The sequence below is a fragment of the Pristiophorus japonicus genome, chromosome 13 (genome assembly GCF_044704955.1).
Source record: "Pristiophorus japonicus isolate sPriJap1 chromosome 13, sPriJap1.hap1, whole genome shotgun sequence".
In the NCBI taxonomy this organism is placed as follows: Eukaryota; Metazoa; Chordata; class Chondrichthyes; family Pristiophoridae; genus Pristiophorus; species Pristiophorus japonicus.
Window position 1 is genome coordinate 97676680 of NC_091989.1, and position 144179 is coordinate 97820858.

A 144179-nucleotide genomic window follows, 5' to 3' on the forward strand; every position below is an offset into this window, starting at 1 on the left:
GGAAAGATCTGAAAAAGAGGCCCTGTGGTGGCTCTGCAGAATGTGCCTGACCCGAAATCCTTGGAGTAGACGGCAGTGTTGTCACGCTGCGCTATGTGCCTGTGCCGCACCCCTCTTGACTTTCTCAATTCTGCTGGGTCCTAGTGCCCATAATCTTTTGACCTTCCCAATTCTTGTCTGTGTCCCAATCCAGAATGTTAATGATCTTTAAGCCACATGAGAAAGCATTAACTTGTGTAGTGCATGTAAAATAAATACATTTAAATATGTTAATCCTGACTTGAGCTCTGTTAAATGTGACATGTAACGCTGCAGAGTGGTCACTGCCACAAAACATCTTTGGTATTTGACTTTGACTAAGTTCTGCATTACATTTGAATGCTCTAAGAGGGAACAGTACAACATATGTAATTGTCAGCCTTAGCTCAGTGGGCCATTCTGCCCCATATTACTGGCTTTAAAAAAAAAACCAGGCAGCAATGCGGAAATTCCAGCCCCTGACGAACAGCTTGCAAAGGTACATCTGCAGACAGATCCTCTGCCTATTCGTGGCGCTTGGCTCCTGGCTGTGGTTTATTGTCTGCTCCATGATTACATTTTGTTGTGTATCAAACATTATAATGATTCAGGAGACTTGTTGGACTACTGGAGCATGATCCTGACCCAGCAAGACAGCTGAAGCACTATTTCAGGATGTCTCGAGTGCAGATTATAAAACTGATGCCTCCATGCACCTCATTTGTCCATACACCTATCTGAAAACTCAAACCATGTCTCCCGAAGGTAACCCATCTTTTATTCTCCGGAGTGATTGTTCACAGCATTTTCCACTCTGCATGTGTGCCTGTTGGATAACATGCATGCACACTCGATCTGGTCGTGTGCGCAGTAGCTAAAAGTGTGGAGGTGGCATGTACCATCACATTCCACTTGGCTCTGTGAGGAGGTCAGGGTTGGTGGGAGGGGCGGGGGCGGGAGACGAGGTGGGGGTAGTTCAGGAGCTCTGAGAGCGGGTGAGAAAGTCAGGATTTGATGGGGATGGAAGAATACGATCCAGGTCGGGGGGGCGGGGGAAAGAGAGGGAAGATGAGAGCAAGAACATGATCCAGATGGGAAGATAGACCACCTCGGCCTGGATCACGTTCTCCCATCTCATTTTTACACCTGCACCACTTTTGCCCTCTCCTCCACCCCCGCGTTTCAAGGCAGCTCACTACCACCCTCACGAGCAACTCGGAATGGCTAATAAATACATTTTTAAAAATAGCGTATTCTAGTCTTGCAGCATGCATAACATTTGTTTTATTTGCTGGACTCGACTATTCCAATGTTCTCCTGGCCAGCATCCCATCTTCCACCCTCAAATGAACTTGAGCTCATCCAAAACTCTGCTGCACATTTTTTTAAATATTCGTTCATGGGATGTGGGCATCGCTGGCAAGGCCAGCATTTATTGCCATCCCTAATTGTTTTTGAATGTTGTCCTTCCTGTATCCACTGCAGTCCTTGTGCAGGAACTCCCACAGTGCTGTTAGGGAGGGAGTTCCAGGATTTTAACCCAGCGACAATGAAGGAACTTCCAAGTCGGGATGGTGTGTGACTTGGAGGGGAACGTGAAGATGGTGGTGTTCCCATGCGCCTGCTGCCCTTGTCCTAGGTGGTAGAGGTCACGGGTTTTGGAGGTGCTACTGAAGAAGCCTTGGCGAGTTGCTGCAGTGCATCTTGTATATGGTAAACACAGTGAGCCAGTGGTGGAGGGGAGTGAATGTTTTAGGGTGGATGGATAGGGTGCCGATCAAGCGGGCTGCTTTGTCCTGGATGGTGTTGAGCTTGTGTCGTTGGAGCTTGTGTTGTTAGAGCTACGTTCATCCAGGCAATTGGAGAGTATTTAGTCTCACTCCTGACTTGTGCCTTTGTAGATGGTGGAAATGCTTTAGGGAGTCAGGAGGTGAGAGACTCGCTGCAGAATACCCAGCCTCTGACCTGCTCTTGTTGCCACAGTATTTATGTGGCTTGTCCAGTTAAGTTTCTGGTCCATGGTGACCCCCAGGATGTTGATGGTGGGGGATTCGGCAGTGGTAATGCCATTAAATGTCATGGGGCGATGGAGATAGACATAGCTTGGTACTTGTAACGCAAATGTTAAATGCCACTTATCACCCCAAGCCTAAATGTTGTCCAGGACTTGCTGCATGCGGGCATGCACTGCTCCATTATCTGAGGAGTTGCGAATGGCACTGAACACTAGAATTATCAACGAACATCCCCATTTCTGACATGGAGGGAAGGTAATTGATGAAGCAGCTGAAGATGGTTGGGCCAAGGACACTGCCCTGAGGAACTCCTGCAGTAATATCCTAGGGCTGTGATGATTGAGTTCCAACCACAACCATCTTCCTTTGTGCTAGGTTTGACTTGAGCCAGTGTAGTTACCCCGATTCCCATCGACTTCAATTTTACTAGAGACCCTTAATGCCACACTCTGTCAAATGCAGCCACTCACCTCACCTCTGGAATTCAGCTCTTTTGTCCATGTTTGGACTAAGGCTGTAATGAGGTCTGGAGCAGAGTGGTCCTGGCGGAACCCAAACTGAATCTCGGTGAGCAAGAGTTGCTGGGTAGCACGGTCAGTGACACCTTCCAACACTTTGCTGATGGTTGAGAGTAAACTGATGGAACAGTTATTAGCCAGATTGGATTTGTCCTGCTTTTTGTGGGCAGGACATACCTGGGCAGGTTTCCACATTGTCGGATAGATGCCAGTATAGTTTCTGTGCTGGAACAGTTTGCCTAGAGGCGCAGCTAGTTCTGGAGCACAAATCTTCAGCACGACAGCCGGGATGTTATCAGGGCCCATTGCCTTTGCTGTATCCAGTGTGCTCAACCGTTTCTTGATATCACGTGGAGTGAATCGAATTGGCTGACGACTGGCTTCTGTGATGGTGGGGACCTTAGGAGGTCGATATGGATCGTCCACTCGGCCCTTCTCGCTGAAGATGGTTGCAAATGCTTCAGCCTTGTCTTTTGCACTCAATGATGGCGGAGACCAACACGTGAGAATGGGGATATTCATGGAGCCTCTTGCTCCCGCTAGTTGTTTAATAGTCCACCAGCATTCATGACAGGATCTGGCAGGACTGCAGAGCATTGATTGTGGGATCGCTTAGCCCTGTCACATGTTGCTTCTGCTTTTTGGTATATATATTTTGCAGCTTCCCCAGGTTGGCACCTCTGCACTCATTGAACCAGGGTTGGTCCCCTGGCTTTAATGGTAGAGATATATGGCAGGCCATGTGGTTATAGATTATGGTAGAATAAAATTCTGCTGCTTGATGGCTCACAGCACCAGATTCCCAGTTGAGCTGCTAGATCTATTCTGAATTCCATTTAGCACAGTGGTAGTGCTATGCAACACAATGGAGGGTGTTTTTAATGTGAAGACAGGATTTTGTCTCCATAATGACTGTATAGTGGTCACTGCTACCAATTGTCATGGACAGATTGGTAAGGATGAGGTCACGTAGGTTTTTCCCCTCATCTTGATTCTCATCACCTGCTACAGGCCCCGTCTGGCAGCTATGTCCTTCAGATTTATTTAAACAACAGTTTAAATTCCCCAGCTGCCATGGTGGGATTTGAACTCATGTCTCTGGATCATCAGTCCAGGCCTCTCTATTACTCATCTAGTAACATTACCACTATGCCAATGTTTCCCATACCGCAAGTCCCATTCAACCCATCTGCCAACAGATCTTCGACCCGAAATGTTAACTCACTCTTCACATGTTTCCTGACCTGAATATTTCCAGCACTTATTTCAGATTTTCAGCATCTACAATATTTTGCTTTTGCATTAGGGGGAATATTGTCCAGCATGATTTTTTTTAAATTCTCATGTTAAAATCTCTCCCTGACCTATCTGAACTCAGCAGTGTAAGTGCGCCTCACTGCATTGAGCAGCTCTGGTGCGGTCACAATGAATGCATCATTTTGCAAAGTACTCCATTACTTGAGCAGGCAGGATCTAATTACACATTCCAAACAAACTGCTGGGTGAATCTTGTCCAAGGGCACCAATCAGAAATCTGCTCTTGCCCTCCAAGCATACCAACCCGACCCTTGGTGTTACAAATAGTTACAGCCTTTGTCTGTCAGACTCATTCATACACTTAAAAGCATTATGCTGCTACTTGAGAAACCAAACATTGACGTAGTATTTTATGCTGACTAAAGTTACAGAAAATAGTAGCCCTTGCAATGCATGAAGATAGTGGAAATGGGAGCAGGGCTCATGGGGGAGTTAAAGGCACAGACAACCCTATGATCTAGTAGAAATCCTGTCAAAAGATGCACTTCCCTCTTCATAGGGAATGAAATGAATTGGCTTTCTCTTGCAAACAGTACATCAGTTGTCTGCTATTTATAAACGTGTATTTTTATAGTGCCTTTAACATAGTAAAACAACATTCTTGAAGTGCCTTGGGCTAAGGCAAAAATTGGCACTGAGCCACACAAGAAATTACAGCAGAGTTATGTTTTAAGGAGCATCTTGGAGGTGGAGGTAGAGGTTTAAGGAGAGTGTTCCAGAGCTTGGGGCCTAGGCAGCTGAATGGTTAAGTGATTATCAGGGATGCTCAGGAGGGCAGAATTATCTCGAGGGAGGGAGAGATGAGGCTGAAGCGAGTTAGGACACAGGCAGTCGAGTTTTACATGACCCAAGTTTATGTAGGGTAGAATGCAGGAGGCCAGCCGGGAGTGTGTTGGAATAGTCAAGTATATAAGTAACAACGGTATGGATGAGGGTTTCAGCAGCAGATAAGTTAAGGGAGGGTGGAGACAGGCAATGTTGCAAAGAGGCAGGGACGGAGGCAGGGACGGAGACAGGCTACGTTCCAGAATACATATACACTGTACATACAAATATATGATTAACATCCCTGTGGCACCAAGGAATCAAATTGAGGGCCGTAGTGACTGTTGGAGTTTGCCTGGATGTCCGTTTGCAGCATGCAATGCAACCTAGTCATAAGCTCTCAAAGCACAACCAAGGTGGTGCAGTTCCTCTGGGAAATCTAAGCAAATGCACCAGTGCCAACAGGTACAAGTTGGAAGAGAAATTGGGTGCAGTAAGACTACCTCTAGTGCAACCTCATGTACAGCTCTTTGTTCATCCTCCAGAGGGATTCCTATAAGAAAACCCATGCAATCAGTTTAAAAGGCACCATAAAAAGCAGCGATCAAAAACCCTTGGCACAAAATGTAACCCAAGTGGCACCATGAGACAGCAACCTTCCCCCCAGGATAGACTAAATAACTATAAATCCAAAACAGTCAGTGCAGCTTTAAATCATCACTGCTTTCAGTAAATAACCTAACAACCCTGAACACCGGTTTTATATGGGGAACAAAACATGGGAATATGATAAATATAACCAATAAATCCAATAGGAATTCAGGAAAAACTTTACTCAGTGCTTAGAATGAGGCTAATACATATGTACATTTAAGGGGAAGCTAGATAAACAAGGGAGAAATGAATAGAAGGTTATGCCAATAGCATTAGAAGACTGGGAGGAGGCCTGTGTGGAGCAGACCAGTTGGGCCAAATGGCCTCAGTTATATATTTTTTTGAGAATCTGTAAATTGCACATGTTCAGCTTAATGCAATTAACTCTAATGCTAATAAATATTTAAATAAAAGACCCCCTCTTGTTTTCGGCCAGAGCTTCTTGGTACCAAGTGGTCAACTAACCAAAAGGCATGCTATACATTGTGGGCAAGGATCTGTTCAAGTTATCTCCCTCAACCAATAACAAAAACATGACATTCATCCAATTGCTGATTGAGAGAAGTTACTGGTGTAGATTGGCTACAGCGTTTGCCCAAGTAACAATCACTGCACGCAAAAGGAATTTTATTGTGAAGTGCAAATATAAATTGCAAGTATGAGACTTGTTTGGTCAAATGTAATTTGTTCCACTGAAGATTGTCCAAATGGCAGGTGTGTTACAACTAATTCCAGCTATATTGTAGGGTTTTTAAATCTGCATGAACCAGTCTGAAAAAACATGAGTTAGCAGCACCACCAGGTATTGCAGGCTCCCTGAACTGATGTTCATGCCCAAAACTAGAGACTGCAAGGCCAAGAAGTAAATACAATGCATTTTTCAGAAGCTACAAAACCTTGCCCAAAGCGGAAATTGAAACTGCTTTAAATGGGGAGCAAGCACACAGCAGAATTATTGAAATATTTATTCTTCAAACAAATTACCAGAATTACACTAGTTTTACATCAAGTAGAATACAACAGGACAGTTAAACATCAGGACAGTTTAAAATGATGCAAGTTGTAGTGACAGGATAAAAGATCACCGGAACACATTACACAAGGACAACAAATATTTATTGTAGTATATTCAATTATATGCAAAATTAGTCCTTTGTAATTTTGCATCAATAAAAGTGCAGAAAATATCTGGCCTTAGTAAAGGGCAGTTATATCAACATTTTGAACTATTTTCTCCTTTCCTTCTCCCAGTCAATTGAAACAAGAGCAGCAATGGAGCAAGGACACTTTTTGGCAACTTACAACAAATGCCAACACAAGTACCAGCTCAAATTGCAAGCTGTAGCCTCAGAAGTTGGTCAAATGAAAAGTGACTAGATCAGTCCCAAGACGATCAATCTCTCCAGCATAAAGACAAATGAAAACTTCCTCCTCATCCCTGCCCCATCATTTTTAGTAAACAAGTCATCCGTTGTAAATACCAAGGTGGTCCTAGGATGGATCCCCAATTGGCGTTAGTGGATTTTGGCAAGAACAGATGAAACAAGGCTCCCAGTGCTGACCAATATACAGCAGTCACTGCTGGAAGTGTGGGAGGGGACAATCGGGTGCAGCTATGGCACCAATCACAGGGCTTGTTAACACAATGTCTGGAATTTCACATGAAGAACAGCTAATTGTGCGAGGTGCCAGAGTGCTGCCAACATTCAGGGAGAGTTTCCACTGGCACTCCCAGGAACATGTTGGGAGACTGCATACAACTTTCCATTATATATAAACAAAATATCACTGGCTGGGGCGTCACTGTACACCAAGCAGAAAGTGTCACCTTAAATTCCAGCAGGTCAACACTTTCAGGAGGGGAGGAATGAATGAGAAGGGAAAGAATTAAGTTCAAAAAATACATTTGATCCCTCTACATTATTCTTCAGATTAATCTTGGTTAGCAATGCTTTTTTTTAAAAAAAAAGAAAAAGCAGCAATTAAATAATTCCAAGTGGTTATGTATATAGGCAACTACTTGCAAGGCACTTAAATATCAAACTTCTCCCTTGTGGCGAGTAGCTGTTCTCGGGATGAACAACCACAAAGCCAGCTTCAGATTCCATCCTTGGTCACTGAGGAGTGTCGTGTCAGTTGCCACGTCCCAAGGTTGATCAGAACCTGATTAAGTTTCTCCATCCACAGATTTCTCTCTTCTTTCGTGTCAGCTGACAGCCAGTTCCTGCAAAAGAATTCAGAAGTACCCAGTTAATACTTGCATTGCTGCTCCATCTATACCAAAAACTTAAAATTCTTAATTTGAAATTCTATCGATGATAAAACTATTCAATTGTTCATACAAGTACCTGAGGCTCATGCCCCAATATAGATCTTATTTAAAAAAAAAATAATTCATTCAATGCCAGCATTTATTGCCCATCCCTAATTGCCCTTGAAAAGATGAACCGTTGCAGTCCTTGTGGTAAAGGTACTCGGTGCAGGGAGAGTTTTCCAGGATTTTGACCCAGTGATGATGAAGGAACAGTGATATATTTCCAAGTCAGGATGATGTGTGACTTGGAGGGGAACTTGAAGGGGTTGGTGTTCCTATGCACCCGCTGCCCTTCTAGGTGGTAGAGGTCACAGGTTTGGGAGGTGCTGCTGAAGAAGTCTTGACGAGTTGCTGCAGTGCATAGTGTAGATGGTACATACTGCAGCCATGGTGTGCAGGTGGAGTGAGTGAATGTTTAGCATGGTGGATGGGGTGCCAATCAAGTGGGCTGCTTTGTCCTGGATGGTGTCAAGCTTAGTGTGTTGTTGGAGCTGCATTCATCCAGGCAAGTGGAGTGTATGCCATCACAATCCTGACTTGCAGATGGTGGAAAGGCTGTGGGGTGTCAGGTGGTGAGTCACTTGCCACAGAATACCCAGCCTCTGGCCTGCTCTTGTGGCTGGTGCAGTTAAGTTTCTAGTCAAAAGGACTGTCTGCATCAAGGGAACCCATAAACTAGAGTTGAAATACTGCACCCTTTAAAATGGTACAGCAACAGGTGTCAAAACTTGGCCAGCCATTGGAATTTAATTCATCAGAAAAATCAAACAAGTCCTTTATTTCTTACAATATCCACTCACTTTGTAGGTGCTCATAATTTGAATTAAAATGTTGCATGTGTGCTACTCTGAACCTTTCGATGTACCCATTTCAGTCACAACAGGTGAAGGTCTGTGGGGAAATAGCGGTTTCATGAAAGCTTTTGTTGCGGCTGCTACATCAAACCAATGAAAGGAAAGGAAGGTTTGACTCATGTCTGAAATACTTTGTATTCCTGGACAAGAGCATGCTTGGATATGAAGGGAAGAGAAAACTATTGCTGTAAGCCAGCACAATACGCACAAAATTGATTTCATAGAATCACACCGCACAGGAGACCATTCAGCAGTTTCTGTTCCAGCTCTTTGAAGGAACTATCCAATTAGTCCCACTCACCTGCTCTTTCACCATAGCTCTGCAAATTTTCCTTCAAGTATTTATCCAATTCCCTTGAAAATTGATACTGAATCAGCTTCCACAACCCCTTCAGGCAGTGCATTCCAAATCATAACTCACTGCATAAAAACATCTCATCTGGTTCTTTTGCCAATTATCTTAAATTTGCACCCTCTGGTTACTGACCCACCTGCCAGTGGAAACTGTTTTGCCTCATTAACTATCAAAACCTCCCAATTTTGAACACCTCTATTAAATGTCTCCTTAACCTTCTCTGCTTCAAGGAGAACAATCCCAGCTTCTCTAATCTCTCCAACATACATTTGATTAAATATCCTGATGCATGTTTTACATAGGATATACAGCACAGAAACAGGCCATTCGGTCCAACCAGTCCATGCCAGCGTTTATGCTCCACTTGAGTCTCCTCCTGTCTTTCTTCATCCATCAGCATAACCCCTATTCCCTTCTCCCTCATGCTTTTCTAGCCTCCCCTTAAATGCATCTATACTATTTGATTCAACTACTGTGTTAGCGAGTTCCACAATCTCACCACTCTGGGTAAAGAAGTACCTCCTAAATTCCCCATTTGATTTCTTGGTGATTATCTTATATTGATGGTCTCTAGTTATGCTCTTCCCCACAAGTGGAAACATTCTGTATGTACTCCATCAAAACCTTTCAGAATTTTAAAGACCTCAATTAGGTTACACCTCAGCATTCTTTTTTCCAAGCGAAAAGAGACCCAGCCTGTTTATCATTTCCTGATGGGTATACCCTCAATTCTGGTATCATCCTGTATATCTTCTCTGCACCTTCCCCAGTGCCTCTACATCCTTTTTATAATATGGTGACCAGAACTGTACGCAGTACTCCAAGTGTGGTCTAACCAAGGTTCGATAAAAGTTTAGCATAACTTCACTACTTTTCAATTCCATCCCTCTTTTAAAAAAAAAAAATCAACTCTAGTGCCCAGTTTGCTTTATGGCCTCTGTTTTAGGTTTTTATTTAAAATCCACAATTTTAAATACATGCAGACTATGTATAAGATTAAGAAAAGGTAATAGTAACATAATCAGCTTGACTCAGTTTGTAGTAATATTGGATCTAAAGGTTGTGTATAGAAACCCTAATCTAACACTTAAGCACAATGAAGGCTTGCACTCAGTGCATTACCGAGGTTCCTTCTGTCTGTTTCAGTCATTCAAAATGGATGGTAAAAATCTGATGGGACTGTTCAGGGAATTTTAAGATCTTGGCCCCCCCACAAGCCATTTAAAAAATAGATTCACCAAGATCCAACAAGTTGAATGACTAGTGTACAAAATACTGAAACAAAAACAAAATACTGCAGATGCTGGAAATTTGAAATAAAAACAGAAAATGCCAGAAACACAGGTCAGGCTGCATCTGTGGAGAGTTAATGTTTTAGGTTCTTTCGTTAGAAATGACTACTGCATTAATTTTTTTTTAATAAAAGTAACTTGGGTTTATATAGCAACTTACACAGATGTCCCAAAGCACTTCACAGCTAATGGGCCCAAGTTTCCACAGGATAAAAAACAGGCGCCCCTCCGAGCTGGGCGCCCGTTTTTCGCGCCTAAAACGGCGCCAGAAAAAAAACACGCTATTCTCGAGCGCTCTGCAGCTCCTTGTCTGTTTGGCGCGGCGCCCAGGGGGGCGGAGCCTACACTCGCGCCGACTTTGTAAGTGGGAGGGGGCGGGTGCTATTTAAATTAGTTTTTTTCCTGCCGGCAACGCTGCGCGTGCGCGTTGGAGCGTTCGCGCATGCTCAGTGTGAAAAAAAACATTGGCACTCGGCCATTTTTGTAGTTCTTTGTAGCCGTTTAATTTTTGAACATTTTTTAATAAAACCACATTGCCATCAGCACTGAGGCTTCCCTTCTCACTGTCTCCTTTCCTTCCCCTCCCTCCCCTCCGCGGCAACAAGCCGCTGTCTCCTTCTCCTTCCCCTCCCTCCCCTGCGCGGCAACAAGCCGCTGTCTCCTTCCCCTCCCTCCCCTGCGCAGCAACAAGCCGCTGTCTCCTTCCCCTCCCTCCCCTCCCTGCGCAGCAACAAGCTGCTGTCTCCTTCCCCTCCCTCCCCTCCCTGCGCGGCAACAAGCCGCTGTCTCCTTCTCCTTCCCCTTCCTCCCCTGCGCGGCAACAAGCCGCTGTCTCCTTCCCCTCCCTCCACGGCAATAAGCCGCTGTCTCCTTCCCCTCCCTCCCCTGCGCAGCAACAAGCTGCTGTCTCCTTCCCCTCCCTCCCCTCCCTGCGCAGCAACAAGCCGCTGTCTCCTTCCCCTCCCTCCCCTCCCTGCGCGGCAACAAGCCGCTGTCTCCTTCCCCTCCCTCCCCTCCCTGCGCGGCAACAAGCCGCTGTCTCCTTCCCCTCCCTGCGCGGCAACAAGCCGCTGTCTCCTTCCCCTCCCTCCCCTCCCTGCGCGGCAACAAGCCGCTGTCTCCTTCCCCTCCCTCCCCTCCCTGCGCAGCAACAAGCCGCTGTCTCCTTCCCCTCCCTCCCCTCCCTGCGCGGCAACAAGCCGCTGTCTCCTTCCCCTCCCTCCCCTCCCTGCGCGGCAACAAGCCGCTGTCTCCTTCCCCTCCCTCCCCTGCGCGGCAACAAACGGCGGTTTCCTTCGAACGATGGCTGAAGCACTTTCACACAGGAAGGAAGATGGTTTATTTAATCTTTGCTTATAAATGTTTATTCAGGTTGGATTTATTTGTATAATATTTGTAGAAGTATAAATAAGGATTGATTGTAGAATTTAATGAGTTCCCTTCCCCCCCCCCCCCCCCACACCTCGTTCTGGACGCCTAATTTGTAACCTGCGCCTGATTTTTTAATGTGTAGAACAGGTTTTTTCAGTTCTACAAAAATCTTCACTTGCTCCATTCTACTTTAGTTTGGAGTACGTTTTCACTGTGGAAACTTTGAAATCAGGCGTCAGTGGCCGGACACGCCCCCTTTTGAAGAAAAAATTCTGTTCTAAAGTAGAACTGTTCTACCTCACTAGAACTGCAGAAAAAAAAAAGTGGAGAATTGCGATTTCTAAGATAGTCCGTTCTCCACCAGTTGCTCCTAAAAATCAGGCGCAAATCATCTGGAAACTTGGACCCAATAAATCACCTTTGAAATCTTGTCACGTGTTTTGCGGGTAAATGCAGCAGGCAATTTTATGCACAGCATGATCCCACAAAAAAAAATTAGCGAAATGATCAAATAATTTGTATTTACGGAGGCATAGGTGGAGGGATGAATGTTTTCCTGGGACACCCTAGGAACTCATTATTCTTCAGCAAATAGTACCATTAGGTCTTTTACATCCACCTGAGCAGATAGATGGGGCCTTGGTTTAACATCTCATCTGAAACCTGAAATATCTTGACAATGCAGCACTGCCTCTGTACTGCACTGTGCCAACCTAGATTATACACTCAAGTCTTGGAGTGAAGTTTGAAACCACATCCTTGGTCTTAAGAGGCAAGAGTAGGTTCTAGCGTCTGAGCTAAGCAGACCATCTCCAACAAAAGTAATTCACAGATGTGCTGAAGACACAAGGTGTCAGCAATACAAGTCTTTACTTTCTTCCAATAACTGAAAAACACAAATGGAGTTGAAGTTCAGAATCAGATACCAATGGAAGAGGCCTAATGAATCACTGGACCATTTATAGAGTCGATTGGGAATCAACAATGGAGAGTTTAAAAAGTTGGAAGGGAAGTCAACCTGGTCAACAGTATTACTTGGCTCCAAATTTACCAGACCAGTTTAACGACAGGTAGTTGAACACGTCAGATTTTTGGTGAAGGAGGGAGAAAGAGAAACGCACAACACTTATAAGCTCACCTTAAAGTAATTAAACATAATTTACATTTTCACACATCTTAAAAAGCACCAGAGACTAAAGACATACTTGGTAAAGCAGAGTTTGTTTCTACACTGAACGATGAGAGTTTCACGATCATCTTTGCACTCTGGCCGCACTGTAATCAGCTCAAATGTTTTGGGTCGGGAACAGAACTCACGGCTGGCAGGTCCAATCTCATCCTTGGTGCAGTTGGCCAAGTTAATACATCCAATAGGTTTCTGGGCAAAATGAAGTGCGTCAGTGCCTGAATACACGTTTCTAAAAATCATACAACCCACATACACAACTAGCATTTCAAAAAAGAACCAAATTATATTGAACATTTTAAACTTTTATAGTGACATTTGAGCTGGGACACAAATCGATAAAGATAAATAATCTACATTGTATTACAAAGCAGTAACTCATTGAGGTTTAGAGGCAGTCCCAGCGCAAAAGCAAACCGTGAACCATTATCACTTCTCAAGGTGCATTAATGCCTTTCCACACACCAGGACTTTATTTTGTATTACAGATTTATTCAACTTCTAAATGTACTGCATGGTGTGTACTGACCTATACAGATGTGGAAGATCCCAAATTTAATCCATCGAAATATGTAGTGTTAGTTGTTCTCAGCCAGAACAGAAAAGCTATAATTAGCCTCTCGGTCCCTGGACTGGAGAACAAAATCATCTGGATCACTGCCCAATTGCTCTTGGATATGCAGATGTTGGGACAGGATCATGCATTACTGCAATGGCCTCCATGGTTGCATGGTCTGATGACTGTCCAGGATGGCATGCGAAGGATTTCCAGTTAGGCTAGTTATCAGTGGGGTTGGGCTAGCACCTTTGAAACCACACTTCAGCAGTCATGGGGAAAATTCAAGTTAGAAACTTAGCTACGCACAATTTAATTTTGCCTGCAAGTGTTATGGTAACACACTCCTGTAAAAAAAAAAAACTGGTTTTATAAAACAGGAGCAGTATGGATAAATCAGGACCTGCACACTAATAAAAATTGGCTTGCAGCAGCTATATACCAGAATAACTTTTTAAAACTTGCAATTGGTCCCAAAGTTTTGCAGCATTAACATTTGGCAAATATTCAAGTAGTTTAGATAAAGACTAGAACAAGTCTGTAATGTAGTAGATAGTTATTTCACCTTGTGTTTCTTTTCATCGGGATAGGTCCAATAGGAAAGTGTGTTTCCAGACAGCACAAACCAGCGACGATGCCATGCACCAAACCCACTCACATCCTCAAATATCGTCTGTAAAAACCAAAACAGACATAAGAACACAACACTATTCTTACCTTGCCAGAGTTCTGAAGTCAGACATGTTCTTAAATACATTTTAAATTGCCATGCGTTAGTACAAAAACCACTTGATCAACAAACATAACTTAACAATGCAAGTCGAGTGCACCAGTGACAGTCTACAGTATAGAGGGAAACGACCACAGCTTTGCTTTTGCATCCCTGCATTCCATCCTTTAAAAGGATGTTTGGTGCATGCTTCAAAGTGGCAAATTGAGGAAAAAAAAAAGTCACATTTGTCCCCTTTCCTCCTCCACCCCCCAAAAAAGATTAGTTGGAATCAAAAAAAGAATCAGTACAATTACCAAGAATCCTGAATGTTCAACTGTGGAATGAAAAAGACACTGGAGTTTCAAATAGATGGCACCTTCGAGAGGAGACAGGAAAGGAACCTGCATTTGGTTAAAAAGAAATGCATTAGTAACACTTCAAGCCAATTATTTCTTTAATACAGGATTCACACAGTATAATATCCAGATATTAAAATCCAGATCAATAATAGAAAATTGTTCTCGAAACAGAGCAGAAGCAACAGGCACAAATGCTGAGCATGTACTTGTATGAATAATGCTTAACATTGAATTTGTAAAGCTTATACTCATTACAAGGACCAAGAATTTGATAATGCCAATTGACAATTTCAGATGTGCAGCTACTGCAACAGGGAAGAAAGCTATAGCTCAGCTGCTGTGCAACTTCACACTGCAGGCTTGTTATAATGTTAAGCACTTATTGAAAACAACCATGCAAAGGAAGCAAGTCAGAAATGAGGGAAATTCCAGCCATATGCATCAGCTACTACCACGCTGTACGAAGCTGTAGTTTGGACTAGAGAACACATTTGTGGAATACATTATATATTTCCACACACCACTAATCAAACATCCACACAATCGCAATTTACTGTAGTGTGCAATATGTAGCACAACAATGTTCGGCAAACATTCAACTGGTTTAACAGCCACAATACTTGACTGAACCAGACCCTGAAGCAACAAAGCTCTTCAATACACATTAATGTAGATCCCATTATATGGAAGTGTATTGAGTTAAAAGTGACTTGATATTAGACATTTGTTTCATCTATTGTGGGCAAGCCAGAAGTAGATCATTTTCTAGTCCCAAACTGAAGCTCTGATACAGGAAAATCTAATTAGGTGCATAACATTAGGTAACTATAGCAACCTTGTCCTGAAACTCATCTCCAAGTAGTTGCCTGACTTTTCCATCAAATTTCATCTACAGTAAAGAGAACAAGTAAAAAGTCAGTTGATATTTACAACTTACAAGTATTTATTGAAAAAGGAGTAGTCACTGGATGGCAATGGGGGGGCTGGGAAACTTACTGGCTGGCCAGCAGTTCAGATCTTGTGAATGATCAGGCTGAGCAGTGGGGATTTCTTACAAAGCTACTCGCCCATGCTCCCAGGTGGTGAGTAGCAGCCACCTGTGGAGAGGGGCAGCTCAAAATGGCCGTTTCCATGAAGAGCAAAAACCACCTGTAGGACTGAATCTTTAAAAAGGCGAGGAATTTTATTTCGTCTCGTTTGTGCTCAACACATATTGCTTCGAGATTAGTTTCAAATTTTAATTTGGTGCTTACATTGATGTGGCTGTCCTGCATAGCGTAGTACAAGATGCCTGAGCAATGTTTAAATTTACTTTTATTTTGTTTAGAGATTTTCAAGTCCAATTTTACACCATGAACAAAACTACTTATCCTGTTCAGCAGGATCTCCTGTACACACGTGTAGCATGCCAAACAAACCTCACTGAAACGTTCAGATTTTGTCAAAAGATATCCTACTCATTTCAAGAGGAAAATGTCTATCGTTAGACCCCTTATAAAGTCAAAAAGTATTAGTTTAGGCACCCTACCTGCAATTCAAGAACAAACTCAGGGCAATGCCAAGAATCCACTGCTTCATTTGATCAACAGTCCAAAATCGACCATGGTTTTAACCAGTCAAGCAACTCACTTAGGAAGCCAAGATCACAGTTTTTAAAAAAAAATCTTGAATAATTGATGGTGTTCAGTCACTACACCCACTTTGGGAAAACCTGTAGCAAAATGCTATATTACGAAACCACAATACTATCAAAGCCTATTGGATACACAAAGAATGAGAAAATGAAAATGCCCACAGTAAAATCAGAACCACTAGGTTCAATGCTGTTGCCTGTACACTCAAGAGGCAAGTTGCAGTTGGTGCAGTGGTGCACAGGGTGGCACTAGCATGCATGCCATTCACTTTAGATTAATTGCCAGTTCTCAGGACTTCGTGCATTAACACTTTTCCCTACCCCCTGCTTTTCTTAGATACGCTAAATAGATCATTCTCCTCTCCTTCACCACCCCCCCTCCCCTCACCACCACCACCACAAGAAGAAGCACTGTGCATCTAAAGATTTGCATTTCCTTGCTCTCCACAATCCATACATTAAGCAGCTTTGCTGCTCAAAGTTCACAAAGTTATAAGACTATTAGAGTTGCACCATAAAATCTTAGTGAAACAAAATGGCCAGCGAAGTCCATCGCATGGAAGTCAATCAATTTAAGTTAGGTATCAAGAGTCATGTACTTAGATCTTCAAGGGATCAATTAAAATTACAATTGTGCAAATTAATTGTCCCATGGTCAACTCCCTCACTTCATCCAGATCAACTTGACTCTTGTCCAATCAGAAAGCCAGAATGGTCCAAAGCACAAGTCTTCAACATGCATGTGTCTGGACCAGAACATTCCTTTCCTTCAATTGAAACCACCATGTGCTCCATTTGTCAAACCCAAAAGACAGCTAACAAATTAAACCTCACCCTTCTCATTCAAATAGATGAAAAGCAGGGCAGAGTACTCCTTGACTGCTTAAAAGCCAAGACCAAGTGATACTCCAGTCAGACACCGTTATTTATATTTGAGCAAAGTTGGTCAAGGAGCTCACATTTTCTTAAAGATGAATAGGTACATTGAGAATTTGCCATGCATCAAAAACTGCACATGCCATACAAACAGGGCAAGGCTGGCTTAGATATCAGATTGTATTCAGGGAATAATCTTAGAAGGGCCTGTAAAATGTTCTACAACTCTGCTGTATGAATATATAAAACTGATTAAATACAAGAAAGCAAGACCGGATTTATATAGCGCCTTTTATGACCACTGGACCACAAGTGCTTTACAGCCAATTAAGTACTTTTTGGAGTGCAGTCACTGTTGTAATGTGGAAAATGCAGTAGCCAATTTGCGCACAAGCTCGCTCCCACAAACAGATAATGTTTTTCTTAATGTTATGTTGATGGAGGGATAAATATTGGCCAGGACACTGGGGATAACTCCCCTGCTCTTCTTCGAAATAGTGCCATGAGATCTTTTACATCCACTTGAGCAGATAGGGCATCGGTTTACTGTCTCATCCGAAAGACGGCACCTCCAACAGTGCAGCACTGGAGTGTCAGCCTAGATTTACATGCTCAAGTTCCTGGAGTGGGACTTGAACCCACAACCTTCTGACTCAGAGGCAAGTGATCTACCTACTGAGCCACAGCTGACATTGTGCCTCATATGTATAGCTTTCTTGTGAACAGGCAACCTATGCAAACAAAGAATCAGCTGTAGATGTCATCAGTGCTAATATAAGCTCCCTTTGCAAAGGCACTCCCTGCAGGTAGTTTCACAGATGCCAGTTACCTTCAAACATTTCCCATGGGAAGCTAGCACTGGTTATCCAACAGATTTATAATCCAACTGAAATTACAAATGGACGAGAGAGATTTTGCTAGTCACTTCCCCCAAGAAGCCAAGTCAATCCAACCTACAGACAGCAAGGTTGCTGGAGCTCAGGAAGGAGCTGCAAGTATATTGAACTGATCCGTGTCTCATCTTCTGCATAATAAATCAGCGCAGCTCAATCTGGCAAACTTACTTCAAGGACATCAGACCAATTAAGGGATAAGAATTCAGTCGCAGTGGGAGCTGAAGACACAAGAACACAAGTAGTAAGAGCAGGAGTAGGCCATTTGACCCCTCGAGCCTGCTCTGCCATTTAATAAGATCATGGCTGATCTGATCACGAACACAGTTCCACTTCCCTGCCCACTCCCCATAACCCCTTATCGCTCAAAAATTTATCTCTGCCTTAAATATATTCAATGACCCAGCCTCCACAGCTCTCAGGCAGAGAATGCCACAGATTTACAACCCTCTAAGAAATTCTTCATCTCAGAAGGAGATGGGCAGCTCCTTATTCTGAGACTATGCCCCCTAGTTTTAGTCTCCCCTTAAGTGGAAATATCCTCTCTGCGTCCATCTTGTTGAGCCCCCTCATTATCTTACATATTTCGATAAGATCACCTCTCATTCTTCTGAACTCCAATGAGTATAGACCCAACCTATCTTCATAAGTCAACCCCCTCATCTCCGGAATGAACCTAATAAACCTTCTCTGAACAGCCTCCAATGCAAGTATATTCTCTCAAATATGGAGACCAAAGCTGTACACAGTACTCTAGGTGTGGCCTCACCAATACCCTGTACAGTTGTAACAGGACTTCTCTGCTCCAAAATTTCATCCCCTTGCAATAAAGGCCATGGCTAACTGGCCACTTCATATCTCATCACAAAAGCTGAATGCAATTAGGCAGCCAATGATCAGCCGATCAAAAACCCAAGACTTACTTTGTCCAGTGGAAATTTGTCCTTGTCCAGAGATGCCAGAGTGATTGTGTGAGATCCAACCAGCACAAACTTACTGGTGCGTACAGATTTGCCAACATCAGGACTAGCAGCTGCAAGACAAAGTATAAAAGCACAAAGAAAATTACATGAGCAGCTATTCAAAATGAGGGTTGGGAGAGCTCAGAATAACCAGGCAGAGACTTAAATTAGAGCTAGTCCTTTCAATGACGTCAGGAAGCACTTCATAGAAATGATAATGGACATCTGGAATTATATCCACCACAAGCTGCTCCCAAAGCTGTTAAGGTCAGATCAATTGGAAATTTCAAAATAGATTGATAAATGTTAGGCAAGGGATATAGCATCAAGGCAGGTAATTGGATAAAGATCAGCCATGATTTAATAGAAAGGCAGAGCAGCCTCAAGGGGCTGAATGGCCTACTCCTGTTCCTATGTTCCACATGATTTAGTAGGTAAATTCACCACATTGTACAGTACTGAGGTACACAGCTCAGGAAAGCCAAGTTTGCAGACTACAGCCAAGAGGCCAGGGTTTGCTATAACTGCTTCAGCATCCCCAAATTACCAGGGAAAATGTTCAAAGAAAAAAAAGCCAAACCTGTGGTCTGTGTTGGGACCTCCGACAAAGACCAAGAGGGGGGGGCAACCAAGAAACTCCTCATCCAGGCTCATGTATACATTAAAAAAGTCATGTAAGCAAGTTACCAGAGAGTCACAAAGGCCTAAGGAATCAACCCACCACAACTGCCACCACCCACCACCACTGCCCCCACCCACCACCCACTCCCAAGCCAGAAGACCAATAAGTTTTAACATTATTATTTTTCCTACTAGTGCTGAGGACATATCTATTCTAGTCTGCAGTTTGAAAACAGTGAAAAATCTAACCAGGTTACTTTTTCCAATATAGTTTAAATACATGACATGCTCTGAAGTTACTACATTGTAACTGGAGCCACAATGATGCACCTGCTTAGTGCAGCTAACTAGAGATTCATTATGTCAAGTTCACAGTCTCTGCTCAAAACCATCAAAAAAGGACCAGAGCAAAACGTCAATCTGGAGAAAGATACAAGTAGCTATATGACAACTGAGAAATAGTAGGGAAAAGTCAGATTCAGCACATTGCCACTGTTGGTATATCAAGTTATGCAGCTTAATTTTTTTTTAATTACAAAGGTTTCTTGATGAAAATCAAAAATGTTTGTATAAACTCACCAGGAGATTGCAAGCTTGATTTCTAAAAAGGGGGGGAAAAAAAAAAGACAATGAGAACAGTTTCCTTCTGGTAACTTACAATTCGGAGAGCTACAATTCTAAAAACAGGCCACGCAGGTAGATTCACGACATTGCTGTGTAATTATTTACAAAGCTCAATCAAGATGCACTTGCAATAATGGCATCTTAGCCCCATTTACATATTGTGCTGCGATTTGGCCTACTCCAACATGCAGTATTAACAATTGATGTTCCATTCTTGAGGGGGCACAGTCCTGGTATTGTCAGAATTTAAGACCATCACTAAAAAAAAACAGTACTTACAGTAATAGAGGTCAGCAGCTTCTTTGGAGTAATAACCTGTATAATAGTACACAAGATTATACTTAATTTGCTTTTTACATACAAATCAGCAGCAAGGATTTAAGAAAAAATAGGGCACAGATCCGCATTAGCCATTACCACAGCTACATAGTTTCATTCAAACACTGCTTTTTAGTTCATTTTAATCTGGACTCTGTTCCACCACTCAACTGAGTTGAAGTGCCAGAAGCACATAGGCATGTTTTCAAGACGTAAATTGACAACATACTCAATGGGAGTACCATATTAAAAGGGAACTTGCTGGTATTAACAGTTGAAAGCTTCTGGCAATTATGATTACAGTCTACATATGGTGCACCCAGCACAGTTGTTAGACTTGCAGGCAAGTGACATGGGTACTGACATCTTATGTAACCAACATGAACAGGTTGCAGACCAAGAACATTTTAGTTTGTGGCATATTATGCTTTAAGTTGTTATTCCTGGAATATTTTGTGAGAATTTTCCAGTAGCTTTATGAATCAAGACTTTCCTGTAACTGCAGTTTTTAAAGAGTACTGTACTAAGATGGAGAGCGAGAGGAGACCTGGCAATATTAGAGGTGTCAATGAAAGCAAGAATGTCAGTATCAAGTTATTGCATTTTAAATTTTGCCAGATCTTTCGCGGTTGGACTTTACTGAACTTTTTAAAGTAAGCTCCAATTGTAAACTGGTTATAATTTTATTTAAGGAATTCTGCCTCAAATTGAATGTTAGTCATGCATCAATTACATGGTTTATAATATGCAACGTGAAAGTCATTTGTAAATTGTACATGTACATAAATCAAATTACAGATTTTAATTTACACACACACACGACACTTTAGCCTCATAATATTAAAGAGGGAGAGAAATGTAAACATGGAGGGATTTAATGTAGTACAGGTTGAGCCTCCGAAATCCAGAAACCTCGGGATCGAGGCCGTTCCGGATATTTCTGGATTTTGGAACGTCTTTGCTTGGGTCGAGCGAGATAGGTGGGGTCTGGCAGCTGAGACAAGGGGGCGGGGGAGAAAGAGGGAAAGCCAGGGAGAGAAGTGGGGGGGGGGGGCAGGGAGAAACCAGAGCAGGCAAAGTCGCGGGGGGGGGGGGGGTAGGGAGTTCGGATTTTGGAACATTTTCCGGTTTCCAGATGACCCCGCCACGGATTCCAAATTTTGGAATTCCGGATTTTGAAAGCTCAACCTGCATTGTAATTATAAGCCTGCTAACTGCCATTTTGATTACCACTATTGTAAACAGTTCATCAATAAACTGCCTTCCTAGTGGGAAAGAGGAGGAAATGAATGATGAACAGATTGCCTGGGTTAAAAATGGTATTAGCACCCTACACCGATAACTCAGAGGGCTGAACAGTTCAGACTCTGGTACTGTCTTTATACTCAGACAGCTTAGCTTGCAGTGTTGTGAGGAGCGTAACCATTAAGTGTTGTGGTATTTTACCTTCTCCATTAAAGAACTTAAAATTTTAGAACTTATTTTTAAACAGTGTCAGCTGCGGCTCAGTTGGTATCACTCTCGCCTGAGTCAGAAGCGAGGTTGTAGTTTCAAGTCCCACTCCAGGGACTGGAGCGGGAAAAAACAAACAAAAAAAAAATCTAGGTAGACACTCCAGAACAGTCAAAGGTGCAGTCTTTCTGATGAGACATTACACAGAGGCCCCGTCTGCTCTCAGGTGGACTGGAGAGATCCCATGGCACTATTTCAAAGGAGAGCAGGGGAGTTATCCCCAGCGTCCTGGCCGATATTTATCCCTCAATCAACATAACAAAAAGAACATCTGATCATTTCTACATTGCTGTTTATGAGAGCTTGCTGACACATTTCCCACATTACAACAGTGACTACACTCCAAAAGTACTTAATTGGTTGTAAAACGCTTTGGGTCATCCGGTGGTCGTAAAAGGCACTATATAAATCCAAGTCTTTCTTTCTTGTGCAGAATTACACCAAGCGCAGAATGCAGGCTGGAGATGCAGTAACTTTAAAAAAATTTTTTAAGAGGAGCAGTATACTCAGATGGTACATACACTGGAAGATAGTGATAGCTGATGAGCACCAGCAGAATAAAGTCAGTACCAGTACCTTTTCACTGCATCGGTTTCAGCGTGCGCCAGAGCTTTTTGTATGCTCCTGATGCAGGCTATATGAACAGATTCAGTAGGTTTGTAAGAATTCATCATGTGCCGCAGAACTGATATCATCGCATGTGGATTATACATTTCTGCTGCAAATTATGTCAAGACTCAATTATGCCCCTCTCCTAATATCAAGACCCACAGACTCTCCACTAAGAGAAATTGGGATTTTGGGAGGCAGAATGATGTCACTAGCAAGGTAGACTGCATTAAAGCAAGATTTTAAAAACAATGCGTTAAAGATGTAAAATCAAATCCTGGAATAATGACGACTGCCTTTTAGCAGAGACTCCAAGTCACCTGGTGACAGCACCAGAGTCAGGCAGCACACATGGTTCCACAGCTGCCATTTCCCAGTCAGCTCCTGGGCAGGCAATATTCTACAATCCACAAGCAGGTCACTTTTGTACAGCATGGAGCAACCACTTATATCAACTTAAAATTGGCCAAAAGTGGTTTAAAGTTGTACAATAACCTGCATTAGAGAAAGCTATAAATTTAAAAGTGACTCCAGATTTGGGTTGCGCATTTTAAACCTGGGGGGAAAAAATTGCAAAGTACCTTTAGATAAGAGTACAACCATACAAAATGACAGTATGATTTCTTTAGTGCTTAGGAGCAACAGAGTGCTACAGTCATTCGATTATAATATGCACTTCTCAGCCTCAAATTTGAGCTGGTACTTCTAGACAGTGGTATTGGGAGAGAGAATCAAGTGTATAACATGATAAAGAAAACCAAATCAAGTTCATAGTTTCCAGATTAGCATCAGATTACATGTTTTAAAAGCACATTAAGAAGTCACCTTAGATCTTGACACTCTTCGCTTCTCAGAAGTAGTTACATTTGGAGTCTGAGCCTGCAGGAGAGAAAAAGATTGAATTTGCTGCAAACATAGCAACAGTTTAGAAACAGCAGCAATAAGTTTAAAAGTTGAAGATAGTTTGCTTACCAGGCTGTATACTTCCACATCAATTTCAAACTTGTAATTAATATCGTGCCTGAAAAGGTATAAAATTAGGATCAGCTGCATATTTTTGATTAAAGGTTATCATTTAATTTTGCCCAGTGTATTAATGCCTGTGGTTTAGAAGCAAACTGATCAGATGGGCCAAGCATCCAGTGCCACAGAATCCCTATTCATTGGTGTCATGCAATCAATTTTCAAACAGAGGGAAGGAATTTATTTCCTCCTCTCCTAGCATAGATCCTTAAAAAGATAGAAGTGTAGGTAGAAAAGGATATTAAAAAAAGGAAAGGAAAATGAGATTCTGGGTTTTATACCAGCGATATTATAAAAATAAGGAAGTGATTTAAATTTATAGAAGACATTGCTGCCACAATGTTATATGGACCATATCAAATCAGTAGGGATTGCATGCAGTTCTGGGGAACCCTGTTGTAGGAACGGTATTAAAGCAATGGAAAGGATACAGCAAAAATGATACCACAAATAAGTTATGAAAATCAAGGGTTGAAAATATGTGAGCTTCCACCCACCTCACCACACAAGGTTAAGGGGAGAATTAAAGAGGTTTATGAAGAAAGGTTGAGAGACAATGAAAAGCAGTCAGTGGAGATATGCTCATTACTAGAAAAATAGAGGGAAGCAGAACAAGTTTGTTCCTAGAGGATTTTTAAAATACAGAATTCTTTACTAGAAGCAGCAATTCAGGCAGAGGCAATATCATTTAAAATGAAATTGGATAATTATTGGAGGAGGAATATAAAAAAGGAAGAGAGTAGATAGCTCCAGTTAAAGAGTTAGCACTGGAACAGGCCCCCCTCTGTGCATAATTGCAATTATACAAAATCACACTTGGCATCTTGATCACAAAAATTCCTTCACCTAAAAGGCTGAATCATTTATTTTAATAGTTCAACACAGGCCCTCAGTAATTGACACTTTAAAAAAACATTTGGGTTTACCTGGAGAACCAACATTTTTGAAAATATGATAAAGCTAGTTTAAAATAATCAAAGAAAATGTTGATTCTCTACATTTCTGCACAGGCAAAACTCGATTATCCAGGTCCCTTGGGGATTAGACTATTCTGGGTAAACGATTTTTTCATGAGGGTGAGTCTACATTTTAAAGTTAAAACGAGTTTACATTTATAAGTTAAAACTTTAATGAATCAATACAATCAGCTACAAACAGTAACAAAATGGACATTACCAGCATGCATGTAGGGGTTGTGTCTGGAACCCGGTGCCGGCACTGCCCCTGTTCTCAATGTCAGCCACAGCCACGAGAGACCCCACACACACACACAGCAGAGGAGGGTGATTTTTATGGTGCGAGCGAGCAAATGAACAGATACAAATCAGCAGTGTTTGGAAGGCGATTTTTCCAAATTATTTGGCGCTGTCTTTACACTTGTTAGCAACAGAATTTTAAATCCTGTTACAAAGGTTTCCCGTTGGATGCGTGTATGGATAATCGAGAGTTGCCTGTATTTTAAATTTTACTTAGACACAGGCAGCTCACAAGAGATGGAGACTCACAGTGTGATGATGGTTGGGAAAGTAATGGTATCACCATGCTGTGCATCCTCTGCTGTTGCTAGTGGAGTCGCCACAATGTTATGTGGACCATATCGAATCATCAGTAGGAAATAGTGACTGGGTTTTCCTTAAGAATACAAGAAAAGTCAAGTGAAAAAAAGGCTATTTTATTTGAGCTACCAAACCACCTCCAATACTTTCCCAGTTTTGCATCCAACGGTGTTGAATGTCCCAGTGCCTGCACCTCAATCTGACAAGAGTATTCCAGATATTGCTTGCAAGAGGCTCCTTCTGTCATTACATAACACAAGAAATAGGAGTAGGCCATACGGCCCCTCGAGCTTGCTCCACCATTCAATATCATGGCTGATCGGATCTTGGCCTCAACTCCACTTTCCTACCTGCTTCTCATAACCTCGACTCCCTTATCGTTCAAAAATCTGTCCATCACCACCTTAAATATATTCATTGACCCAGCCTCACAGCTAGCTGGGGTTGAGAATTCCAAAGATTCATGACCCTCAGAAGAAATTCCTTCTCGTTTCAGTTTTAAATGGCCAATCCCTTATTCTGAAACTATGCCCCCAGTTCTAGATTTCCCCCACGAGGGGAAACATCGGGCCCAAGTTTCCACATGACTCGTGCCTGATTTTTTAGGAGCAACTGGTGGAGAACGGACTATTTTAGAAATCGCAATTCTCCACATTTTTTTTTCTGCAGTTCTAGTCAGGTAGAACAGTATTTTTTCTTCAAAAGGGGGCGTGTCCGGCCATTGACGCCTGATTTGAAAGTTCCCACAGTGAAAATGTACTCCAAACTAAAGTAGAATGGAGCCAGTGAAGATTTTTGTAGAACTGAAAAAACCTGTTCTACACATTAAAAAATCAGGCGCAGGTTACAAATTAGGCGTCCAGAACGAGGTGGGGGGGAAGGGAACTCATTAAATTCGACAATAAATCCTTATTTATACTTCTACAAATATTATACAAATAAATCCAACCTGAATAAACATTTATAAAAGCCACAAAAAGATTAAATAAACCATCTTCCTACCTGTGGGAAAGTGCTTCAGCCAGGGAGAATTCTGCAGCCGTTCGTGCCGCTGAGAGGGAGAGAGGGAGGGGCGTCGGGTCGGGGAAGAGGAGCGCGGGTCGGGTCAGTCGGGGGGGGGGGGGGGAATGTCGAGTCTTGGGCCCGGGGGGGGGGGGAGAGCGGGTGTCGGGGGGGGGGGGGGGGCGCGAGTGTCGGAGCTGGCCGTGGGAGGAGCCCCAGTGAGGCCATTGAGCCAGGGCTAGGGGCTGCGTGCTTTGGGCCCCTCCCACAGTTCGGCACCTGGAGCTACTGCACTTGCGTGCCGACTTTAACGCGCATGTGCAGAGGTCCTTCAGCGCCGGGACCTGGCTCCGCCCCCCCACAGCTCGTGCTGACTGCGCCAAGGGCCAGAGGACCTGTAAGTAGGTGCAGACTACCGAGGATTTTTTTTTAGGCGCGAAAAACGGGCGCCCAGCTCGGAGGGGCGCCCGTTTTTTTTCTTGTGGAAACTTGGGCCCATCCTCTCTGCATCTACCTTGTCAATCACCTTCAGAATTGTATATGCTTCGATAAGATCACACCTCATTCTTCTAAACTCCAATGAGTATAGGCCCAATCTGCTCATTCTCAAAAAAAAATTAAATACCCAACAAGGTGAGGGACCAGTGCTGGGCAATAGAATTCTTCCAAGTTCAGTTACCCAGTGTCAGTAACCTCAGTGCAGAGCATAACTCTGTACTCGGCTCCAACCTGAAGAGCACACCCTACTGCAATACCCTGTGGCCTCGTGTGGGATTGGCAAATAGTGCGTATTTATAGGGGCACTTTTGTGCCGTATGGCACATGCCCATCAAGAACCCTTACAACTAGCAGAGATGGTCTTTGTCGATCAGTTAAAATTTATATTTTGCTAGCTGATACTCGCGATTTATGGTCTTTCCATCCCATCTTATTGCAAATTCTGTATTCAGGATTTAAAAGGTTTTTTTTATACTTTGAGGAAAACAAACAAACCTTAAAACTCAAGCATGCAAAAAAGAAAAACTTTGCATCTGATAAACACTCATGACATTAACATTTGTACAATGTTAACCATTGTACAGCTTACTGCAACGGTGTAAAGCTCAAGCACATTGGAGCACTGTGCTACATTAAAAGCACCATACAAGTGTTAGTAGCTGTAGCAGGATACCAGCTAAATGAAGTGTAGATGATGAGAACTTGAGAAATATTTTTAAAGTTCAAGTACTACACAAGTGCATTTTACAACCTTGGAGATCAATTAACCCACTAAAGGTGGTGTGGAATCAAATTGCCACATCACAGCCAGGGTCAGATAACTTAAGTTAAGTCGACATTCTCATGCTACAGTCCCTCTCCTCTTACTATGGTAGTTCCACATTTTACTTGATACACCCACAATTACTGGGGGAAGCTCACAAGGATTCACTTCCATCCCTGGACTAAGCATCAAAGTTTAATTAATAACACTGGTAGAACATGAATGCAAAATTACCAAACACCAGAATAAAACAATAGTCCAACAGAACTTGTAGCAATTGAATACTGCAGTGTTATTGACTGGCCTGTGACAAATGGAGGCACCAAGTATCATTTCCATTAATAAATTGCCACCAAAATGCACTAGCTCTACTGAGTATGGAATATATACCAGAGGACCGGGAGTAGTCAATGTAGTATCATTTTTAAAAAGACAGTTAATTCATGTAATTACAGGCTAATTAGTTGAACATCTGGTAAGATTTTTTTTTAATATTAAAAAAAGTCTTAGAAAAGTCAGAAATAGCAAGCATGGGTGTCAAAAAAGGTGATTACCATGTCCTGTTACCTACAAGGTTGGTCAGAGGTGGAAATGCAGTGGATGTAGTGTACATGGACGTTACAATATTGATGGTAGCATCCCAATGAATCTTTGTATTTTCTCGTACCAGGTACATTAAACAGATAGACTTAAAAACATTGGGGTGTTCCCCCGTTAGAATGGAGGTTATAAGACGATATGTTAGAAGTGTTTAAAATGAAAGAATGGGACAAGGTGAATGGAAGCAGAACATTTCCAGTAGTTGATGGATCTTAATTGAGGGGACATCGGTACAAGATTTAAATTTAGAGATTCAGAACAAAAAACAAGAAACTTCTTCAAAGGGTTATGAGGCTGTGGAATTCATTTTCAGGTTTCATGGCTGAGGCAAAAATTAGATTAACATTCAAGGTTAGATTGGATAGGTGAATGTAGGAAAAAACCATGAAGGAAAATGGGATAAAAGTGAGAAGAGTCAGGGTAAATGTGATAACTATCTGCTCGTTATGGAGATTAAATAACAGTCGGAACAAATGATCTATTGTTGTGTTGCAACTTGTAATTTCTATGCTCTGTTGATTGACCTCAACAGACAGCTTTACATTTCTTAACTGTTTTTGATGTATGGCTTATGTAATTCTTACAAGCTTAAATTTTAAGGTACTACAGGGTCACATGACTGACTGAACATTTGAGACACACTTGGAAAATGCCTCTATACATTCAGCTTTGCATTCCTGGTAATGAAGGGTATTTTTTTTTCCTGAAACAAAAATCACAAGCAAATGTGTACTTTTTCAGGTCAAAAATAAAGATATGTTCAGAAAGTCTCCTGATATAATTGGAAAAACTACAGTAAGTAAAGCACAGCACACAATGAGACAGCAGCCGATTAAGTGAATCAGCAAGTGGGAAGCTGCTTTGCAAAAGGGAGGGGCATTCCACAAGTCAAACCATTTGTTTATGGTAAGGGTGGGGCAAAATATTTTAAGTTTGTTCCAGCCTTCTAATCAAATGTCATCCTAACTTTAAATATTGAAGATTAAATTATAAAAATATTGAAGATTCAAAAACTATGCCTCTATCTGCATGCATCTGAAAGTGCTCCAAAACCATTTGAACTCTGTACAGCTGTTGCTAAACTTGTGGATGGAAAAACAAGGTGTTTGGAAACCCACCAAAAAAGTGGTGTATGTTTTGCAGTCACATACAACTTGCTTCAGTTTCTAGCTTTAAAAAAAACTAAGCATTCACTGCAATGGTAAAGCACAGAGGTGCTCGAATATTCAGGACAGCAAGTGATGGTACAGGCTCTACATAGGGATTATTTTTCAGTTATAATGTACACACACACACTGTCTGTCTCTGGATATAAATGGAAGTTTTAATGTCACAGCATTTGACCTGCAGAGTGAACCTTGCTCAAATAAATACATATACTGCAGCACTGAGCCATTGAGACTAGTTAACATGCTAAAAGTTTGTTCACGGGATTTCATTATACTATAAAAATGTATTTTAAGGCTGGGTGAAGTCCTGCATCTAAATCCCAGTGAAGCAGAGAAGTTTTATTGCTTAGTTGCCACACAGAACCAACCACTAGCACATTACCCAAGACCTCAGCAACATATTCTTCACACTGATCACCGATCCACTTTGTTGCTCTACCTTGTTTACGTAGTCCTGAACACACAAATTCAGCTTTCAAAGGAAGGCGAAGATCAGAGATAGAGACGGTGCCTCGACACGGCTCAAGCCCGTTTGTCATCTGGGTGGTTTCCCCTCGAGATATAGCATTGCCCTCTTTTAGCCCCTTCAGCTCAGTCAGCAAAGCGGTACGCTTCTCAGCTTTAAAATGAAGTGACAAAATATTTGATGTGGATAACTGTCGGTGCAAATTTCTGCTCAACTATGGCATACTACGAATTTCACTTGGTGTATTACAAAGTATAACCATATTATAAAATTTACTTGATCATCTACAACTTGCATTTATATAGTACCTTAACATAGTAAAACACCCCAAAGTGCTTCACAAGAGTTAACAAAATTTGACAGCAAGCCACACAAGGAGATATTAGGAGAGATGACCAAAAGCTTGGTCAAAAAGGTAGGTTTTAAAGGAGCACCTTAAAGGAGGAAAAAAAGAGAGGTGGAGAGGTTTAGGGAGGGAATTCCAGAGCTAAGGGCCTAGGCAGCTGAAGGCAGGGCCACCAATGATGGAGCAATTAAAATTAGGGATGCTCAAAAGGCCAGAATTGGAGTAGAGATCGGAGGGTTGTAAGGCTGGAGGAGATTACAGATATAGGGAGGAACGAGGCCGTGGAGGGATTTGAAAACAAGAATGAGAATTTTAAAGAGCCATATTTACGTAGTGCACTAATTTTCAAATGTATTTTCGAACTGCATAGCATAGTCATATACTTGATTTTCCAGCAATGCTGCTCATCATGATGGTGGAGAGGGCATGGAGGCAATTAATTCCCAAACATTTGCCACTCAGCCAACAACTAAAAAAGTGCACACAATAATGGGAGCGATTCACCCACTGCTCTCCACCTCCTCGATTTCAGCCATGACCAGGTGGAAACGCACTATATACAGCACGTGTTTATACTATTGCTTAGGTCCGCAGCATGGAGCAGTTCCAACTTCCTGCATAATCACACTGGAGCTTTGCTTCCCTGTATTACTCACAAGCAATAAGTAGGTGCCGCTCTGCTTCTGCTTCCTCTCGCGAGCCTTTACCATGCTCCTCGTCTGTACAGCAGTTTAGTGCCTGGCTGGCCTGATGCATGATGCTGTACAACCTGTTAATCTCATTATTAAGTATCTGGAAGGAGGAAAAAAATAAAATTTTGCATTGGTTGCTTTGCACAAACAACAACTCTCTTAGCCTCATTACTTTTAAGAACTTGCTGGATTTGCACATTAACTGCCAATATCTCACAAAGTTAAGTCTGGTAATTATTGCACAAGTACCCTTTTGTGATCATTTTTAATGCTAATCAGCCTCACAGGCCTAGAAAGGGAACAATTGAAACTGTGTCATCTCATTTCTTTAGGGAGTGAATTGTTCTTAGAAATTTCAAACATTAAAATGGTCTTGCTTTTCCTTTGTCTTAATCCAATCTAACTTTCCCTCTTCCTGTACCTGATGAGACTCGAATTCACCCTATTTCCTTCTCCATTGTTCCCGTTTCTCAATCCTTAAATCTCGTTGGTTAAGGCGATACACTGTTGCTCCCGTTGGTCACCAAGGTCCCAGATGCCCCGTTGCCCCTGTACTTCCAGCAAGTTTATGGCAAAAAAAATTGAACTGAATGGTGCAGGGAAAGTCTAACTAATGGCGTTCTCCACAAGATCTGGCCCAATGGATTGTCATTTAAGTGAACAATGCCTTATTTAGGCCATTGGTGGTTTCAAGTTTAGTGATGTTCTAAATTGAAAAAAAAAAAGCACTTTTTGGGAGTCCAATATTTTACCTTTTATTTCCCCTTTTTTTTGAAGCAAAATAAAACCTGAAAATACCTGCAAAAATAATTAAATCAGCAATAAAAACAGTGATCTTTAAAGCACCATGGTAATTTTCCCTACATTCTTCATAACCTGAAGAGAATGATTTGTACATAACAGGAGATCATACCTTTATTTTCTCTTTTGTGGTCACTTGCTGTGTCGCCAACCAAGAACTTTCTGTTGCTCTTGGGGCATTAGTTTTGTTGATTTCTTTGTTTTTTTTCTCTTGCTGACGAGCACTGCGACGCTGAGTTCTGTACAAATCAATACTGAAGAAAAGAGGGGAAAACTCAGATTTAAACCTAGAACTTTCAAAACTGGAGTGGCAGTTAATTGTCAGTCAGCTGTAAGTGTTTGTCTTGAATAGGTGTTAGAGAAGCAGAGTCATCACTTGTAACTTGGGTGCAGCTGCTATAGTTAAAAAAAAGCAAACGGGTCTGCAGAGCACAAAGCGGTCTGCACAAAGCAGGATTAAACACAGGGCAGTATTTTATTTGGGAATTTGGAAAAAGTGGGAATTCAGGTAAGGAGTTGCTGCTTTTTGCCTACATTATTTGTAGTGCTTTGCATTACAGGTAGATATTTAATTTAATTGCCCATAACCTAATTTGGATCAATTAAGTAGTCAAGAAACAAAATGGTAAACCATGTTACTTAAATACAAATTTAATTATATTTAATTAAATAGAACAAGGTCATATAGGGATGGCAGTGCAGGTGGTGTGCCACAACTGCAGCATGTGGGAGTTTGTGGAAAGCATTGTGATCCCAGACAACCACATTTTCAGTAAGCGCCTGCATCTTGGAGGAACTTCAGCTCAGTTGTTGAGCTGGAGTCTGAGGTGCAGACATTGCAGGGCATCAGGGAGGGGGAAGAGTTATCTGGACACTGATGCAGGAGGCATTCACACCCCTCAGGTTAGTGATAAGGGACAGGAGGGTGTGACTGCAACTCAGGCAGGTAAGGGAACCCCAGGTGCAGTGCTGGAGGAGCCTTGACATTTGTCCTTATCCAACAGGTATGAGGCTCTTGCTGCCTGTTTGGATGAGGAAAAAGCCTGCAGGATGGATGAGCAAGCTGACCATGACACCTTGGTGCAGGAGGGCATTCAAGTGGATGGAGTGAAAGGGAATGTAATTGTGGTAGGGGACAGTATAGTCAGAGGGATAGATATCGTTCTCCGCAGCTGCGACAGGGATTTTCAAAGGTTGTGTTGCCTGCCCGGGTTAAAGACATCTCCTCACGGCTGAAGAAGAATTGAGTGGCAAGGGGAGCACCCAGTTGTTGTGGTCCATGTAGGAACCAACGACATAGGTAGAACTAGAAATGAGGTTCTGCTGAGAGAGAGTTTGAGGAGTTGGGGTCCAAATTAAAAAGCAGAACCTCAAAGGCAATATGTGGATTGTTACCTGAGCCACAAGCTAATTGGCAAAGGGATAAGCAGATTAGGTTAAATGTGTGGCTGAAATTGTGGTGTGGGAGGCAGGGGTTTTGCTTCATGGGGCACTGGCACCAGTACTGGGAAAAGAGGGAGCTATTCTGTTGGGTTGGAATCAGTGTCTTAGCGAATCAAACAGTAGACAGGGCTAAACTAATGAAGGGGTGGGAAGATTCAAGAAAGAGTAAATTTAAAAGCAGCACGAGAAATGCAAGGCGCTAGAGCAGAGCAGAGTTTTGGGTAAAAATAAGCTGAGGTGGTCAGGAAGGGACAGAGTGTAACAAAGGTAATAGGGCATCAGTGATTTAAGGTGACATCAGGGAAAAATAGAAAGAAAATGAAGCTAAAGGCACCATATCTGAATGTTGCAAAGCATTTTGCAACAAAATAGATAAATTAATAGTAGATAGAAATAAATAGTTTTGATCCAATAGCCATTATGGAGATGTGGTTGCAAAGTAACCATGGTTGGAAAATAAATATTCCAGGATATTTAACTTTAAGAGATAAGCAAAATGGAAAAAAAAGATAGCCCTGAAAGGATGGGATAAAGACACAACACAAGAAATAGGAGTAGGCCATTCAGCACCTCGAGCTTGCTCAGCCATTCAACAAGATCATGGCTGATCTTCCACCTCAACTCCACTTTCCTGCACTATCCCTCGATTCCCTTAATCTCCATAAATATCTCAATCTGTCTTGAATATACTTAGACGGAGCCTCCACAAAACCTCAGGTAGAAAATTCCAAAGATTCACCACCGAGTGAAGAGATTTCTCATCAGTCCTAAATGGCCAACCCCTTATTCAGACGATGCAGCAAAAAGCCTCCTGGAAATAGTGGAGAATCATGGTTCGAGCGAGAATGAGGAACTGAAAGAAATTACTGGTAAAAAAAAATACTGGCGAAATTAATGGGACGGAAAGTCGATAAATTGCCTGGACCCAATGGCCTACAACCTAGGGTTTTGAAAGGGGTGGCTAGAGAGATAGTTGATGCATTGGTTGTCATTTAGAATCTATGAAATTTTGGAAGAACAGCTCCTGCAAATTGGAAGGTAGCAAATGTAACCCCGTTATTTAAGAAAGGAGGGAGTGAAAAAAATGGGGAACTACAGACCAGTTAACTTGACATCAGTAGTAGAGAAAATGCTAGAATCTATAATTAGGGACATGGTAACAGGGCACTTAGAAAATAGGATTGGGCAGAGTCAACATAGATTTATGAAAGGGAAATCACATTTAACGAATCTGTTGAGTTTTTTTTGTGGTTATAACTAGCAGAATAGATAAGGGGGAAACCAGTGGATGTGATTTATTTGGATTTTCAGAAGGTTTTCGATAAGGTGCCACACAAGAGGTTATTAAACAAAATTAGGACTCATGGGATTGGGGGTAATATACTAGCATGTATTGAGGATTGGTTAAAGGACAGAAAACAGTAGGAATAAACTGTTCATTTTCGAGTTGGCAGGCTGTAACTAGGAGGTGCCGCAAGGATCGGTGCTTGGGCCCCAGCTATTCACAATCTACATCAATGATTTGGATGAGGGAACCAAATGTAATATATCCAAGTTTGACGATGATACAAAGCTAGGTGGAATGTAAGTTTGGAGGAGGATGTAAAGAGGCTTCAAGGGGATGGTGACAGGCTGAGTAGGGTAAGAACATGGCAAATGGAATATAGTGGAGAAATGTGAAGTTATCCACTTTAGTAGGAAAAATAGAAAAGCAGAGTATTTTTTCAAATGGAGAGAGATTGGGAAATGTTGATGTTCAGAGGGACCTGGGTGTCCTTGTACATGAATCAAAGTTAACATGCAGGTAGAGCAAGCAATTAAGAAAGCTATATTACAAGAGGATGTGAGTACAAGAATAAAGATGTCTTGCTGCAATTATATAGGCCCCGGTGAGACCGCACCTGGAGTATTATGAAGGGGGACCAAAACTCTACACAAGAATATACTTGCCAGAGAGAGTGCAATCAAGGTTCACCAGACTGATTCCTGGGATTTTGGGGGGGGGGGGGGGGCGGCGCAGAGAGATTGCCCTATTATTAGGAGAGATTGAGTAGACTGGGCCTATATTCTCTACCTTTCATTCTTCTAAACTCTAATCTCATTGAAACATACAAAATTCCTATATGGCTTGACAGGGTAGATGCAGGGAGGTGGTTTCCTCTGGCTGAAGATCTAGAACCAGGGGTCGGCCATTCAGGACTGAGATGAGGAGAAATTTCTTCACTCAGAGGGTGGTGAATCTTTGTAATTCTCTAGTCCAGAGGACTGTGGGGGCTCAGTCATATATTCAAGACAGATCGCTAGATTTTTGGATATTAAGGGAATCAAGAGAGTGCAGGAAAGTGGATTTGAGGTAGATGATCAGCCAGGATCTTATTGAATGATGGAGCAGACTCGAGGGGCCAAATGGCCTGCTCCTATTTCTTATGTTCTTCATACATGATGCACTGAAAGCACATATATTCTTGTATCACCCATAATGGAGATGAACTTTAAAAAAAAAAAATCAATAACTGACTCAAAATGTAAAAGGCTCTGGACCCCTGAGGGAAGTCAGAGGCTCTGACCATAATCTGTAAGCAGTCTTGCACTTGGAAGTTGTGCCAGAGGACAGGAGGGTTACCAATGTAATACTTTTGTTCCAAAAATAAAATGGGCCAAACCAGACAACTATAGACCAGTCAGCTCAACGTCAGGCAAGCTTCTAGGGGCAATAAAATCAAAACAATGACTCCATTAAAAACATGGTCAAGGACATCCAGCATAGATTAATTTAAGAGAGTTCTTTTTAATTAACAGTGTATTGACAGAGCAAATGCAGTGAATGTAGTGTAAGTGGAGCATTTGATAAGGTGTTGCTGATAGAGTGTAATAAAAAAATGTATAAAAATAGGTGGGTGGTTAACTGTGAAGGTGACAGTAAGCAACTTCAGGAGGAAACATATTATAATACTGGGCAGATAGACGTCAGATGAAGTTTAATGCAAAGTCTAGTCTCTTCCTCGCCCCCTACACTAAAAACATGAGACAATTTGAACTTGTTTTGAGAATTACAAGTTAAGTCTGAACAGGAGAAACGTTACAGCTACTAGCAATCCAGATTTTGGAAAGGCTAATTTAAACAGGATGAGAAAGACTGACGACAGCAAACTGGTCAAAACAGTTATTGGCGGAAATGTGGGAAGTGGTCAAAAATATAATTTAGCCTAATACAGGACCAATATATACGCCAAGGGAAAAGATCTTTACTTACCAAATAAAACAAGTAGTCATGATTGACAAATGAGGCAAGATATAACAAAACTCAAGGAAAGAGTATATAAAAGTACATAGAATAGTGTATATCCAGGGGCAGGAAAGACAAAGAACAGTAAAGGAAAACAAAACACAAGGAAAAACTACAAAAAGGGAACATGAAATGAAACTTCAAGGGATATCAGGATTTATAATTAAAAAAAAGGTAGTCAAGGGTAATGCAGGCCCTTGACAAACAGAGGAGTGTAATATTGCAAATGAAAATAAGGAAATAGCAGACTTGAATAATCCTAATAGTAAAATGAATAGGATAATATACCTTACATTTCATGGAAAAATAATCAAAGACTGGAACTCAAAGTTAATGTAAGCAAGGAAACAAAAGGCACCAAAGACTGAAATCCCCACGACCTGATGGTTTTCACCCTGGGGTTTTAAAGGAAGTATGCTTTAGCCATAATCTTCCAATGTTCTCTTGATACAGGGATTGTTCCTTTAGTTTGGAAAATTAAGAAAGGTGAGAGAAACTAAGAAATTATAGACCTGTTACTCCAACATCTGTTGTGGGGAAGTTATTGGAATTTATAATTAAGGACAGAGTGACTGAGCACTTAAATAATTTTGAGCTGATTAGAGGGGAGCCAGCATGGATTTGTAACAGGTAGGTCATGTCCAACAAACCTAACTGAATTTTTTAAGGAAGTAACTAAAGTAGTAGACAGTGAGATATCTATGGATGTAGTTTACATGGATTTCCAGACAGCATTCAATAAGGTTCCACATAAAAGAGACTCTTAGCTAAAATTAACGATCATGGAATTGAAAGCAAATTATTGATCTGGTTCAGAGTTGGAAGACAGTAGGGATACGGGTGGGTGCTCAAATTGGAAGGACGTGACTAGTGGTGTCTCCAGGATCTGCTGGGGCCTCAACAATGCACTGTATTTATTAATGACTTAGATAACACAAGAGACAGACATATATCCAAGTTTGCCAATGACAAAGATTAGTGGTAAACTAAGTAGTGTAGAGGGAGTATAACATTACAGAGCCATCGATAGCTCAAGGTGAGTGGGCAAAACTGTGGCAGATGTATTTCAATGCAGGCAAATGTGAGGTCATCCATTTTGAACCAAAAAAGGATAGATCCAAGTATTATTTAAAAATTGTGACAAGCTAGGAATTGTGAAAAGCTAGGAACAGTGGAGGTCCAAAGAGATTTAGGGGTTCATGCAACTTTCCCTCCAAGCTGCACGACTACACAGCTCTCTGCTGGGACCAGCTTTTTCAATATTAAACTTTGCGCATGCCAAGAACAATTTACAGGGAACATTGGGTCCATGTACAGCTCACTAAAATGTAGTAGTTAGATACAAAAAAAAAAATAAAAGAGGCTAATCCAATGTTAACCTTTAGAACGAGGGCTAGAACATGAGGAGGAAGTTTTTTTTAAAGTTAGACCACATTTAGAGCAACGATTCCTGCAAGCTGTGCAGTGCTCTGAGGACCCCACGCAACCGACTTTTCAGAGAGAAAAACTGTGCATGCATGGTCTGAATGGCACCAAACAAAATTACAGGGCCAGAGAACATTGATTTGGAGTACCGTGGACAGTTCTGGGCACCTCCCCTTAGAAAGGATGTATTGAAAGGAGTGCAGCACAGATTCACTAGAATGTTACCTGGGCTCCAAGAGCCAAATTATGAGGAGATTTTAAATAAACTAGGCTTCTTCTCTTGGAATATAGAAGGTGAAGGGGCAATTTGTTTGAGGTGTTTAGGATTTAGAAAGGAATTGTTAGGGTAGATAATGTTACATACCCTGGTTGTGCATACATAAATGTGGGATTAGGTTTAATCTCATTAAAGCTTTTGCTTTTTAAAAAAAAATTAAATGAAATGGTTAAAAGTTGTTCATGCTTAAGGGTTCGATTAGTCAGGATACAATTTAGCCGACAGTGGTTTAGATGTTTGCTGAAATGACAGGATGTACAAGATTCATGTCTCTTGGCCAAGGCAGTTTTGAGATAAGGAATGAAAGAATGGAAGAGCAGGATGACAACAGTTGGCATCTGTTTTAAAGGAAATAAATAATTTCTGGGAGTCTTGTTCACAACAGCACTCATCATGCCAGAATCAGTCAAAGTTCATAAGAGACTATAATAAAAATCTCAAGCTTTCCTTAAGTTGCAGAGAGTCAGGATTGCAAAGGAACGACGGCAAAGTTGTGCATCTATCTATCTGGGGAAAGAACACGGTAGTGTTGTTTATTTCTCGATGTCTACTGTTTAAATATGGTCTGGACTTGGTCAAATACAAATAGAACATTGTAAACCATATTTTGTGTCAGAATCGAACTGGTTATGAGAAAGATATATTTTGGGGGGGGGGGGGGGGGGGGTTGGCAGTGGATATGGCGCAGGGAAAAGTGAGAAAGCATCTTGGACAAGGGAACATAATCTTGAAATCAGAACTAGGCCGTTCAGGAGAGAAAAAAAGTTAGGAAACACTTCTTTATGCAAAGGGCGGTAGGAGTGTGGAACACTCTCCCACCAAAAGCAGTAGATGCCAGCTCAATAATTTTCAATCGCCGATTGATAGATTTTTGCTAGCCAAGGGTATTATGGGATATGGAGCCAAAACGGGTGGGTGGGGTTAAGATACAAATCAGCTGTGATCTCAATGAATGGCAGAACAGGCTAGAAGAGTGTATGCCCTGTTCCTATAGGAAACCAAAACCTCCGTAAAGACCTAACCGAAGCCCAAAATGAGTTTAAAAAGGGCTATACTGGTCAGTCATTAAAACTGCCAAACAGGTACCAAGCAGGATCAAGATTTTTTTTGTAGCAATGTTCAAGGAAATATCACACAACTGGATTAAACTTTTGTGCAGATTCAAATTTCTGAAATTGCTATGCATTGGGAGACATGCTTATGCAATTTTTGCAGCAAGGTAAAGGAAGGACTCTTACATTACCTGTAGAATGGTGAACATTCCACTGCCGGTGCAAGATTTCCAGCTGGATCTTGAGTCTGCCCAGGAGTGTCCAGTTCCCGCGAGGAGTAGATGGAGCAGCAGGATTCAGTTAGGCTATTGTTTAGTGATGACAGTACTGTTGTCTGTCAAAATACAGAAGCAAAGAAATAACCACCATTTGAGGCATGTTACAATCAAGCATCCCAGGCTACTTGCAGTTACTAGAACCCAGACCTCAAAATGCATATTAAATAGCCAGTTTAAATTCAATGACACTGGAATTTACAGACTGACTAAACATAGATGCCATTAGTGATTAATACATTTACTATAGCAGCCTGAGATCAGCAAGCCTGCTAATTTCCACAAACTGGTTGCCAAATTAAACTAGGTATCTCTACCTGAATGACTATTTTGTATAAATTCATCCATTTAAAAAAAAATTAAAATCACTGATTTTATCTGCCCCACTTTAAGCAATCTGCTCCAGCAGAGGATTGATTACTCCTTGCACCCACAACCTCCATTTACTTTAAATGAGGAATACCAGACAAGTTATTGCTGAACTTTAGAAGCTCATACAAAATGTGACAATTAAGGTTTTTGGTCAAATTGACAGGCACTGCAGGTGAAATCTAGTTTGAAACACTTGGTTTAAGTCTCATATTTACAAATTTATCTGGATTTTTTTTTAAATAGAGGATTAATTACTGTAATTAGTACCTTCTCACTCAAGCCACATACAACTAAGGCCATGTGATACCACAGGAAATGTCAACAAGGATGCTCAAGCACAAATTAAATCAAATCCGATCAAATCAAAAAGTTGCCAGCTGCCTACAGTATTTCACTCAAATGGTGAGGCCACATCTAGAGTACTGGGTATAGTACTGGGCACCGCACAAGGATATATTGGTCCTAGTGCAGCGCAGATTCACCAGAATGTTACCATGGCTTTTGGGGGGGGGAGGGGGAGGGGGGGGGGGGAGGAGTCTAGGACAAGGGGACAACTTTAAAATCAGAGCCAGGCCACTCAGGAGAGAAAAGTTAGGAAGCACTTCACTAAAGGGTGGCAAGAAGAGTGAAATTCTCTCAAACAAAAAAAAAAGTGGTTTCTAGCTCAAGTCATAATTTTAAATCAGAGATCCATAAAATTGTACTAGTCAAGAGATGGATATGCAGCCAAGACGGGTGGATGGAGTTGAGATACAGATCAGCCATCATCTCATTGAATGACGGAACAGGCTACAGGAGCTGAATGGTCTACTTCTATGTTCCCAAGTGGCGATTCACGTGAGCCTGGACTATGAATGTGGCAAGGTATGTTGGGGTGGGGAGGAGGAGAGGGGCTTTAAAAAAAGACATTACAGTCATCTTCACCAGACAGATACACATATAAGCCACTGGATAATAAGTAGCAGAAACTCTAGCTAGTTGCTAAATCTATGAACAGACAAATTTGTAGTGCCCCTTATGCTGTTCTCGGTGACATCAAGCAATCAGAACAAACCAGAAAGGCATAGGTTTCATCCGCACCATTAAGTAGATTAAATCACATGGGCAAGTTATGCCTTCAGTTCTATTGCCCATGGGGCAATGAAACCAAGAGTCACAAGGAGGGGCCCACTACAGCAGATTGCACTATTCACCTGGATCAAATGGTCTTTCATACAGGAACCTAATGGGCCTCATTAGCCTGCAGATCCAAGTACCCTGGACCAGTACAGACTCACTGGGACAATCACTTCCTCCCGATTCTTATGATCTTATGATCTGCACTGACAGGAAACATATACAGAATGCCTGTACCAGAAAATGGATTTAACATCTCAGCACATCACCCCTTAGACCTGGCACAAACTCCAGTAACCTTGTTCTGGCATGTAGCTGTAAGTGGGCTGTAAGTAACTAATACACATGAAATACCATTGCTATTTAATGGGCACCTTTATTTGTAGTTATAACTGGTTGATTCTTTGCAACGTACATATTCCAACGTGTTGCTATATCATACAGTCCAATTTCACTTATCAAAGTGATTAGATGATGCCCCTGCTGAAGCAGGCCATCTCCTGATTCTGCACCTAAAGTTATGGTACAATTCACTGCATTCAGTCTGCACCAGTGCACCATTTGCAAAGCATTAAGGTACACATGGATTAAGTGCTAGCCTGCCTATCTGCATATTTGGATTACTGATGTGTTGCTCATCTAATTTAATAATTTCATGTCATACATAACAGCATGATACAGGGCCAAAACACAGATAGAGACGATATATGCCATGAGGCATATGAAGATCCCTCCTCAAGATAGGCCACTATCCTATTAGGGAGATGTTAGGAACAAATATTTGCATGGTTTTCAAACAATAGAATCTAAATGTCAATGCTTGAGTAAAGATGATTTATAGTGGCACATGAGCCAATGTCTGAGATTCTCCTTTTGTGGTACCATCTGGATGGATTTATTTTGTGACTTGTTGATTGAGAGTCCTCATCTTTTCAGTTGTGATTTCATAGAGTCAGGTACAACCCGACCCTCACGGGAGTGATGCACGTGCTAGATAAGAGGCATATTGGCTGGGATTGTCCGCCAGTGCAGTTAGTGAGCAGAAACCCCCAAGTCATTATTGTAGACAGCGTAAGCAATTACCAATGCAGGCAAACAAACTGCACAGTACATAGAACTACCCAACATAGCAATGGACTTCAGTTTTACAAAATTGCCGAATACACTCAGACAAACCACCATTGATAATTCAGGGGAGTACACTCACCAGAGGAGCTACAGCATCCAACTTGATAGATTTAGCAAGTGGAGACAACACCGACATACTGGGAAAAGTCAGCTCATCGTCCCTTTCTTGTTCTTTTGCCTCAGCTTCAGATTTCACCTCCTCACTCTGCTTTTCAGTTTTGGATTTTTCCAACTCTGCCACCATTTGGTCTTTATCCTCAGGCTCCATTTCTTCATCTGCACAGTCAAGCACACCTTCAAACAACTGATCAATTATTTCAGAGCTGTTCAGTTCTTCCTGTGAGCTCGACTCCAATTCTGAGAAAAAATAACTCCGTTATGCAAGTTCAGGTACTACAGAGTAGAGTTCAAAAATGTCACTATTGATATGAGGCTGGCTGTTTCCAGTTTATTGCAAAATTGGAAAGCTTTTTTAAAAAAGCTAAGGCAGTTCACTTTACCTTTACAATGGGAAAATTAGTTAAATTAAGGCATGGTTCAGTGTAGCAGCTTCTAGCTCAGTCTTTCCTAAATCAGCAAGATTAGCAGCAGTCTATTTGACTATAGGTGAATCACAGCCAAGCCAGATTTATGCAAAGCATACATAGTCATGAGGCCTCTGGATAGCAATCAGAAGCAGGAAACTTACCAACTGACCATTTGAAGGGTAAAAATATGCTTTAGTGCCACACTACACTCCCAGATGGTTCAATAGGTGAAAGTTCACCTTTAGAAAATTCTCAATAAGTTAAAGTTACAAACCAGTGCTTAAATGCTCGCCATTTAAAAACTTACTTTCTCAAGGAACATTGACATTGATCAGCAAGACAGGAAAGATCTGCTAAGGATCAAGTGTGACAAGGAAGCAAAATAAAGTGTTGAAGTTGCTTGAAAGCTCATCAAGCACTGGGTTGAAGGGTAAAACTTAAGCTAGTTAGTGCAAAATATCTCAGCCCTTCCTCTTCTCCACACCAGGTACTGTTTGGCCTACACCCCACCCATCAGAAGCAAAGTGCATTGAAACTCCAATAATGCAATGCCCAGAATTCAAAAACGCAAAGGAGAACAGTTTTCCAGTATAAAACTAGTTTCCTGAAGCTTCAGTTAACTTTAGTTTACTTTTTAGATAAACTTTTGGACTCGGTCAGTCACATCAAAGACTTTTTTTTCTATAATGTTCTCAAGTAGAATTGTACTCCAACACGTAGACTGCACGTGTTGTACCATACGTTTAAAAAGGTTTGCCTCCTGAAGTCAAAGGTGTCCACCATTTTCACCTGACTAATGAAATATTGTTCCATGAGCCAAGAAAGGAGGAGCCAATCTGGTGTGCTTTCCCTCCCTACAAGGCAGCATTTGATAGGGCTGACCATGAGAAAATAGATTACAGCTCCCAAAATACACAAAGATGGACAATCTTTCTGCCGATAGAAGTGCCCCTTCAATTCCTCCAATTACAAATCAGCATTTAAGTTTATAACTTGATAATCTCAAGGGGCCATGACAAAATTCTCATACCAATCTCAGAGATGCATTTCTCATTCTCATCGCTTTCAGTTTCTACATACTCTGGCGATGGAATGTTTTGTGGTTCTAATGCAAAGGTAACTTTCCTGAGGGGAGTAGACCAATCCACAGGCTTGTCTCCATTGCAATCACCTAATTTGGGATTAACAGTTCATAAGGGTTACACATCACTGAATGCATGCAAATATTCTCTGTCAGCATCTTCCATTATAATACTATGCAGGAAATGCAAAATTGCAAATGTATTAAGCCAGTATGCTAAATTATTGAAGCTAACAAGTTAATCATCACATGGATCTCTACTTTGACAGATATGCAGCTAAACAGTTCAGTGGTACACCAGGGCTGCAACCATTTCTATACAGGACCTGAAGTGAAGGGAGAAGGAACAAAGCTTTGGATGTCCAGCTTTATTCCCATTAAAGTTTTTCAAAAATGGTGGAAGAAATTGAAGCGTGCTCATCTGTGGGAACACCACTACCTGAAAGCTCAGGTCCTTTATTTTTTACCACCTCCCCACCACCAATGCAATTTACAAGACTAAAAAAATCTTCAAGTGTGGCTCAAAAAAGTGGATTTAATGCTTAACGAAGTGAAATTTCAGTTTGTAGCTTGATCTAAGCAGTACAAGGTAGTAGGATGCAGTGGTCTCATGGTGGTAGAATACAGCCCAATACAGGTTAGTAGCAGAAGGATATGGCTGACAGCATGCAACAGGCAAGATTGGATAGAATAACTGGCAGTTGAGCTTGTTAGTTGATAAAGAATGTACAGCTTTCATACCTTCAGTAATCCAGAGGATCTCTTCATACTTTTTATTGTGCTCAAAACCTGAAGTAGCATCATTGCCCAGAATAGTGTTCTCTTGAGATTTGGTACTCTCCTTCGACTCTTCCTGTTGTATCGATAGACTTGGCACTGAAGTATTAATATCCTTATGGGAAAAGAGAAAGAGAGAATTAACATTTTGTGAACCTTATGTAGACACTGCATCATTCATTGGAGGCAATACCTAAAACAATGGTCCTGATTTTACAGGGCCTATTGGTGGTGAACGGTCGTTTTTTGGACTGGAGAAAGGTATACAGTATGTTCCCCAGGGGTCGGTACTAGGACCACTGCTTTTCTTGATATATATTAATGACTTGGACTTGGGTGTACAGGGCACAACTTCCAAAAGTTGCAGGTGACAAAACTTGGAAGTATAGTGAACTGAGGAAGATAGTGATAGGCTGGTGAAATGGGCAGATAAAATTTAACACAAAAGTGCAAAGTGACACATTTTGGTAGGAAGAATGAGGAGAGGCAATATAAACTAAAGGGTACAATTCCAAAGGGGGTGCATGGAGAGAGAGACCTGGAGGTATATGTGCACAAATCATTGAAGGTAGCAGGGTAGGTTGAGTATATATAAAATATATATATATGGCTAAGTGGGAGTGGGACTAGCTGAAGTTCTCTTGCAAACCGCATGTGCCCCTGGGTTGCATGGACCTTTATACCTGCAGGTCCAGGACCGCAAGAGTCCAAAGCTCTAGAGACAGCCGGTAAGTACGTACTTTTCTTGCTGTTCGGAGGCAGCAACCCTCCGACTGCAATTTCCAGGCCTGGGAGGGAGTCAAAATGTAAAGAAAAAGAATGCATTTGTTTAGTGCATTTTATGTCCTCAGGACATCCGAGCTTTACAGCCAATGAAGTACTTTTGAAGTGTAACAACTTGTAATGTAGGGATATGCTGAAGCCAATTTGTGAACAGCAAGGACTCGGAAAAAAAAAAGATAAATAACCAGATATCCTGCTTCAGTAACAGTTGAGGATAAAGGTAGCCCAGGCGAACTCTCCTGCTCTTCAAATAATGCCATATGATCTTGTACATTCACCTGAGGGAGCAGAGGGGTCTTTAGTTTAAGGTCTCAGCCAAAAGAAACATTTGGCAATTTTGTTTGGGTGAATATGGGGGATAAAAAGAATAAAAATAAACAAAGTCAGTAACAAGTAAGGTCATATTTACAGCCTCAGATTGGTAAATAAATGCAGAACCACCACACAATAGTGGTCTAACTAGCACTTGTGCTAAAGCTAGGCTGGACTTTACAAGACTAAACAAGTCAGTCAAACGCCAATTGCTGAAGATAGATCCACACTGCCATCTTCTCACCCATGTGCATTCTATTGAACAGTCACATCGTCTAAACCATTAGAAAGCAATTTATATTTAATTTATTGGCAACTCCCTTCATTCCATGATTCAATGCTTTCAAGATTATTGGTTGCCTGGGAAATACATTTGTACTGTGACATTAAGATCTGTTCCAATGGTGCTAGTGAGGAAACAGATGGCCACAGGGAATTCTGCAGCCAGCATTAAAATGAAACTGTCAGTGAGCATGCCAAAATGTCTCTAAACAGCAGCAGGAGAATGGTATGTGATCTTTAAGAATTCATCACAAAGCACTGCACACTACAATAATCATCTCAACTGCAAAACAAACTCACATCTACATAGCAACTTTCATATCCTCAGGATGACACAAAGCACTTTACAACCAATTACTTTTGAGGTGCAGTCACTTATTATTTAGGAAAAGCCAATGGAAAGACAGACGATGAATTAAACACAAAAAAAAAACACACAATAGGGAGAAGCGAGAATTCAGCAGAGAGGAAAGAAGTTTGCATCTCAAATATTGAAAATAAAGAACAGAGCTGGAAAGACAGTGAAGGAGAAACAGGAAATATGAACCCTCTTAAGTTTGCATCAAATGTGGTTGGAGCAGTGCAGGAGGCTAAAGAGAAAGATTGGCATGGGAATGGGGAAGAAGTTTGCACTGGGGAGCAGCAGGGAGCCATCTTGCTTCAAAAACAGAGTTGTTCAGCAATGGCACAATTCCCAGTAATTAGGTCAGTAATTTTACCTAAAAAGACAGTCTTGGTGTATCCAAGACCCTCAAGGTGGCCTTTATATAGCAGGAAGACAGAAACCTCTATTTGGGATTTAAAGTGTAAAGACAAATAAGCTTTTCATCTCAAATTGTTTGCACAGTTCGGAATTGGAAATAAATTGACACCATCAGATTAAACGGTTAGAAGGTATAGACGACCTGTAACATATCTTTGAATTTTCAAGTTTTATGCCCAGCAAGTCTCAAGACACAAATGGTTGAAAGCTCCTGGATCAAGAATGCAGTCTTGTCCAAACTGAAGTCAAATAGAGCTATGCATCTGGCAAGAGGCCCATCTAACAATACTATTCAACTATAAAATTATCCTTAAAATGGGACATTTAGAAAAATAGCATTTCATCCACCTCCACCCCACAGTGCAATTTCAAAACTACAAAGAGATAAATAAAAAGTTTAAGGTTTATTTCTAAATCCACTACTACAATGACTCCTGTATCCTCTTAGCTTTGCAGGTATAGGGAGGTTATGTAAATTAGTGATTAATAATTGCCCAGTACATGTAGGTTTCTTTCTATACATCAGGCATTGATAAAATGGCCACTTTGGTACTAGGGCAAACCTTTGAAGATACTCAGTGCAATCATCTCCATAAAAAAAAAAGATGAAAAATAATTTAAAATGTCAGTATGATTACCTAATTTGAACCACAGAAAAACAGACCATCTCCAACCCCTTCCCCAAATAGATCAGCCCAATTCAGGGTTTAAAGCTACTATTGTGAACCACAAGACAATCAATTGACTAAAATAAAAAAGCGCTATTTTACAATAATTCCATCCACAAACATGTAGACCCATTTGGAAGTTCCAATAGACATCCAGAAAGCAGCTTAGTCCCAATATTAGTCCATCAGTAAGAGTCTATAGATTGTGGGATCAACTTACTGTGGCCATTCCATTGGCATCTGGAGGTTGCTCAGAGTTCATTTCGTCCACTGGCATGCTCACGTGGCCTCGACCCTTCCTGATTCTTCCTCCTATGCATGTTACACTAGATGCTACCTGCAACAGGCCATGCTCAGCACACTAGAGATCACTTCCATTAATGTGCAAGTATTAGTTTTCATGGTGAATCCTCACCAAACATGCAGGTGGTCCTCAAATTAAAACCAGTTACATTTACCAAGGTTAGAAAAAGTCTCCTGCTTATCTAGAATCCTCCTTTGTAGGTTTACTTATTTGAATTTCCAATTAGAGCCAGTACCAAGAACAAGTTGCTTCAAAGATCAAAAATAGTGAGTTCAGTTTTGCTGAGCACTTCAAGACCCAAAAGCCATGTGAACCAATTGAGACCAGCCAAAAGCACAACAAATAGGAAATTAACATATTCAAGACAGAGTAGTGCAATAGTCAGTACCCTTTTTTGCTGATCTATTCAAGTTAGCAATGAGATCTAGAAATGTAAATACTCATGACAAGCCAACACAAGACATTGAGACGCCCATTCAAAAAATAAAAGCAAGTGTATGAACCTCTAAAACATTTCCAAATATTCAAACACTAAGGACCTTCTTGGAGGGCAAAAAGCCGAGGAGATTGATTATAACCTGGAGGGAATTAAGTTACGACACTACATAAAGCTCTTACCACGCAAATCAGAAAAACGGAGGGTTTTTGTTGTAAATGTTGTTAAAAATGTACTCAAGCTACACAGTTCACATTTATGGGGCCATAAATCATATCCAACTGTGGGTTTCACCTCAAAACCTGGCAAATTGAGATTCTCATTTATCCACAATGGTCCAATTTGTAAGTCCTAGTTAACCCATTTGGGAAAGGTACCTAGGAGAGGAATTACTTGGTGAAAAATCCCAAGTAAGATTGGAGAAAATATTACTTCTTACAAATGATGGACACTTCTGAATAAGTAAGCAATGTGAAGAGTTTTAAGCTTGCTAGTTTTCAGCAAGCTCTTTTCCTGCTGTGAAGCACCAGGGTCCTTATGACTTTTATATCCAGCACAGACAATGGGGACATTAGAAGAGTTAATTCTTTAGATATGGAACATGGTTTCAGATGTGAACCGTAGTTGTTCAAAGTTGGCATGAGGCATTGAACTTGGGCTATCGGAAACATTAAAAAAAAGGTAGAAATTTACAAATAACTTTGGGAAACATTTTACCTGTATCGATATCAAGTAAAGAGCCAAAATTGTCACGTTAAAATGTTCACAACTCAAGAAGGTTGTGCCAAAAATGGATACTGACTGTTGAAAGTGAAGACACACCAATTATATTGAAGTGGAAAACCAGTTAAAATTCTCTGCAAAATGACTTCACCCAAGGTGATTTTCTTCAAGGAGGGGGAAGAGTGTCCCTTCTTACCCCAACAGTTTGCTCGAGTCCTGTGCAGGATTTGGGTGTCTTTCTCGCCCAGGGACTGTTTCCTTCAGTCTTACCCCGAAGCATTGCAAGCTCCTGCTCCCGCTCCTACAGACAAAAGAACCAGCCAGTCAATTTCTCGGACCAGCAGCCCACCCATCACACATGTTCACCATTAATCAGAAACTCTTCCTTTGCTGTTGATGGTTAACAGACCGACACTTTTGCAAGTTATCAAGGCAAGTTAGAAAAGAAGATTCCAGTAAGGCAAATCTCTCCAGTTTCTACAGGTTTACTCCAGGAGTGAAGTCAAATGAACATTACATAGGATTTACAGCACAGAAACAGGCCATTAGGCCCAGTCGATGCCAGCGTTTGTGCTCCACGCCAGCCTCCTCCAGTCTTTCTTCATCTATCAACACAACCCTCCATTCCCTTCTCTCATGCTTATCTAGCCTCCCAATTCGGTGTCATCTGCAAATTAAGAAATTCTGTTGATTCCAAAGTTTAAATCGTTAATCTAAATTGTGAAGTGGTCCCAGCACTGATCCTTGTGCACCACCACCTCCCGCCACTCTGCATATCTACCCTTTACCCCTACTCTCTTTCAGCCTTGAAGCCAGTTATCCATTCTGTTACTTGTCCTGACTCCACATGCTGACCTTATTAGTCTATTATGCGGTACTGTACCTTATCAAAGGCCTTTTGAAAATCTAGATAAATTACATCTACTGCATTACCCTTGTCCACTGTCATCTTTGATATCACAGGAACTCAAATGGTCCTTAAGCCAAATGTTCCTCCAAAAAAACCCTATGCATTACAGCACAAAATAAATTTTTTTTATTGAAATACTGCACAAAATCACTATGTCCGAGTGGGATAACCAAATTAACAATGAAGGCCATTGCTAGCTCCTAAAAGACTATTTCCATCATTGTGCACGCAGAAAAAGGAATATATAAAATTGTTAAAATTAAAATACATTTGGAAGTGAATTCTGTGGCACAATCAAACTAACATTAGAAACCCAAAGTAGTAATAGTAATGGGAGAATCAGATTGGCTGCAACCACCTTGCTTTCTATGAAAACTACAGCTCTCATGCAGCCTAAAAACAATCAAGCTTATTACTGGAAATCCTCAGAACAAAACGTCCCCACTGCGACACATCCTACTACACTGTTCAGCAATATTTTGTCAAGTTGAAGTTCAAGAATCTGACCACCAGCAGGCGCATTTATGTAATACTGCATATCCTTCAAAAAGGATTTAACTGTAATTTTGCACATCCAATGTCATAGGATCAGCCAGCATATGGCACTGACAACTATGGTTCACTTTAAGAATCATCCAATGAGATACCAGGACCAAACTTTCAATCTGGTACATACATTACATGAAGCAGATGGCCTGAGACTGTGCATGGAGTGAGCTCATTTTGGGGTTATGTGCCAAAGTGTGTTGGTCTAAACTGTAAATTACAGTGCTTGAACATCCAGCCCATCCTCACCAGCTGTTACTGTTTAAGTTTCCTCAAACCAAGAACGCAAACCTAGTTTTATTACAATTCTTTAAGTACTTCACTATGCTTATGGTCCAAATGACACTCCAGACATACCCTGAAGTCATACCTTGATGGCCACAGCGTGTCCAGTATGTTATATTCAACATTTTGTTTAGAATTCAAATGCTGCATTACAAATTTTATACTAATTCCCTTTCTTTTCTTCGTCCCACCCTTCTCCCTCGGAGGTCATGCGAGTCACCCACATTGATTTTACAGAATTTGACCACTGATGAAAGGAGGAAAAGCACACGGATGTATTGTACAGTGCAAAGGAAATTCTAACAAAAAGGGACTGACTGCCTGAGTGGAAAGTGTGACCTTGAGTAGCAATGTTCTACATTTAGGTATACAGCTTAGTTCAGAGTGTTCTTACAGTAGCTTTTACTATTTAGCATAAAACAGTACCTGGTTATTTCAACACTGACATTTGTTTTGCTCAGTTCCCGACAGAGATGTCAGGAAGCTGGGAGGGGAAGTTTCAGCCTCCGTCTCTTCCACACATCAGCAGCTGCATTTCAAGCTTCTGCAGTTTCCTGACATCACCATCCGACAGCTCAGCAAGTTTAAAGAAAACAAGTTAACAGATCACATGTCCGTTGGCAAACATTCATTCACTTAACCTTTTCAGGACTGCAAGGTTTCCTCAACTTGGAAGTGTATATGGTGATCTCTGTATAAACATGTACGCATTTCCACTTGCAAAATTCACTTTTATAAAAAGGAGGGAGCAGACAGGGTAGCACAGCAAACCTTCCAATGTTTTCCTGATGAACCACGTGCAACTTCTAAGGCCAACAAACAGAGGACTGTATTACATTCAGATAGTACGGTACAAGTGTTTTGGTGGCTGTGTGTGCCACAAGAACAGATGGACCCTCTGGTAGCCATTCCCATCTTTGCAGGCAATGAAGTCCCATAACTGCCATGAGCAGGTGAGGGCAGGTGGCAGTCCGCCTCACAGACCTAGAGGAGCAAGTTGGCAGGCCTCATCGGCGTCTCAGGTCAGGCAACTGCCACTGTGGGCGCTGACCTCCACTTGGATACCGAGAGCACTAATGAAGTAGTACTTGGTAAAATATTGGGTCTAAAGGCAGACAAGTCCCCTGGACCTGATGGCTTACAGCTTAGGGTCTTAAAAGGAGGTGGCATTAGAGATAGTGCATACATTGGTTGTAATCTACCAAAATTCCCTGGATTAAGAACATAAGAAATAGGAGCAGGATTAGGCCATTTGGCCCCTCAAGCCTGCTCTGCCATTCAATATCATGGCTGATCTGATCATGGACTCAGCTCCACTTCCCTGCCCGCTCCCCAAAACCCTTTACTCTCTTGTCGCTCAAAAATCTGTATCTCCGCCTCAAATATATTAAATGACCCAGCCTCCACAGCTCTCTAGGGCAGAGAATTCCACAGATTTACAAACCTCAGAAGAAATTCCTCCACATCTCATTTTTAAATGGGTGGCCTCTTATTCTGAGACTCTCCCTTAGTTTTCGTTTCCCCTACGAGTGGAAATATCCTCTCTGCATCCACCTTGTCGAGCACCCTCATAAGAACATAACATAAGAAATAGGAACAGGAGTAGGCCATATAGCCCCTCGAGCCTGCTCCGCCATTCAATATCATGGCTGATCTGATCATGGACTCAGCTCCACTTCCCTCCCCGCTCCTCATAACCCCTTATCGCTCAAGAAACTCTCTCTCTCTCAAATTTATTCAATGTCCCTACTTTAACCCCACTGCTAAAGAAGCTTCACCCTCACCATCTGAAACTCATTTATTCCTCATTTCCAGACCAGACTATTCCAAATGTCCTCTTCCTTATTTCCATTCGACACCATATCCCATCTCATTAATGTCCCCATGCAAAGTGCCATCCAATATCACCCCTATCCTTGCTGACCTGCACTGGATCCCAATTCCTCAATACATCTACAATACCCTGCACCCCATCCCACTCCATGGCCTTGTGCATACCCATTGCTCTGCCAACTCTAGTTTAATATGCATTCCCTTTCCTAAAACTCAGCTATTCAGTGATAAATCAAGGCACGCAGACTGCAGTTTACCTTTTTCATCCGAACAACATGAAATGCACTGGGAGTAGACTTCTGAAGCAGCATTGCCTGAATGGTTTTTGTACTTGGAGTTACTGCACTGATCTTGGGGCAGTTTGCTATTTCTTCCTGGTTCTGTTTTTCACGATTCCTCTCTTCAAATTTCTCTCGAACTGATTGTACAGCAACACCTAGTTTTTGAAGGAAAAGTAGACGATTGCATTAATAATCCTGCTAAATTAAATAAGCTTATGAAAGTAATAGGTCATGGAATCAAAATTAACAGATACACACTGATTACAGAATACTTTTCTGAAAAACATTTACAAACTCAAGGCCTAGCCACTGTGCAGGCTTAACAGCTAAAGTGACATACCAAAACAGGTACTTTACAAGTAATCCTAAGAGTTTACAGTAAAATGAAACACAAAGCACTTTGCACAAGTTGTATTTTGAAGTGTAGTTACTGATACATTTGCACCGCATGTAACTGAGATAAATAGCCAGTTTATTGTTTCATTGTCAATATTGACTGAGGGAGAAATTTTGGCTGTGACTTCAAACTCCTTAATCTTTTGCAAATAGTGCCATGAGATTTTATGAGTCCATCTGAAACTGCAGACAAAAACTGAATTCAGCATCTCATCTAAACACCACTACCTGTGACAATACAGTACTGCTTCAGTAATCCAGTGAAGGGTCCGCCTAGATTAGGTGCCCAAATCATAATGTTGACCTTAAGCCCAGCTCACCCAGAAGTGAGAATGTTACCAACTAAGCCAAGTTTATGTACATTAAGTTCAGGAGCTGTAAAGCAGAAAGTTATTGTTTTCTGGTTTGTGGAACAGCTCACTTTATAGTGGAGAGCACCTCTCAGCCAGGAGACACCAGAGAGGTAGCACACTTGCACTGTATTTTTTGAGACCCCCATTAAAAAAAAATCTTGCACTTTGGGGAGGGGTGGGGGAAGGCAGTAAAGAAAGCAAATTGGATCAGCTTTTCATGGCACATGCACAAAGATGTTAGCATGAATCCAACAATTCACTGCCGGTGTTCATTTTATAAATGGAACATCCAGGAAGCTTTAAACTTACACACAAGCATTTTGCACAGATTAGAATGAGACAAATAAAGTTACAGTCCATACATGTAAATTTCATATGGATATCTTAAAACCAGTCAAGATGCTAAATTGCAAGAAGGAAGCTTGACATCTTCAACCAGAGATCGTTGCCCATCTGGGAATGATTTCAAGGTGTACATTATGGTTTATCTACATTTGAAAATAGAGTCTCTCTTTCACCACCCCCACCGTCCCAGACTGAAGTCACCCAAAGGGTTTCCCCGGAGAGCAACAGACAGCGTTTCTGTAATTGCTTGGCAAGTCATAGACAATTCAAAATATGAAATATATTATGTCTATTACAATGTTTCAAATTCTGCTTTAGCAACATTACAATGCTATTTGCAACTTTTTCCTTCTGTTTCAGACCAATTTACATGGTGTCTTTCAGTAGATGTAACATTTGTTTCCACTGCTTATTGGCAATATCAATGACAAACAGTGCCAGTACGGCTCCTAGTGGAATGGCCCTCAAAATGTATATTGGTGATTTATGTAATAAGTTAAAACAATCTAATGTACCCAGTTCAAATGTGGCCTTGCCATCTAATATTTCCAAGCACAGTACAGCATTTTCACATTAAAAATGGGTGAAATTTTCAATTTTAGACCCAACATTTATTGCTTTGCAGTTGGGTAAATTGTAAGAAAGACCTAATCAAATTACAAAAATAATCCATTCACTGTGCAAAGATTCCAGTCTTTAGTATAGCACATTTTCAAAATACTGCATAAATATTTTAAAACAAATTTGAAGGCAATAAATAGAAAAAGAAAGGCACAATGAATGGGAAACACAGGAGAAACAAAGGGAATGAGATACTGAGAGAAGGGAAGTGAGGCAGACACAGATGGCTAGAAGGTGTGCAAGAGACACAAACAGAATTAGACTGCAAAACAAGCAGAGACAAAGGTGATTCCCTCACCCACTCATGAGTAGTACTATAGGTCAGTTCGTTATTTATAAAAGTTGGACTTTCGCCCTCACTGATAACTTTTGTATCAATTTTAATGTGTAGAAAAACTGCTGTGCTCTCCAAGATGCCTGCTGACATTCACATGCCTAGAGTTAATTTGCAATAGTTTCAGGAAGTGACCTAGCCACACCAGAGTACTTTTGACAGTTATTAACTACACGGCACAATACCACCACCTAGGAATTGAAGACAAAGAAAGATTACACTTACTCGAGATCATTGTAGTCTTCGTACAACTTATGATGGCTCTGTCCTCAGTCTTCTTTCGGACCTGCTTCAGCAGAAAGATTCTTAAAATTTCGATATTAAATATTTGGCAATGATCTAGCAACTTGGATGACGGCAATGGGACATGCAAGTTGCACAAAAATCAGTTGTTTCACAAACATTAGAAGCTATAAAACAAAGTACTATAAACTCACCAAGTCAACCCCATCACCCTCTCCTTAAAAAAAAAATGTTCCATACAAAAAATTGATTACAAGAGAGTTTATAACAGGTAAATAACAGATAAATAACAGGTCACAATGAGATCAGTCCTCTCCCCTGGAGGACAAATAGTCCTCATCAGGTGCAGCTCCTCAAGCCTCAGTAGCAGGTACAACCTCAAGCCTCCACAGCACTCCGGTATCTCTCAAATGGTTAGTAAGCATGTGGGAATCTGGACAGCAAGCAGCAGACTATCCAAATACAAGAGGATTCCCATCTGAGCTTAATCCCATGACATCAAGACTTTCCAGTAGGAGTTACTGGAAAATAAAAGGCTAGTGTCCCCTGTTTATAGACCAAGGATTGATCTTGGAATCTTGCTGGTGTACATGTCTCTGGACCACATTACTGTGCATCATTCTACAGGAGTGATGCTGTTAAAGTTTGTCAGTTCAGGCTAGAAAAAAAGTCCTCGGATTTGGCTTTAGTGCCAAAGAGAATGTGGGGCTTGGTAGAACTGAAGGAATGGATGAGGTTTGGTTCACTGGTGAATGACTGTTGAGCAATAATGAGCAGGGCAGAGCATGGAAATGCCATCTATGGCAGAATTGGTTTGTGATTTTCCAAGGTGATCTCAGTAAATATTGAGCTGTGTGGTTTTCCAGTTGGTTCCTAGATACATCTGTCTTAAAGAAAATATAAAGATTCCAATTACTATATGGGTACAGCAGTGTAGTGGTTATGTGATTGGAGCTCTCCTTCCCCACTGGCAACCTGGCCTCTTCTCCTCCAACACGTGGCAAGTTCCAAGGCTGTGACCCCCCCAGCCCTCCCACTCTGAACCCATGGACCACTGACCCTCCCAATGCATGCCCCCAAACAGGCCTCGGACCACCTACCACCAGGGGCGCTACCTAGCACCGAGCTTGCAGTCAACATTTCGCCGTAGACAACTAGGCCCATATAGCAGTGCCTGGTCTCCAGTCGTCTTGGAACCCCTTGCCACTGGATCAAGACTTTGCTCAGCTAAGCCAATGTGGTAGCCGGTGTGCAACGACCACCCCACAGTAAAAGAACTCACGCACAGGCATCTTCCACTCAGTCAACATCAAGTTCGGGACCTGGAACGTCAGGACGCTCATGGACAATACGAAACGCCGCACTGCCCGGGAACTTGACGCTTTGATAGACATTGCCGCCCGAAGCGAGACCCGGCAGGCAGGGGAAGGCCAGTTCAAGGAACAAGGTGGAGGTTACACCTTCTGGAAAGGGAAACCGGAGGAAGACCACCACCACCTCCACAGAGTCTGCTTCGCCATCAAAAAAGAGCTGGTTGACCGCCTCAAAGACTCCCCCTGCGAGGCTAACGAACTCATGGCTCTTCGACTCACCCTATCCCGGTGCCACAATCAATGCGTACGCCCCAACACTCAATGCAACTGATGAGGCCAGAGGGTTTTTACTCCAACCTCGAAAAATCCTTGTCCTGCGTCACCACGGGCGACAAACTGATCCTCCTCGGTGACTTCAACGCCAGGGTCGGCAAGGACACAGACCTCTGAGCAGGCATGATTGGCAGAGAGGGGGTAGGGAAAGCCAACTCCAGCGGTACCCTACTCCTGACAAAATATGTCCTGAGCACGGACTGGTCATCACTAACACCTTGTTCTGCCAGAGGGACAAATACAAGGCATCATGGCAACACCCTCGCTCCAAGCACTGGCACCTGCTCGACTGTGTCATCATCCGAGCCAAGGATCGTAAGGATGTGCGCATCACCCATGCCATGACAGGAGCCGACGGCTGCTGAACAGACCACCACCTAATCCGATCAATCATCGACATTAACATAGCCCCAAAACGGAGAGGGCAGCAGAAGCAGCGCCGCAAAAGAGTCAGTCAATGCCGGAGCATTTTTAAGGACCCAGTTAAGAAAGCCCTATACAGCCAGCGCCTCACAGCTAACCTGGCGTGCCTTGACGACCGAGACACAGAATGCCCACAGTACTTGGTCTGCCCTTCAGGCCTCCATAACCAGTGCCTGCAGAGACACTCGGTTACTCAACCAGGAAACACCAGGACTGGTTTGATGAGAATGACCAGGAGATCCCAAGAGCTAATAGATCGCAAGTGCAGGGCATTTGAGCCTTAAACAACCCAACGCAGGAGCAGCAAAACCCGGGACCTGAAGAACAGGTGGTGGATGGAGAAAGTACAGGAGATACAGCAGCTGGCCAACAACCATGATGTGTGAGGATCCTTCATCGCAGTCAAGGCTACCTACAGGCCCCACCCCACTGCTGGCCAAGAACGGGGAAACATTCAAGGACACAAAGGTAGTCAGAGCCCATTGGAAGGAGCACTTTGAAGATCTCCTCAAATCGAGACTGCCGTTGACTCGAGTGTTCTCGACTCCACCATGCAGCATGCTACCCGCCACCGCCTCGGAGACCCCAACACTGCACAAGGTAGAAGCAGCCATAAGGCAGCTTAAAAACCAACAAGGCTACAGGTGCGGATGGAATCCCTGCTGAGGCATTGAAGTATGGCGGAGAGGCACTGCTGGCGCGAATACACAACCTTCTCTCTCTCATCTGGAGGGAGGAGAGCATGCCGGAGGGGGATCTCAGATGCAGTGATAGTGACCATATTTTTAAAAAAGGGGACAAGTCCGACTGCAGCAACTAGAGGAATCTCCCTGTTATCAGCCACTGGAAAAGTCGTCGCTAGAGTCCTCCTCAACCATCTTCTTCCCGTGGCCAAGGAGATCCTCCCGGGATTTCGTCCCCTACAGGGCACAATGGACATAACTTTTGCAGCGTGACAGCTACAGGAAAAATGCAGGGAATAGCACCCGCCCTTATACATGGCCTTCTTCGACCTTTCAAAGGCCTTTGAAACTATCAATCGGGAGGGTCTATGGAGCGTCCTCCTCCGTCTCGGATGCCCCCAAAATTTCATCCTCTGCCTGTTCCACGACGACATACAGGCCGTGATCCTTACCAATGAATCCATCACACATCCAATGCACATCCGGACCGGGTCAAACAGGGCTGAGTCATCGCCCCAACCCTCTTAATCTTTCTCGCCGCACTGCTCCACCTCAGTCAGCAAGCTCCCCACTGGAGTGGAACTAAACTACAGAACCAGTGGGAACCTGTTCAACCTGCGCCTGTATCCAGGCCAGGTCCAAGACCACCCCAACCTCTTGCCAAGCTACAGTACATGGACAACGCCTGCGTCTGCGCACAGAGGCTGAACTCCAGGACAAGTCGACGTATTTAGTGAGGCATACGAAAGCATGGGCCTTACGCTAAACATCCGTAAGACAAAGGTCCTCCACCAGCTGGGTCTTCACCACACCGCACAGCACTGCCCCCCAGTGATCAAGATCCACGACACAGCCCTGGACCACTTCCCATATCTCAGGAACCTCCTATCAGCAAGAGCAGGCATCAACGACGAGATCCAACACCACCTTCAGTGCGCCAGTGCAGCCTTCGGCTGCCTGAGGAAGAGAATATTTGAAGACCAAGCCCTCAAAACTGCAACCAAGCTCATGGTCTATGGGGCTGTAGTAATACCCGCCCTCCTGTATGGCTCAGAGACATGGACCATGTACAGCAGACATCTCAAGTCGCTGGAGAAATACCACCAACAACGTATCCGCAAGATCCTACAAATCCCGAGAGGACAGGCGCACCATCGGCGTCCTCGTCCAGGCCAACATCCCCAGCACTGAAGCACTAACCACACTATCAGCTCCGCTGGGTAGGCCACATAATTGGCATGCCAGACACAAGACTCCCAAAGCAACTGCTCTACTCTGAGCTTCTTCACAGCAAATGAGCAAAAGGTGGGTAGCAGAAATGTTACAAGGACACCTCAAAGCCTCCCTGATAAAGTGCGACATCCCCACTGACACCTGGGAGTCCCTGGCCCAAGAGCGCCCTAAGTGGAGGAAGTGCATCCGAGAGGGCGCTGAGCACCTCGAGTCTCAACTCAGAGCATGCAGCGGAAAGAGCATGCGGCAAACCAATCTCACCCACCCCTTCCCTCAATGACTATCTATCCCACCTGTGACAGTCTGTGGCTCTCGTATTGGACTGTTCAGCCACCAAAGAACTCACTTCAGGAGTGGAAGCAAGTCTTCCTCAATTCCGAGGGACTGCCTATGATGATGGTTATGCTGCTGGACTAGTAATCCAGAGAACGGAAATTAAAATACTATGGCAATTTGAACTTCCATCTTAAAAAAAAAATTGGAATAAAAAGCTGGCATTAGTAAGTGACCATGAAGCTGTCTGGTCGTCTTAAGAACCCAGCTGGTTCACTAATGTCCTTTAGAGTAGGAAATCTGCCACCTTTGCCCGGTCAGGCCAATACAAAACTCAGTCCCACACTAACATTTGACTCTTAATTGGCTTCTGAAGTGGCCTAGCAAGTAACTCTCAGCTGTATCAAAGTACTACAAAGAAAAGGAGTTCAATATAAAAAAAACAGATCCATCATCTTCAGTGTTACTAGAGATGGGCAATAAATGCCAGTTTTGATGTGCAGAGAATGATTTAAAAAAATACATTAGTAATTAAAATGAAAATGCAGATGATAACTGGAGGCAATTTAGTGTCAATTTGCACTGTTAATATGTTGAGTTAATATCACAACAGCCTTACAGCCAGTGACTCCGGATGAATTTGAACACACGTCCCCAGGTGGTGAGCTAATCCTGCTCAGTAGCAAGTACCATTGCAGCATTATAGCAATTCTGGCAGAACAAATGGAGCACTGAGTCTGAAGGTATAGTGTAACATCTGGCTGGGAAGAGCAGAATAAGGATGTACAGATGCTTTACATTCTGCAATAACAGTAACATTCCCAAATATTTGCATACACAGTCTATCCAGCTTTGCAGCTCGAACCAAAGGTTCAGTTTGGAGAAGGAGATGGGGGGTGGCAAAAAGGAGGAAGTGTTCAACCATCCAGGGGAAACTTTGAATGCATTCATAATATACACTTCTTATACTAAAAAAAACGACCACATAAGCATTGCATTCATTTCATGACATAAATCGTAGTCAGATTTGGGTACCTCCTTAATAGCTGGTCTGGTTAGTTCATCCTTCCAGGAGTAGGTGGTTTCTGGAGAGACCCTTCCATTTTTCATGCCTGAAGATATTTGTGCATCAGCGGAAAGTTCTAAAGAGATAGCATACGAATTATTGGAATAATGTTCTCATATCAGCTTCCCCACTTAGCTCTTTAAACAAGCCATCTGCACAGCGTCAAAATAATGGGTCGCTAGATCATGCATGTATATTAACAAATTAAAAAAAGATTCCTAAAAACTTAGGCACTTTATTATCTTAACTTCTGCCTACAGATTATGCCATTATGCACAAACAAGGTTAATTATTTTCCATTGTTTTGAAACTGCAGAGAGAGATTTAATGCCACAGTAACACAGATTGCCACTAACAGTTTGAGTCACAACATTCCCATATGTGATTTCCTCAAAGTACATACAAAATCCTTGGAGAGTGAGGCAGTTATGTACAATAGAACAGAATGACAGTTGCCAAGAAGCAACCTTTATAGGAGACCCAAATTAAAGTAGTGTGCATCACCCACAATAAAACCTAGTCACAAAGGTAGTTCCCTTCAATAGTTAGATTCATGATCCAGTATGGAGCCAGAGACCACAAATCCCTGGTTTCTACAGAATCAGTTCATCTTAACTGTGGCAGCAATCAGTAACAGGTCTCAGCCACTGGGCATGGGAAAGAACCATGTTTCCCACTGCTGCAACTGGGTGAGGTGCCAAAGGGCTACTAGTACCTGAAGAGCAGTACCGAGCAATTGTCCACTGAGGAGAAAATTGGAAATAGCACACGTTATTCTAAGAATATATTATACAGTTTGTAAAGAAAGCTTGGTTTATTTTTGCAGCATGGCACAAGTCATACCATCAGAATCCCAGGCATTCCTCTGTTCAGCCAGTCTATGAAGCCGTGATTTCACTGATGGAACCACTGGAGTGTCTGGTTTGATCTCTTGCTCCAGGACTCGAAACTTCTTTGAGGACATAAAGTTAGATCCCATGGGATTTAAGTTTTCTATTTCTTCATCCAAGGAAGAACACTTCTGCCTCTTTATAGAGTCCAGTGGCAATGCTGGAAATCAGAGAATTCCATTAAATCACAGAACATTTAATCTCATCAGCAGCAAGATCTCTTAAAATGGATACATTCTTATTTACTCTGGTCAACGAGAAAAGGAACATTGCTGTTTATTTCCCTCCAGTCTGAAAACAACCATTCACTACTATGCTCAGCTTTCTATCCTTTAGCCAATTTTGTATCCACACAGCCACTGCCCTTTAATCCCATGGGCTTCAATTTTGCTAGCAAGTTTAAGATAAGCCACGTTTCATGCCACCATCCTCATGAACTACTTAAAATAGTTCTTTCAGAAATGTTGACTATCTTTTAGAACGCCAGCTAATAGCATCAGAGCGAGAGAATATAGACTCAATCCGCAACTGCACTCACTCATTCATTCTCAACCAAGCTGAGGAAGGAGGCACCGGGTTGAGTGCCACAGCATCTTATGGGAGGCTCCACAGGTCATTTCCTGCCAAGTACAATGCATCCCCCAGTGGTCTGTATGTAGCACTGCAGGCCAAAACATGGTTACCCATCCATGCACACAGGAAGATGATAGATAAAATAATGTCTTATCAATTGTGTACATCTTTCATCAGAAAATAAAATACTTTAAAAATATAAAGTGCATCCTTGTTTGGCAGGGTGGTGTTTATTCTAGAAAAGAGTGGAATTCTGGGAGAAATAAATTCGCAAGAATTATCCACAAAATGGTTACGAGTAAAAGATTGAGAATCTTTCAAGTCTATGATTTGTTGATTCGATGTTACTGCTTGCAAGAAATATTGTATTCCACCAGAAATAATTGCAAGACTGAATTTAACTGGGACTGTAATAATTGTATTTTGTAGGCAACAATGTGGTTAATTCTTAACTGCCCTCTGAAATGGCCTAGCAAACCACTCCGAAAAACAGTAAGAATAAAAAAACCGGACAGACCACCAGATATCGATCTCAGCACCGGCTACGGACACGACAACAGCAGATCCGGTCCAGTCAACCCTGCCAAAGTCCTTCTCACCAAAATCTGGGGACGTGTGCCAAAATTATGAGAGCTGTCCCATAAACTAGCCAAGCAACAACCTGACAGTCATACTCACAGAACTATATCTTTCAGCCAATGTCCCAGACTCCTCCATCATCATCCCTGCGTATGTCCTGCCCTACCGGCAGGACAGACCTACCAGGGGTGGCAGAACAGTGGCATACAGTTGGGAGGTAGTGGCCCTGGGAGTCCTCAACATGGGGTCTGGACCCCATGAATTCTCATGGCTTCAGGTCAAGCATAGGCAAGGAAACCTCCTGCTGAATACCACCTACTGCTCTCCTTCAGCTGATAAATCAGTACTGCTCCATTTTGAACACCACTTGGCAGAAGCACAGAGCAGCAAGGGCACAGAATGTACTCTGAATGGGGGACTTCAATGATCAAGACTGGCTCAGTAGCACCACTACTGACAGAGCCCTGAAGGACATAGCTGCCAGATTGGCCCAACACAAGGGAAAAATCTCTGCGACCTTGTTCTCGCCATCCTATCTGTTGCAGATGCATTTGTCCACAACAGTACTGGTAGCAGCAACCACTGCACAGTCATTGTGGAAATGAAGTCCCGTCTTCACACTGAGGACATCCTCCATCGTGTTGTGTGGTACTACCACCATGCTAAATGGGATAGATTCAGAACAGATCTAGCAGCTCAAAATTGGGTATTCATGAGGCGCTGTGGGCCATCAGCAGCAGCAGAATTGTATTCCACCACAATTTAACAATGGCCTGGCATATCCATCACTACCATTACCATCAAGCCAGAGGACCAACCCTGGCTCAATGAACAGTGTAAAAGAGCAGCACCAGCACATAGAAACAAAAATTTACAGCACAGGGGATCGTCATTTCAGCCCATCGTGTCCACACTGGCCGACAAAGAGCCGTACGGCCCTTGGTCAGCAACCCTAAAGGTTACACATAAACCTATGAACATTGACGGTGCCAACCTGGGGAAGCTGCAACTTTGGATGCATGAAAAAAAGTGAAAGCAGCATGCTGTAGACAAGGCCAAGTGATTCCACAACCAAAGGATCAGATTAAAGCCCTGTAGTCCTGCCACATCCAATTGTGAAGGGTGGCGGACCATTAAACAACTAAGAGGAGGAGGCCCCATGAATATCCCCATCCTCAATGATGGTGGAGCCCAGCACACGAGTGCAAGAGACAAGGCTGAAGCATTTGCAATCAGCCAAAAGTGTTGAGTCGATGATCCATATCAGCCTCCTCTCAAGGTCCCCACCATCACAGAAGCCAGTCTTCAGCCAATGCAATTTACTCCATGTGATATCAAGAAAAGGCTGAGCGCACTGGATACAGCACAGGCTATTGGCTCGGACAACATCCCAGCTGTTGTGCTGAAGACTTGCGCTCTGGAACTAGCTGCACCTCTAGCCAAGCTGTTCCAGTACAGCTACAACAATGGTATCTATCCGATAATATGGGAAAACTGACCAGGTAGGTCACGTCAACAAAAAGCAGGACAAATCCAATCCGGCCAATTACCACTCCACCATCAGCAAAGTCATGGAAGGTGTCGACAGTACTATCACACTCACCAATAACTTGCTCACCGATGCCCAGTTTGAATTCTGCCAGGACCACTCGGCTACAGACCATATTACAGCCTTGATCCAAACATGGACAAAAGCTGAATTCGAGGTGAGGGGAGAGCCACTTCCCTGGACATCAAGACAGCATTTGACAGAGTGTTGGATCAAGGAGCCTTAGTAAAACTGAAGTCACTGGAATTGGGGAAAATGCTCCACTGGCTGGAATCATACCCAACACAAAAGGAAGGTGATTGTGGTGGTTGGAGGTCAATCATCACAGCCCCAGGACAACACAGCAGGAATTCCTCAGGGCAGTGTCCTAGGCCCAACCATCTTGAGATGCTTCCATCAATGACCTTCCCTCCACCATAAAAAGGTCAGAATTGGGGATGTTCGCTGATGACAGCAGAGTGTTCAGTGCCATTCGTAACGTCTCAGATACGGAAGCAGTTCATGCCCGCATGCGGCAAGACCTGGACAACATTAAGGCTTCGGCTGATAATTGGCAAGTAATATTCGCACCATACAAGATCCAGGCAATAACCATCTCCAATAAAAGAGTCTAACCACCGCTCCTTGACATTCAATGGTATTACCATCGCCAAATCCCCCATCAACATCCTGGACCAGCCACATAAATACTGTGACAACAGGTCAGAGGCTGGGTATTCTGCAGTAAGTGTCTCTCCTCCCAACTCCCAACTCCCCAAAGCCTTTTCACTATCTACAAGGCATAAGTCAGGAGTGTGATGGAATACTCTCCACTTGCCTGGATGAGTGTAGCTCCAACAACACAAGAAACTCGACACCATCCAGGACAAAGCAACACGCTTGATTGGTACCCCATCCACCTTAAAACATTCACTCCCTCCATCACTGACGTACCATGGCTGCCATGTGTACCATTTACAAGATGAACTGCTTAACTAACCAATGCTTCTTCAGCAGCACCTCCCAAAACCACAACCTGTGCCACCTAGAAGGACAAGGGCAGCAGGCGCATGGGAACACCATCACCGTCATGTTCACCTCCAAGTCACACAACATCCTGACTTGGAAGTATATCGCCATTCCTTCATCGTTGCCAAGTCAAAATCCTGAAACGCCCTCCCGAACAGGACTATGGGAGTACCTTCACCACAAGGACTGCAGCGGTTCAAGGCAGCGGCTCACCACCATCTTCTCAAGGGCAATTAGGGATAGGCAATAAATGCTGGCCTCGTCAGCAACGGCCACATCCCAGCTAGATTTTTTTTTTTTTTTTAAATTTAAAAAGTTAGGAAAAGCAAGTATGAGGTAGTTTTGGTGGTGAATCCTGTGTCACTACTACCACAACTATCATGCTTCACAGGTCTAACAGGACTTGTCCATTAATAGCCCCAATTTCTGCTTTGCACTATATCTAAACACCAACCAACACATTTTACTCAACATCAAAACCTATGTTCATGAAGACAGTACATGAGATACTTAAGCATGAGCTGCACAATTATGTGGCACAATTGGGTACGACATATCCCTGTTGTCTGAGGGCTTCAGTGAGCTTGTGACGCGACTAAACTCCTCACTAAAGCATTTTTATCTTTTGAAGCGAGACAACTCAATAGGTATTGAAATTGATAGCATTGACTCACTGGTGGGATATTGGGCTTAATATACCACACCATTAGGTTTGTATTATTTCACATGCTCTGCTCGTTCTCCAAATTGTAATGATAGTGTATTTGATACATGTACCCAGTGTAGTAAGACTTTCAAATCAGAGTGGTTGCAGCACATAAGGTCATTTGGCCAGTCGAGCCCATGCCAGCTATCAGCTAGTCCCACTCCCTGCCCTTTCCCTGTACTCTGCAAGTTTTTTTCCCCTTCAGATAGATACTTATCCAACTCCCTTTTGAAAGATAAGAACGAGTCATAATCATGGGCGACTCTAATCTACATATAGACTGGGAAAACCAAACTTGCAGTAATAGCGTAGAGGATGAATTCATGGAATGTATACAAGATAGCTTTTTAGATCAGTATGTTAAGGAACCAACTAGTGAACAGGCTATTTTAGATCTAGTATTGTGTCATAAGGGTAAATTAATAACCTTATAGTGTAGGGGCCCTTAGGGAAGAGTGGCCATAATATGATATAAAATTCTATTAAGTTTGAAAGTGATTTAGTTAAATCCAAAACTAGGGTCTTAAATTTAAACAGGTAGGTATGAGAGGCGAGTCAGCTAAGGTAGATTGGGAAACTACATTAAAGGGTATGACGGTAGACAAGCAATGGCTAGCATTTAAAGAATTAATACAGAATTTACAACAAATATACATTCTTTCAAGGCACAAAAACCTCACAGGAAAAGTCCAACCGTGGCCGAGAAGTGAAAGATAGTATTAGATCAAAGGAAGAGGCTACTAATGTTGGCAAAGAGCAGTAAGCCTGAGGATTGAGTGTATTTTAAAATTCAGCAAAAGGAGTACCAAGAAATTGATCAAGAAAGGGAGAATAGAATGAGTAAGCTAGCAAGAGACATAAAAACAGACTGTAAAAGCTTTTATAGATTTGTAAAAAGGAAGAGATAAGCAAAAGTAAATGTGGGCCCCTTACAGGTAAAGACAGGAGTAATTATAATGGGGAATAAGGAAATGGCAGAGAAATTAAACAAATACTTCGCATCTGTCTTCACGGAAGAAGATGCAAAAAAAACCTCCCAGAAATACTAGAGCCAAAGATTTAGTGAAAATGAGGAACTGAAAAACATTAGTAAAAATAAAATGTACTGGAGAAATTAAATTAATGGACAGAAAGCCGATAAATCCCCTGGACCTGATGGCCTACATCCGAGGATTTTGAAAGAGGTGGCTATAGAGATAGTGAATGCATTGGTTGTCATCTTCCAAAATGCCATAGATTCTATGTTTCCCTCAGATTGGAAGGTAGCTAATGTAACCCCACTATGAAAGGAGAGAAAATGGGAACTACAATCCAGTCAACCTGACATCAGTAGTAGGGAAAATGCTAGAAGCTATTAAGGATGTAGTAACAGGGCACTTGGAAAATAATAGGATTGGGCAGAGTCAACATGGATTTATGAATGGGAAATCATGTTCGACAAGTTTTGAGGTTGTAACTAGTAGAATAGATGAGGGAACCAGTGGATGTGGATTTTCAGAAAGTATTTGATAAGGTGCCACACAAGAGGTTATTAAACATTAGGGCGCATGGGATAGGGGTAATATACTATCATGGATTAAGGATTGGGCAACGGACTGAAAACAGTAGAAATAAACGGGTATTTTCAGGTTGGCAGATCATATCTAATGAGGTGCTGCAAGGGTCAGTACTTGGCCTCCGCTATTCACAATCTATAATCAATGATTTGGATGAGACGACCAAATTATAGTACAGGTTGAACCTCCCTTGTCCGGAACCATTCCTGGCCACCGGCATGCGCAGAACTCCAACATGAACAAAGTGAAGTCCTTTCTCGCTGCCGACTCCCGCAATCGCTGGCCTGACTCCACGATTGACGCCCTCCCCCCCGCCAAATGATCTCTCTGCCACACTCACCTTGCTCAGTATCTGGCACCATCCAATTTAATGCGACCACCCTTCATCTGGAAAAATCCCTTATCCGGAACAGGCCAGGTACCGAGAGTTCCGGAGAAGGGAGGTTCAACTTGTATATCCAAGTTTGCTGAGAATACAAAGCTAGGTGAGAATGTAAGTTGTGAGGAGGATGCAAAGAGACTTCAAGGAGATATAGACAGGCTAAGTGAGTGGGCAAGAACATGGCAAATGGAATATAATGTGGAGAAATGTGACGTTTCCACTTTGGTAGGGAAAATAGCAGGGTATTTTTTTTTTTTTTTTTTTAAATAGTGAGAGATTGGGAAATGTTGGTGTTCAGAGGGACCCGAGTGTTCCTGTACACGAATCACTGAAAGTTAACATGCAAGTACAGAAAGCAAATAGTATGTTGGCCTTTATTACAAGAGGAATTGAGTACAAGAGTACTGCAATTATATAGGACCCTGGTGAAACCACACCTGGAGTATTGTGTACAGTTTTGGTCTCCTTACCCAAGGAAGGATATACTTACCATAGAGTACGGGACCAATACCAGTTGCTCGTTACTGTTGTATGTCTATCCTGATTGTGTGTTGCATTTGAACTATCCTTTTGGGTAATCAGTGTTTGATCTGTGATCAAATCTTACATCCTGGAACTTTCGGGGGCCGGAAAGGAAAATCCCCAAATTCTTTCCCCTTGAAAGAGACAAGATTTTTTTTTTTTAAATTATATTTTCTTCTGCCTCTTTCCAGAGATTACATAGCTGCTGGTGAGTGGGAAGCAGAGGGTCATGATACTTAGTTGCAACACGACTGAAGTGGGACAGGCTTAATGGAGCAGCTTGTCTTTCCGTATGCAATATGTGGGTCGACAAATACTGAGATATTCAGGTATCGACTGTAGTTCTGGGGCAACGGGAATTTCCGCAGACAGGTAAATCTTAGTGTATGGAGGAAGGTTTCAGAATAAGTATAGTGAAGCGGAAGAGCATTCTAAATTAATAAGCTGGGTAGGTAAATGTAGAGACATATCATAGGAGAGGACAGTTAATAAAAGAATGAGAATGGAACAGAACAGCAAAGTGCTGTATTCTACACATACACCCCCACAATACTTTACAAAGCCCAGGTCAGCTGGATGAATTTCACAAATCTGTTGAGCAGGTTACAGATGTAACAGAGAAAAGATGTGCAAAGTGGCCACTGTACAAGGCTACCAATTGTGTGTTTCATATTCAAACCAAATTTGGATTCTGGACCACAATCTGACCCTGTATGTCACAGGAGAGGAAAATAAATTCCACCCTTTCAAGTGCAAGTGGGAAAAAGATAGACCAGCAGATTCTCTCCACCCAATTTTTACAGCTCAAAAAGCAGCAAGTCATCCTCAACTCCGAGGGACGCCCAAGGAGTGGGAGCACCTTCATGACAAAACTGCTTGCAGTTTAAACATTCCAACTCACCACTGCTGTTTCCATCACTGCCAGGAGGATGCTGTCTCAAACGTTTCAAAGGGCCGCGCACCATTGCTTCTACACTGTGAAGCGACATTTTCTTAGCCACCTTGTCTTTTGCACACAATTTTCTGCCTGCTACCTGAAGAAAGAAGAAACGCTTGAATAAATAATCAGGCACTTTATTATATTCACATTCAAATGACTACAGGCACATTGGACAATCGCACAGAAGTAGGTTGCAGACAGCTTTCCAAATGGAGCTGGGAGAGGATATTGCTGTGGTGATTTGATGCCCAAAGCCACAGGCATATCAAGAGTGAATTCTAGTTGCACCAAGCTCACTCACACCATCCCAACATTAGTATAAAAATTCAGGAGCACAGGTTTTAAACAAGTGTTGTTCTATAAATGCTGCACACAATTGGAATTCCTTCAGATACCAACTTAGCAATGATAGTCCATAGATTCATGATACAGGCAGGTGAGCAATGGAACAGGATTATACCATATACATAAGTGATCCACTAATGACATTGCTCACAAATATCTATACAAGAGGGTTTTTACTGCTCACCTGTTCAGGGTGTGGTTTTAGTGACATTGTTTCTGTAATATTTACAGCACAGAAACCAATCATTTGGCCCACAAAGTCCAAGCAAAATACATGCCTCCTCTCATCCTCCTTCATCTAACCCAATCAACAAATGCTTTAATTCCTTCCCTATCCTCCCTCATATGCTTATCTAGCTTCCCCTTACATGCATCTATGCTGCTTGCCACATTATAACCAATCTCTGGGTAAAGTTTCTCCTGAATTCATTATTGGATTTATTGGCAACCACCTTACATTTATGGCCCTTAGTTTTATATTTCCTCCACAAGTGGAAACATCCTTATTTCTACCCCATCAAATCCCTTCACCCGGTCAACTGTGTAGTTGCACAACATTTTCAACACATTGTGGACAAATGTACACCAGATACACAGTTCCAGCTTAGCGGAATAAATTGTGCAGTTATAAGACAGCATACTATCCAGTTTATGTATACAAACATTGCATTTAGATTGTATTTTGCTTGCCACATACCAGACATCAAAAAATTTACATACTAAATCAGACAGACATCAAGACAATGCCACATATTTACAAGCATTTTCTAATCTGTGTTGTCCCTCATCTAACAATTAGACTTTGTTCAGTAAAACAGCTTCAGATCAATTAGACCGAGGTCATAAAACACACACACAAAATTGCAATAGACAAGTTCATTCACCACTATGTACACAAACATCCAGAACAGTACGGTACCACTTCTGAAGCACATCACAAGATTCAACTGCTGTAGTCAATCCACTCAGGTCACATGTTATTTAAAAATCAGATACAACTTTTTCTTTAAAATCATGCAAAAACAGACTCAAACATCCAGAAGAGCCTTCCATATTATCAGTATGCTCACTGTACATAACTGTATTATGCACTCACAGGAATATATGGTAAACCTTAATTTTCCAATTTTTAGGTTATTGCAGCATATGTTTGCAACCACAAGAGTACATTTAAACAAGTGGGTTCTTCAGCAGCAAGAAAATACATAGCAGCAGTAAACTACAGACTAGAAATGAACCCATCCTGTCTGAGAACCATTCTAAACACACCACAAAAAACTAATTAGTTATGCATTACAGCAGCATATGCACACAGCAAGATCCCAAAATGATGAATGACTAGTTAAAGTGGTGTTGGTTGAGGAAGGAATGGTGACCAGATCAAAACTCACTATACATAAATAGCACAAGACTTTAATAGAAGCAGGAATAGGCAATTCAGGCCCTCAAACTTGCTCATCATTCAAGATCATGGCTGATCTACCTCAACTCCACTTTCCCCATATCAATTAATATCTAAATATTTATTGAATATACTCAACAGCTGAGCCTCCACAGCTCTCCAGATAGAAAATTCAAAGATTCACCACCCTCAGTGAAGAAACATCTCCGCATCTCAATCCCAAATGGCCAATCCCTTATTCTGAGACTGTGATCTCTGGTTCTAATCTCCCCAGCAAAGGGAAACATCCTCCTTGTATCTACCCAGTCAAGCGCTGTAAGAATTTTGTATGCTTTAATGTCTGCTTGAACCAGAAGGGCCTATAAACATCATATCCAAAGAAGTGCACATCCAATAAATAGCACAGCACCCATCAGTATTGTATTGGAATGTCAGCCTGAATGATGTGGTCTTGGAGTAGAGTTTGACTCAACTTCCAACTCAGAAGCAGCATTAGCAACCGACTCCAAGTGATAAGTCCCTGGTTCAATCACCAATATATGTAGAGTTAGCTGATCACAGCAGGGAGACACAGGCAATTGAGTTCTCTCCTCAGAGTGAGAGAGGAAAGAAAAATGGAATGTCCAGTGCCCCAAATCAGCTCAGCTACAGTGGCACCAGTTAACCCACTTACATCCTGGTTGAAACATAAAGAATAGCCACTTTGACACAGAGAGCAGTCTATCTCAAGTCCCTATATTCATAAAACAAAAAGGGAGAACATTTGTGGGGGGTGAGCAGACCCAACGAGTCATAATCCACTTGGAAGCACATGCAAAATTCTGTTTCTTTTTGAAAACCAGAGACTGCAATTGCAGGACAAAAAGTGGTTATGCATAGTGGGTGGTATCAATATGACAGTTGCATTTTTCATTTCAAACTGTACTGGAGCCCATTCAGTGGCTAACACATTCCATTACTCTGCCTGAATTTCTAAGCTGGCTGTGACCCTGGCAAGCTTCCACTCAGCAAATCACAGCCAGCTGAGACTTTGCCAGTTTGCTTCAAGCAGAGATCTGAGGCGACGGCTGGGGCTGGGTAAGGAAACCGGTTTAACCTCACTTTCTTTTTGCTGTTGTGGGGTGGGGATGTTCTATTTACAGTTCTTAAACAAACAGATCTGCGTTAGAACACAAGAAATAGACGGACAGATACTGTCTTCAGATTGCAGCTCTGAAAAATGCACACATACTTCATCTTAAACACTATAAAGACACAAGTGAGTTGAAGACAATTTCTAACAAGCCACATTATTGCAGGAAAATAAAAATGAATAAAAGGGAACGAATGCAGTGTGCAGGGTGGGATTAAGGAGGGATAAAGCACTCACACACAACGGGAGGATGCAGGACGGCTGGGGCCGGGGCCGGGGGCAGTCTTACGGTGCCCAGCCCAGCCACACTGAACAGGAAGGCCCGGAGTGAAACTGCAATCGCCCCCACACACCGCCCAACCCGTGCCTTCACTGCACCACCGGGGCCGCAGCGCGCAATAACCCTCACCTACGTCCACTCAGGGAGACCGGACCACAGCCGCTCTCCGGGGGAAGGAGCCGGACAACACGCAGCGCTCTCCGGGTGAAAGACTCGCACGCCCCAACCGCCGCTCCTTTGATTTAAATTCCGGCGCCTTTTCCCACGCATGCGCCGACGAGCAGCGCACCGCCTATGTCAGTCAAGGAGCGCGCTGACGAGACAAGATGGGCAGGGGTCTGATTGCAAATGCGCTCCCTGCCTGCCGTCCCCTCCAGGTGGGGCAGTGCTATATTCCTACAGAAACCTCAGCGGGTCAGGCGGCATCTGTGGAGAGAAACAAGAGTTAACTCACAGTGGACGTATTGGAGTGGAAAGAAAGATGATGAAATGTCCAGTGTCCCAAATACACCTGCTGCTTCATCAGCACAGATGCTGCCTGACCCGCTTGCAGGGGGCATTTGTTTAAAGTGCACAACTAAAATAGTTGAACTGGTGATGTGCAGTGTGATTGTTCAACTTTTGCTAATACTGCTACAACTACAGTGAGAGTGAACCCAGGACCCTGTGAGAGGAGGAGGAAGAAAAGCTGCTGCCTGACCCGCTGAGTATTTCCAGCATTTTCTGTTTTTATTTCAGATTCCAGCATCCGCAATATTTTGTTATGCTATATTTCTACCTATTGACCATAGATGTCACATAGCAAAAACACAATACCGTGGGATTGAGTGGCAGTTTGTGGCAGGGACCAAAGATAATGGCAGACGTGGTGGAGAGGTAGAGCTGGGTATGGGGATAATGCACGAAGGTGTTGATATAGATCAGCCATGTGCTAGTCAGAGTAGGAATAGCAGGATAGCTAAGATGAATACATGGCTTGAGGAATGATGCGAGTGGGAGGAATTCAAATTCCTGGGACATTGGAGCCAGTTCTGGGGGAGGTGGAACCAGTACAAACCGGACGGTCTGCACCTGGGCAGGACCGGAACCAATGTCCTAGTGGGACTGTTTGCTAGTGCTGTTGGGGAGGGGTTAAACTAATATGGCAGGGGGATGGGAACCTATGCAGGGAGACAGAGGGAAGTAGAATGGGGGCAGAAGCAAAAGATAGAAAGAAGGAAAGTAAAAGTGGAGGGCAGAGAAACTCAAGGCAAAAATCAAAAAGGGCCACATTACAGCAAAATTCTAAAGGGGCAAAGTGTGTTAAAAAGCCAAGCCTGAAGGCTCTGTGCCTCAATGAGAGGAGTATTCGTAATAAGGTGGACGAATTAACTGCGCAGGCAGCTATTAATGAATATGATATAATTGGCATTACGGAGACATGGCTCCAGGGTAACCAAGGCTGGGAACTCAACATCCAGGGGTATTCAACATTCAGGAAGGATAGACAGAAAGGAAAAGGAGGTGGGGTAGCGTTGCTGGTTAAAGAGGAAATTAACTAAATAGTAAGTGTAAGGGGGAGATGGGAAGGCTTCCTCTCCCACGAGCGGGCCCACTGATATAGAGGGTCGACGCTCACCCCAGCCCACGTAGCAATTCTCGAAGTTAGCAGACAGAGACGGATGGCAAAGTATAACGATCTTTATTACGAACGTCCGGGAACACCTCTTATCACAGTCGCCTGTGAGTGGAGATGCTCTCCGAACAGCACAATCATACAACTCTTATACATTTCAAAATCCTCTGTTCCCTAGATTTCTAATTGAACTACCTTATCAGTGCTACTTCTCTAATTGGACTACCTTATTAGTGCTACTTTGGATTGACAGGCCAAGACCCTCGTGACCGCTTTAGGCCGTGACTAGAATGACTTCATTAGGTCGGAATTTGTTATACATTTCCTTGGTGCCTGTGAGTTGCCTTGAGCCTCTTCGCAAGGTCTTATCAATGTCTGTTTAGGTTCTCACATCGTATCCTGTCGGAATATTATTGAATTGATAACTTCTGGAGCCTTGGTACAAGGCCGACAAGGGGCCTTTTACCTCCTTATGGGCCATTGCAGGAACCAGCACTTTAACCCTTGTCCCGCTGGTACCCCTAATTCCAAATTTCTCTTACAATTCCCCCCTTTTGGCCCTTGGCTATACGCCAAGCTGGCCATATTTCCCAATAACTATCTCCCTGTAGGCGAGTTCCAGATAGGTTCGTTCACCTGGGTGGCCATCTCCCAAGCTTCGGGACCTCCTGAAACCTTCCCACAGAGTTATATAAGGTAAGTCCTTCCTGTAGGACTGCTTAAATTTTCATCCCTTATGGCCTTAATCATAGTGCGTGCCCTGACGTATCGTTTGACCTGTTTAATTTGTGCACATGTTAATCCCATCATGACCATCAGAACCAGGCCCTGCATTACTATAAGTACATGTGATATTATTTTTATCCATGGGTGAATTTGATTATCAAGTCCAATGTCCCACAGCTTTGAGTACCAGGGCTGATCAGCCAGCATTGCGTTAGTGTCTCTCTGTAAGTTGTCTATTTCTTCCATCAGCCGGATATACTGTCATCTTTGATTCTGGATTCCTTGCACCAGACGTAATTGTTCCTCATTTAATTCCGGTATTGTTCCGTGGATGATTTCCGTTGTCTCGGGATGTATATGGTTAAGTTGGCTGTCCCCGTGCTCATGCACCACTCTCCGTTCCCTTGCGGGGCAGCGATGGTCTCCAGGTCGTGTTCAAGAGGAATGATACTCAGCATACATCCGTTTATCTGGTGGAATCCGCACTCATCATTCGTCATTCGTGGCGTACCTCGACATAAAACCACTTGGTTATTTTTATAGCAGTCGGTTATGGCAATGCCTCTGGTACTATTGTTAACTTTAATCGCCCATCTGGCAGGCTGATGGTAACGCAACCGAGTTTGGTTTCTCACTTCACCGATATTATCAATCTGGTATAAGGGGTCTCCCTTTGTTACATCATACTGTGGTATGGACAACATAAATCCAATCATATTCAGTCACCCAGTAATTCATCTGAATTTTGGCACCCATGTGTGGCTATTCCTTCGTACCTCGCATGTGTTATTCACCTTTTTATCTAGAGTCCAATTGTTAAGTATACTGTTTGGGATCCAATCTGGTATGTCCCCATTTTGGAGTTGCTCCAAGTTATGTTGTACCTCACTTAATATCCAGGCCCCATACCCGGAGCAAACTATCTCAGCTTGTAATCGTTTACTTATAGTGTTTCCCATTGCATGGATCAAATTTATTGTCTTGGCATGTTTCTGCAAGGTATGGGCCACTTGTAACAGTTCCCCTTCCGCGCCATCTCCCAACCGCGCTTGTAGGACTTGGTTATCCATGTCCCTCCCCAGCACACCCCTCAAGATTTGCGTCAACGTATTGACCCTATCGTCTATTGCATACAGGTTTATGGTATTCACTGTTGCAAGTCCCGCAGCGTAACCCGTGCCCAGCATTTCCAGTATATCCCTCTTCGTTCGACCTCGTTCTATCCCTTTTCTGGTATTGAATCTCATGGTAGTGGATTCCGGGCCTTCAAGGATTCTCTGAGTTAGATTCTGGTACAGACTTATAGTCTCATTCCCACAGAAGCTAGGAAGAATGATATCCATTAGATTTAGGTTAAGTAGTCGCTGACGCATCCTAATTATATCCTTTCTTTAGATTCTTTTATTACTAGCCCCCCTTTGGCTTCAGTCTTTATGGACAGGCGTGGTTGTTGGGGCGGTGGTAGGGCTTCACACTCCATCCGCCCCCTTTTTTGTTCCGTTCTGCTCCCACCCTTCTGTTTCTCTTGCGGGGTGGATTTGGCTGCTTGTTTTGCAGCTTCGTCCGCCCAGGCATGAGCTTCTAGAACTGAAATTCCATCCAGTTGGATTTCTGCGCCCTTCCCCATACTGGCGCCCATAGCATCAGCAGCCTGCTGCATTACAACCTTACTTAATACACTATACATAGCCATGCATTAAAATAAGTTCTGTCCTTGCTCCAGTCCTTGGCTGCTGGGATGCATATTTCGGCAGTTAAATTAAACAAAGCTAGTTCATGTAGTTGTGTCTTTCCTGCGTGTGCTATATCTCTCGTAGTCCATCTGTATTATCCATTGCTTGCGTGGGCCTTAAGGTTCCCAGTATCCTGAGTCTCCAGAGTCGAAGTAGCCACTGTGGTCCCATCTCGGTGAGTGTTTTATCTGCAAATTTTAAACAGATAGCCTGGTCGTCACCAGGTGTTAGGTTCTGGTCTACTCATCTTTTATCCATGCATGTTGAGGTCACTCTGTGAAATCGGAGGTAACGGTTAGGTTGGGTTTGTGGACACAAGGGCTCTATTGCCATAGGTGATGGTGCTATGGCTGCGCACTGCACTATCCGTCTGGACCCTTTTAAAAAAAAAAAAATCTCTTCCAGCTTATTTATCTTCGCCTTTAACTCTTGACCAGCTAGTTCTGTTTTGTTTGAGTATCTTTCTTTTATTTGTATCAGGCGAGTATTATTACATAGGCTAGTTCTGTTTTTATTTTTATTCTGACAATCCCACCATTTCCTCTATCTGTCAGGTGAGCCTTTTTTATTCTATTTAGAAATCCAAATTAATAATGTCCAGTATAAAACAGCTGTCAATGGAAAGGGTTAACTCCTTTACAGATTTGTAAGAAAGCCTGATGTCATTACGTGACTTCATGTAATCATCCCAAAAATTCTCTTTTTTAAAAAATTGATTTAAAACGAGACCACAGATTTTTAATAGCTATTTTGTTTAGACTGTTCGGGACTTTTCTTGATAAACAACGTCCATCAATGGAGAGTGTCTTTTACCTCTTCAAATTCTTTTTTTTTTCCAATTAAACCAATTCTTTTCACAGCCGATATCAACTAGTATGTCTTTTTCCATCGCAAACACTCCTTTTTTTTGTCAGCACCTATTTAGTACGTTACGTCTTTTTTTTTCAGATCTCCTTTCTTCAAATTTGGTTTTGTATTTTACACGGAGGGCTGCTTTTCGTTATCTCAAATTCCAGTTTCAAGGTCGTTACAAAGTCTCTTCTACACTGCTAAAGCTTGCTGTTTTCTGCTCAACAAACCTATCCTTTGTGCATTTCCTAGCTCCATAACTTACCGAATAAATCCACACCTGCGTTTCTAACTTAAAATGTCTTAAAACTTCCCACATACAGGACAACACTACAAAGGGTTAAAACACTTTCACTCTGTTTGGAAAACATGAAAAGTTCATTCCGCAGTCAAAAAATCACACAGGGACTCTCACTCAATGACAGACATTCATTCAACAAAGCTTATTAATTGGTTGGCCGGTTCTATTTTTGGAGCCATATGTCACTTAAGATAGTCATTATCAGCTTTTTTTATGGCCTTACATAAATATGCAAGTTACAATTAATGATTGGTTTTATTCGCCTTTTTACTAGCCGTGTTACACATCTTCTTTGGGCTATGAGGGTCTTGGGTACTCCCTTAAATTCGTGTCAGGTATGCAGGACTCTATTTATATGTCTTCCCTTGGCGCCGTGCCACTGCACGCTTTGGGTCAATATATCCCGTCACTGCTCAGGGACGTTGTCTCTATTCCCCCTCTCTCTCTCGTCTCAGCACCGTGCGCTCATTCCGCTTCGGGGCAATAGACCTCCATCTATATCTTCTCTTGCGTCGTACCCTGATCGCACTGCCGTTCTCTCGTCCCAGCACCGTGCGCTCGTACCGCTTCGGGTCGATAGACCTCCCTCTTTTTCTTCCCTTGCATCGTACCCTGATCGCACTGCCGTGCTACCTCCATGCGCGCGTTTTAGGATGCACCTTTTGACCCCCTTTTACCCCTAGATCGTCCTTGTCCTCCGTCTCCGTCCCTCCAGGACTCACTACAGATGGCTCTTTTGTACGATGTCCTTCCCTTGCAGTTTACAATGCCACAGCTCTAACTTGAAGGTGGTAAATTAAAACATACTCACCCCAACAGCTGGGTCATTGTTCCGTTCGGGAAGTCCGTACCCTGCTCGCAGCGCCAAATGTAAGGGGGAGATGGGAAGGCTTCCTCTCCCACGAGCGGGCCCACTGATATGGAGGGTCGACGCTCACCCCAGCCCACGTAGCAATTCTCGAAGTTAGCAGACAGAGACAGATGGCAAAGTATAACGATCTTTATTACGAACGTCCGGGAACACCTCTTATCACAGTTGCCTGTGAGTGGAGATGCTCTCCGAACAGCACAATCATACAACTCTTATACATTTCAAAACCCCTCTGTTCCCGGACAAGACCTCCCTAGATTTCTAATTGAACTACCTTATCAGTGCTACTTCTCTAATTGGACTACCTTATTAGTGCTACTTTGGATTGACAGGCCAAGACCCTCGTGACCGCTTTAGGCCGTGACTAAAATGACTTCATTAGGTCGGAATTTGTTATACATTTCCTTGGTGCCTGTGAGTCGCCTTGAGCCTCTTCGCAAGGTCTTATCAATGTCTGTTTAGGTTCTCACATCGTATCCTGTCGGAATATTATTGAATTGATAACTTCTGGAGCCTTGGTACAAGGCCAACAAAGGGCCTTTTACCTCATTATGGGTCATTGCAGGAACCAGCACTTTAACCCTTGTCCCGCTGGTACCCCTAATGCCAAATTTCTTTTACAGTAAGGAAGGACATTAGGTTAGATGATGTGGAATCTGTATGGGTGGAGCTACGGAGTATCAAAGGGCAGAAAACGCGAGTGGGAGTTGTGTACAGACCACCAAACAGTAGTAGTGAGGTTGGGGACAGCATCAAACAAGAAATTAGGGTTGCATGCAATAATGGTACAGCAGTTATCATGGGTGACTTTAATCTACATCTAGATTGGGCTAACCAAACAAGTAGCAATACGGTGGAGGAGGATTTCATGGAGTGTATTAGGGATGGTTTTCTAGACCAATATGTCGAGGAACCAACTGGAGTGCTGGCCATCCTAGACTGGGTGATGTGTAATGAGAAAGGACTAATTAGCAATCTTGTTGTGCAAGGCCCCTTTGGGAAGAGTGACCATAAAATTCTTTATTAAGATGGAGAGTGACACAGCTAATTCAGAGACTAGGGTTCTGAACTTAGGGAAAGGTAACTTTGATGGTATGAGACTTGAACTGGCTATAATAGACTGGCGAATGATACTTAAAGGGTTAACGGTGGATAGGCAATGGCAAACATTTAAAGATCACATGGATGAACTTCAACAATTGTACATCCCGGTCAGGAGTAAAAATAAAACGGGGAAGATGGCTCAACCGTGGCTAACAAGGGAAATTAAGGATAATGTTAAATCCAAGGAAGAGACATATAAATGGGCCAGAAAAAGCAGCAAACCTGAGGACTGGGAGAAATTTAGAATTCAGCAGAGGAGGACAAAGGGTTTAATTAGGAGGGGGAAAATAGAATATGAGAGGAAGCTTGCTGGGAACATAAAAACTGACTGCAAAAGCTTCTATAGATATGTGAAGAGAAAAAGATTAGCGAAGAGAAATGTAGGTCCCTTGCAGTCAGACTCAGATGAATTTATAATGGGGAACAAAGAAATGGCAGACCAATTGAACAAATACTTTGGCTCTGTCTTCACGAAGGAAGACACAAATAACCTTCCGGAAGTACTAGGGGACTGAGGGTCTAGTGAGAAGGAGGAATTGAAGGAAATCCTTATTAGTCAGGAAATTGTGTTAGGGAAATTGATGGGATTGAAGGCCGATAAACCCCCAGGGCCTGATAGTCTGCATCCCACAGTACTTAAAGAAATGGCCCTAGAAATAATGGATGCATTGGTGATCATTTTCCAGCAGACTATTGACTCTGGATCAGTTTCTATGGACTGGAGGGTAGCTAATGTAACACCACTTTTTAAGAAAGGGGGGAGATAGAAAACAGGGAATTATAGACCGAATAGCCTGACATCAGTAGTGGGGAAAATGTTGGAATCAATTATTAAAGATGAAATAGCAGCGCGTTTGGAAAGCAGTGACAGGATCGGTCCAAGTCAGCATGGATTTATGAAAGGGAAATCATGCTTGAATTCTGGAATTTTTTGAGGATGTAACTAGTAGAGTGGACAAGGGAGAACCAGTGGATGTGGTGTATTTGGACTTTCAAAAGGCTTTTGACAAGGTGCCACACAAGAGATTGGTGTGCAAAATCAAAGCACATGGGTAATGTATTGATGTGGATAGAGAACTAGTTGGCAGACAGGAAGCAGAGAGTCAGGATAAACGGGTCCTTTTCAGAATGGCAGGCAGTGACTAGTAGAGTGCCGCAGGACTCAGTGCTGGGACCCCAGCTATTTACAATATGCATTAATGATTTAGGTGAAGGAATTGAGTGTAATATCTCCAAGTTTGCAGATGACACTAAGCTGGGTGGGGGTGTGAGTTGTGAGGAGGATGCTAAGAGGCTGCAGAGTGACTTGGACAGGTTAGGTGAGTGGGCAAATGCATGGCAAATGCACTATAATGTGGATAAATGTGAGGTTATCCACTTTGGTTTCAAAAACACAAAGGCGGAATATTATCTGAATGGCGGTAGATTAGGAAAAGGAGAGGTGCAATGAGACCTGGGTATCATGGTACATCAGTCATTGAAAGTTGGCATGCAGGTACAGCAGGTGGTGAAGAAGGCAAATGGCATGTTGGCCTTCATAGCTAGAGGATTTAAGTATAGAAGCAGGGAGGTCTTACTACAGTTGTACAGGGCCTTGGTGAGGCCTCAACTGGAATATTGTGTTCAGTTTTAGTCTCCTAATCTGAGGAAGGACGTTCTTGCTATTGAGGGAGTGCAGCGAAGATTCACCAGACTGATTCCCGGGATGGCAGGACTGACATATGAGGAGAGACTGGATCAACTGGGCCTGTATTCACTGGAGTTTAGAAGAATGAGAAGGGATCTCATAGAAACATATAAAATACTGACGGGACTGGACAGGTTGGATGCGGGAAGAATGTTCCTGATGTTGGGGAAGTCCAGAATCAGGGAACACAGTCTAAGGATCAGGGATAAGCCATTTAGGACTGAGACGAGGAGAAACTTCTTCACTCAGAGAGTTGTTAACCTGTGGAATTCTCTACCGCAGAGAGTTGTTGATGCCAGTTCGTTGGATATATTCAAGAGGGAGTTAGATATGGCCCTTACAGCTCAAGGGATCAAGGGGTATGGAGAGAAAGCAGGAAAGGGGTACTGAGCTGATGATTAGCCATGATCTTATTGAATGGTGGTGCAGGCTTGAAGGGCCAAATGACCTACACCTGCACCTATTTTCTATGTTTCTATCTTCTTTAATGCCGGAGCAGGATCCAGGGCCATACGGCCTACTCCTGCTCCTATTTCTCATGTTCTCATGTTTTTAGTAGGAGGGATGACCAAAAGTTTGGTCAAAGAGACTGGTGTTCAAGAGGCTTATAAAGGAGAAGGTGAGGCAAAGAGTTTTTTAGGGAGAGAACTCCAAAGCAATATGGCAGATTGTGCTTTATCTTTGGAAGGTGTGAAGTTGATGGACTAAATGGCCTTTTCTTTTTCCCTGTGTTTTTTTATGTTCTCATTTACAATTGCTGACCTGATAGTGTTTTAAGGAGCTTTGGAGTTCTCTCCCTAAAAAAAACTCTCTGCTTCACCACCTCCCTTCTTCTTTATAAGCTTCTTGAACACCAGTCTCTTTGACCAAACTTTTGGTCACCCTCCTACTAAAAAATGTAAACATGAGAAGTAGGAGCAGGAGAAGGCTGTATGGCCCTGGATCCTGCTCCGCCATTAAATAAGATCATGGCTGATCTACCTCAACACCTTCCTGCATTATCCCCATACCCAGCTCTACCTCTCCACCACTTCTGCCATTATCTTTGGTCCCTGCCAAAAACTGCGTTCCCTAACCACAGACTCCATCCCTTTCCCTAGCATCAATCTGAGGGTGAACAAGATTGTTCGCAACCTAAGTGTTATATTTGACCCTGAAATTAGTTTTCAACTACATATCCGCGGCATAACTAAAACCGCCTTTTTCCACCTCCGTAACATTGCCCGCCTCCAACCCTGCCTTAGCTCTTCTGCTGCTGAAACCCTCATCCATGCCTTTGTTACCTCTAGACTTGATTACTCCAACTCACTCCTGGCTGGCCTTCCACATTCCACACTACGTAAACTTGAAGTCATCCAAAACTCAGCAGCCCGTGTCCTAACCCTCACCAAGTCAAGATCACCCATCACCCCTGTGCTTTCTGACCATACACTGGCTCCCGGTTAAACAACACCTCGTTTTCAAAATTCTTATCCTTGTTTACAAATCACTCCATGGCCTTGCCCCTCCCTATCTCTGTAATCTTTTTCAGCCTCACAACCCCACAAGATCCTCAAATTCTGGCCTCTTGAACATCCCTCATTATAACTGTTCAACAATTAGTGGCCGTACCTTCAGCTGCCTGGGCTCTAAACTCTGGAACTCTCTCCCTAAACCTCTCTACCTCTCTTCCCTCCTTTAAGACGCTCGTTAAAACCTACCTCTTTAAACAAGCTTTTGGTCATCTGCCTTAATTTCTTCTTTTGTGGCTCAGTATTGGTGTCAAATTTATCTGTTTGTCTGAAGCGTCTTGGGACATTTTACTACATTAAAGGCACTATACAAATAAAAGTTATTATTATTTCCTTTGGTTTCCTTACTATCCAAAAATCTATCACTCTTTGTCTTCAATATACTTGAAGGAAACGGCAACATAGTGGTTAAGTTACGGGACGAGTAATCCAGAGGCCTGGACTAATAATCTGGAGACGTAAGTTCAAATCCCACCATGGTGGCTGTGGAATTTAAATTCAGTTAATTGAATAAATGTGGAATAAAAAGCTAGTATCAGTATTGGTGACCATGAAACTACCAGGTTATTGTAAAACTGCAGCTGGTTTACTAATGCCCACTGCTAGGCCATATCATAGGGCAGTTAAGAGTTAACCTCTGGCTGACATGTGAGGCCAGAGGTTAACTCTTAACTGCCCTATGATATGGCCTAGCAGTGGCACAGTAGTATACAATATGGAGGGACTGGCCCTGGGAGACCTCAACATTGACTCCAGACCCTCTGAAGTCTCATGGCTTTAGGTCAAGCATGGGTAGAGAACCTGCTGATTACTACCTGCTGCCCTCCCTGAGCTGATAAATCAGTACTCCTCCATGTTGAAAACCACTTGGAAGAAGAGTGTAGCAAGGGCACAGAATGTTCTCTGAGAGGAGGACTTCAACATCCATCACCAAGAGTGGCTTGGTGGCACTGAGGACATCCTCTGTTGTGTTGTGTGGCTCTACCGCCGTGCTAAATGGGAGAGATTCAGAACAGGTCTAGCAGCTCAAAACTGGGCATCCATGAGGCGCTGTGGGCCATCAGCAGCAGCAGAATTATATTCTACCACAATCTGTAACCTCATGGCCCGGCATGCCAGGAGCAACACCAGGCATACCTAAAAATGAGGTAACAACCTGGGGAAGCTGCAACACAGGACTACGTGCATGCTAAACAGCGGAAGCAGCATGCTATAAACAGAGCTAAGCGATCCCACAATCAACGGATCAGATCAAAGCTTTGCACTCCTGCCACATCCAGTCGTGAATGGTGGTGGACCATTAAACAACTAACAGGAGGAGGAGGCTCCATGAATATCCCCATCCTCAATGATGTCGGAGCCCAGCATGCAAGTGCAAAAGACAAGGCTGAAGCGTTTGCAACATTTTCAACCAGACATGCCGAGTGGATGATCCATCTCAGCCTTCTCCTGAGGTCCCCACCATCACAGAAGCCAGTCTTCAGCCAATTCGATTCACTCCACTTGATATCAAGAAACGGCTGAGCGCACTGGATACAGCAAAAGCTCTGGGCCCCGACAACATTCCGGCTGTCATACTGAAGATTGTACTCCAGAACTAGCCGCACCTCTAGCCAAGCTGTTCCAGTACAGCTACAACACTGGCATCTACCCGACAATGTGGAAAACTGCCCAGATATGTCCTGTCCACAAAAAGCAGGACAAATCCAATCCGCCCATTACCGTCCCATCAGTCTACTCTCCATCAGCAAAGTGATGGAAGGTGCCATCGACAGTGCAGTCAAACGGCACTTTCTCACCAATAACCTGCTCACTGATACTCACTTTGGGTTCCGAGAGGACCACTTGGCTCCAGACCTCATTTCAGCCTTGGTCCAAACATGGACAAAAGAGCTGAATTCCAGAGGTGAGGTGAGAGTGACTGCCCTTGACATCAAGGCAGCATTTGACTGAGTGTGGCATCAAGGAGTCCTAGCAATACTGAAGTCATGGAAATCAGGGGGAAAACTCTCCTCTGGCTGGAGTCATACCTAGCACAAAGGAAGGTGTTTTTTGGAGGTCAATTATCCCAGCCCAAGGACATTCTTCAGGGCAGTATCCTAGGCCCAACCATCACAGCTGCTTCATCAATGACCTTTCCTCCATTATAAGGTCAGAAGTGGGGATGTTTGCGGATGATTGCACCGTGTTCAGTACCGTTCGCAACTCCTCAGAAAATGAAGCAGTCCATGTCTGCATGCAACATAACCTGGACGACATTCAGGCTTGGGCTGATATGTGGCAAGTTATATTCGCGCCACACAAGATCCAGGCAATTACCATCTCCAACAAGCAAATCTAACCACCTTCCCTTGATATTCAACAGCATTACCATCGCCGAATCCCTCACCATCAACATCTTGGGGGTCACCATTGACCAGAAACTGGAGCAACCACATTAAAACTGTGGCAGCAAGAGCGGGTCAGAGGCTGGGTATTCTGTGGTGAGTGTCTCACCTCCTGACTCGCCAAAGTCTTTCCATCATCTACAAGATACAAGTCAGGAGTGTGATGGAGTACTCTACACTTGCCTGGATGAGTGCAGCCCCAACACTCAAGGAGCTCGACACCATTGAAGCGGGGATTAAAGAGTTAAACACGTATTATGTTAGTAAGACAAAAACACAATTTGCTGATGTGGCAAAATTATCACGTGCAACTATAGAACAATGGTGTGAGTTCCTGTTATTCAGAACTAAGAAATAAGTTCCTGTTAGTAGCAGGAGGCAGGATGCAGGATGCAGCTGTTATACCCAAGGAGGATACTGGGACAATTAACAAAGTTAAAATTAAACAATCTGTAACAAAGCGAAAAAAAATTTCATGTGGTAGAAAGACTGACCAATGATAATGTAAATGATGACTTTGCAAAAATTCTGTATAAACAAGCAGCTCCGAATGTGTTCAAATGAGAACGGTTGGGAAGGCACCCAGTTAAGTAATTGGTGTAGACCGTGTCTCCCTGATCAAGTAATTAAACTTTTCTTGTCTCCACAACAGACCTGTGTTGAATGTCTTTGTCATACCCTACATCAAATGGTGTATAGTCTGGCAGGTCGTACCTAGCGAAAGACAGATGGATGTTTGCAGACCATCACGAGTGAGTATATTTTAAATACCACTCATGGGGTCCAACTTTCGAGCCGCGCCTAGAATGGCGCAGTCCCGAACTGGACGCCCGTTTTTCGCGCCACAAAGTGCGCCTAAAAAAAACCTCCAGATTCTCCACCTCCCTGCAGGTCCTCTGGCCCTCGGCACAGCGCAGCAGGAGCTGTAGGGGGCGGAACCAGGTCCCTGCGCCGAAAACAGTGCCGGGACCTCTGCACATGCGCGCTACAGTGGGCACGCAAGTGTAGTAGCTCCAGGCGCCCGAAACTGCGTGGGAGGGGCCGAAGCACGCAGCCCCTAGCCCTGGCCGAATGGCCTCACTGGGGCTGTGTGAATAAGGCTCCTCCCACGGCCAGCTCCTGCTTCCTCCCGACCCGACTCGACTCCTGCTTCCCGCCTCCAGACCGGACCCGACACCCGCTCCCCACCCTCCCCCGCCCTCGGACTGGACCGGACCCGACACCCACTCCCTCCCCGCCTCCGGACTGAACCCGACACCCGCTCCCCCCCCCCCCCGGACCGGACCCGACACCCGCCCCCCCCCCCCCAGCCTCCGGACCAGACCCGACACCCACTCCCCCCCCCCCCGCCCCCGGACCGGACCCGACACCCGCACCACCACCCCCCCCGCCCCCGGAACGGACCCAACATCCGCTCCCCCCCCCCCCCTGGCCTCCGGACCGGACCCCCCCCCCGCCCCTGGACTGGATCCGACCTGACCTCTCTCCCCCCGACCTGACCTTCCTCTCCCTCCCTCCCTCCCCCCGACCCGAACTGAACCAACCTCCCTCCCACCACCTCCCCGACCCGACCCAATGCCACCTACCTGTAAATCTGGTGCTGGGGATGGGCCCTGCCCGAAGTCTCGGGCCTGGCCTGTTCAGCCTCCCTCCCCCTTCTCCTTCCCCCCCAATCTCCTTCCCCCCCAATCTCCTTCCCCCCCACCAATCTCCTTCCCCCCCATCTCCTTTCTCCCCTTTATCCCCTTCTCCCCCCTCCTTCTCCCCCATCCCTCCCCCTTCTCCCCCATCCCTCCCCTTTCTCCCCCTTCCCTCCCTCTGCTCCCCCCCTCTCTCCCTCTACCCCCTCCTACCCCTCCCCTCGCTGTCAGAAACACAGACACTGACAGACAGAGAATGAGAGACACACAGACAGAGAGATAGAGACACTGACAGAGACACACTGAGGGGGGCATCCCAGCATGCTGTTGGAGGGCTCCTAGTGCTGCAGTCGGTAAGTAGAAAATGTTTTATTTATTGATTTAAAAAAAAAAATTATTTCTTACTAATTTTTTTTGATTGATTTATTGGTTGATTTATTGATGTATTTATCATTTATTATTGATGATGGCTCCTTATTTGTAAAACTGAAGTGTTTAATGTTTGTAAACTTCCCTTTAAACCCCCCCCCCACCATTCCCTACACCTGATTTGTAACCTACGCCTGATTTTCTAAAGTGTCGACAAGGTTTTTCGAGTGCACAAAAATCTTCACTTAATCCATTCTAAGTTAGTTTGGAGTAAGTTTTCACTGATGAAACTTTAAAAACAGGCGTAAGTGGCCGGACACGCCCCCTTTTGAAAATAAAATTCTGTTCCAAAGTGAAACTGTTCTAACTGACTAGAACTAGAGCAAACTAAATGACGAGAATTCCGATTTCTAAGATACTCCGTTCTACACCAGTTGCTCCTAAAAATCAGGAGCAAATCATGTGGAAACTTGAGGCCATAAATCCGATGTAATCTGCCGCGAAATGTGTCGGTCGCCTGGGGTGTCCGAACTAGTGAGAAAGGTCTGTAATGGTGTAAAAGACTTGAGGGTAGTTAAGAGGTCACAATAGTAATTATCAAAGTAGGATCGGCTTTGTAGGTTTGTAATTGCAGACCCTAGGTTCGAGGAAACCAGATTAAAGGGACAACGAACCGATAGAGGGGTAGACGTACCAATCATAGATGGCGTGAAAAGATATGCTAGATTAGGGGCCGGGAGGTTCGCTGAGTAGGTATTTTGCCGATGACCATAAAAAATAGATAGTTACTATGTTAAGTGATGGATGGGATCCCAAAGAAGACCCCGCAAAACAAAAATTATGGTGGGAGAAACAAAGAAATAAAAAGATGGCCAAAGCAGGTTTGATGGTGGCCAGTCAATAAGCTTCGTTGAATGAAAGTGGTTGCGAGGAAGTCTTCTTGACTGTAGAACATTTGAGGTGGGAGTTAATGAATTTTTCATTTGTCTGAAAGCCGGTCTTTTAAAAGAGAAATGGTGCATCTGTATGTTTGTTTTAGCTCCACCCACTCTTTCGGGCAGAGAGCTGAAAGTTTTTAACCCTTTGTAGTGTTGTCCTAGATGTGGGAAGTTTTAAGAAAGTGTGAACAATTTGAATTGTGTACCTGGAATTGAATGACATTTTAAGTTGGAAACACATTTATTTTGATAAGTTATGAGCAAAAAAAAATGATTTGGACGTTTAATTGGATGACAGTGAAAAAATGCGATTGTCTTATATCATTGTCGGCAAGTCGGTAAGCCCTGAGGTCGGTGAGTCGGTAGGCCCTGAGGTCGACGAGTCAGTAGTCCCTGAGGTCGACGAGTCGGTAGGCCCTGAGTTCGACGAGTCGGTAGGTCCTGAGGTCGGCGAGTCAGGCACTGTGAGGTTGGCGAGTCGGGAGTTCGGAGGTCCGGAGTTCGGAGGCTGAGAGGTCGGGAGGCCATAGAGGTCGGTGAGTTCAGGAAGCCACAGAGAATGGTGAGTTCGGGAGGCCACAGAGGTCTCTTTTCTCTATTTCTTTTGAAATAGATTTTAAACTAGATAAGGCTAACTAGAGGGATGGCAGTACAGTTCAGTCCCATGGAGTGCACATCCTGCGGCATGTGGGAAGTCTTGGACACTTCGCGCAGCCTAGACAACCATGTGTGCAGGAGCAGCGGGTGGAGTCAATACGATGCATCCACGAGGCTGAGAGCTACGTAGATAGCACGTTTCAGGGGGTGGTCACCCCGCAGCTTAAAGGTGTGCAGGTAGAGGGGAACTGGGTGACCACCAGATGTAGTAAGTGTGCTAGGCAAGTAGCGCGTGAGTCCATCTCACTTTCAGAGGCGGAAGTCGAGAGAGGCAGCGGCCTATAAAAGGCTCAGCAGTCCGGGGAGCGTCGAGAGAGGCAGCGGCCTATAAAAGGCTCAGCAGTCCGGGGAGCGTCGAGAGAGGCAGCGGCCTATAAAAGGCTCAGCAGTCCGGGGAGTGTCGAGAGAGGCGGGAGTCGAGAGAGGCAGCGGCCTATAAAAGGCTCAGCAGTCCGGGGAGCGTCGAGAAAGGCAGCGGCCTATAAAAGGCTCAGCAGTCCGGGGAGCGTCGAGAGAGGCAGCGGCCTATAAAAGGCTCAGCAGTCCGGGGAGCGTCGAGAGAGGTGGGAGTCGAGAGAGGCAGCGGCCTATAAAAGGCTCAGCAGTCCGGGGAGCGTCGAGAGAGGCAGCGGCCTATAAAAGGCTCAGCAGTCCGGGGAGCGTCGAGAGAGGCGGGAGTTGAGAGAGACGTACCGGTCCAGCTCCAGCTGGGAGAGAAGGCAAAAAAGAAGTAGAAAGAAATCAAAAGGTGACGTCACAGCCAACGTGGTAAGTGATTGGCTGCTGATCGGTGAGGAGTTTTTCTTTTTCTTTATTAGTCAGCAACTTTTAACATTGTTGTCGCCAATTTAAGTGTATCTAAGGGTTAAGTCATGGCAGGACAGCTCGGTCACGTGATATGCTCCTCCTGTACCATGTGGGAACTCGGGGACAACACCAGTGTCCCTGACGACTACATGTGCGGGAAGTGTATCCACCTCCGGCTCCTGACGGTCCGCGTTGCGGAGTTGGAGCTGAGGGTGGATTCACTCTGGAGCATCCACGATGCTGAGAATGACGTGAGTAGCACGTGGAGCGAGTTGGTCTTACCGCAGGAGAAGAGTCCACAGCCAGTGAGGGAATGGAAGACCAGCAGGAAGAGTAGTGCAAGGAAGGTAGTGCAGGGGTCCCCTGTGGTCATCCCACTGCAAAACAGATACACTGCTTTGAGTACTGTTGAGGGGGATGACTCATCAGGAGAGGGCAGCAGCAGCCAAGTTCATGGCACCGTGGCTGGCTCTGTTGCACAGGAGGGCAGGAAAAAGAGTGGGGGAGCGATAGTGATAGGGGATTCAATTGTAAGGGGAATAGATAGGCGTTTCTGCGGCCGTAACCGAGACTCCAGGATGGTATGTTGCCTCCCTGGTGCAAGGGTCAAGGATGTCTCGGAGCGGGTGCAGGACATTCTAAAAAGGGAGGGAGAACAGCCAGTTGTCGTGGTGCACGTTGGTACCAACGACATACGTAAAAAAAGGGATGAGGTCCTACGAAATGAATTTAAGGAGCTAGGAGCTAAATTAAAAAGTAGGACCTCAAAAGTAGTAATCTCGGGATTGCTACCAGTGCCACGTGCTAGTCAGAGTAGGAATCGCAGGATAGCTCAGATGAATACGTGGCTTGAGCAATGGTGCAGCAGGGAGGGATTCAAATTCCTGGGGCATTGGAACCAGTTCTGGGAGAGGTGGGACCAGTACAATCCGGACGGTCTGCACCTGGGCAGAATCAGAACCAATGTCCTCGGGGGAGTGTTTGCTAGTGCTGTTGGGGAGGATTTAAACTAATATGGCAGGGGGATGGGAACCAATGCAGGGAGATAGAGGGAAACAAAAAGGAGGCAAAAGCAAAAGACAGAAAGGAGATGAGGAAAAGTGGAGGGCAGAGAAACCCAAGGCAAAGAACAAAAAGGACCATTGTACAGCAAAATTCTAAAAGGACAAAGGGTGTTAAAAAACAAGCCTAAAGGCTTTGTGTCTTAATGCAAGGAGTATCTGCAATAAGGTGGATGAATTAACTGTGCAAATAGATGTTAACAAATATGATGTGATTGCGATTACGGAGACGTGGCTCCAGGATGATCAGGGCTGGGAACTCAACATCCAGGGGTATTCAACATTCAGGAAGGATAGAATAAAAGGAAAAGGAGGTGGGGTAGCATTGCTGGTTAAGGAGGAGATTAAGGCAATAGTTAGGAAGGACATTAGCTTGGATGATGTGGAATCTATATGGGTAGAGCTACAGAACACCAAAGGGCAAAAAACATTAGTGGGAGTTGTGCACAGACCTCCAAACAGTAGTAGTGATGTTCGGGAGGGCATCAAACAGGAAATTAGGGGTGCATGCAATAAAGGTGCAGCAGTTATAATGGGTGACTTTAATATGCACATAGATTGGGTTAACCAAACTGGAAGCAATACGGTGGAGGAGGATTTACTGGAGTGCATAAGGGATGGTTTTTTAGACCAATATGTCGAGGAACCAACTAGGGGGGAGGCCATCTTAGACTGGGTGTTATGTAATGAGAGAGGATTAATTAGCAATCTCGTTGTGCGAGGCCCATTGGGGAAGAGTGACCATAATATGGTGGAATTCTGCATTAGGATGGAGAATGAAACAGTTAATTCAGAGACCATGGTCCAGAACTTAAAGAAGGCTAACTTTGAAGGTATGAGGCGTGAATTGGCTGGGATGGATTGGCGAATGATACTTAAGGGGTTGACTGTGGATGGGCAATGGTAGACATTTAGAGACCGCATGGATGAAGTACAACAATTGTACATTCCTGTCTGGCATAAAAATAAAAAAGGGAAGGTGGCTCAACCGTGGCTATCAAGGGAAATCAGGGATAGTATTAAAGCCAAGGAAGTGGCATACAAATTGGCCAGAAATAGCAGCGAACCTGGGGACTGGGAGAAATTTAGAACTCAGCAGAGGAGGACAATGGGTTTGATTAGGGCAGGGAAAATGGAGTATGAGAAGAAGCTTGCAGGGAACATTAAGACGGATTGCAAAACTTTCTATAGATATGTAAAGAGAAAAAGGTTAGTAAAGACAAACGTAGGTCCCCTGCAGTCAGAATCAGGGGAAGTCATAACGGGGAACAAAGAAATGTACTTTGGTTCGTTATTCACGAAGGAGGACACAAACAACCTTCCGGTTATAAAAGGGGTCGGGGGGTCTAGTAAGGAGGAGGAACTGAGGGAAATCCTTATTAGCCGGGAAATTGTGTTGGGGAAATTGATGGGATTGAAGGCCAATAAATCCCCAGGGCCTGATGGACTGCATCCCAGAGTACTTAAGGAGGTGGCCTTGGAAATAGTGGATGCATTGACAGTCATTTTCCAACATTCCATTGACTCTGGATCAGTTCCTATGGAGTGGAGGGTAGCCAAAGTAACCCTACTTTTTAAAAAAGGAGGGAGAGAGAAAACAGGGAATTATAGACCGGTCAGCCTGACATCGGTAGTGGGTAAAATGATGGAATCAATTATTAAGGATGTCATAGCAGTGCATTTGGAAAGAGGTGACATGATAGGTCCAAGTCAGCATGGATTTGTGAAAGGGAAATCATGCTTGACAAATCTTCTGGAATTTTTTGAGGATGTTTCCAGTAGAGTGGACAAGGGAGAACCAGTTGATGTGGTATATTTGGACTTTCAGAAGGCGTTCGACAAGGTCCCACACAAGAGATTGAAGCACATGGGATTGGGGGTAGTGTGCTGACATGGATTGAGAACTGGTTGTCAGACAGGAAGCAAAGAGTAGGAGTAAATGGGTACTTTTCAGAATGGCAGGCAGTGACTAGTGGGGTACCGCAAGGTTCTGTGCTGGGGCCCCAGCTGTTTACACTGTACATTAATGATTTAGATGAGGGGATTAAATGTAGTATCTCCAAATTTGTGGATGACACTAAGTTGGGTGGCAGTGTGAGCTGCGAGGAGGATGCTGTGAGGCTGCAGAGCGACTTGGATAGGTTAGGTGAGTGGGCAAATGCATGGCAGATGAAGTATAATGTGGATAAATGTGAGGTTATCCACTTTGGTGGTAAAAACAGAGAGACAGACTATTATCTGAATGGTGACAGATTAGGAAAAGGGGAGGTGCAAAGAGACCTGGGTGTCATGGTACATCAGTCATTGAAGGTTGGCATGCAGGTGCAGCAGGCGGTTAAGAAAGCAAATGGCATGTTGGCCTTCATAGCAAGGGGATTTGAGTACAGGGGCAGGGAGGTGTTGCTACAGTTGTACAGGGCATTGGTGAGGCCACACCTGGAGTATTGTGTCCAGTTTTGGTCTCCTAACCTGAGGAAGGACATTCTTGCTATTGAGGGAGTGCAGCGAAGGTTCACCAGACTGATTCCCGGGATGGCGGGACTGACCTATCAAGACTGGATCAACTGGGCTTGTATTCACTGGAGTTCAGAAGAATGAGAGGGGACCTCATAGAAACGTTTAAAATTCTGACGAAGTTAGATAGGTTAGATGCAGGAAGAATGTTCCCAATGTTGGGGAAGTCCAGAACCAGAGGTCACAGTCTAAGGATAAGGGGTAAGCCATTTAGGACCGAGATGCAGAGGAACTTCTTCACCCAGAGAGTGGTGAACCTGTGGAATTCTCTGCCACAGAAAGTTGTTGAGGCCAATTCACTAAATATATTCAAAAAGGAGTTAAATGAGGTCCTTACTACTAGGGGGATCAAGGGGTATGGCAAGAAAGCAGGAATGGGGTACTGAAGTTGAATGTTCAGCCATGAACTCATTGAATGGCGGTGCAGGCTAGAAGGGCCGAATCGCCTACTCCTGCACCTATTTTCTATGTTTCTAAACCGATATTCACTTCTGAGCACCGGTGAGGGCAAAGGTGCCTCTGGGGAGTGCAGCCAGAGCCAATTCCAAGGCACCACGGGTGGCTCAGCTGCACAGGGGGCTGGAACGAAGAACAAGAGAGCCCTAGTGATAGGGGCTTCTATAGTTAGGGGAACAGACAGACGTTTCTGCGGCCGTAGACGTGACTCCCAAATGGTTTTGTGCCTCCCTGGTGTCAGGGTTAAGGATGTCACAGAGCGGACGCAGGGCATCCTGGGGACGGGGGACGGGGGGGTGGGTGGGGGGGAGACAAACAGCTAGAGATCGTGGTCCATATCGGGACCAACGACATAGGTAAAATGAGGGATGAGGTCCTACAGGAATAGTTCAGGGAGCTAGGAAGAAAATTAAAGGGTAGAACCTCAAAGGTAGTAATCTCTGGGTTACTACCGATGCCACGTGCTAATGAGTATAAGGATAGAGAGGATGAACACGTGGCTGGAAAGTTGGTGTAGTAGGGAGGGCTTTAAATTCTTGCGGTATTGGGACCGCTTCTCGGGGAGATGGGACCTGTACAAACCGGACAGGTTGCACCTCAACAGTGCCGGGACCAATAGCCTCGCAGAGAGTTTTGCTAGTGCTGTTGGGGAGAGTTTAAACTAGCTTGGCAGGGGGATGGGAACCCGAGAACGAATTCAAAAGGGAAGGAAGTAAAGCAGAAATTGGATAGCAAGAACCTAGAAAGCGAATCTGTAAGACAGAGGAAATGGGGCTTAGTATGTAGTAAGCAAGGAGGTTTTCCTGTGCTGAATGATATATACTTTAATGCAAGGAGTATAGCAAATAAGGTGGATAAGCTAAGCGCAGGGAGTATGATATTATAGCCATTACAGAAACATGGCTGAAAGAGGGGCAGGTTTGGAAGATCAATATTCCTGGCTGCAGGATTTTTAGACAAGATAGAGGGGAGGGGGGTAAAAAGGACGGGGGGGCGGGGGGCGGGTGTTGCGGTACTGATTAAAGAAACTATTACAGCGGTGAGGTGGGTGATATGTTAGAGGGCTCATCAACTGAGGCCATATGGGTCGAATTGAAAAATAAAAAGGGGCGATCACATTGCTGGGAGGGAGATAGAGGAGCAAATATGTAGGCAAATTGCTGCAAAGTCTAAAAACCATAGGGTAATAATAGTAGAGGATTTTAACTATCCAAATATTGATTGGGACAAATTTAGTGTGAAGGGTATAGAGAGTACGGAATTCTTGAAATGCATTCAAGAGAACTTTTCTCGTCAGTATCTAGCAAGCCCAACACGAGAGGGGTTGGTCTTGGATTTAATTTTGGGGAATGAAGCTGGGCAGGTTGAAGGGGTATTAGTAGGGCAGCACTTGGGGGCCAGTCACCATAATTCAGTCAGATTCAAGTTGGTTATGGATAAGGACAAGGATAGGCTTGGAATAAAATTTCCAAATTCGGGAAAAGCTATTTTTGCTAAGTTAAGGAGTGATTTGGCCATAGTGGACTGGAAACAGTTACTTGTGGGTAAATCAGTGTCGGAACAGTGGGAGGCATTCAAGGAGGAGATCCGGAAGGCTCAGGCCAAACATGTGCCATTAAAATAAAAAAAGGCTGGGAAAAATAATTCTAGAGCCCACTGGATGTTGAGGGACTTACAGAGGAGGATTAAGAAAAAAAGGGACGCTTATGTCATATGTGTTCAAACGAGAATGATTGGGAAGGTACCCAGTTAAGGAACTGGTGTAGATTGTGTCTCCCTTGATCAAGTAATTAAACATTTATTTTCTCCACAACAGACCTGTCTTTGTCATACTTCACATCACCATCCAGGACAAAGCAGCTCGCATGATCAGCACCCCATCTACCACCTTCAACATTCACTCCCTCCACCACCGGCGCACAGCGGCTGCAGTGTGTACCATCTACAAGATGCACTGCAGCAACTCACCACGGCTTCTTCGGCAGCACCTCCCAAACCCACGACCTCTACCACCTTGAAGGACGAGGGCAGCAGGCGCATGGGAGCAGCATCACTTGCAACTTCCCCTCCAAGTTACACACACACCATCATGACTTGGAAATATATCTTCGTTCCTTCATCGTTGCTGAGTCAAAATCCTGGAGCTCTCTCCCTTACAGCACTGTGGGAGTACCTTCACCACAAGGATTGCAGCGGTTCAAGAAGGCGGCTCACCATCACCTTCTCAAGGGCAATTTGGGATGGGCAAAAATGCAGTCCTTGCCAGCGATATCCACATCCTGGAATAAATTTTTTTACAACTCTGGGACTGAGCATCTAATCCCTCTGGGTTAGAGAATTCCAAAGATTCACAATCCTTTGAGTGAAGAAATTTCTCCGCATCTCAGTCCTAAATGGCTGACCCTTATTCTGAGCCTAGTTCTTGACTCTCCAGCCAGTGGAAACATCCTCCCAGCGCCTAACCTGTCAAGCCCCTTTAACATTTTATATGTTTCAATGAGATCACCTCTCATTCTTCTAAACACTAGGGAATATAGGCCTAGTCTACTCAATCTCTCCTCATAGGACAATCCCCTCATGCCAGGAATCAGTCTAGTGAACCGTTGTTGCACTCACTGAGGCAAGTATATCTTTCCTTAGGTAAGGAAATCAAAACTGCACACAGTACTCAGGTGCGGTCTCACGGAGGCCCTATATAATGGCAGTAAGACTACTTTACACTTATAGGGCCCAAGTTTCGAGCTGTGCCTAGAACGGCGCAGTCCCGACCTGGACGCCCGTTTTTCGCGCCACAAAGTGCGCCTAAAAAAACCCTCCAGATTCTCCACCTCCCTGCAGGTCCTCTGGATCTCAGCGCAGCGCAGCAGGAGCTGTAGGGGGCGGAGCCAGGTCCCTGCGCTGAAAACAGTGCCAGGACCTCTGCACATGCGCGCTACAGTGGGCACGCATCTTCAGTAGCTCCAGGCGCCGAACTGTGTGGGAGGGGCCGAAGCACGCAGCATCCTAGCCCTGGCCGAATGGCCTCACTGGGGCTGCGTGCATAAGGCTCCTCCCACGGCCAGCTCCTGCTTCCTCCCGACCCGACTCGACTCCCGCTTCCCGCCCCCGGACTGGACCCGACCCGACTCCCGCTCCCCCCCCCGCCCTCGGACCGGACCCGACCTGACTCCTGCTCCCCCCCCCCCCCCCCCCCCGCCCCCGGACCCGACACTGACCTGACTCCCGCTTCCCCCACCCCCGCCCCCGCCTCCGGACCGGACCCGACACCGACATGACTCCCGCTTCCCCCCCCGCCCCTGGACCGGACCCGACCTGACCTCCCTCCCCCCGACCTGACCTCCCTCTGCCCGACCTGACCTCCCTCTCCCTCCCTCCCCCCGACCCGAACTGATCCGACCTCCCTCCCACCACCCCCCCGACCCGCGCTCCCCCCAACCCGACCCAACGCCACCTACCTGTAAATCTGATGCTGGGGACGGGCCCTGCCCGAAGTCTCGGGCCCGGCCCGTTCAGCCTCCCTCCCCCTTCTCCTTCCCCCCCCCCAATCTCCTTCCCCCGCCCCCAATCTCCTTCCCCCCCAATCTCCTTCCCCCCCATTTCCTCCCCCCATCTCCTTCCCCCCCATCTCCTTCTCCCCCCCTCCCCTCCTCCCCCCTTCTCCCCCATCCCTCCCCCTTCTTCCCCCTTCCCTCCCCCTTCCCTCCCTCTGCTCTCTCCCTCTACCCCCCTCCTCCCCCTCCCCTCGCTGTCAGAAACACAGACACTGACAGACAGAGAATGAGAGACACTGACAGAGACACACTGAGGGGGGCATCCCAGCACGCTGTTGGAGGGCTCCCGGTGCTGCAGTCGGTAAGTAGAAAATGTTTTATTTATTGATTTAAAAAAAAAATTATTTCTTATTAATTTTTTTTGATTGATTTATTGGTTGATTTATTGATGTATTTATCATTTATTATTGATGATGGCTCTTTATTTGTAAAACTGAAACTGAAGTGTTTAATGTTTGTAAACTTCCCTTTAAACACCCCCCCCCATCATTCCCTACGCCTGATTTGTAACCTACGCCTGATTTTCTAAAGTGTAGACAAGGTTTATTCGAGCGTACAAAAATCTTCACTTACTCCATTCTAAGTTAGTTTGGAGTACGTTTTCACTCACGAAACTTTGAAATCAGGTGTAAGTGGCCTGACACACCCCCTTTTGAAAAAGAAATTCTGTTCCAAAGTGAAACTGTTCTAACTGACTCGAACTGGAGCAAACTAAATGACAAGAATTCCGATTTCTAAGATACTCCGTTCTACACCAGTTGCTCCTAAAAATCAGGAGCAAATCATGTGGAATCTTGGGGCCACAATCTATTTCTTTTGTAATAAAGGCTAACATACCATTTGCTCTCCTAATTGCTTGCTGTACCTGCATTCTGTGCATTACTGTCAGGTCCCAACTTTAAAAAAATAACATTCACCACAACATATAGGTTATCTGAGAAGTGCGCTGGCTTCCCATCATTTTTCTTCACAACCCGATTTCTCCCGCCGTTTTTCCGATCTCTCCCGACATTTTTTTAATCTCTCCTGGCATTTTTCCAAACTTTCCCGGCATTTAACATTTATTTTAACGAACCTGACGAACACGCAGGAAACATGCAATTTCTTGGTTATCCTTTGCTGAATTCTAAAATCCTTGCAATCTTCAGGCTTACTACTCTTTTTGGCAAAATTATAAGCCTCATCTTTTAATCTATTACTATTTTTAAAGTCTCTTTTTAGCCATGGTTGGACCATTTTTTCTGTTGTGTATCTGTAAAGCATGCACTCCCATGTTCCGCCATCCCAGCATCCCTTGGGAGCACTGTATATAAGCCGGCCCCTAAGGCCTATTCCTCACTCTGGAATAAAGACTGAGTCACTGTTACTTTAACCACCCTGGTGCAGTCTCATCTGTGTTAGGAACACAATAACTCGCGACGAGCATACGAATCCAACGCAGAGATGCAGCAAACTGTGGGCATCCTGGAGAAGTTCTCGGAGGGTGAGGACTGGGAAGCCTATGTCTAACGGCTAGACCAGTACTTTGTAGCCAACGAGCTGGACGGAGAAGGAAGCACTGCAAAAAGGAGAGCGGTCCTCCTCACGGTCTGCGGGGCACCGACCTACAGCCTCATGAAGAATCTTCTGGCTCCGGTGAAACCCACAGATAAGTCGTATGAGGAGCTGTGTACACTGGTTTGGGAGCATCTTAACCCGAGAGAGAGCGTGCTGATGGTGAGGTATCGGTTCTACATGTGCCAACGATCTGAAGGTCAGGAAGTGGCGAGCTACATCGCTGAGCTAAGGCGACTTGCAGGACAATGTGTGCTTGATGGCTACCTGGAGCAAATGCTCAGAGACTTTTTTGTACTGGGCATTGGCCACGAGACCATCCTACGAAAACTTTTGACTGTAGAGACACCAACCCTCAGTAAGGCTATTGCGATAGCACAGGCATTTATGTCTACCAGTGATAACACCAAACAAATCTCTCAGCACACAAGTGCTAGCAATGTTCATAAATTAACTGGAACTGTGTTTGAGAGCAGAAATGTACAGAGCAGAAATCACGAGTCTGCAACTGCCAGCAGGCCTCAGGTGACCCAGATGACTGAGTCCCCAACAAAGGAATTCACGCCTTGTTGGCGTTGTGGAGACTTCCATTCAGCCTATTCATGCCGCTTCAAAAGGTATGTTTGCAAGAGCTATGGAACAATGGCGCACCTTCAATGAGCTTTCAGATGAGCTGCAAGCTCTGCAAAGCCTGCTAACCGCCACGTGGCAGAGGAAGATCGGTCCATGGTGGATCAAAGCAATTTCGAGCCTCAGAGAGAGGAGGCAGATGCTGAAGTACATGGGGTGCACACATTTTCGATGAAATGTCCACCTATAATGCTAAATGTAAAATTGAATGGCTTACCCGTAGCCATGGATCTAGACACTGGCGCTAGCCAATCCATCATAAGTAAAAAGATGTTTACGAGACTGTGGTGCAACAAGACATTCAGACCAGCCCTGAGCTCCATTCACACGAAACTGAGAATGTACACCAAAGAGCTTATCACTGTCCTAGGCAGTGCCATGGTCAAGGTCACCTACGAGGGCATGGTGCATGAACTGCCACTCTGGATTGTCCCGGGCGATGGTGCCACACTGCTTGGAAGGAGCTGGCTGGGCAAAATCGGCTGGAACTGTGATGACATCCGAGCACTATCACATGTCGATGAGGCCTCATGTACCCAGGTTCTTAACAAATTTCCTTTCCTTTTTGAGCCAGGCATTGGAAACTTTTCCGGGGCGAAGGTGCGGATCCATTTGGTCCCAGAGGCACGACCCATTCACCACAAAGGCGCGAGCGGTACCTCAAATGATGAGGGACAGAGTGGAAATCGAGCTGGACAGGCTGCAATGCGAGGGCATCATCTCCCCAGTGGAATTTAGCGAGTGGGCCAGCCCAATTGTTCCAGTACTCAAAAGTGATGGCACGGTCAGGATTTGCGGCGATTATAAAATAACTATTAATTGTTTCTCGTTACAGGACCAACACACGCTACCTAAGGCAGACGACTATTTGCGACGCTGGCAGGATGCAAGACGTTCACCAAGCTCGACCTGACTTTGGCCTACATGACACACGAGCTGGAGGAGTCTTCGAAGGGCCTCACCTGCATCAACACACACAAGGGACTGCTCATCTTCAACAGATGCCCGTTTGGAATTCGGTCGGCTGCAGCGATCTTCCAGAGAAACATGGAGAGCCTACTCAAGTCGGTACCACGCATGGTGGTTTTTCAGGACGACATATTGGTCACGGGTTGGGACACTGTCGAGCACCTACAAAACCTGGAGGAGATCCTCCAGCGACTGGATCGTGTAGGGCTGCGGCTGAAGAGATCAAAATGCATCTTCATGGCAACAGAAGTGGAGCTTTTGGGGAGAAAGATCGCGGCGGACGGCATTCGGCCCACAGGCGCCAGGACAGAGGCTATCAAGCCACAGAACGTCATGGAGCTGCGGTCGTTCCTGGGACTCCTCAACTATTTTGGTAACTTCCTACCGTGGTTAAGCACCCTCTTAGAGCCCCTACATGTGTTATTGCATAAAGTTGAGAACTGGGTATGGGGAAAAAAAACAAGTAATTGCTTTTGAGAAAGCCAGAAACATTTTATGCTCCAACAAGCTGCTTGAATTGTATAAAAGACTTGTGCTAGCATGTGATGCATCGTCGTACGGAGTTGAGTGTATTACAACAAGCTAGCGTTGCAGGGAAGTTGCAACCTGACGCCTATGCCTCCAGGAGCTTGTCTAAGGCCGAGAGGGCCTACAGCATGATTGAGAAAGAGGCATTAGCGTGTGTGTTCGGGGTAAAGAAAATGCATCAGTACCTGTTTGGCCTCAAATTTGAGCTGGAAACCAATCACAAGCCCCTCATATCCCTGTTCGCTGAAAACAAGGGGATAAATACTAATGCCTCAGCCCACATACAAAGGTGGGCACTCGTGCTATCAGCGTATAACTATACCATCCGCCACAGGCCAGGCACCAGGAACTGTGCGGATGCTCTCAGTCGGCTACCATTGCCCACCATGGGGGTGGAAATGGCGCAGCCTGCAAACTTGTTGATGGTGGCGCAGCCCGCAGACTTGTTGATGGTCATGGAAGCGTTTGAAAATGATAAATCACCTGTCATGGCCCGCCAGATTAGGACTTGGACCAGCCAAGATCCTCTGCTGTCCCTAGTAAAAAACTGTGTACTGCATGGGAGCTGGGCCAGCATCCCCGTTGAAATGCAAGAGCTAATCAAGCCATTCCAGTGGCGAAAGGATGAGCTGTCCATTCAGGCAGGCTGCCTGTTGTGGGGTAATCGCATAGTGCTACCCAAAAAGGTCAGGGAGACGTTCATCTCGTTCATCATGGAATACAATGTCGGAAAGTGTGAGGTCATCCACCTTGGGGAAAAAAAACAGTAAAAGGGAATATTATTTGAATGGGGAGAAATTACAACACGCTGAGGTAAAAAAAGGGACCTGGAGGTCCTTGTGCATGAATCCCAAAAAGTTAGTTTGCAGGTGCAGCAGGTAATCAGGAAGGCAAATGGAATGTTGGCCTTCATTGCGAGAGGGATGGAGTACAAAAGCAGGGAGGTCCTGCTGCAACTGTATAGGGTATTGGTAAGGCCGCACCTGGAGTACTGTGTGCAGTTTTGGTCACTTTACTTAATGAAGGATATACTGGCTTTGGAGGGGGTACAGAGACGATTCACTGGGCTGATTCTGGAGATGAGGGGGTTACCTTATGATGATAGATTGAGTAGACTGATTCTTTACTCGTTGGAATTCAGAAGGATGAGGGGTGATCTTATAGAAACATTTAAAATAATGAAAGGGATAGACAAGATAGAGACGGAGAGGTTGTTTCCACTGGTCGGGGAGACTAGAACTAGGGGGCACAGCCTCAAAATATGGGGGAGCCAATTTAAAACCGAGTTGAGGAGGAATTTCTTCTCCCAGAGGGTTGTGAATCTGTGGAATTCTCTGCCCAAGGAAGCAGTTGAGGCTAGCTCATTGAATGTATTCAAGTCACAGATAGATAGATTTTTAACCAATAAGTGAATTAAGGGTTACGGGGAGCGGGCGGGTAAGTGGAGCTGAGTCCACGGCCAGATCAGCCATGATCTTATTGAATGGCGGAGCAGGCTCGAGGGGCTAGATGGCCTACTCCTGTTCCTAATTCTAATGTTCTTATCTCCACAGCACACACCCGGGTATAGTAATGATGAAAGCGATAGCCAGATCCCACATGTGGTGGCCCGGTATCGACTCTGACTTCGAGTCCTGTGTACGGCAATGCAGCGTGTGTGCTCAGTTGAGCAACGTGCCCAAAGAGGCACCACTAAGTTTGTGGTCCTGGCCCTCCAGACCATGGTCGAGGATCCATGTGGGCCCGTTTCTCGGTAAAATGTTCCTGGTGGTGGTGGATGCTTTTTCAAAATAGATTGAATGTGAAATAATGTCGGGAAGCACCGCCACCACCATCATTGAAAGCCTGAGGGCCATGTTTGCCACCCACGGCCTGCCTGACATACTGGTCAGTGACAACGGACCATGTTTCACCAGTGCCGAATTTAAAGAATTCATGACCCGCAATGGGATCAAACATGTCACCTCGGCCCCGTTTAAACCAGCCTCCAATGGGTAGGCAGAGCGGGCAGTACAAACAATCAAACAGAGCCTCAAACGAGTCACAGAAGGCTCACTCCAAACCCGCCTGTCCCGAGTACTACTCACACGAGACCTCACTCGCTCACGGGTGCCCCCGGCTGAGCTACTCATGAAAAGGACACTTAAAACCAGACTCTTGCTGGTTCACCCCAACCTGCATGATCAGGTAGAGAGCAGGCGCAGCAACAAAATGTAAATGATGGTCGCGCCACTGTGTCACGGGAAATTGATTTGAATGACCCTGTGTATGTGTTGAACTATGGATATGGTCCCAAGTGGATCACGGGCACGGTGATAGCTAAAGAAGGGAGTAGGGTGTTTGTAGTCAAACTAGACAATGGACAAATTTGCAGAAAGCACCTGGACCAAACGAGGCTGTGGTTCACAGACTGCCCTGAACAACCCACAGCAGACACCACCTTTTTCGAGCCCACAACACACACCCGAAGAATCAATGACACCACCCCGGACCAGAAAATTAAACCCATCACGCCCAACAGCCCAGCAAGACCAGGCTCACCCAGCAGCCCCACAGGGCCAACATCACGCCAGCCCAGCGAGGGCACATCCAACACACCTCAACAGACATTTGTACCGAGGTGGTCCACCAGGGAAAGAAAGGCTCCCGACCGCCTCACCTTGTAAATAGTTTTCACTTTGACTTTGGGGGTAGTGATGTTGTGTATCTGTAAAGCATGCACTCCCATGTTCCGCCAGCAGGGAGTGCATCCCCTGAATTCCCAAGGGATCCCAGCATCCCTTGGAAGCACTGTATATAAGCTGGCCTCTAAGGCCTGTTCCTCACTCAGGAGTGTTTTAATAAAGACTGAGGTCACTGTTACTTTAACCTCCCTGTGTGCAGTCTCATCTATGTGAGGAGCACAATATTTCCCATAGGTTTTTTTATTGCTCATGGGAATGTATATTCGTTGCGAATTATGAATTCTTTATTTAAATGTTTGCCATTGCTTATGTACTGTCGTATCTTTTGATCTAGTTTCCCAATCTACCTTAGCCAACTCGCTCCTCATACTTACACTTTGTTGAGATTAAAGACCTTAGTTTTGGACTTAAATATATCACTCAATCGCAACATAAAGTTCTATTATATTATGATCACTCTTCCCCAGAAGCTCCTTTACTACAAGATTATTAATTAACCGTCTCAATGCACAATACTAGATTGTTCCCTAGTAGGTTCCTTGACATACTAATCTAGAAAACTATCTTGAATGCATTCCATGAACTTGTCCTCTGCACTATTCCTCCAAATTTGGTTTGCCCAGTCTATATGAAAATAAAAGTCCCGCATGATTACCCTTGTTACATGCACCTCAACACTACAACTACTGTTAGGGCCTTAAAAACTACTCCCACCAATGTTTTCTGTCCCTTGTTGTTTCTTAGCTCCACCCAAAGTGATTCTACATCTTGATTTTCCGAGCTAAGATCATTTCTTTCTACTGTCCTTATCCCATCCTTTATTATCAGTACTCCCTCCTTTTCCTAAATGTCTCCTTCTTTGGCTCAGTATTAATTTTTTGTCTGGCACACCTTGGGACCCATTACTACATTAAAGGTGCTATAGAAATGCAAGCTGTTGCTACATTTATCCCATTTCATAACTGAACTGGGAGTATTTGCGCTGGATGAGAATGAATGCCATTCTCCAGCACTGAAATCCCTCATCTTTATCAATGCAAGAAGTCACCAAAAAAAAATCTAAATAAAAAAAAAACTGGAGTGAGAATATTCTGTTTGCTGAAGTCAGTCGAACCAATAGTAACTGCCTGAACTTTGTGACAAGTTTAATACAGTACATTTAATATTCATTGATAAAAATCTGGCACCTGTCTACCATTGTGGTGGAGGGTAAAGTTGCCCAAGCCTCCCTCCCAATCTCCATTGAGCACTCCTTCGGCCTCTTAGAAGTTGGTTGATCCAGACTCCATGGCCCGGAACACTTGGTGGGGACCACTTGTGCCCATCTGGAGGCTGGTATACCTCAATTCACTCACCGTAGAAGCCTGCAGTAATATGCCAGGTCTCAATTGAACCAAAGAAAGGAACACTCTGTCATTACCGGCTTTGTAACTGCTAGCCACCAACTCCATTCATCTCCCTAACATCTGTCTGAGGCTGAACCCGACTGTTCACACCCTTTGTGTCGTACTTGACCCTGAAATGTGCTTCCAACCACATACCCGCGCCATAACTAAGACTGGCTATTACCACTTCTAACATCGTCCGACTCTGTCCCAGCCTCAGCTCGTCTGCTGCTAAAACCCTCATCCATGCCTTTGTTATCTCTCGACTTTACTATTCCATGCACTCCTGACTCACCTCCTATATTCTACCCTACGTAAACTTGAGGTGATCCAAAACTCGGCTGCCCATGTCCTAATTCGCACTAAGTCCTGCTCACCCAGCACCCCTGTACTCGCTGACCTACACTGGCTCCCAGTTAAGCAATGCCGCGATTTTAAAATCCTCATCCTTGTTTTCAAATCCCTCCATGGCCTCACCCCTCCCTATCTCTGTAATCTCCTCCAGCCCCACAACCCTGCGAGATATCTGCGCTCCTCTAATTCTGCCCTCTTGCGCATCCTCAATTTTAATCACTTCACAATTGGCAGCCATGCCTTCAGCTGCCTGGGCCTTAAGCTCTGGAATTCCCTCCCTAAACCTCACTCCCTCTCTTTCCTCTTTAAGATGCTCCTTAAAACCTACCTCTTTAACCAAGCTTTTGGTCATGTGCCCTAATATCTCTTTATGTGGCTCAGTCTCAAATTTTTTGTTGTAACACTCCTGTGACTTGCCTTGGGACGTTTTACTATGTTAAAGACACGATAGAAATATAAGGTGTGTTGTAAGTGGCAGGCAAAGGTTCCACCTATACGTCTGACTCGAAAACCCCGGAAACAATGGGAACCCGATTAAATACGATAGATGCATGGCGAAATCCCAGAACAATTTTAGAGCCAGTTTATTAATAAAATGTACTTTAGCCTAAGCTTTTTGCCTCCAGTTTTATTCCCTCCACTGCTGGAAGTGCTGACTCATGATATGGTATGGCTCCAGGGACTCCAGATAAGGCTTGGCTGTGATGGTCATGCCAATACTGACTACTATCCAGGTTCACCTAGGAAGAAGAGTCACTTGATGGAGGTACCAAAAGGGTAAGCAACATCCACAGGGGAGTTATTGAGGCAACATTAGCCCCAGTAAAACTCAAAATTAGGGGGGCAGGGAGAAAAGAACCCTTGCACATGTTAAAGAAAATGAATTTATTTTTCATATTCAAAAGTAACCTATTAAATTCACAGATTTACACCCAATGTCATTTCTTAGCTAACAGGGAGGCCAAGTGACTTGCACCCAGCCTTACCCAGTACCATTCCGAAGCCAAGTAGTTTAGGGTGGCTTCTAACTTTTGTCTTCCTTATTTGCAAAGAAAAACATATCACTAAGGACAAAAGGAGTTGGCGAGAAGTCGAGGCAAACCAGGAAGTAATCATTGGGTGAGGGCCAGATTGGGTTTTAAAGGCCTGTAGATTCTAGGAAGGAGGGAAGGCCGAGGGAGGTAAGGAGTTCCATTGGTTGAGATCATGGTGAATGTTGAGTTCGACTAGGAGGCAGCACAATGAGTCCTGATTTCATCACATTGTGGATGTAGAGAGAAGAATGCTCAATATATCAACCATCAATTTGAATGAAAGAAGAAAAGTGAATGCTCAGCTGAGCTAAATCAGAACAGATTACTATCTCGTCTGTTTTTGCCTCAATTAATTTATTCACGGGCTAATTCTGTCGTGAGAGCTGAGAAATGGAACGACAGGAGAAAATCTTTCATAATGCAAAGTGGCACTAGCTTAAGGATTGTGCACTCATTCAGATAATTCACACAAGACTGTCTATGGCTTGCATCCAGACACATAATGATGGCACAATTAGGGTTGAGTAACTAGTTATGTCATCACAATTAGTGATGTTGGGAAATTTCAGCTAAGCAGACTGATGCAGAGTTCAGTGAGTCAATAGTGGGATGGTATTCACCAGCTGGTAGATTTGAAGTGATTTCTATCCAATGACAATGTCCTATCTGTTGTCAGCACTCAATTTGATTGGAGAACAAAGGAAGGATCTTAGATATGTGCCACAGAGGGATTGCAGATCCGAATACATCGCAGGACTATGCCAGGTACTGCGCAGCCTCCAAAGAAATAACTGACGTTCAAAGCGAGAATTTTGCAGCTAGCTTTTCTCTTAAAAAATGAATGACAGGAGCTGGTGATGAAATCTATCATCAAGTACTATTTATTTCTCCATTCATTTTCTCACTCCTATTATCTTCCTTTTCATTCCCCTCCTGAAGGCAGCAATCCCTGCGCTGGGTTCCAGTTCCTCTCCTGAAAGTACTTGGCCCCCTCCAATTTCTCATCTACATGCTGCCCCCCTCATCCAAAAACATAATATCAGGTTCCAAAGGCACACTGACGACACCCAGGTCTACCTCACCAGCAGCTCTCTCAACCCCTTCACTGTCTTTGATTTGTGACACTGCTTGCCTGATGAGCAGAAATTTCCTCCAAATAAATATTGAGAAGACTGAAGCCATTGTCTTCGGCCCCCGCCACAAACTCTGTTTCCAGTCACCGACTCCATCCCACTGGCTGGTAACTAACTGAGGCTGAACCACAGCTTTTGACCACAGATATACTCCATCACCAAGATCACCTACTTCCACCGCCGCCCCATCTCATCTGCTGCTGAAACCCTCATCCATGCCTTTGTTACCTCTAGACCCGACTATTCCAGCACTCTCTAGGCCGGCCTCCCATCTTCCACCCGATGCAAACTTGAGCTTATCCAAAACTCTGCTGCCCGTGTCCTAACTCGCACCAAATCTCACTCATCCATCATTCAGGGACAGATTAAGGGTGCTTCGGGCCCCGGGCAGTACCGTGGCCATGGGCCCCCTACTCCCATTCATGTCCTGCAGTAAATGACATTAGTGAGCTAAGTCACAGGGCACTATACTGAGTATGCATCAGGTCATGGTCAGGTCAGGTCTGCATCTCAGGTTATGTTCTCATTGATATTATGATGAGACTCATTTAATATTTTATTATGTTTCCAAACAATCAAAGTGATACCTTGATGAAACTTTGTATAAACAATAAACAACAACGCTTTACTAAAAAAAATCTTTAAATTTTGAAATTAAATCGGCAATGACAACAATTTAGAACAAGGCAGCGCAATTTTTTTGGAAGACCATCATCTGTCATTTGCATTCCATTTTCTCCACAGAGGCAACTCTAGTATAACATTACTTTGGTCTTTTCCTAAATTTTTGTCGGCCAAACTCGTCAGTGATTTTCGAGAAGTCAAGTCCTCTCAGTACTTCGCTCTCGATGTTCATGATTGAAAGACTATTAAGTCGATCTTGTCCCATTTGGTTCCTGACCTCATCCTTGATGCATTTTAGTTTCGAGAAGGACCGCTCACCACTGCAATTTGACACCATCATCGACAGATATATCCGAAGAGCTATTTCAATGTTAGCAAATGTTTGGGTGAGGGCGTGTGTATGGAGGAATTGGTACATTCTCAGCTCTGCTGACTTAGTTTGTTTGACACAAATTGAGGTCTGAAGCTCTGTTGAGGATGTCATCAAGCTAGAAAACTGGATGAATTCATTTTCAATCATTGGTTCCAGATCTTTGGGATAGGAGCGGGCAAGATTTGCTGCAGCTTGCTTGATCTCATGAGTTGAGAGAGCGGCTAGCTTGGACAGGAATCCAAACTTACAGTTGATTTCCTTGAATGCTTCAAGGCGATGTTTCAAGGTACTGATTAGTTGATTAATGATGACGAGGAACATTTCAGTTTTGAATTCCTCCTTGGGTGACAGCACAGTGTTTTCAGCATCTCCATTGTCATAGCAGCAGTTATGTACCCGGACGCACCTCTGAGCTGAATTGTATTCACTGCGGCCACACAGTTTAATCCCTAGGTATTCGAAGTCCTCAAACTCTTTTTGCTGGATCTTGACAAAATCGACAAGGGACTCGAGCAAGGACACGATGACATTCAGATTTAAGTTGGTCTCTTGATGCGACAGATTGGTTAGGTGGAAGCGCTTCAAGACTAAGTTCCAAATTACAATGAGAATCGCTGAATCCAGTTTGCCCAGTTTGTCAAGGATAAACTGAGCTTCATTTCGGCATTCAACTTTCTGTTCCACATCAGTTGCCAGGGATGCCAACATTTTTCATATGAGAGTGTAACCTTTGAGCAAGGCTGACACTGCTTCATACCTTGCTGACCATCGAGTAGCAGAAAGCTGTTTGACAACAGACAGCCCTAAAGGCTTTAGTTTTTCATAAAGCAGTGAGCAGCGATACGTTGATGCAGAAAGAAAAGTGTACATCTTTTGTACAAGATCAAAAAATCTGATGATCACTGGGCTGCATTCGGCACTGTTTTTCCCCTCCAGGTTGAGTGAGTGCGCTGTGCATGATATAAACGTTGCATATAGGCATTGCTCTTTGATGACAGTTTGGACACCAATGTATTTCCCACTTACATTTGAAGCATTATCATAAGATTGCCCGCGACAATTTTGTATGTCGATCCCATTCTCATCCAGAAAGACTAGTATTATTTCTGCTATTTCTTGTCCAGTATGACAGATTATCGGCAAGATCTTTAGGAATCTTTCCTCAGCCGGTAGAACATAGCGGACGACAAATGTCGGCTGATTTGAGTGTGTGACATCTGGCATTGAAGCAACAGATATTGAATAGAACTTTGCTGATTTAAATTCCTGGATAATTGTCTCAAGTACTTTGTCACCCATCAGACTAATCAGTTCTTCACAAGTGGTGGAAGACAAGTATGAAGTATGCCCCTTGCTGTTGTTGGTGAACCGCTTGATGTGTTCAGCAAGAAATGCATCATAGTTTGTGAGAACCTCCAACACACCCAGGTAATTACCATTACTTGGAAACCCAACAATTTTGTCTCTGCCTCGCAATGAAAGACTTCGTTCACAGAGAAACATTATCACACAGACAGCCCTCTCTAGCACCTTGTGCCAGTACGGCCGTTCATTTTCAAACTGGAAGACAATATGACCATCAACACAACCAGTGCCTGCTTGCCTAGAGTACTTTACTACCTTGGCTTCTCTATGTTGGTGATTGTTTTCGTGAGATGAAATCCCCACATCTCCATGAAAATGAAACCCATGAGTAAAGTGGCTACACGTTCATGCTGTGACCTTGCAAGCAAAGCAGTATACTCTACGATTTGAAGATGAATAACAGAGACAGACATTCTCCTGTCAACGGGTGAACACGTGTGAAGAAGGATTTCGAGCAGTATCGGTGACATCCTTCCTTGAATCACGCCGGAGTTTTGGAAGTCTTTATCACAGTTTCGGCAGTCCTCACTACCTTTTGCAATCCAATGGCTTTGCATGTCTTCTGAGATATTGTCTCCCCACAGTCCAATGTCATTCGTAAGTTGCGCCTCTTTCAGCTCAGTATGCACCAGTTGGTTTTCATCTTCTTCAACCTTTTGGACTTGGAGCTCCAACTCGGCCAACTTCGTGTCCGGTGCCACTAGTGGTTTTGTTGTTGAACATAAGAACATAAGAAATAGGAGCAGGAGTACACCATTTGGCCCCTCGAGCCTGCACCACCATTTAGTAAGATCATGACTGATCTGATCTTGGGCTCAGCTCCACTTCCCTGGTCCGCTCCCCATAAATCTTCACTTCCTTATGGTTCAAAAATCTGTCTATCTCCACCTTAAATATATTCAATCACTCAGCCTCCACAGCTTGCTGGGGCAGAGAATTCCACATATTTATGACCCTCTGAGTGAAGAAATTCCTCCACATCTCAGTTCTTAATGGGTGACTCCTTATTCTTAAACTATGCCCCCTAGTTCTAGATTCCCCCACGAGTGGAAACATCCTCTCTGCATCTACCTTGTCAAATCCCCTCAGTATCTTATTTCAATCAAATCACCTTTCATTCTTCTAAACTCTAATGAGTATAGGCCCATACTGCTCAACCTTCATGAGTCAACTCCTCCATCTCCAGAATTAACCGAGTGAACCTTCTCTGAACTGCCTCCAATGCAAGTATATCTCTCCTTAAATAAGGAGACCAAAACTGTATGCAGTTATCTAGGTGTGATCTCTCCAATACCTTGTAGAGTTGAAGCAGGACTTTCCTTTTATACTCTATCCCCTTGCAATAAAGGCCAACATTCTATTCGCCTTCCTGATAATTTGCTGTACCTGCATACTGACTTTTTGTGTTTCATGCACAAGGACCCCCAGGCCCCTCTGTACTGCAGCATTTTGTAATCTCTCTCCATTTAAATAATAATAAGCTTTGTTATTTTTCCTGCTAAAGTGGATAACCTCAAAGTTTCCAACATTATACTCCATCTGCCAAATGTTTGTCCACTCACTTACCCTGTCTATATTCCTTTGCAGATTCTTTGTGTCCTCACAACTTGCTTTCCCACCCATCTTTGTATCATCAGTAAACTTGGCTACATTACACTCGGTCCCTTCATCCAAGTCATTAATATTGATTGTAAAATGTTGAGCCTTCAGCACTGATCCCTGTGGCACCCCACTTAGTTACTGTTTGCTAACCGGAAAATTACCCATTTATCCCAATTCTCTGTTTTTTGTCGATTAGCCAATCCTCTATCCATGCTAATATATTATCCCCAACCCTGTGAGCTCTTGTGCAGTAACCTTTTATGTGGCGCCTTATCGAATGCCTTTGGGAAATACACCACATTCACTGGTTCCCTCTTGTCCAGCCTGCTCGTTACATCCTCAAAGAACTCTAGAAAATTTGTCAAACATCCGGTCCAGGGGACTTGTCCACCGTTAGTCCCATTATTTTACCGAGTACATTTTCTTTAGTGACAGTGATTGTATTACGTTCCCCCCCTCCCTATAGCCCCTTGATTATCCACTATTGGGATGTTTTTAGTGTCTTCTATACAAAATATTTGTTCAATTTCTCTGCCATTTCTCAGTTCCATCCTCTAAGGGACCAACGTTTACTTTAGCTACTCTTTTCCTTTTTATATACCTGTAGAAACTCTTACAATCTGTTTTTATATTTCTTGCTAGTTTACTCTCATAATCTATCTTCTCTCTCTTTATTATTTTTTTAGTCGTCCTTTGCTGGTTTTTTAATTCCCAATCCTCTGGCTGCCCACTAGTCTTGGCAACATTGTAGGCCATTGTTTTCAATTTGATACCATCTTTTATTTCCTTAGTTAGCCACGGATGGTTATCCCTTCTCTTAAACTCTTTCCTTCTCACGGGAACATATTTTTGTTGAGAGTTATGAAAAATCTCCTAAATGTCTGCCACTGCTCATTAACCGTCTTATAGAAACATAGAAACATAGAAAATAGGTGCAGGAGTAGGCCATTTGGCCCATCGAGCCTGTACCACCATTCAATAAGATGATGGCTGATCATTCACCTCAGGACCCCTTTCCTGCTTTCTTTCCATACCCCTTGATCCCTTTAGCCATAAGGGCCATACCTAACTCCCTTTTGAATATATCCAATGAACTAGCATCAACATCTCTCTGCAGTAGGGAATTCCACAGGTTAACAACTCTCTGAGTGAAGAAGTTTCTCCTCATCTCAGTCCTAAATGGCTTACCCCTTATCCTTAGACTATGTCCCATGGTTCTGGACTTCCCCAACATCGGGAACATTCTTCCTGCATCTAACCTGTCCAGTCCCGTCTGAATTTTATATATTTCTATGAGATCCCCTCTCATCCTTCTAAACTCCAGTGAATACAGGCTCAGCCAATCCAGTCTCTCCTCATATGTCAGTCCTGCCATCCCGGGAATCATTCTGGTGAACCTTCGCTGCACTCCCTCAATAGCAAGAATGTCCTTCCTCAGATTAGGAGACCAAAACTGAACACAATATTCCAGGTGAGGCCTCACTAAGGCCCTGTACAACTGCAGTAATACCTCCCTGCTCCTATACTCAAATCCTCTAGCTATGAAGGCCAACATGCCATTTGCCTTCTTCACCGCCTGCTGTACCTGCATGCCAACTTTCAATGACTGATGTACCATGACACCCAGGTCTCGTTGCACCTCCCCTTTTCCTAATCTGCCGCCATTCAGATAATATTCTGCCTTCGTGTTTTTGCCACCAAAGTGGATAACCTCACATTTATCCACATTATACTGCATCTGCCATGCGTTTGCCCACTCATCTAACCCGTTCAAGTCACCCCACAGCCTCTTAGCGTCCTCCTCACAGCTCACACTGCCACCCAGCTTAGTGTCATCTGCAAACCTGGAGATATTACACTCAATTCCTTCATCTAAATCATTAATGTATATTGTAAATATCTGGGGTCCCAGCACTGAGCCCTGCAGTCCCCACTAGTCACTGCCTGCCGTCCTGAAAAGGACCCGTTTATCCCAACTCTCTGCTTCCTGTCTGCCAACCAGTTCTCCACCCATGTCAGTACATTACCCCCAATACCATGTGCTCACATAGCTATAGAAGCTTTTGCAGTCAGTTTTTATGTTCCCAGCAAGCTTCCTCTCGTACTCTATTTTCCCCCTCCTAATTAAACCCTTTGTCCTCCTCTGCTGAATTCTAAATTTCTCCCAATCCTCAGGTTTGCTGCTTTTTCTGGCCAATTTATATGCCGCTTCTTTGGATTTAACACTATCCTTAATTTCCCTTATTAGCCACGGTTGAGCTACCTTCCCCGTTTTATTTTCACTTCAGACAGGGATGTAAAATTGTTGAAGTTCATCCATGTGATCTTTAAATGTTACCATTGCCTATCCACCGTCAACCCTTTAAGTATCACTTACCAGTCTCTTTTAGCCAATTCACATCTCAAACCATCGAAGTTACCTTTCCTTAAGTTCAGGACCTTAGTCTCTGAATTAACTTGTCACTCTCCATCTTAATAAAGTATTCTACCATATTATGGTCACTCTTCCCCAAAGGGCCTCGCACAACAAGATTGCTAATTAGTCCTTTCTCATTACACATCACCCAGTCTAGGATGGCCAGCCCTCTAGTTGGTTCCTCGAAATATTGGTCTAGAAAACCATCCCGAATACACCCCAGGAAATTCTCCTCCACCGCATCGCTACCAGTTTATTCTATTTTCCCAGTCCACTTTAGCCAACTCTGCCTTCATACCTTTGTAGTCTCCTTTATTTAAGATCAGGACACTGGTTTGAGACCTAACTTTCTCACCCTCCAATTGAATTTGAAACTCAACAATGCTATGATCACTCTTTCCTAGAGGATCCTTTACTACGAGATCATTTATTAATCCTGTCTCATTACACAGTACCAGATCTAAGATAGCCTGCTCCCTGGTTGGTTCCACAACATACTGTTCAAGGAAACCATCCTAGATACACTCTATGAACTCTTCCTCAAGGCTACCTTGGCCAATTTGATTTGTCCAATCAATATGAAGATTAAAATTGCCCATGATTATTGCCCTACCTTTATTACAAGCCTCCATTATTTCTTGTGTAGCTATCTATTTGTGCCGTCAACTCATCTATCCTATTACGAATGCTGCGTGCATTCAGATAAAGAGCTTTTAATTTTGTCTTTTTACCATTTTTCCTTGCTTTGACCCCACTTTCTGATACACTCTTATGTTTATACATTCTGTCCCTTCCTGTCACGCTCTGGTTATTAATTTCCCCATCGCTACCCTGCTCTATTGCTTTCTGCTTTCTCTTCGACTTTTTAAGTTTCCGCTCACCTGAACTCTCCCCCATCGCTATTTAGTTTAAAGCCCTCTCTACAGCCCCAGTTATTGGATTCACCAGGACACCAGTCCCAGCACAGTTCAAGTGAAGCCCATCCCAACAGAACAACTCTCTCTTACACCAATACTGGTGCCAGTGCACCAGGAATTGGAACCCATTTCTCCCACACTAATCTTCGAGCCACGCGTTCATCTCTCTGATCTCATTTACCCTATGCAAATTTGCTCGTGGCTCAGGTAGTAATTCAGAGATTATTACCTTTGTGGTTCTGCTTTTTACTTTATCCCCTAGCTCTCATACTCCCTCAGCAGAACCTCGTTTTTTGTTCTACCTTTGTCGTTGGTACTCACGTAGACCACGACAACTGGATCTTCCCTCTCCCATTCCAGCCCAGAGAAGATGTCCTTAACCCTGGCACCGGGCAGGCAACACTGCTTTCGGGACTCACGCTCTTGGCTGCAGAGAACAATATGTATCTCCCTATATATACTGTCCTCTACCACTAAAATGTTTCTTTTTAATCCCCACACTTGAATGGTCCCCTGTACCACGGTGCTGTGGTCAGTTTGCTCATTCTCCCTACAGTCCCTCCCCTCGTCCACACAGGGAGTAAGAACCTCGAACCTGTTGGACAAGAGCAAGGGCTGAGGCTCCCCCATCGCTATCTTCTGGGTCTCTATAACTGCCTCGCTTGTAGTCACACCCTCCTGTCCCTGACCACAGACCAAATTGAAGTTGACTGCACAGCATCGTCTTGGCCTTCATCTTCATGATCTTGAGTTTTTAGTTGGAAAAATGATCTAGTTTAAGCAGTTTAGCTACTTCTCATCTCTTTTGCTCCTCGCGTAGCTGGTGCTCTTCCCTTTTTTTGCCCCTGATTTGTGTGTAGAATGCACCTCTAGAAAAAGGGCATCTAGAGTCTGTTTACATCAAGTTGAGAATAACATGCACCTGAGCCCTCGCGGCTACGTCACTTATGTCAATAGTGTTTACCCTTACCCTTAATCCGACCCTGTATGGGCCCCACTCTAGGCTTGGGCCCCGAGCAACTTCCCTATCTGCGCCCCCCCCGCTGCCCCTTAATCCGTCCCTGCATCCATCACCCCTGTACATGCTGACCTACTTTATCTCCTGGTCCAGCAATGCCATAATTTTAAAATTCTCATCCTGGTTTCCAAATCCTCAATGGTCTCACCCCTCCCTCCCTCTGTAACCTCCTCCTTCCCGACAACCCTCCAAGATCTCTGGGCTCCTTCAATTTTGTTTCTTGTGCATCCCCAATTTTAATTGCTGCACCATCTGTGGCCATGCCTTCAGTTGCCTAGGCACGAAGCTCTGGAATTCCCTCCCCAAACCTCTCCGCCTCTCTACCTCATTCTTCTCCAAGACACTCCTTAAAACCCACCTCTTTGATCAAGCTGTCCGAATACCTCTTATGTGGCTTGGTGTCACATTTTCTTTCATATCACTCCAGTGAAGCACCTTGGGACACTTTACTACATTAAAGGCGCTATCTAAATGCACTTTATTGTTGCTGTATCGATACTAGTCCAGGATTAGTAATACTAAGAACGTTAACAAAGTGCTGCATCTTTTATTACTGTTTTTGAATTTAAAGTGATACAAGCCAAAAGTTTTGTAATCAAGTGAAACCTGTTGTATTCATTTCATGCTGCTGATTAACTATGACTGAAATAATCCTGATTGGTAGCTTATAATCTGAGTCATGTAGACTGATACAATGTTTGACCTTCTACTTTCCTAAAACTAAGGGATCCTGAGAGTGCTTAAGTCAATTCAATGAGCTTGTTACAGCAACAAGCTTCTGCCCAACCCCAGGAGGGTGCAGGTGTTGTGTGTATAAATCTGTCAAAGAAAAAGGGCTTGCTTGTGGGAGTGGTCTTTGGTGCTGACCACAAAAGAAAATCGGGTAAAGTCCAAGCCTGAACTAATAATCCAGAGACATCAGTTCAAAGCCCACCATGGCAGCTGGAAAGTTTAAATTCAGTTAATTAAATAAATCAAGAATTAAAAATCTCATGTCAGTAATGGTGACCATGAAACTACTGGATTGTCAGAAAAGTTTAACTGGTTCACTAATGTCTTTCAGGGACGGAAATTTGCCATTGTAATATATATAGTTCCAGCCAGTAGATTACTGTGGTAATGCAACCATTGCTGTTTACAACAATAAAGAGGGAACAGGTTCCTGAAGTTATCAGCCATCTTAATTGACATGGGTGCATCCGTGAGTGTAGTACTCTGCTCTTTTATCAATTGTGCCACGTGGTCTTTTACATCCACCTGAGAGAGCAGACAGGGACTCGGTTTAACATCTCATGCAAAGGACGGCACCTCCAGCAGCACTCCCTTGATACTCAATTCTCTGGAGTGGGACTATGAACCCACAACCTCCTGATTCAGAGGTGAGAGTGCTACCCACTGAACCACAGTTGACAATGTCTTAAAGATCGACCTTGTGTAAATGTATTAACAAATGCAACCACATCAAAGATACTCAATAAGTTAGTGATACACGATTGAAAACAAACACACAACATCTTGGCAGATGGTATCATTCATCTTATAAGATTATACAGTAAGGAAATCAGCACGGTCCCGGCCTGCAAGACCATCAGCAGGCCGGGCCATCAGAGGGAGCAGCGTGCGGCAGCATACCACTGCAGGAGGGCGACGGCTGCGAAGTCAGGTCGCTGATTGCAGTGCGGGCAGGCACAGCAGGAGGGACGAAGGATCGGCAAGAGTTTGTAGAGGGAAGTGATCGGGGCCCAGGAGAGGCATGAATCTGGGGCCCAGAAGAGGCGAGGGCCCAGGGGCAGGACGGGCCAGCCCACACTGCTATGTGTGTGCGTGCTTGGTCCATGCAGCAGAGCTGGTCTCCAGTCGTCTTGGGTAATCCTTGCCACTGGACCAAGACCTAGCTCTATCAAGCCCATGTGGTGGCTGGTGTGCAACGGCCACAACACGTTAAAAAAATCCACGCACAGGCATCTTCCACCCTCCAAGATGTAGTTCGGGATCTGGAATATTAGGTCCTTTATTGAAACACCTGTGAACTCATCCCTTTTTGGCATGGAAACAAGTCATCCTCAATACGAGGGACTGCCTATGATGATGATGACCGCGATACATCGACAAATTGCGTGATTTCCAACTGGAGACATCCAAGATAGAGCTGCAAGGCTCCTCGGGAGAGAAAATTCCTGAGGTTGGTCGTATCACCGTACCGGTGAAATACTAGGATCAATTTCAGAACTTGCCTCGAATAGAAGTGGCAGGAGACAAGCCTGCCTTACTCGGAAGAAATTGGTTGAGATCACTGAAGCTGGATTGGAGTGAGATTTTCCGTGTGGAAGTGAGATTTTCATCAACAGATGACGTCATCAAGAATTATCTGAAGGTGTTCTGTGAAACGGCAGTCCGATCCAAGGCTTCAAGGCGAGTGTCAGGGTACAGAAGGATGCTAGACTGGTTTACTACAAGCCACGTTCCATACCATATGCACTCAAGGAGAAAGTTGAGCAAGAACTCAAAAGACTAGAGACTGAGAACATTATTTGTCAGAGATCAATGTAATTGGGCTACACCCATTGTTGTTGTACCTAAGTCTGATGGTAAGGTAAGATTGTGTCGTGATTATAAACCAGGTTCTAGAGGGTAATGTCCCTAATACATTGTCGAATATAGAAGATTTGTTCACAACACTGACAGGTGGTCAGATTTTCACAAAACTGGATCTTACGAAAGCCTACTTACAGCTTGAACTAGATGAGGAGTCCAAGTCATGTTTGACGATAAATATTCATCTAGGGCTATATCAATTTAATAGGCTACCGTTTGGAGTATCTTCCACCCCTGCCATATTCCAAGGGGCGATGAACCAGATTTTGCAAGGTATTGAAGAGGTAGTATGTTATTTGGATGACATACTAATTTCAGCACCAAATAGGCAAATTCATAATATCATATTGAATGAAGTCTTCAAATAGCTCGAGAAGCACAGAGTACGAGTGTCTGCTCATAAATGTGAGTTACTTAAAAACTCAGTGGAGTACTTAGGGTACAGAGTCGACAAAGATGGTTCACATCCAACCATGGGAAAACTGGATGCAATTAGAAATGCACCCACTCCCAGGAATGTCACTGAACTTCGTTCATTCTTGGGTTTTTTGAACTATTATGGCAAATTCGTACCAAATTTGGCGACAGTATTACATCCACTGAATGACCTATTGAAAAAACAGGTCCATTGGAAGTGGTCAAAAGAATGCGATACAGCATTCAAGGAGTGTAAAAGCAAATTGGTAGAGAGGGCCATGTTAGTTCACTATAACATATCTAAGGCGATTAAGCTAGCATGTGATGCCTCTCCGTATGGAGTTGGGGCAGTGATCTCTCATGTATCGCGTAGTGGGGAGGAGAGACCAATTGCTTTTGCTTCACGCACTCTCAATGCTAGTGAGAGTAATTATATGCTAATTGAAAGGGAAGCTTTGGCATTAATTTTTGGAGTCAAGAAGTTTCACAAATACTTGTATGATCATAAGTTTACCATTGTTACGGACCATAAGCCCCTAACAGCAAGCCTCCATCCAATGTCCCCAGTTCCAACATTAGCTGCAGCCCGAATGTCGAGATCGGCTTTGATTTTGTTAGCACATACATATGATATTGAATATAGATGATCAGCTGATCACAGTAATGCTGATGCAATGTCTAGATTGCCTTTCCCATCACAAGTTACATCCGATAGGAAAGAAGTGTTTTATTTTTCATACATTGATGAACTGCCAGTTACAGCTGAAGAGATTGGTAGAGCAACCAAATATGACCCAGTGATGTCAAAGGTGTATGATTATATTGCAAATGGATGGCCAAACCAGGTATCAGACAAAGATATTCATCCATTCTTCATTTGAAGGAATAAATTATCAGTCGATAAAGATTGTATCATGTGGGTGTAAGAATGGTTATACCAAATAAATTCAGGTCCAAATTATTAGGAGACCTCCATGACCAGCACCTGGGAATGTGCTTGACCAAGAGTTTTGCACGCAGTTATTTATGGTGGCCAGTTCCTGATAAAGATATAGAGTACATCGTGAGTCAGTGTACGACATGTCAATCGGTAAGCAAGCAACCACCATCAGTACCATTACAACCATGGAAATGGCCTCCCAGGGTGTGGCAAAGGCTACATATTGATTTTTCTGAGTTAGAAGGACAACAATTGTTCATGGTGATTGTTAGCCATTCGAATGTGGGTTGAGGTGTTCCCAATGTGGAAAATAACAACAAGTAAAATATTAGACATTTTGCAAAGATTATTTTCTTCATTTGGCCTCCCTGAAGAAATTGTTTTGGATAATGGATCACAATTTCATTCAGAAGAATTTGCACAGTTCACGAGCAAAAATGGTGTGAAACATACCAAGGTTCCACCATACCACCCTGCTTCGAATGGTGCAGCAGAGCGCACTGTACAAATTGTAAAACGTGCCCTCATAAAACAAATGTTAGATCCAAATCCAAGGAAACGACAGTTGTCATTGGATCACAAATTGGATAATTTTTTGGTTACATATCGTAATACTCCTCACACAACTACTAGTAGAACACCAGTAGAGTTGTTTCTCCAATGACAGCCACGAACCAGATTCTCGTTGTTAAAACCAAATTTGGCACAGTGCGTAGAAGAGACACAATTAAGACACAAAGAGAATCATGATAGAGGTAGAGTAAAAGAGAGAAGTGTGAAATTAAACCAGAAGATGAGAGTGAAGAACCATCACCATAAATGGTTAAAGTGGTTACTCGGAAGAGTGGTAAAGATATGTAGTCCTCGCACATATTTGGTAAAGATGTTTGATAATGGACAGGTTAGGTTTGTTCATATTGATCATATTTTACCTACAGACATGGAAGGAGTTGAAGGTGGGAATGATCCAATTATTTCTGACTCATCAGATAGTTTTGATACACCAGTAGCAAATCCTAAATCCAATGTACTGAAAACAAATCTTCTGGAATTTTTTGAGGATGTTTCCAGTAGAGTGGATAAGGGAGAACCAGTTGATGTGGTGTATTTGGACATTTAGAAGGCTTTCGACAAGGTCCCACACAAGAGATTAATGTGCAAAGTTAAAGCACGTGGAATTGGGGGTAGTGTGCTGACGTGGATTGAGAACTGGTTGGCAGACAGGAAGCAAAGATTAGGAGTAAATGGGTACTTTTCAGAATGGCAGGCAGTGACTAGTGGGGTACTGCAAGGTTCTGTGCTGGGGCCCCAGCTGTTTACATTGTACATTAATGATTTAGACGAGGGGGTTAAATGTGATATCTCCAAATTTGCGGATGACACTAAGTTGGGTGGCAGTGTGAGCTGCGAGGAGGATGCTATGAGGCTGCAGAGTGACTTGGATAGGTTAGGTGAGTGAGCAAATGCATGGCAGATGAAGTATAATGTGGATAAATGTGAGGTTATCCACTTTGGTGGTAAAAACAGAGAGACAGACTATTATCTGAATGGTGACAGATTAGGAAAAGGGGAGGTGCAACGATACCTGGGTGTCATGGTACATCAGTCATTGAAGGTTGGCATGCAGGTACAGCAGGCGGTTAAGAAAGCAAATGGCATGTTGGCCTTCATAGCGAGGAGATTTGAGTACAGGGGCAGGGAGGTGTTACTACAGTTGTACAGGGCCTTGGTGAGGCCACACCTGGAGTATTGTGTGCAGTTTTGGTCTCCTAACTTGAGGAAGGACATTCTTGCTATTGAGGGAGTGCAGCGAAGGTTCACCAAACTGAGTCCCAGGATGGCAGGAATGACATATCAAGAAAGACTGGATCAACTGGGTTTGTATTCACTGGAGTTCAGAAGAATGAGAGGGGATCTCATAGAAACGTTTAAAATTCTGACGGGTTTAGACAGGTTAGATGCAGGAAGAATGTTCCCAGTGTTGGGGAAGTCCAGAACCAGGGGTCACAGTCTACAGATAAGGGGTAAGCCATTTAGGACCGAGATGAGGAGAAACTTCTTCACCCAGAGAGTGGTGAACCTGTGGAATTCTCTACCACAGAAAGTTGTTGAGGCCAATTCACTAAATCTATTCAAAAAGGAGTTAGATGTAGTCCTTACTACTAGGGGAATCAAAGGGTATGGCGAGAAAGCAGGAATGGGGTACTGAAGTTGCATGTTCAGCCATGAACTCATTGAATGGTGATGCAGACTCGAAGAGCCGAATGGCCTACTCCTGCTCCTATTTTCTATGTTTCTATGTTTCTATGAAGTTACCAGCCATCTTAAAGCCTGCATGTTTGTGAGCTCATACAGAAGATATCACAGCTATGACTCCAGACCCACAGCAATGCGGTTGACTCTTAAACTGCCCTCTGAAATGGCCAAGCAAACCACTCAGTTGTACCAAACCACTACAACAAAGTCAGCAATGTGGGAGCACCTTCAAGGACTGCAGCGGTTCAAGAAGGTAGCTCACTATCACTTTTTCTCAAGGGGGATTAGGGATGGGCAATAAATGCCGGCCTTGCCAGCGATGCCCACATCCAATGAATAAATACAGTGAGTTATTAAACAGACTGTTACATGTGTAACAAAGATGCATTTATATATAATATGTAAAAAAATGTCCATATATGTACAGATGTGTTACTGCTGAATAGAACAGGAGTTATAAAAAGGATAAGGGCCGAGGTTCTCCTGTTAGGGTTGTAGTTCTGGTGTGGTAGGACTTCCACTGGCCCCTCTGATTCCGCCCCGACCTGATCCATTTTGCCTGGATCTTGGTTTGTTAATGATCCATGGCAGGCTCCTGGCAGGATGCCCACAATCAAGAAGAAGCACACCATTGGGCATGAGGGACATGCCTGTTTCTGCCCCTTCAGATGCCTCCCTGCCTCTTCAGCGACTGCAGAAGAACGGATTGATAGGGTAGAAAGTAGCTGTTGAATGATGGAGCTGCAGCTGGTAGAGCTCGGCAGAGACCATGGCCCAGAGAGAGACGTCACTGGGGCAAAATGGAGGAGGCCACTGCAAGGCACGGGGGCACCTCGGGACCATGAGTGCCACTTTACAGGGCCCACTATCACCTTACCCACAGTGGCCTTGGGAAGCAGCTGTAAGTGGGGCGGACAGAGGAGAATGTGCTTGGGACCAGTGTCATCCACCACCCCAACTGAAGAGGAGAATCCCTGGCCGACGCTCATTATTCTAGTAGATATCTACACTGGAAGGTTATACATGAGGACATAATAGATACACCAGCAGTCAGTCAACCCATGTCCACACTGTACTTATAGCACCACAGTATCACAGAGAATATAACCGCTATGGTTAAGCCCCACAGAATAAAGCCATTGTGCCAAACTTTACCAAAATAACTTGGGGTAAGGAAATTACAGGGGGAAATGTGCTCTTTTCAAATGATTCCCTTCATGCTGGTCCAGGTGTAGTATTACTAAGTGCTGTGTGTTTAGGTTTGTGTCCAAAGAGGTACAAGTGAAAAAGTTTTGCAATCAATGAATACTGCTGTATCGACTTTAAATGTTACTTTAATAAACCTGATTTGTAGTTAATAGCCTGAGTCACGTAGACAGACCGATGTAGTGTTTGGACCCACTGAAAATAATCCGGGAGCACATATATTAGTTACCTGGAGTATCATTCTTGTCGCAGTCTCTGGGCGATCGCCCATCATGGTCCTCTTCCTCACCTGCTACAGTGACATTGCAGATGGCAGGAGACCTTTCCTGTGACAACTGACACCCCGGTAAGGATGCCTGAAACTGTATCTCCACCAGGCTGTTGCGAAGACTGAGAGGTGACTTGACAGAGGTCTTTAAAATTATGAGCGCATTTGGAAGGGTAGACACAAAGAAGATTTTCCACTTGTGGGGGAATCCAAAATTAGGGAACATAAATATAAGATAGCCATTAATAAATCCAATAAGGAATTCAGGAGAAAGTTCTTTACTCAGAGTGGTGCTTATATGGTGTAGCAGAGATTCATTTAAGGGGAAGCTCGCTAAGTACATGAGGGAGAAAGGAATCAGATGTGCTGATTGGGTGAGACGGAGTAGGGTGGGAGGAGGCTCGTGTGGAGCATTAGGATCGGTGCAGACCAATTGGGCCGAAAGGCCTGTTTCTTTCCTAGAATACAAAGAATGTCCATGTAATACGTTCTCTGGGGTGTTTTCCCAATCTCACACCCTAACTTCGGCGGAAACCCTGTCCCTCTGGAATGTTGGCCAGCCCCAGCCCCTTTGCCAGTGTTACGGTGTGAAGTGGGAAGAACCTGCCCCCTCCGCGATACTGTGTCCCTGGAACTCCGCGGCAGATAACGAGCACGGTTACAACCTGTTTTGTGGACAGGGCTGGGTACTGTACTTTAAACAGGGAAGAATTGTCATCGGTACAGGTGCCGGATTCTCACTCATGCAGCGGTTAAACATAAAAGGAACATTTCTTCTAAGCCAGATCTTTTTCAGAAACACTGCAGAGGGCTGTGAACTGGAATGTGATGGAGGGAGGGACTGGGCAGGAAAAGTTACAGCCATTTTTCCGGCACGTGGGATTTGGGTGTGATCCCTGTTTTTGACAATGGGAATGAGAATCGGGAGAGATGTATAATGAGCGGCTGATTCGGTGTCGCACCGTCGCCCAGTCACAATTCATCATCATCATCATCATAGGCAATCCCTCGAAACGAGGATGACTTGCTTCCACGCCAAAAAGGGATGAGTTCACAGATATTTCAATGAAGGACCTAATATTCCAGGCCCCAACCTACATGTTGAAGGGTGGAAGATGCCTGTGTGTGGATTTTTTTAACATGTGGTGACCGTTGCACACCAGCCACCAAACAGACTTGACAGAGCTAGGTCTTGGTCCAGTGGAAAGAATTAACCAAGATGACTGGAGACCAGCTCTGCTGCACGGACCTAGTGCGCACACAATGTGGGCTGGCCCTGAGCCTTCTGGGCTCCGAAGGTAAAGGAAGAAAATTACTTCAAACCAGAGCTTAGGACAAGGGCAATTACCCCAGTGTGTCTGATTATCAGGCAATACATTCCTGAGCTCAAGCTAAAAGGTGGTTCTCTGATAACTACACGTTCAGCTACACAGGGTTATTCAATTTCCCCCAAAATCAAACAGCGGAATCAGTCAGTCAATGTGCAAATTCGGGCGCCTCTCCAAAGCTAAAAGCGTCATGTTATTCCCGACAGAGCTGGCAAGGAATATTACACTGTCCCAGTGAGGGACTAACTCAGCTCACCCATGCGTTTATGATCATCATAGGCAGTCCCTCGAAATTGTGGAAAATTTGCTCCACTCTAAAAGTGAGTTCTTAGGTGACTGAACAGTCCAATACAGGAATTACAGTCTCTGTCACAGGTGAGGCAGATAGTCTTTGAGGGAAAGGGTGGGTGGGACTGGTTTGCCATATGCTCCTTCCGCTGCCTGCGCTTGCTTTCTGCATTCTCTCGGCGATGAGACTCTGAGCTCAGCGCCCTCCCCTAATGCTCTTCCTCCACTTAGGGTGGTCTTTGGCCAGGGACTTCCAGGTATTGGTGAGGATGTTGCATTTTATCAAGGAGGCTTTGAGGGCGTCCTTGAAACGTTTCCTCTGCCCACCTAGGGCTCGCTTGCGTGTAGGAGTTCCGAGTAGAGCGCTTGCTTTGGGAGTCCTGTGTCAGACATGTGAACAATGTGGCCCGAGTGTGGTCAGTGCTTCGATGCTGGGGATGTTGGCCTGATGGAGGACACTAACGTCGGTGCTTCTGTCCTCCCACGAGATTTGCAGAATCTTGCGGAGACATCGTTGGTGGTATTTCTCCAGCAATTTGATGTGTCTACTGTATATGGTCCATGTCTCTGAGCCATACAGGAGGGCGGGCATCACTACAGCCCTGTAGACCATGAACTTGGTGCCAAATTTGAGGGCCTGATCATCGAACACTCTCTTCCTCAGGCGGCCGAAGGCTGTGCTGGCGCACTGGAGGCCGTGTTGAACCGCGTCATCGATGTCTGCCCTTGCTGATAATAGGCTTCCAAGTTATGGAAAGTGGTTCATGTTGTCCTGGGCTGCGCTGTGGATCTTGATGACTGGGGGGCAGTGCTGTGTGGTGCGGTCAGGTTGGTGGACTACCTTTGTCTTACGGATGTTTAGTGTAAGGCCCATGCTTTCGAACACCTCAGTGAAGATGTTGACTATGACTTGGAGTTCAGCCTCTGTGCACAGACGCAAACATCGTCCATGTACTGTAGCTCGATGTGAGAGGTTGGGACGGTCTTGGATCTGGCCTGGAGACGACGAAGGCCGCTCCATAGCTAAAAGCGACATGTTATTCCCAACAGAGATGGTGAGGAATGTTATACTGTCCCACTGAGGGACTAACTTGGCTAACCCATGCATTTATATACTGTAGGACAATAACCAGCTGTGGCTGGGAAGTGATAATCACCTCACTCCTGATTTTGTCTATCAAATGTTATCCAGACTGTGACATTATCGATCAGGTTCAGTTGCTGGTCAGATCATGCTCATATATGCACGGAATATAAGAACATAAGAAATAGGAGCAGGAGTAGGCCATGCCGCCCCTCGAGCCTGTTCGGCCATTTAATACGATCATGGCTGATCCAATCATGGACTCAGCTCCACTTCCCTGCCCGCCCCCCATAACCCCTTAACCCCTTATCCCCTTATCGGTTAATAAAATGTCTATCCCTGTCTCAAATTTATTCAATGTCCCAGCTTCCACAGCTCTCTGAGGCAGAAAGTTCCACAGATTTACAACCCTCAGGGAAGAAATTTCTCCTCATCTCAGTTTTAAATGGGCGGCCCCTTATTCTAAGATCGTGCCCCCTAGTTCTAGTCTCTCCTATCAGTGAAAACATTTTCTCTGCATCGTCCCTGCCAAACCCTCTGATAATCTTATACGTTTTGATAAGATCACCTCTCATTCTTCTCAATTTCAATCCTAACCTACTCCGACCTTTCCTCATAAGTCAACCCCCTCATCTCCGGAATCAACCTAGTGAACCTTCTCTGAACTGCCTCCAAAGCAAGTATATCCTTTCGTAAATATGGAAACCAAAACTGCATGCAGTATTCCAGGTGTGGCCTCACCAACACTCTGTCCAACTGTAACAAGACTTCCCTGCTTTTATACTCCATCCCCTTTGCAATAAAGGCCAAGATTCCATTGGCCTTCCTGATCACTTGCTGTACCTGCATACTAACCTTTTGTGTTTCATGCACAAGTGCCCCCAGGTCCCGCTGTGCTGCAGCACTTTGCAAATTTTTTCCATTTAAATAATAACTTGCCCTTTGATTTTTTTTCTGCCAAAGTGCATGACCGCACACTTTCCAACATTATACTGCATCTGCCAAATTTTTGCCCACTCACTTAGCCTGTCGATATTCTTTTGCAGATTTTTTGTGTCCTCCTCAGACATTGCTTTTCCTCCCATCTTTGTATCATCAGCAAACTTAGCTACTGTTGTGTATGTATAACATAAGTATATATCCTGTATACTCAATGTACAGTTACATAAGATCACTGGATGTAGCTTCACACTGTATATACTATGCCTGTACCACCAGAGGGTGCAACTGGTGGAGACCTAGGGGTCACCTGTACACTACAAGTAACCAAGTATAAAAGGGAGCTCACCATACTGTATCCTCACTCAGGAGCTGCAATAAATGGAATAAGGTGACTACAGTTCAAGTACAATATCTTGCGTCATGGAGTCATTACTAGAGTGCTTACAATAGCTACGTTACACTCAGTCCCTTCTTCCAAGTTGTTAATATAGATTGTAAATAGTTGGGGTCCCACCACTGATTTCTGCGGCACCCCACTAGTTACTGATTGCCAACCCGAGAATGAACCATTTATCCTGACTCTCTGTTTACTGTTAGTTAACCAATCCTCTATTCATGCTAATATATTACCCCCAACCCCGTGAACGTTTATCTTGTGCAGTAACCTTTTATGTGGCACCTTGTCAAAGGTATGCTGGGTATGTATAGAAAAAGAGAAACACTTGCATTTATGTAGCGCCTTTCACGATCACCAGATGTCCCAAATTGTCTTCCAGCCAATTAAGTGCTTTTTGAAGTGTTGTAATATGGGCGCGGCAGCCAATTTGTGCACAGCAAGAAACAGCAATGTGATAATGACCAGATAATCTGTGTTTCAGATGTTGATTGAGGGATAAATATTGGCCAGGACACTGGGAATAACTCCCCTGCTCTTCCTCGAAATAGTGCCAAGGGATCCTTTACGTCCATCTAAAAGAGCAGACGGGACCTCGGTTTAAAATCTCATCCAAAAGATCGCACCGCCAACAGTGCAGCACTCCCTCAGTACTACACTGGAGTGTCAGCCTAGATTATATGCTCAAGTCTCTGGAGAGGGACTTGAACCCACAACCTTCTGACTCCGAGGCACAGCTGGCACAAGAAAAGAGCAAGTCTCATAAATAAAACGATTCACAGACATTGTCCAATCTATGTTACAGGTAGATTTCCATTTCAGAACATAGTAGGAACAGAAGGAGGCCTTTCAGTTCCCTGAGCCTGTTCCGCCATTCAATTAGATCATGGCTGATCTGTATTTATTCAGTCCTTTGGTGTTTTTTCTGCTTGTTGAGGAGAGGGATGTCCGTGCTGGGAAATGGAACACAATTCCAATGTCAATCTAGTACAGCCAACTGCAGAAGAAACCTCTTTTTACTTTGGCTTAACAATGTGCCTCAGACCAGCACCCCCTACTGGATCAAAGTGGCATTTTCTTATTTCTGTGTCATATGCTACTTGACCAGGAGATGGCAATGTTATGCCACATTCCCACTGGGTGCCATTTCACTTATCAGAAAAAGACAAGACAATTTTGCACAGTCATAAACAACACATCTTTCAAGAATCATAACAACTTAAACCAGACATGCTGTCCCCAAACTAGCCACAATTCTTTGCACAAACTATTTGATGCTTCTTAAACTGCCATAAACTGACAATACATCTGCTTGCTTAGCTTTGGCCTGCAGGGATCTCAACGAGCTAATCGAAACCATATGTTAGTCACTATCACACAGAATAGACTTTCATAATACAAAGATATTAACACTGAGTTCTGTATTGTTAAGCTGCTTTTCTCATTATTTCTCACCAGATCTTCTAAACGTACGACCGAATAACGCCCAATGTACATCTGTGGTTTCTACACCACTTTCTTCACCGTAGCTAACTATCCCATAATACCCTTGACCAATGCCAAGCTGTTAATCTAGTATTATGCACTAACCTACAGTTATCTCTGTAACTTCCTCTAGCCTTACAGCCTTCCAACAACTCTGCATTCCTCTAGCACTGGCCTCGTGCATCACCCCCATAGTCATCATCACCCTTGTATCGAGGATGACTTGCTTCCACGCCAAAAAAGGATGAGTTCACAGGTGTTTCAATGAAGGACCTAATATTCAAGGTCCTGAACGACATCCTGAAGATATCTCTGCATGGATTTTTTTTAACGTGTGGTGGCCGTTGCACATCAGCCACCACACGGGCTTGATAGAGCTAGGTCTTGGTCCAGTGGCAACGATTAACCAGGACAACTGGAGACCTGCTCTGCTGTGCAGACCTAGTGCGCACAACATATCGCAGTGTGGACTGGCCCTTGCTGCACTTGGGCCCCTGGCCCCGAACTCGCGCCTCTCCTGGGCCCCGATTACGTCCCTCTACAATCTCTCGCTGTTCCTTCGCCCCGACCTCGCCGCTCCTGCTTTGTCTGCCCACGTTCCAATCGCCGAACTGGACCTTGATGACGTCCCTCTTCACTGCCGTCGCTCTCCTGCACCAGCTCGCGCAGAGGTATGCCACCACACTGCCTACGGCCGGCGCTCGCCGCTCCTTTTATGGCCCTGACCTTCCGCTGATGGTCTCTCCCCCCATAGACAGGTTAAGTGAGTGGGCAGTAAGGTGGCATATGGAGTTTAATGTGGGGAAATGTGAGGTTATTCACTTTGGTAAGTAAAATAGAAAAACAGAATATTTTTTAAATGGTGAGAAACGATAAAATGTTGATGTTCAGAAAGATTTGGGTGACCATGGCCAGAAACACGCCATTGGTGGTAGTGTCTTCAGCCATTTAGGCCTCAAGCTCTGGAATTCCTTCCCTAACTCGCTCCGCCTCCTTCTCCTCCTTTAACATCCTCCTTAAAATCCACCTGTTTGGCCAAAGTTTTGATCATCCCTCCTGATATCACTTCTTTAAGAACATAAGAATTAGGAGCAGGAGTAGGCCCCTCGAGCCTGTTCTGCTATTCAGTAAGATCATGGCTGATCATTGACTCAACTCCACCTTCCCGCCCCATCCCCAATCTCTTGATTCCTTTAGAATCCAAAAATGTATTGATCTCAGCTTTGAATGTACTCAATGACTGAGCATCCATAGCTCTTTGGGGCAGTGAATTCCAAAGATTCACAACCCTCTGAGTGAAGAAATTCCTTCTCATCTCAGTCCTAAATTGCCAACCCCTTGTCCTGAGATTATGCCCCGAGTTCTAGACTCTCCAGCCAGAGGAAATAACCTCTTAGCATCTATCCTGTCAATCCATTTCAGAATCTTGTATGTTTCAATTAGATCACCTCTCATTCTTCTAAACTCCAGAGAATATCGGCCCATTCTATTCAATCTCTCCTCATTTGAAAACCCTCCCATCCCAGGAATCAAACTAATGAACCTTTGTTGCACTGCCTCTCATGCAAGTATATCCTTCCTTAGATAAGGAGATCAAAACTGTGCACAGTACTCCAGGTGTGGTCTCACCAAAGCCCTGTACAGTTGTAGCAAGACTTCCTTACTCTTGAACTCCAACCCACTTGCAATAAAGACCAACATGCCTTTTGCCTTCTTAATTGCCTGCTGTACCTGCATGCTAATTTTACGTGTTTCCTGTACGAGGACACTGAAATCTCTCTGAACACCAACATTTAATAGTTTCACACCATTTAAAAAGTATTCTGTTTTTTTTATTCTTCCTACCAACGTTACCTATCTTATATTTTCCCACATTATGCTCCATCTGCCAACTCACTTATCCTGTCTATATCTCTTTGCAGATTTTTTGTGTCCTCCTCACAGCTAACTTTCCCACCTAGCTTTGTTCCATCAGCAAACTTGGATACATTGCACTCGGTCCCTTCATCCAAGTCATTGCCATGGAAATTCCAGCTCCTGGGTCCGTACAGAGTGCGTACAGACCCGGGAAGGCATCACAAAAGCCGGTTTTCAGCGCACAATGTGCATGCGCTGAAAACCAGCTTTTCTGATCTGTCAAGCTGGAGCTCGATAGACCCTCCGCAGATCGGAAGCGAGGACATTTGCACGGGCAAGATGCGGGATTTACCCATATCTTGCCCAGCAAATGTCCTCAAAACTCTTGCGCCTGATAAAAGCAGGCGCTTAGCATACTTTTACAGGCTTAAGAGTTTTAAAACATACAAAAACATAATAAAATTAAATTAAAAAAATTATTGTTAAAAACCCTGCTCACTAAGGTAAGTTTATTTTTAACCCTAATTACAAAACTTTTTTAAAAATTGGAAAAATATATATTTTTTCCCAAGACATTTATTAACTTTAATTTCAATTAATTTTAATTATGTGAGGTGTGTTTTTTTATTTTTTATTATGGTGTTTTTTTTCTCATTAATAGCAATGAAAACTGGTAGATACGGAGTTCCCATTGCTATTAATGAGAAAGCTGTGGAATACTGTACCTGATTGGCTGAGCAGTCACACGTGACTGCACCTTCTGCATGGGAACCTGGAGGACGGGAGCACGCTTCGCAGCGCGGGAAGAGAAGGCCTCCCCACCGGAATCCCACGCTCCTCCCGGACCACCAGGTAAATTCGTAAAAATTCTCTGGTCAGAGATGTTCATTCGAAAGAAGCCTCTAACTGGAATTTCAGGGCCATTAATATAGGTTGTAAATAGCTGAGGCCCAAGCACTAATCTTTGCGGCATCCCACTAGTTACAGCCTGCCAACCTGAAAATTACCCATTTATCCCGACTCTCTGTTTTCTGTCCGTTAACCAATCCTCTATCCATGCTAATATATTACCTCCAAACCCCATGTGCACTTATCTTGTGTCCTCTAATTTCCCCTCCTGCATTATTGTGATGTGCCTGAATTCTCTAGCTGCTCTATCCCTGATGTTGTAGCCTGGATTGGGAACTCATTGTGTGGGGGATCATGGCTACAATCATCTCTCACTATGGGCAATGTCAGAGGAGATCGACTCGTTTGATGTGTGAACTATGTTGTGCGCATTCTCAGTTTCAGCCACGTTTTCACATTTTAGGGTTCTCATCTCTGTAAAGGGTGCACCTATTGTTATACATTCCATCTGTTATGTGTTATATCTGCAGCTACTCTTGTTACCAGTGATCCTGGCATTTAGACCGAATCCATTGGGAATCTCAACTGCTGGTTTTGGTGTCGGCGGGCGGGGGCGGGGGGCAGGGTGGTGGTTCCCCGATTTGTATTTGAATGGTGGGTGACTGTGCCCCTAGAGATGTATCTGGGGTGTCTGGTGTTCTGGGGAGACGCGACAGTCTAGCCAAAGATTGCTGGGCTCCACAAGGCCGTATGGAAAGTCCGCAGCAAGATTGGGACCTGACGTTTCAACCCTTTCCCGTAAAGATTTTCAATCCTATACCTTTAAAGATATGACATTTGTCCTCTACTGAAGTCTGGTTGAACAATGTTCTCTACCCTCAAATGATTCACTTAAACTGTTGCCTTATTAATTTGAAGTTAGCCCTTTTAAAATTGCACTTCTGAATTCTAGATCAGGTCAATTTTCTAAAAGGTGCAAAACATTTTTAAATAATTTTATTTTCGGCTCCCCATTACAGGCTCCTGCATTTGCCTCTCACGGTTATGCACGCTGAGAGGCTTGAAGCACGGGCAGATTTTCAGACGCCCATGTTCCACCCCACTCCCCGCCCCCCCCCCCCCGCCACCCCCACATATGCAAGAGGAGGTATGGCATTCACTATGTGGCCTGCGGCTGCAATCCTCCAGGGTTGCCACGGAGTTAATGTTCCATATGTTGTCTGGGTCAATGAACATTACCAGATCTAGATAGGCACAGCTTCTTGTGGCTTCCCTGGTGTTACTGGAGCAGTCGAGCATTACATTTACCAACACAGATGCCAAATCACTTCGGTAATTCCCAATTTATATTGGATAACTCTCTGTAAGCTCTGCATTCCTCCAACCATGGCCCCTTGTCAGGGGAAGAGACACTTCTCTGCTGTCACCACTGGGAGTTCTGCTGCCCGATGCCAGGGTTCAGGATATCTCCTCGCAACTGGAGAAGAATTTGAAGTGGGAGTGGGAGGGGGAGGATCCAGTTGTCATGGTCCATGTAGGAACCAACAACATAGAGCTAAGAATGAGAGAGTTTGAGGAGCTAGGGTCCAAATTAAAATGTAGAATCTCTGGATTGTTACCTGAGCCATGCGTCAATTGGCATAGGGTCAAGCAGATCAGAGAGTTAAATGCGTGGCTCAAAGAGTTGTGTGGGAGGAAGGGGTTTCAATTCATGGGGCACTGGCACGTTCCGATGGGATGGGCTCCACTTAAAACGGCCTAGGACTAGTGCCTGGCGAATCAAATAACTAGGGCTTTAAACTAAAAATGGTGAGGGAGGTGTCAGGTGAGGGGAAATTTAGAAATCTAAAGAGTAAAGTCAAGATTATGTATCAGTGTAGCGACTTGGGCAAAGATAAGCAGTGTGACAGGAAGGGACACAGGGGGAGAAATTCGATAGCACCCGGCTTGGGGCGTTAACTTTTGAAATTTTGAAAATTTAGCGCCAGGCGCCAAGGATTCTGAACTTCTAAATTGTGCTTCAGTGCCCCAGGAAGGAAGGGGTGCAGTAAATCAAATGCTAACGACCACAGTGGGGCGTTATAGGGGCACTACTACCGGAGTGCTACCGAATTTCAGCAATCATCCTTCAAACCTTCACACTGGCTCATTCCAGCTCTTAAAGGGGAGGTTGTATCAATGTGCAGCTGCTCATTTTCACCATTCCTACAACTGAAGTCGAGCAACATGGTTATGGCTGCTCCCAATCCTAATCCCAGGGAGAGAGCTCATCGGTTCACAGACGTCGCATTGGTGGCATTGGTGGTGCAAAGGAAGGCAGCGCTGTTCCCGGTCAGTGGAAGGAGGCCATTACCCCAGGTCTTCAAGGCAATGTGGAGGGAAGTGGTAGAGGAGGGGTCGGCCAGTAGTGTCGTGCAACGCAGCCTGACACTGTGTCGTAAAGAATTCAACAACCTCAGTCGGATGGTCAAGGTGAGTACATGCTTCAACAGGTCCTACATACTAGCCCTTGAACCTCTGTCTGTGCACACTGCGCAAAGCACCACTCACCCACCAAACATCTGCACCTACTCAAACTCACATCCTCATCTCACGCCTTGCCTACATTCACAACTATTTAACGACAGCAGGCAGATCTCCCAGACATATAGCTGGAATTCTGACTCACACACATTTGTTTCTTTCACAGGCCAAGATGGCCCACAATCGAAGGGAGCAGCAGCGGATAGGTGGTTGTGAACCTCAGCTTCAACAGCTCTCAGACTTTGAGGAGCGAGTGCTGTTGCTTATTGGGCCGTGACCCTCGACGACGTTGATCCCGCTGGGGACAACAGTATCTTTATCCCTGCTCCTTTTCTCATCACACTTCCCCCTCACATCAGAAGGCTTTATCAATTTCTAGTTCCTGATACCTTCTGCTTTCCTTGCACCATTCCTGCCCCCCTGCCCTCACCTTAATGTGAGTCTTGTGATTTTAAGCTTTCTGATAATCAACAATCAGATGGCCAGCCTGTCCATGAGCCACCCCATGGTAGTAACGATGGAGAAGAGGAGGAGGACCCAAGCACTGCGTCATTGCATCTCTCAACCGCAGGCACACCTCAGAGACTGGCACTACGCATTCGTTAGAGGCAAGCATAGTAGAGGGGTCTGCACTGGGTGATGCACCAGGGATGAGCGGGCTGCAGCAAAGCCAGGGGGAAGGGGAAGCTCGGGAGCCAGCCCCCCGGGTGGGGGGGGAAGAGTTCTTGCACGAGTTCTGCTGCACAGGACACGGATGAGGACCTGAATGAGGAGGCGTTCACACAAAGGGTGATGGCCATGCACTCTGATATGATAGGTGCAATGGCAACGGTGCCCGAGAGCTTCTCGGCAATGATATGGGGGCGTGGAGGAGTCTGCCTCTAGCATTGCACGGAGCTCTGCCCACACCATGAAGCCCATCATTGCCAGTCTGCAGATGATGGTGGACTCCCAGAGACTCCCAGAGAGACTGTGGAGACCCAGACCTCATAATATATGTCATGAACGATTTGGCAGCTTCCATTGCAGCACAGGTGGAAGCAATGTGACGTCTTAGGGCTGTAATGCAGACAGTGGTTGCTGACATGGAAGCTCAAACTGCTCTCTTGCCGTCTCAGCTGGATTCCATGCAAGCTCTGACTGTTGCCATCGCCGCTGGATCCACCACAGTCGACCGGGCAGCACTTCAGCATCCCCACCAATCTGCTGGAGCACGGTGTCACAGCAGGCCAGCAATCTGTGCTCCAGCAGATCAGTGGGGATGCTGATCAGTGGTCACCCAGCCAGCCCAGACTGCCGCTGCCCAGCCTGAGTGGTGCAGTCTACAGCCGAGCCTTCCCAGGTCCAGAGCTAGTCGAGGGTGTCCTGCAAGGTCATTTGTAGTCTCCCACACGGACACTCAGCTGCCTTCCACCAGTGGTGCTGGAGCCACTGGGGAGCAGTGGTATGGAATGAGAAGGGCTACCCGCTCTCCACCTGGCTCAGTACCCGCCTCCACAACCCCAACACACCCGCCCAGCTCTCATACAATGAGACTCATATCGCCACCAGGAACATCCTTGAGCAGACCATCAGAGTGCTGAAGCAACGGTTCCGCTGCCTTGACCACTCAGGAGGAGTCCTCCAGTACTTGCTGAGTGAGTGTCCCTACGTAGGAGCAGAAGAATAGGTAAAGGCAGTGCTAAGAGGGGAACTGTGGTATGGAATGGGAAATTGAAGTAATGATGGGGACATGCTGAACAACCAGGAAGTGGGTTGGAATTCATTGGAACTGAAGTCTGATGAGGCGGGCACAGACTGCTGTTCCACAATGCCGATTGAGTGGCTGCCTCTTCTGTTGCTACCGCCCCTGCCCCTGCTCCTCCTCATCACTCTGCTCCTCCTCCTCCTAAGGTGCAGCTATGCTGGGTGGCAATGGCTGCACCCTTATGATGGCCAAGTTGTGCAGCACGCAGCAGACGATGACGAATAGGGATACTCGCTCAGCCACATGCACGCTCGTGCTGCTTCTCGCTGGTCATGGGGAAAGAGATGTAGTCCCTCCTCCTTCTGTAGAGAGCATCTGTGACCTCATGGATGGAGCAATGGACGGCAAACTGGGAGATGTCGGAGATGTCCCCTGTTGCACACTGGAAAGATCCATTGGCGTAGAAATTGAGCACAATAATGACCTTGACTGTCACTGAGAGAGCCGTCCTCACCCTGGTCTGAGGCTCGAGGTCTGGATGCAGGACATGGCAGAGTTCTGTGATCACATCCTTGCTGAAGCGCAGCCTTCGAACAGACTTTTCCTCAGTGAAATTGATGTAGGAGAACTGCTCCTGGAATACCATTGGGAGGATAAGGCCTCCTGTTGAGAGCCCTGTTGGTCCTCCTACCTCTGGCCACATTTTGCAGACTTTCTATGTGCCTCAGTTGCCTCCAACAGTGACACAGGAGGGTGAGGTCCAGAGCCAGCACAGCCCCTATGAGGAACCATCGCCCTCACCAGTACTGAATACTGGTTGAAGCGCGAGATGCACTAAGAGGATTCCTGCACTACCTGCCTAGTCCTCCTTGTCTGTCTGACACTCACTCATTCCCTATCTGCTTGCATACCCTTAAGCTGCGAAGTGATCATCTCCTGAAACATGCTATTTGTGTAGCTCTCAACCTCATGCTTGTATCGCAGTGACACCAGCTACTGGTTAAGCTCCAAAACCTGGAGCTAGAGCTCGTCTAGCTGATGACGCTACCTGCACACGTGTTTGTCCAGGACACGGGAGGCGTTCTCGAGTCCCCCATGGCACAAGATGTGCATTCCATGGGAACGAGGTGCCCAGCCATACCTTTACTAAATAGACTATTAAATAACAACAGAAATAAATGCAAGACTTAAAGAACAATCACTAGCTACTGGCCAATTTATTGTGTTTCTCTTCAGCCTCTTCCCTTGTGCTGATGTCACTTACCTCACTCCCTGATACTCACACTCCCTCCAGCCTCTCAGGCCTACCAGTGGTTGCAGTCTTCCAGAATTCCCTAGATTCTAGAACAGTCCCAGCGGATTAGAAGATAGCAAATGTAACCCTGTTATTCAAGAAAGGAGAGAGAGAGAAAACTGGGAACTACAGGCCAGTTAGCCTGACATCACAGAGGTTCACTGGATTAATCCCTGGGATGAGAGGGTTGTCCTATGAGGAAAGATTGAGTTTAGAGGCATGAGAGGTGGTCTCATTGAAACATATAAGATTCTGAGGGGATTGACAGGGTAGATGCTGAGAGGTTGTTTCCCCTGGCTGGAGTGTCTAGAACTAGGGGGCATAGTCTCAGGATAAGGGGTCGGCCATTTAAGACTGAGATGAGGAGGAGTTTCTTCACTCAGAGGGCTGTGAATCTTTGGAATTCTTTAACCCAAATGGCTGTAGATGCTGAGTCATTGAGTATATACAAGGTTGAGACAGATAGATTTTTGGAGTCTAGAGGAATCAAGGAGAGATGCGGGGATTGGGCAGGAAAATGGAGTTGAGGTTGAAGATCAGCCATGATCTTATTGAATGGCAGAGCAGGCTCGAGGAGCCATATGGCCTACTCCTGCTCCTAATTCTTATGTTCCTGTCCATTGCCACTTCTTTCCTTCTACCACTGGGGCTGTGCCTTCACCTGTATAGGCCTTGAGCTCTGAAATTGCCTCCCTAAACCTCTCTGCCTCCTCCTTAAAGTCACTCCTTAAAACTTACCTCTCTGATCTATCCTAATATCTCCTTCTTCAGCTCAGAGTCAGTTTTTTCTGAACATGTTCCTGTCCAGGTCCTTGGGACATTTACTATGTTAAAGATGTACATAAAGCAAGTTGTTGTTGTTATATTTGATTGATCGCAATCCCCCATTAAAATAATATTCCTGTTTTCACGTACACTTTTTATATCCTTCTCATCCTGACCTAGCAGTCCATGGCATACCCCGAGGTGCAAACCTTATTTGCTTGCTGAAGAGATCTAATCGGAACTTTTCACCTTCCACAGCGCCTATTTCTTTAACCTCTCTGATGACCCTGACATATAACCGCCTTGTCTCAGTTATCAATTCTATTTAACATGAAGTTAAAATGTGGTCTGAAATCGGGATGCAGCAGAGAGTTAGTTTGCTTCACACAGTGTCAGCCGTGGCTCAGTGGGTAGCACTTGTGTTTCTGAGTTGGACGATGATGGGTTCAAGCCCCAGCCCAGAGACTTGAGCACAAAATCTTGGCTGGCATTCCAGTGCTGCATCTTTTGGATAAAATACTAAATTGATGTCCTGTCTGTCCTCTCAGGTGGACATAAAGGGGGAGAAATTGGTTCCCTTTGTACCTCCCATTAGAGCCTCCAGGGGGCGATAACAGGGCGCTACTGGCTCTGTGACCGGGTGCGTCAAGAGTACCTTGCAGGTTAGCGGCAGCGGTAAATCCTAACATCACGACCTCCTGCACCCTGGATATCGTGACGTGATCCGGTGCGCAGCGCCCCAGTACCGCCCTGGATGCAAACTTCGGTTCCGCCCCCTGTAGCATCGCTGGACGTCAACACCAACAGCTGCAGGAGGCGTTGTGAAGTCGGCCACTTGAGGTGTGGTATTTAAAGGTGTGGCTGCTGAGGTAAGTGAAAAATTTGTCATCATCATAGGCAGTCCCTCGAAATCAAGGAAGACTTGCTTCCACTCTAAAAGTGAGTTCTCAGGTGGCTGTACAGTTCAATACGGGAATTACAGTCTCTGTCACAGGTGGGACAGATAGTCGTTGAGTGAAAGGGTGGGTGGGACTGGTTTGCCGCATGCTCCTTCTGCTGCTTGGGCTTGGTTTCTGCATGCTCTCGGCGACGAGACTCGAGGTGCTCAGCACCCTCCCGGATGCTCTTCCTCCACTTAGGGTGGTCTTTGGCCAGGGACTCCAGGTGTCGGTGGGGATGTTGCATTTTATTAAGGAGGCTTTCAAGGTCGGTTTTGTACCATTTTCTTCTGCCGCGTTTGATGAGCCCTGGATTCGGTTAGAGCGTTTGGGGCTGATCGTCACGGATGCTGTCAGCGGGTGCTGTCAGCGAGCAGGGGATTAGATTTATTCCAAGCCAGTAGCAATGGCCCTTCCCCTTAAGGGAGGCAAGGAGCCTGCGATCCCAGCCATGCTGCACTGGACATTAGCGGCGCCCCTCTTGCCCGGTTTAGCGCTCCAAGGCAAATGGTAGTACATGATATAGTGCTCCACTTACCTCCCAGAGTGCAAAACCAGAATTTTGTGTCTGCTAGAATTGGGTAGCGCCTGGCAATATTTTTGCGCCCCAACAAACGTTATCGCCCCAAAACGGGGCGCAATGCCCATAAGATCCCAAGTCACCATTTCAAAGAAGAGTATGTGGGTTCTTCATGGTGATCGAGACAATATTTATCCCTCTGTAGGCCTTTCACGCTCTTAGAAAGCCCCTACAGAAATGCAAATCTTGCTATTTTCTTTCCATTGGCATTTCAGGCAAAGAAAAATCCAGTCCAAAGTGTTTGTGATTCTGGAGGGAGAAGGGAGTGAGGGATGTGGGGGAGAAGTGGGGAAGTCTATCAAAGAGGAATGGGCATGTTGGACTTAATGGTCTTTTCCTGATCTTAAAATTCCTTATATTCTTAACACAGCCCCTAATAGCCGCACGTACTTTGATACTTTTCTTATTTAAAAAAATACAGTATGTTATTATGACAACAAAAATCATAATGAATAGATATTTTCTTCTGGCTTCTCTTTGAGGTCCTGGGTCCTGACTTTTGCTGGGTTACAATTTCACAGGCAATGGTAAATCTCCGATACCCTGCCCATCCCTGCCCTGCATAGATGGCAGCAAGCTATTCAAATGTAGGGTGTGTCACAGCCAATTCTGATTTTCCTCTTATTTGATGCCCACTTCTCCAGCAATTGATCATTGGATACTACCAATCAGTATCCAGAATCTCAGTGATCACCCTCCCCTGCCCCCACCCCCTTTTACTCCAGCAAACCCGTGGCCAGTTACAGTCCTCACGATGTTGTCCACGTTGGCAGTCAGTTAATTTATCAAAGTTATTTGATTGAATTAGATAGATTTCTTTCAGAAAGCAACATTTGGGGATACATTATGATAAATTTGAGACATTACATGTGGTGAGTGCAGTAAACCTGGGAGGAACAGGGAACTTTGGACCTCTGGTTCCCAACGCTCTCCACCACTGGGGCTTCTTTCGCCTCGTGTCTGGGTCTATTGTAGACTCATTGATAGAGATTGATCGCGGTGATTAGACAACTCCATTATCATGGTACGATGTGACTATCAGGATGGTAGAATGTGAACAAGATGGACCTTGGTCTTTTTTTGTCGAACAATTCCTATGAATTACAGATAACTCCTTGACATTATACAAAATATTCATGCACTTACTGGTATTTTGCAGTCAAATGTTGTTGCTGTGCTGAGCTTCTGGCAAGAGGCAGCTTTGAAGTGGATGATTTACAGGGAACTGTCCCTCATGAAACAACGTCACAATGTTCCATTCCAACGATGTCATGAATGGAAGTGTTATCCAGGATGCACTGCCCCATTCACGATGTCACTGGAGTGCAATGATGTAACGGTCACATTGTAGCGCTTTGCTTAAAAAGGAATTGTTTGTTGCTAAATTGTCCCAGAATGCTAAGAGTTAGGTGCTGAGGAGATTATGGGATGATTTGAAGTTTTGAAGCAGATGAAGACAGACTGTTTCCAATGATTGAGAGGTCCAGGTCCAGGGGACAGAGATATAAGATGAAATACAAGAGATTTAGAACAGAGAGCAGGAGAAGCCTTTTTAAACAGAGGGTTGGGAGGCCAACATTAATGGTTGAAGCAGAGACTGTGCCTCAGAATTTCTTTGATGTGATTTTACACCACCGTTGCATCTTTTAAAAAAAGTGTTACATCTACCACTGGCCTCGAGAGAGAGATAAGCAAATTTTCTGGGTATGCTACCCATTGGTACAAGCATTGGTGCAAAAGTGGTGCAAGAGCCTAAACTAGCAAGAAACTTCTGTGCAGCTTTTAAGTGCACTGTTCAGACCGTGATATTCCTCAGGCCACGGGGGACCCGAAGGTAAGGCAGAAATACTGCTTGGTTCGTTAATTTTGCTCTGAAATTACTTCACTGCATGCCTTACCATTCATTTCATTACACTTGGACAGGATTATGAATATTCAAATGCCATCTTTGCCCAGAGGGCAACAGAGCATGGCACAACTTCACTGCTTCAGACCTTCAAGCCCTCCTGAGAAAACTCGGCTGCTCGTGTCCTATCTCACACCAAGTCCCGTTAACCCATCACCCCTGTGTTCTCTGATCTACATTAGCGCCCAGCCCCGGCAATGCCTCAATTTAAAAATTCTCATCCTTGTGTTCAAATCCCTCCACAGCCTCGCTCCACCCTATCTCTGTGACCTCCTCCAGTCCTGCAATCCTCCGAGATTTCTGCGCTTCTCTAATTCTGGCCTCGTGCGCACCCCCGATTTTAATCACCCAACCAATGGTGGCCGTGCCTTCTGTGCCTAAGCCCCAAGCTCTGGAATTCCTTTCCTAAACATCTCCACATCTCTCCTCCTATAAGGCGCTCCTTAAAACCTACTGTTTCGACCAAGCTGTTGCTCACCTGTCCTAATGGCCCTGAAATTCCGGACAGAGACTTCTTTCGGCCAAACGCCTCCGACCGGAGAATTTTTACAAAAGTACCTGGTGATCCTGGAGGGGCCTCGAAGTCTGTTGGGGAGGCCTTTCCTTCCCGTACTGCGAAGCGCGATCCCGTCCTCGAGGTTCGGATGCAGAAGGTGCAGTCACATGTGACTGTACGAATCAGGTATATTATTCCACAGCTTTCTCATTAATCGCAATGAGAACTCCATATCTGAGTTCTCATTGCTATTAATGAGAAAAAAACCAAACACACTAAACACCATAATAAATAAAAAACACACCTCACATAATTAAAATTAATTGAAATTAAAGTTAATAAACGTTTTAGAAAAAATATATATCTTTCTGATTTTTTTCAAAGCTTTGTAATTATGGTTAAAAATAAACTTACCTTAGTGGGCAGGGTTTTTAACATATACAAATAAAAGTTAAAAACAAATTTTTATGTTTTTATTATGTTTTAAAACTCTTATGCTGGTAAAAATAGGCTATGCGCCTGCTTTTACCAGGCGCAAGAGTTTTCAGGACATTCGCTGGGCAAAAGATGGGAAAATACCATAATCTTGCTCATGCGAATGTCCTGGCTATGGGAATACGGACGATCTGTCAAACCAGAGCTTGATAGATTGGAAAAGCCGGTTTTCGGCGCATGCACATTGCACGGCAACAACTGGCTTTTGCAATGCCTTCCCAGGTCCGTACACACTCCGTACGGACACGCAGAGGCCGGGATTTCTGCCCCATTATCTCTTTATGTGGTTCAATGTCAAATTTTGTTTGATTACACTCCTGTGAAGTACCTTGGGAAGCTTTGACTATGTTAAAGATGCGATATAAATACAAGTGATTGTTGTTGAAGGGCTTTGAAGGCAGATTTGTGTGTATGGGATACCAACAACTCAGCCAGAATTATCACTCGTCCCACCTGGAGGGAGGTAGCACTGGTCCGGGCATTGCCAACTCCGTCACCCTCTAGGTTTGCGGAACAGTGCTGCAAACAAGTTGCACCTTCTCAGCTGGGCAGGCCAGGTGATGTACTGCACACCTCTCCCTTTTCTTTCTTGCCTCCCCCGGGCACCAACACATTCTTCACCCTCTTAAAGCAACATTTCCACAACTAACCCTTCATAGTCCCCTCTGTAGGGTGCTTCCAGTCCTTATCCCGCACTATGGCTACAAGGCTCTCTTAACACACAACTGCCTTGAACAACGCCTCAAACTCCCACAGCTGTTACTTCATCTCTCTCCTGCTACAACTGCCAGCCTTATCCTCCTTCTAGTTATCTGCTTTCAGGAGAAATAGGCGCCCAATGCGCACTGGTGATAGAACACCTTTGAACCCGTCTCCCCCTTGGAGGACAGCTTGTGGGGAGGCACTCAGGTGTTGCCATGGTGATGGTGAGGTTGGCAGCTCTTATATTTCCCGACCTGTGGAGGTGTTCTCTCGCAGGTCGGGGGGGGGAACTGATGTTCTAGGGCCTGCCGTTCCAGCTCTTATACTTCCCGACTGGTTGTATAAGAGCTGGAGCGGTGGGCCCTGGAACTTAGTGGCCCCCCGACCTGTGAGAGAACACCTCTGCAGGTCGGGAAGTATAAGAGCTGGAGTGGCATACCACTACAACTTCCAGCGCGAGCTGCTCCGTGCGTGCGACCCCTTCGAGGTGGGTAATTGGGTGACATCATCAGAACCCAGGTCACTGTTTGGAGTGTGGGCAGGAGCATTGGCAGTGCCTAGGCACAGCAGAGGAGCGGGAAGGACATGGCAGATATACGGTGAGTGATCGAGGTGGAGGAGCGATGCGGGATCATGCCTGAGATTCGGTGGGTGATCGTGGCAGAGGTCCGGCGAATGTTAGGTGCAGCGGGAGATCATGGTGGAGGTGCGGCGAGTGTTTTGTGGTGGAGGAGCGGCAGGAGATCATGGCGGAGGTGCAGCAAATGAGGGTACTGTGCCCAGAAGAGCTGTGGGCCCAGGGGCAGCACGGGCCAGCCCACACTGTGATATGTGTGCACACTGGGTCCGTGCAGCAGAGCAGGTCTCCAGTCGTACTGGTTAACCTTTTCCACTGGATAAAGGCCTAGCTCTGTCAAGCCCGTGTGGTGGCTGATGTGCAATGGTCACCGCATGTTAAAAAAATCCACACATAGGCATCTTCCACCCCCTCAATTGGAGTTTAGGACTGGAATATCGGGTCCTTCATTGAGGCGTCTGTGAACTCATGTGGAAGCAAGTCATCCTTGTTCGAGGGACCGCCTATGCTGATGATGAGGTTGGCAGCATCTTGGTGATGCCAGGTTATTGACTAAGCCCCAGCACGGTCGCTTTGGCATACTTCTGAAGCACCGAACAGGGTAATGTGATGCTCGCCCATACCTCCCTTCCTTCCTGCAAATCCACTCCAGCAGCAGGCAGCTCAGGAGCAGGAAGATGAGGATCAAGCCGCCCAGGAGTCTCAGCTGCCCAATCCTGCCGATGCTTCAGGACAGTAACACATGCCAGCATTCCTGCTCCCCCACGGAGCACTATGCCTGTGGAACATGGGAGGTGAGACCAGGCTGCCTAGGCTTACTCTCCACAGATACTGCCAGCAGCAACTCCATGCTAGGAGCCAGCAGTCATGGACAAAGACACTGCCATGGCTCAGTGGGTAGCATTCTCGCCACCGAGTCAGAAAATCGCGGGTTCAAGTCCCATTCTAGAGACTTGAGAACATAATCTAAGCTGACGGAGTGCTGCACTGTTGGAGGTGCCATCTTTGAGATGAGATATTAAACCGAGGCCCTGTCTGCCCTCTCAGGTGGATGTAAAAGATCCCACGGTACTATTTGAAGTGAAGGGGAGTTCTACCCGGTGTCCTAGTCAATATTTATCCCTCAATCAGCATCACTAAAGCAGATGATCTGGTCATTATCACATTGCTGTTGGTGGGAGCTTGCTATGCACAAATTGGCTGCTGAGTTTCTACATTGCAATAGTGACTACACTCCAAAACAACTTAACTGGCTGTAAAGCTCTTTGGGCCATCCTGAGGTTGTGAAAGGTGCTATATAAATGCAAGTCTTTCTTTCTGCGCAGCTTG

The 144179-nt window shown here is 44.4% G+C and overlaps 1 protein-coding gene and 1 long non-coding RNA gene across 7 annotated transcripts in view; one reads left to right on the forward strand and one right to left on the reverse strand.

Moving 5' to 3' along the window:
* LOC139278048 (uncharacterized) overlaps nucleotides 1–273 on the forward strand; it is a 17763-nt gene extending 17490 nt beyond the window's left edge. Inside the window, exon 6 of the long non-coding RNA XR_011596202.1 lies at nucleotides 1–273. This exon is cut by the window's left edge and continues 203 nt beyond it. This is a non-coding gene — a long non-coding RNA (uncharacterized lncRNA).
* A 5479-nt stretch (nucleotides 274–5752) lies between these two features.
* Nucleotides 5753–71890, reverse strand: LOC139278711 (anillin-like). Of its 6 annotated transcripts, none has more exons than XM_070897776.1 (26): nucleotides 71745–71890; nucleotides 68418–68546; nucleotides 60595–60801; nucleotides 59721–59827; nucleotides 54410–54470; nucleotides 52112–52290; nucleotides 48477–48581; nucleotides 47038–47154; nucleotides 43974–44124; nucleotides 43182–43322; nucleotides 41704–41981; nucleotides 38925–39067; nucleotides 31363–31504; nucleotides 30414–30549; nucleotides 29385–29564; nucleotides 24863–24989; nucleotides 23307–23355; nucleotides 23160–23213; nucleotides 20175–20210; nucleotides 19851–19872; nucleotides 18612–18721; nucleotides 15122–15175; nucleotides 14242–14328; nucleotides 13781–13888; nucleotides 12679–12851; nucleotides 5754–7511 (listed from the first exon to the last, which is right to left on the reverse strand). In XM_070897776.1, the coding sequence occupies exons 2-26, from the start codon at nucleotides 68503–68505 to the stop codon at nucleotides 7385–7387; spliced, it is 2982 nt and encodes a 993-aa protein (XP_070753877.1). In that variant the 5' UTR covers nucleotides 68506–68546; nucleotides 71745–71890; the 3' UTR covers nucleotides 5754–7384. The 6 variants fall into 6 exon arrangements, with proteins under 6 accessions (XP_070753879.1, XP_070753877.1, XP_070753876.1 ...); XM_070897775.1 differs by having other exon boundaries at nucleotides 68418–68550; XM_070897777.1 differs by lacking the exon at nucleotides 71745–71890 and adding an exon at nucleotides 71573–71637 and having other exon boundaries at nucleotides 68418–68550.
* Nucleotides 71891–144179: the final 72289 nt, after the last annotated feature.

Coding starts and splice junctions, on each gene's coding strand:
- LOC139278711 (XM_070897776.1), bottom strand. CDS start 68,505: ATGTCGCTTCACAGTGTAGAAGCAATGGTGCGCGGCCCTTTGAAACGT. Junction 14,329..15,121: donor GAGATGAGTTTCAGGACAAG/GTTGCTATAGTT, acceptor AACCAAATGCAG/GTTCCTTTCCTGTCTCCTCT. Junction 7,512..12,678: donor AACAAACTCTGCTTTACCAA/GTATGTCTTTAG, acceptor ATTCTTTTGCAG/GAACTGGCTGTCAGCTGACA.